This window comes from Schistocerca piceifrons, chromosome X (genome assembly GCF_021461385.2).
Source record: "Schistocerca piceifrons isolate TAMUIC-IGC-003096 chromosome X, iqSchPice1.1, whole genome shotgun sequence".
In the NCBI taxonomy this organism is placed as follows: Eukaryota; Metazoa; Arthropoda; class Insecta; order Orthoptera; family Acrididae; genus Schistocerca; species Schistocerca piceifrons.
In genome coordinates, this window is record NC_060149.1 from 650,284,476 (window position 1) to 650,406,371 (window position 121,896).

General features: G+C 39.6%; 1 protein-coding gene and 1 non-coding gene across 2 annotated transcripts; one reads left to right on the forward strand and one right to left on the reverse strand.

Annotated features, from left to right (window-relative positions):
* Window positions 1-7,648: 7,648 nt before the first annotated feature.
* Window positions 7,649-109,283, reverse strand: LOC124721394 (zinc finger protein 135-like). The gene is made up of 6 exons (XM_047246336.1): window positions 109,085-109,283; window positions 86,904-86,969; window positions 53,514-53,678; window positions 48,657-48,839; window positions 38,635-38,690; window positions 7,649-11,826 (listed from the first exon to the last, which is right to left on the reverse strand). The coding sequence occupies exons 1-6, from the start codon at window positions 109,085-109,087 to the stop codon at window positions 11,181-11,183; spliced, it is 1,119 nt and encodes a 372-aa protein (XP_047102292.1). The 5' UTR covers window positions 109,088-109,283; the 3' UTR covers window positions 7,649-11,180.
* Window positions 50,950-51,024, forward strand: Trnas-cga. The gene has a single exon. It is a non-coding gene; the product is annotated as a tRNA-Ser (tRNA).
* Window positions 109,284-121,896: the final 12,613 nt, after the last annotated feature.

Sequence of the window (121,896 nt, forward strand, 5' to 3'; positions counted from 1 at the left end):
GAGAATGACTAAAAGTGAGAATGAAACCATAACAATTGGAAAATGTTTATGACAAATGAAAGAGAGAGACATCAGCTAATGACTAACATTATTACAATCCTTACACCGATTTCTTTCACAAGTTCATAGAATTTTGTATCCACAACCATCTTCTTTGTCTATGACAATAATTATGCATAGTAATTTGATTGGCAAGGAAATTTCATGGCTAATCAGGGCTTCACCTCTGACCCCATAAGCTAGACACATGTTGCATGCAGTCTCAATTCAACAAGATTGCTCATGATGCCACAGCATTTACTGAGAGTTTTCATTTGCAAATCGAGTCATTTCCCATTAGATTGCTTATAGAATCATCATGACAAATGTGTAACTTTCTCTAGCAGCAGAAAAAAAGTGGCAGGCTGAACAGAACAGGCAAACATAGTCAAAACTTTTAGATACAACTAGGAAATAAATGAGATACCAGTTTCAGTTAATTATAATAAACAGATATTTAAAATTTACATTGTAAAGTGTGATATACAAATAAGATGATGAGAAAGAGGACTTCTGACACTGAACAAATATCTGGAAATGAGAACTGTTGTAGACTGAGATTAACTGGAAGGTACATGCACTAAAGAGCAAAGCATAGTACATGCACCAAAAGCAAAGCATACAGATGGAAGAGATGTTGAGGTGAAAAATTTCCATACAATGTTAGTTTGAAGTCAAGTAAAAGCATAGCATTTATTCATTTAGTGGAGATTTAGAGTCTTTACCTACGAAAGTGACGCAAGTTGTGCACAAAAATTAAGGAAATGAAGAAATCTTTGCAGTTAACGAAAATATAAATGTAGGTAGAATAGTTTTACAATGTGGTTAATCTGCAGCCTGCTACAGTGTATGCTTAGACATGGCCACACACATACTGTCGTCAATAACTTGAGCTCCTTCTCATGCTCTCCCACACCTGTAGATCAGATAGTAACAAAGAGATGAGGTACTAAAATTTGTCTTGAGAGCTGACACCATATAATAGCTTTGACAAAATGTCTTCAATCCTTATTGAATGTCGGTAAAATCATCCTCCCATATTCAGACAGTTTCACACACAAAACTGCGTATTCAAGCCAACCTGGTTCGACAATCAATATAAGGAATGTTTATGCAGTATGTAAAGTATGAGAGGAAGACCTGGATATGGCATCTCTGGAGCTGTCTACACCTAAAATGCACACTATTCTGCAAGACATCATAATATGAGAAAGCAGATTTCTCTGTGTAGACATCGAATTCATTGAGATGAACAGATGGGACGATGTTCTATGGTACAAAGTTAAGCTCAGTGTGTTGTAAAGGGGTGCATGTTGCTACATGACTAGCATTGTTACAGTTCATAAAGCCTGGCTTTATCACTATGGTGTTGCACGCAAATTGCAAAATGAGACATAGGTGTTTGAAAATGGAGCACCTATCACACTTAAAAAAAAAAAAAAGTTATTGTCAGTTTCCTCACTTAAGAGTATTTAACATGTAGTGTTCAACTCAAACACAGCCTATGGAGCTAGATATGTAGGACAATGCCATCCAAATGTCACATGGACACTTTAAACCCACCCACCCAATACTGACATCTTATTGTTGACACTTTCACAATAACACTTCAGCAGATCTGCTTAATATTTGCACTTTATCAATGTAAACTCCAGAGTTCTTCAGCACTGATTGTTACAATTGTGATCTTGCCCAATGTGATTTCAGCATTTTTCTAGAACTGAAATCTTGGCTGATAAGAGGGCAAATTTCAGGGGAATAATTAAGAATATTCTCATTCTGGATGTCTGGTTTTAAAACTGACACAGAATGGGAATTCATTTGTCATAACTGGAATTAATAATTGGTTTCATAATGCTATTTTTTAAAAAATATATTGGAAAAATATATGTTTAACTTAAACTCACAGATTTGGTCTGTGGCACTATGAGAGACAGTAAGCATTCACAAACATAGTCAAAAATGAAATGCTGCTCCATTAAAGCAGTGAAATCACACTATTTCACAACTGTAAATTTAAGTCTGACTTTCTAAGGAGTTTCAAACTTGGAAGTAAATTACCGAGTTAAAAAGATGACAACTGATGTATAACAATGCAAAATTGTTAAGTAGTTTGCATACATTACTGAGTTACAGAGATGACAGATTATGTTATTCCAGCCTGGATTTTCCACTGTTTGCATTAAAAACTGATGCAATGACGTGTTCTCCGTCTCTCTCTGCACAGAACACATAACACAGTCACCTTCTTACATGCACACCACTGTAGGCCATGCAGTTTATAGGAAAAAGACCAAGACAGACCTGTATTTGTTTGCAATGCGCTTCCACCATCTGGGAAAGAGGACCAAATTATTAATCACCTTGGTCCATTGGACATTAGTAATCTGTGACGAGGAAAGACTTCCAGCTGAGCCTAAATCTGAAGAAAGTATTCATTGAAATTTGTACAGCATATCTCAAATTAGACGTGGATTCAAGTAAAAAAATGGCTCTGAGCACTATGGGACTTAACATCTGAGGTCATTAGTCCCCTAGAACTTAGAACTACTTAAACCTAACTAACCTAAAGGAAGTCACACACATCCATGCCCGAGGCAGGATTCGAACCTGCGACTGTAGCTGTCACGCGGTTCCGGACTGAAGCGCCTAAAACCGCTCGGCCACCATGGTCGGCAGTCACGTAAAAAAAGAAAATGCAACAAGAAAGGAAGAAGAGGAAGGCTCCATATATGGCCACTCTCAGCCAAGATCACGAATTGCTTGGAAAATGTGACATCAAAAATCACCTTCCAATCATCACTGAAGACAAAAAACACAAACTTCACACACCACGGATATACAGCACCTCATGTGAATGTGGTTGCCAGTACACTGGACAAACACAGTGTTATATCTTGAAACAATGCTAGGCACAAATTAGGTGTGTACGTCTGGGAGAAGAGAGAAATCATCAGTGACAGAGTACAGTCTAAATGAGGAACATATGTTTTATTTTATGTCCACCAAGTGGTTGCGCACAGTCAAAGGCTATTGAGAAAGCTTGATAAAATAATTTATTGAAATACAGAACCATGAGAATCTTGTCAACAGGCATGAAGCTTATTGACAAAGTTCGGTGAGTTATTGCATGTTAGCAGCTATACGCTGACAGCACAGCCAGCACTGAACAACAAGCAAAGTGCATCGAGAAAGAACAGAAAAAGATCTGAATGCAACTTCTGCCCTAACTCGACACTACTCCACCCCATCTCACTGTTCTTGCCCCCACCAACCATCTGTGCCTGTTTGCTGCCCAAGTCCTTGGCCCTTGGAGTGGTAGATGCACCTCATTCATAACTATAGGGACATTCACAGTATTTTGACACTTTGAGAGATGATGATGAGTGACTCCTCAAAACGTCTAATACCTCATTTTCATTGTCAGTGACGTCGTCGTCATCCAACTGCTAACCATAGATATTATAGATAGAATCACATATAAGGTCACTAAAGTTGTCTAGTTTTAGAAGTCAATATCAATCTGAATTAACTTAAAACCAAATACAAAAATATCATCTACCAACAATGCAGAAAACATGAGAACTGAATACTTTTAGTCTATACCTAACAGCTGCCAAAACAGCTGCTCTGTTCAGTTCAGAATATGAGTGATGTATATTCCAAACAAGGTTTGGGTTTAATTATTTGGTGGCACTTTTAATTTTTCTGTACGCTTCTTTCCTGGAGCTAAGTCTTTCTTTTTCCCCTAGAACATTTATAACAGTTTCTCTTCAACTGTTGCATTCCATTTTTGAAATAAACATCAAATGGCAGCATCTTATTTGCATATTAACTGTTGGCAAAAATCACAGAAATTTTGCTATTATTGTTATATTAGGTTAACCAGATTCAATAATTTTGCATCATTCTTGCCTCTCTCATGGCATTTTTCTTTTGATACATTAATTTTGTCTAAAAATTTTTCATTTTTGTTTTTCTGGCAGAACTAGCTCTACAATATTGATCAATTATAAAAATTTGATGCACCACTTTACTTTCCTCTTCTTCTTTTCCTCCTCCTCCTTTTTAAATATCAAGGTGGCTTATCTGTTATTCTCTGTAATGTATTACAGCCCTTAATTTCTTCTTAAAGACAACGTACAAAATGGAGAAGGCAAGTGAATTAGTGATAGGAGTGAGGAATCATTGACACTATTCTTCCGCTGTATTGTATCTAAGATTCCAATTCTGATCTACTAGCATGTATTCAGATTCCTGTTGCCTCTAACAGGACTTCCCTCACATTCTATTTCAATACAGTTTTCTATTTGTTAATGTGTGTAACCTTTATTTTATATGTTTGGATTTTCTCCAAAGAGGTGCACACCATATGATGGAAAAAGGAGTGGTGTACACACTGCATGCTCATTTATCAGATGTGATGAAGGGCATGAAAGAACATCACAAGAAAGGAATGTTCCTCCGAGTTTCTATAGTACTCTTGCATTGTCTTTAGTGCAGCAAACTCATTTGCAGAAAATTCATATCTCCAGCAAACAAAAATGTTGACCTAATATGCTTATCTAGAGTGTAAACGCGTATATTTCTCAAAAAAATGGTTCAAATGGTTATGAGCACTATGGGACTCAACATCTGAGGTCATCAGTCCCCTAGACCTTAGAACTACTTAAACCTAACTGACCTAAGGACATCACACACATCCATGCCCGAGGCAGGATTTGAACCTGGGACCGTAGTGGTCGCGCAGTTCCAGACTGTAGCACCTAGAACCGCTCGGCCACACTGACTGGTGTGTATTTCTGCCATGATCAGAAAGAGGAAATGCAATACCTTATCTGCAAGAATTGTACTGATGCACAAAGTTTAACATAATAGAAACACTGCAAAAAAAAAACTGGGAGAGATTGGGGGGGGGGGGGGAGTGGGAGAGGGGGAGAGAGAGGGAGAGGGGAGGGAGGGGGGAAAGGGGGGGGGGAGAGGGGGGGGGGGAGAGAGAGAGAGAGAGAGAGAGAGAGAGAGAGAGAGAGAGAGAGATGTGAATTAACTCATACAAGTAAAGAAGGAAGGAAGGAAAGTAGTTTAGGGTTTAACTTCCCATCAACAACAAGGTCATCAGCTAAGGAGCACAAACTTCGATTGTTGTGTTACGAATGGGGAAGGAAATTAGTCATGCCCTTCCAAAGGAACCATCTCAGTATCTGCTTGGAGCAATTTAGGGAAACCATAGAAAACCTAATTCTGGATGGCTGGAGGCAGATTTGAACCATCGTCCTCCCAAATGTGAGTCGAGTATGCTAACCACTACTTCACCTTGCTTGGTTTAAATCACAGACCTTTTAACACAATTCACAAGTATTTTGACAGTAAACTTTGTGGTTACACATTTCTTTGGTTTTGAATTTTTGAAAAAGGCCTTCATTGAGGACTATTTATTGTTGGCTGGAGGAATTTCCTATTGATATGAAGAATATGAAAAAGCAAATGACAAATGGTTACTCACAGGCTGTGTTACACCAATTGCAAATTTGGAAATATTTCATTGCAGAGGGTGAGCAATCTATGCTTCTTTATCTCTTAACAAAAGGTAGGTCACATTTAAGATAACCTGCCTGAATTATTTCCTTTTTTCTGTGATGAAGAAAGAAGCTGTGGACCTGAGTACTGTCTTATTTATTTTTGGACATTTCTATTTCTTATACTGTAAGTTGCACCTCCTGATGGTAAGTATTGATCAATGTATATGTCTTCTCGTAAGTTTAATAAACCTCTATACGGCATTTTCTTTTTAATACAAATCACCAATGAGAAAAAAACAATGATTTGAGGGGGGCAAATAATGATGATTCTGCAATGGTAGGTTGAAAAAGCTTAAGAAGCTTTTAAGCTTGGAGGAAAAAATAAAGAAATTAAAAAAATGGAGGCTCTTCATAGTTGTCACTTCACTGTACAATGGGAAATATTTTCAGTATTGGTTTGCATTCAAACTGATATGGATGTTATAGTGTACTGAGGAATTAATTTCATTACAACTTGTGATTCGAATCACTCGCAGTTACAAGACTTTCTCAGGCCTATTGACAGTGAATGATGTAATACGTGTTAAGCACATTCTGGTAAATTGTTCAAACTTACTGGCATATGCAAGAGCACATGAAAGTGTGTTGGAAAGGAGTTTGGGTAACTGAGAAAAAGGAAAGAAGAAGTCTGACAACTCATTTAAGTTCAGATTACTACAAATGGGGACAAAACTTATACCAATAAATCTACAGTATTTAAAGCATTTGAATGAAAGTAACTAAAATTTAACTTTTTCTAAGCTCATTCTTAATTGATGTTGTTGACACCACTCTGGTTTATAAGCACAACTTGCTATGTAATAAGAACTTTGCTTTAAATAGGCAACTGAAATGGAATTTTATGTAGCTTTGGATTCTGACATGTGTCCTAATTTTACTGAACATATATAAATAGTCGGCACCACATATACTCATGAACCACTTTTCTCAAAGCTTTATGTTAATGAATGTAGAAACATAAAAATTATGAGAATTTGTACACAGCTGAGACACATGTATCTATAATACCAAATGACATATGGACATTATGCTGGGTAATTAAAAGTATTAAACCTTCAAAACATGTATTTTATGTTAAATTGGATTTTCTTTCAATGAAATATCAATGTATATTTAATAACAACGAGTACATATGTACATATATTGTGTAGCATTAGATGCTGGTGGCAATATGAGTTTTGTAGTACTGTAGTTGTGAGCAGTGGACAAGACTTCATTGGTAATCAGACGCTTCACACAACCAAGTTGCATGGAAAATTGCACACACATTCTCAGACCATCATATGCAAACACCCTTGAAATGTGAGGAATAGGACTTTGTTGTGTTAAACCTGTTTATTTTTTGTAGCTACACATAAAATAGTCACTTTCATTATGAATCTAAGGCGACATCTCTGCAGTTGCATCACACAAATGAATCATTGCAAACACACACAAGTTCTGATTAGCTAATAACCAATTCAATAATAATTGATTGGTTTGATCCCTGGTGTGTGAATGGGGAACTACACCTCATCAATGAAGGTATGTGGCACCATTATTCACTGAACTGACAGGGGTATTAGAAAGTATGGAGGAAATGGGCAAGGAAGGCAACATAATTGTTTACCTTCTATTATAGTCTTACAAACTTAATGAAACAAACTGAAACTTTAAAAAAGACGTCTTGTGTGCAGCTACTAACAAAAGAGCTATACCACGTTTTCTGACAGGTGTGTGTTGATTACCACTACACAATCCTCCCATACCACAAAAACATGGAATCTCATTAATTAGTCCTGCTGGAGAGAGGAACAGTACCACTGTACACACAACTGTCATTAGCAATCATCCAACAGACACGAGCACCAAAACACTCCATATGGAATCAACCACATTGCAAACAGCAGAAATCACACATGACTGTATAAGTATGCAACAATCAGAAAAATACCATGAAGACAAGATGAAACTGATCATATCATGCATAGAAAAATATAAGACCTAATCTGATCTAGTTTTGAACCAGACGTAAAAAAATCAGAGCACTGTTGTAATAACTCGTTACTTCATTAAACATTTTAGTACATAGATATTGGCATTAAATTAATATTATCTCAATTAATAATAATGACATTTTAATTTAAATGAAGAATGTAAATAAATAGTTAATAGTACAGATAAGTGTGGCTTTTATCAGTGGACCTTCTACCTGACTGCATTCCCATCCCATAATCTGCCCTAACTATCAAACATCTAACATAACACTTCTCGAGTAACTGCCTAATTTCACGTGCTTGGCATTTGTGCAAAATTTGACAACAGTCGTAAGTTCAAATACACGCCGGTGGTAGCAGTATTGAACCTGACCTCCCAGAGACTTGAATGAAAGTACAGGGGAACTTAAACAGATGCATTAAAAGAGCCCATAAATAAACTAAGAATATCAGTGGCACCATACAATAAGCTCTTAATGGTGACTAACGTCTCATGACAGAGTGTGTATAAGGACAGAATATAAAAGGACTCCAAAAGTCATAGTACTGAGGTAGGTTTCAGTTAGCCTATTTTCTGCTTTTTCCATAAAATAACAATAAATAATTGATGGTAGACTACCTGTTTTAATATGACTCCATTATCACAGAACTACAAAGCTTTAAGAAGGATGTCAATAAGTAAAATATACCACTTAAACTTACAATTTAACAAAGCTGGAATGCTAATTCGCTATTAAATACACGAACACACTTAAAGGAACAATATTACTGACAGTCATACATATGGTAAAGTCATGAAATAAAAAAGTCTTTAGGAATCTAGGGACCGGAAAACATAGCATCTATTTTGGCAAAATTTGCATCTATTTTTGTCAAAATTCTCATCTATTTTCTTTGTTTGTAAATGATTAGATGAAAAGACTTGAAAGGTTGTCACGCAACACGAGTGATGACAAACAAATTATTAGTTATTTGAAACTGACTGTTAAAAAATGTACTGATTTGGTTCTTTTTTGAGTGGAATGTTTGCTTTTGCAAAAACTTCAACACTATTTTCTTCCAAATTGGCCTTTGTTTGCCTGCATTAGATGGTTCAAATGGCTGTGAGCACTACGGGTCTTAACTTCTGAGGTCATCAGTCCACTAGAACTTAGAACTACTTAAACCTCAAACTAACATAAGGACATCACACACATCCATGCTCGAGGCAGGATTCGAACCTGTGACCATAGCGGTTGCGTGGTTTCGACTGTAGAACCTAGAACCACTCGGCCACTCCGGCCAGCAGCTGCATTAGAGCTTTCAGAAATGATTGTTCTGTTGAAAAGCAGCAGCATTTTCCTGCTGTTTAAGTGAATGTGTGACTGATATAAGGTGTTTCTGGACATTATTTGTCCTTCCCACCCAATTTGAGGCTTAAAAAATCCACAGACTACTTAACTTCGACCTTTCGTGGACATTCATAGCTGTATGACCCATGCTTGACCCAATGACACAGATAGAACTGACATGGCACTTACCGTAGAAGTAGACCCGAACATATGGCAACTCAATTTCAAGCTGGGGAAGAATTTCGACGCCATCAAAAAACGTTACAGATTTTTATTTTCTACAATCGCTATAGCACAGAGGGCGGGCGCTATAGGTAATAATTGCAGAGGACCACTAGTGTGAACAGATTAGAATTTTGACCGCCACAGGGGAAGGAGTCGTGGGGCCCAACAAACCGCACCTTCATTTCGATGGGTAGCATTCTACAGCAGAACTGACACATTGTCACAGGGGCCGCCGATCTCTTCTGGTGGTATTGAAGTTGTAATCGAAATCCGTGAAGAACCAGGATTAGTCACTTCACTTATTTTAAATGAAGAAAAGAAAACAATGAGCAATGTACAACACAAAGCATTTGGTGACGACTACCGCACAACTGCTTGTTGAAGTTTGTTAACAATGTTGTTCAGGCCTGACCTCTAGCGGTATTCGATGCAACTACAGTTCAAAACATCTGCCACCTAATTTGCCACATTAAAACTGTCTGCAGCGTACTATCTTTTGAGCTTAAACAAACAAACAAATATATGCATTTCTTTCTTATAAAATGCTAGGTCCCATGGCTGAGTACTACGATGCACTATGTGACGTTTATCTTGAAAATACCAGTCTTGACTACATTGGCATGGCACCAAACCACTGAGCACATTGATGCATTCGTACACTATATTTTGCAAGTAGGTTCTTGTATACATTATCTTTCCAAGCTGGGGTTCACCAGATGATGTACAATGCCAGTAACTGCTTACATTTTCGACATTGTAAGCAGAAAATAAGCTATTTCAAACTATCTCTAATAAATAACTAATTTGGATATAATTCGCTATGAAACAGCGCCTATTAAGAAATTTCGCATTTCGAGGCAGAATTCGCATCTATTTATCGCAAAATGCAAATTTTTCCGGTCTCTAGGAATAACAAATCTAACAACTGTTCTACATTAATCAAAGTTTGAAGGGAAAATATCACACACACACACACACACACACACACACACACACACACACACACAAAGTTTTTTTATTGAGCAAACTTCGTTCTTTTTGCACATTTTGAAGTGCATTACAGAACAAAACATTAAACATACAGAAAATAAAGGCAAGTAAAATTTAAATTATAAATTCATTTAGATCAAATACCATAAAGAATTTATAAATGTATGCGCACACACACACACAAATTTTATCGTCATTTATGTTAGATGAGAAATATTACAAAAGGAGGCCATTTTCTGGGTATAATAAATATTCAAAAAAACATAAAACATAAGTCTACAACATGTTTACAAGTAATTCATTAAAAAATCATTCTTTTCACAAATAACTAATTAACTGTACAAAAGTAATATTGATATTTCAGAGTAACACAAAATATATCAAATTAATAAAACTGTGGGAGAACAGAGGCAAGCAATGTACCATCCTGCTTCTCCCAATTATATAACGCAGGACTGCTCACTTTAGATGCCTATTGGCATCTGATACTATATTTACTTCTTACAATCTAACAAACCTAACTCGCTGTATTTTTCTTACACAAACTACTACCACACATCATATTTCCAAGGTTATCTCATCATCAGTCCATACAACACAAAATGGTGTAGTCACTCTCAAGTAGTGACTGAAACCATGAGATTCAGGAACTAAATACTATGGAGACTTTCAGCTTCCTTTAGTTTTTCCATTTCTTCTGCTACCAATCAGGCACCATCAAATAATACCACTTTCTCCTGTCATTTGTTACTGAACCAAGTTTATTATTCTATTCATCTATCTGTGTCCCAACAACTACTGAAAGTGGAATAATGTTTGTTTAAGGAGTAACTTGTTTTAGTAATCATTGTCTTATAAATGTGTTGGCATATTTATCATTTGTGGACCCATAATCACTTTTTCATTCTGCAACCGTTTTAGGTGACACGCTGTAAATGATGAGTGGTAAGAAACAACTCTATAAACTTCATCACACTATTTCCCTGAGCTCATCAAAAAATTCCTAGAAGCTATAGGAATGACAACACTGGCAAAATTACTCAGTTGCGTAACCTATAGATGTGTCTGCCGAAGTGCCTCCCAGAATGAACATTGAGATGTCTTCTAAAGTAGTCAAACTGATTGAATGAACGGAAGCAGTACGGACACCGATATGTGCGTTCAGCTAGTGGCCCCTCTTCATATTTTCTGGTCTGAAGAGATGAAACTGATCGTCTGCTACTGCTGTATGAATTGGGAAGTTCATTAAGATGGATACGTCTGTGTTTTCTCAAAACTGATGCTGTGGGAATTACCTTTCCACAATCTTTACAGACATACAGTGGCTTACTAACATTTGGAACATGTGTGAAGACATGTTTTACAAGAGCATACTTCTTGCGAAAACATTTTCCACATGTTGCACACGTTGGCAATTCTTCATCAGTGCTTGGATCTGTGGCATGTGGACTACTATCAGAAAATGATGCTGGAAAGTCACTAGAATCAGCACTATGGCTCCTCTTCCTCTTTATGTGAAGTACTGACACATCATGTTGTAGGTCAGTAATGGAACTGAATCTTGTAATACTGGAATGAACGTCATGAACATCTGCTTCATCACTAAAACCCAGGCCATTTCTCTCATGTTGGAATCTTCTGCTACGAGTGTGACTCCTCAATCTTCTGGTTGCAGTGCGAACGGGTCTGAAGACAACAAATTTATACAATAACACACATCATATGTGAAATATAAATACCTGCAACAAAGAAAGTGTGGTAAAGCATTAAACTGTAATACAAGGAACAATGAAACACTAATTACTCATCAGAACCACCCATCAGTGCACATACATAGAATTTAGAATTAACCAAGATTTATGAATGGGATAACAATATATATTAAACCAAGGAAATAAAACCATTAATGGTCCATCATCTTCACAAATAGAATTTCTTCAGTTTTTACCAATAACCCAAACAACTACTTCAATCAACCAGCTTCTTATAAGGCCTTCAGTGCCATGCTAAGGTCATTATTTTGACTAAATTTTCATTTATTTTGTTTAATATTATGTGATGTGACAGAAAGTTGCCTGTCTATCCAGTTGTTGAACAGAAGCAACCCAAGGAATGTAGAAGTACACACAAGCAGAAGGAAAAATGAACAGAAATTAAATCTTGATCTTATCACGATCCTTGCAAGAAGGGAAAGGCACATAGGAAATAAGAAACGATAGAAGAGAAATGTACAATGAAATGAGCAATGAAATGCTGCACCAATTCAATGATTATTATAACAAATGAGTGTATGTGAAGAGTCTCAAGCACCAACTTCATAATAGCTGAAATTTGAATTCAAGAATTTAATGATATTTACAGGAATAAATGAGGGAAGATGCTTATGATGTAATACTCTGGACATGAAATTTAAGTTGTTCTTACACATTACTGAACTGCATACTGAATAGAGTTTTCCATTAGGAAAAGTGAGGGTGTAAAGTGGTGTAAAGAAGAATTGCCATGGTATTAGAACACTGTTTATCAGGAAGACAAAACTCCTTTAATTCATAAACCAATTGCAATTAAGAACTGAAACCATATTATATACAACACAGAAAAATTAAAAAGCATGCTATTAAAAAGAGTACAGAGCAAGCACTATGCACATAAAATGTCTATATGTAAAAGAAAGCTGCTATGGATGGACTGTGAGCAGAAAATAGTAAACAGCAGCTACTCTGGAAAAACATTAAAATCTTCCTTCTAACAATTTAGGGAAAAAGATCAGATACAAAAGTTTTAAGAAACACATTACACTAATTCCTCCGTCAGCAGAAAAATTAGTGTGAAATAAGTAGGAAAAAGGTAGTATAGATGTCTAAAACACAAAACAGATAAGACATACAAAATGGCAAAGAAGAAGAAATACTGTAGAAGCAATTGTGGTTGTGAAAGATAGATGCCACTTACTGAAGAGTTAAGGCAAACCTTCGGACAAAACAGAAACAACTGTACAGATATCGCGAACTCAGATGGCAAGTTAGTACTAAGCAAAGGAGAAAAACTTGAAAGGTGGGAAGTATGTATGAAAGGACTATGCAAAAGGCACAAACTTGAAGCCAATAATATGGAAAGTAGATGAAGGTGACATGGGAGATAAAATACTATGGAAAAATTTGACTTATCATTGAAAATTCTATGTTGAAATGAGGCAAATGGGGTAAATGACACACACTTAGAACTATTGAGATTTTTGAAAGAACTACCCATGAGAAAACTATTTTACTTGATATGCAAGATATACGAGACAGGGAAGACACCTTCAGACTTCAAGGAGGATATAATAGCCAGTGGAAAAATGCTCCTATCAGAGCTCATGAAAAACATGAAAGGCAAATATGCTCCTTTTTAAAAGCCTATGACTGAAAAATGGGTACCAGATGCCTCATTCTACCTTCCTCAGCACCTTAAAAGTTTGGAATCCAAAAAAATTCACACTTTTTATGCTGAGAGGGGGAGAGGGGGGGGGGGGGAGGGGGGAGGGAGAGGGAGCGGAGACAGTAGTGGGATAGAGACCTTCCTCAGCATCTTTAAAAATTTTCCCAAAACTTTCGGCATGAAAACATACATTCTTTTTAACATTCAACTCACCTGACTCCCACAAGCTCCCCTAACTGTAACTTGCTCACATCCACTAGTCAATCAATCATAAGTCACTCATACTCATCAACTCCCACTTGCCCATTCTCACCCATTCATTCAGCCCAACTCATTGTCATTATTTCTCTGTGCCCATTGGCAATGTTTCTTTCACTCTTTTCCTAGTACTGTTCTGTCACTGTGTTCCACTGCCACTGCGTCCCACTATTTCTCTCATGTTACCACTGTCTCCTTTGCTCTTTCTACACCACAACCACTGTCTACTATCATCCAGTATTTATTACTTTTCCATCTATTTCCCCCTGCCACTGTCTTCTCTCTCTCTCTCTCTCTCTCTCTCTCTCTCTCTCTCTCTCTCTCTCTGTGTGTGTGTGTGTGTGTGTGTGTGTGTGTGTGTATAAAAACATTTGACATGCCAAAATTTTTAAAGGTGCTGAGGGAGATAGAATGAGGCAGCTGGTACCCATTTTTCAATGTCTTTCAAACAGGAGCATATTAACTTGTTTTTGTGCTCTGATTGGAGCAATTTTCCGCTGGTTTCCTTCTTTTTCCTGCTACACCAGGGCATGTCACCCATATGAAAAGAACTTTGTGTGTCAGTAAAATTTTCACAGTTTGCTTATGTCAAATTGAAACAACACAAATCTAATTTTACACCTCTGACTGGATTTTACATGCACAAAAATTTTGCATGTGCTTCAGCACTGCAAAGTGGGATTCTCAGAACCCTTTTGATCACAACAGCATATTTCTGTGTGATACATCACTTAATAAACTAAGTTTTCGCCTCACTCACACTGGTTTTTATGCGCATATATTACATTTACAAGAACAGTAACTCTGAACCTCTGTAACTCAGAAACAGATACAGATATCACGAAAATTTTCAAATCTGTTCCAGTTCAGGATCTTAGGAATGTATCGCAAAAATTTCAGCCACTTGCTGTACACAGCCATGTGGAATTTCTGGCTTGGTTCTGGTGCCCAAAAACCACGTTTTTGAGGTGTTTCTCAATAATGGATAAAGATTTTTGAAAATGGGAAAATGGTACTTCTAGATAAATACCAACAGAATATACCATTAAAATTTGAGCAATCTGCTGTGGTCACTTATTTACATATCTGCTGTATCTGTCATGACGCTCCCTATTTGCTTAAGATTATTTGTTGCCAAGAGGTCAAGTATGTTTTCGCAACTATTTACACTTTGAGTGAGCTCCTGAACTACTGCTGAAAACAATTTTCACAGAAAGTATTCAGTACTATTTTGGATGACATTTTATACCTACCACAGTCTTTAAACATGTACAAGAGTTGCCCAGAAAGTAATGTACAATTTTTTTTTCTCAGCCGAAAACAATGTTACAAATGTGAAACTTTACGTTTGTATTATTTGAAGTCTCCTGAGTGAGCACGCCACATTTCTGTCACTTCTGCAGGATAGTTTCAAAGTGGCGTCTGTAGGTGATGTGCATTACAAGCAATGTGCCGTCATTAAATTTTTCACTGCAGAGAAAGAAATTGTGGGGACTACTCACAAATGCTTGTCAAACTCTATGGAGCATCTGCTGTTGACAGATGTACAGTTAGTCGCTGGGCATGCAGGGTGAGATCATCAGAAGGTGGTTCTGCGGAGCTCCACAATTTGCAGCAGTCGGGGAGACCATCCACGGCTGTCACACCTGACATGTTGCAGCGAGCTGATATCATACGCCAATAAAGAATGATATTCATGGGAGACGTTTTGAGAATGATGAGGTGATTCACACAGTGTAGCACTGGTTCCATCACCAGGACAAGGATTGGTACCGACAGGGCATACACACCCTTGTTTCGTGCTGAAGGAAGGCCATACAACGGGATGGAGTTTATGTGGCAAAATAGTGTGTGTACATAAAACACCATTCTTTCGAGTGCGTAATGCTCATTATGTTCAATAAAGAATTGTTGAGGAAAAAAATTTGTTGCATTACTTTCTGGGCACCCCTCGTATTTTTGTCAACATAGCAACTGTAATACTTCCTGGCAGATTAAAACTGTATGCCCGACCGAGACTCGAACTCGGGACCTTTGCCTTTCGCGGGCAAGTGCTCTACTATCTCAGCTACCGAAGCACGACTCACGCCCGGTCCTCAGAGCTTTACTTCTGCCAGTATCTCGTCTCCTACCTTCCAAGGTCCCGAGTTCGAGTCTCGGTCGGGCACACAGTTTTAATCTGCCAGGAAGTTTCATATCAGCGCATACTCCGCTGCAGAGTGAAAATCTCATCCTGATAGCAACTGTAGATTGAAGTCAACACTGACTGTAATTGTATGAGTGCAGTACCTATTTGAAATGAGACTTGTTTTCTCTGAACTGTTCAGCAACTGTATCAAGTGCATCAGGTGGGCAGGGGGCGGAGGGGGGGAGTTTGGTAAACGGAACCAATGACTAACTTATTCTGGGTGTAAAGTATAACCTCTACCCATGCTAACTCACAGGAACCATCTACCTCAATTTCACTACAACGTAAACCACTTCCCTCAGCAATAAATACTCCAGCACCAACTGTATTTCATCCATCTTTTCTGAAAAAGGTTAGGTCTTTTGTAAAAATTTCGGCTGAACTTATTTCCGGCTTTAGTCAGCTTTCCATATCTATAACAAAGTGAGATACAGTGCCTTCTATTAATGCTTGGAGCTCTCGTTTTTCCCAAACACAGCTACGACAAACAACAACTGCAACACCGATTGTTGCTAGGTCTACCTTCGTCCCAGGTTTGCCCTGCACCCTTTTAACTCCCACTAACTGTGTAGCAGCTTTCTGTGTGCAATCGACCCTATTAAGCAGAATGTGGAAACCCACCACTTTACGGCATGTCGAGGAATCTGCAGCCTAGACAGTCGCACAACCATCTGAGCCTCTGATTCGGACCCTCCACTCAGCTCCGTACCAAAGGATCACAGTCGGTTCTGTTGATGATGCTACTGATGGTGAACTCTGCCTTCATGTTGCAAGCAATCTTTACATCAGGTAGCTGCCCGAAACCAGAGAGAATCTCTTCCAGTTCAAAGTGACACACACCATTAGTATCAACATAAGCCGCCACCTGCATATGGCGTGAGTGACTGCATCTGGCTGAGGGACTTTGTCAGCCACAGACTGCACCCAAAACCTGCTTGTCAGACAAACCACAGAGGCCCTCTGATTGCCCCCCCTCTCCTCCCCCCCCAACCCCCCTCCACCCTGAAAAGTCTTTCACTACCTGCCACACCTTGGGACAGCCTCCCACTCAACCACACAAGATGGGTCAACCTCAGTGTAGGCAGCACCTGGAGCGGCCACAGTAGTCGACCAATTGGAAGACACTCGGGATGTGCTGGATGTTCCTCAGATCCCCACTTCTGTTGCCCCCATTGTGATGCCCACTGGTAATAGCCTCAAGCTCCTCAAGTCAACCGAAGTCAATGTGTCTTGGAGCTGTGAGCAAAGGGTTACCAACTCAGCTCTCACCTGAACACAGAAATCACAGTTCCTATCTGTACTAAAGGTGGCACGAGAAATACACAAACATGCACAAAATATAGGAGCTTAAGCTAAAGAGCACAGGTGAAATTTAAAATAAGTCACTTTTTATGAGAAGTTATACCAATTCCCATTACTCTGATGTACTGCTACAGTAACGAAAGCTACCACTCCGTTGCTTCTCTTTTTGAGCCTAGTATCACTTATGCTAATAACCATGTGGCTTGTCTTTTAATATGACAAGGAACACTGTGCTGTCTTAAGGGAAGTGATTAAAAATTTAAAAAAAAACTGTATAATGTCTGAAGTTAATAATTCAGATAATAAAATTAAATCTGTATGTTAAGCGAGAACTCAGGAAATCAATTAAGGAGTGTGGGGACTTTGATATTTAAAATAAAAAAACAAAAAGAAACGCTGAATCACAGGTACTCTACACTCTTGCAAAGAAATTAAGAATGTAATCAACTTCCCCCCATGAACCATGGACCTTGCCATTGGTGGGGAGGCTTGCATGCCTCAGCGATACAGATAGCTGCAACCACAACGGAGGGGTATCTGTTGAGAGGCTAGACAAATGTGTGGTTCCTGAAGAGGGGCAGCAGCCTTTTCAGTAGTTGCAGGGGCAACAGTCTGGATGATTGACTGATCTGGCCTTTTAACACTAACCAAAATGTCCTTGCTGTGCTGGTACTGCGAACGGTTGAAAGCAAGGGGAAACTACAGCCGTAATTTTTCCCGAGGGCATGCAGCTTTACTGTATGATTACATGATGATGGCGTCCTCTTGGGTAAAATATTCCGGAGGTAAAATAGTCCCCCATTCGGATCTCCGGGCGGGGACTACTCAAGAGGACGTCGTTATCAGGAGAAAGAAAACTGGCGTTCTATGAATCGGAGCGTGGAATGTCAGGTCCCTTAATCGGGCAGGTAGGTTAGAAAATTAAAAAGGGAAATAGAAAGGTTAAAGTTAGATATAGTGGGAATTAGTGAAGTTTGGTGGCAGGAGGAACAAGACTTTTGGTCAGGCGAATACAGGGTTATAAATACAAAGTCAAATAGGGGTAATACACGAGTAGATTTATTAATGAATAAAAAAAATAGGAATGTGGGTAAGCTACTACAAACAGCATAGTGAACGCATTATTGTGGCCAAGATAGATATGAAGCCCACACCTACTACAGTACTACAAGTTTATATGCCAACTAGCTCTGCAGATGACGAAGAAATTGAAGAAATGTATGATGAAATAAAAGAAATTATTCAGATAGTGGAGGGAGATGAAAATTTAATAGTCATGGGTGATTGGAATTCGGTAGTAGGAAAGGGGAGAGAAGGAAACGTAGTAGGTGAATATGGATTGGGGGTAAGAAATGAAAGAGGAAGCCGCCTGGTACAATTTTGTGCAGAGCATAACTTAATCATAGCTAACACTTGGTTCAAGAATCATGAAAGAAGGTTGTATACATGGAAGAACCCTGGAGATACTAAAAGGTATCAGATAGATTATATAATGGTAAGACAGAGATTTAGGAACCAGGTTTTAAATTGTAAGACATTTCCAGGGGCAGATGTGGACTCTGACCACAATCTATTGGTTATGACCTGTAGATTAAAACTGAAGAAACTGCAAAAAGGTGGGAATTTCAGGAGATGGGACCTGGATAAACTGACTAAACCAGAGGTTGTACAGAGTTTCAGGGAGAGCGTAAGGGAACAAATGGCAGGAATGGGGGAAAGAAATACAGTAGAAGAAGAATGGGTAGCTTTGAGGGATGAAGTAGTGAAGGCAGCAGAGGATTAAGTAGGTAAAAAGACGAGGGCTAGTAGAAATCCGTGGGTAACAGAAGAAATATTGAATTTAATTGATGAAAGGAGAAAATATAAAAATGCAGTAAATGAAGCAGGCAAAAAGGAATACAAACGTCTCAAAAATTAGATCGACAGAAAGTGCAAAATGGCTAAGCAGGGATAGCTAGAGGATAAATGTAAGGATGTAGAGGCTTATCTCACTAGGGTAAGATAGATACTGCCTACAGGAAAATTAAGGAGACCTTTGGAGAAAAGAGAACCACTTGTATGAATATCAAGAGCTCAGATGGAAACCCAGTTCTAAGCAAAGAAGGGAAAGCAGAAAGGTGGAAGGAGTATATAGAGGGTCTATACAAGGGCGATGTACTTGAGGACAATATTATGGAAATGGAAGAGGATGTAGATGAAGATGAAATGGGAGATACGATACTGCGTGAAGAGTTCGACAGAGCACTGAAAGACCTGAGTCGAAACAAGGCCCCCGGAGTAGACAACATTCATTAGAACTACTGACGGCTTTGGGAGAGCCAGTCCTGACAAAACTCTACCATCTGGTGAGCAAGATGTATGAGACAGGTGAAATACCCTCAGACTTCAAGAAGAATATAATAATCCCAATCCCAAAGAAAGCAGGTGTTGACAGATGTGAAAATTACCTGACTATCAGTTTAATAAGTCACAGCTGCAAAATACTAACGCGAATTCCTTACAGACGAATGGAAAAACTAGTAGCAGCCGACCTTGGGGAAGATCAGTTTGGATTCCGTAGAAATATTGGAACACGTGAGGCAATACTGACCCTACGGCTTATCTTAGAAGCTAGATTAAGGAAAGGCAAACCTACGTTTCTAGCATTTGTAGACTTAGAGAAAGCTTTTGACAATGTTGACTGGAATACTCTCTTTCAAATTCTGAAGGTGGCAGGGGTAAAATACAGGGAGCGAAAGGATATTTACAATTTGTATAGAAACCAAATGGCAGTTATAAGAGTTGAAGTGCATGAAAGGGAAGCAGCGGTTGGGAAAGGAGTGAGACAGGGTTGTAGCCTCTCCCCGATGTTATTCAATCTCTATATTGAGCAAGCAGTAAAGGAAACAAAAGAAAAATTCGGAGTAAGTATTAAAACCCATGGAGAAGAAATAAAAACTCTGAGGTTCGCCGATGACATTGTAATTCTGTCAGAGAAAGCAAAGGAATTGGAAGAGCAGTTGAACGGAATGGACAGTGTCTTGAAAGGAGGCTATACGATGAACATTAACAAAAGCAAAACGAGGATAATGGAATGTAGTCGAATTAAGTCGGGTGATGCTGAGGGAATTAGATTAGGAAATGAGACACTTAAAGTAGTAAAGGAGTTTTGCTATTTGGGGAGCAAAATAACTGATGATGGTCGAAGTAGAGAGGATATAAAATGTAGACTGGCAATGGCAAGGAAAGCGTTTCTGAAGAAGAAAAATTTGTTAACATGGAGTATAGATTTAAGTGCCAGGAAGTCATTTCTAAAAGTATTTGTATGGAGTGTAGCCATGTATGGAAGTGAAACGTGGACAATAAATAGTTTAGAAAAAAAGAGAATAGAAAGTTTTGAAACGTGGTGCTACAGAAGAATGCTGAAGATTAGATGGGTAGATCACATAACTAATGAGGAGGTATTGAATAGGATTGGGGAGAAGAGGAGCTTGTGGCACAACTTGGCTAAAAGAAGGGATCGGTTGGTAGGACATGTTCTGAGACATCGAGGGATCACCAATTTAGTATTGGAGGGCAGTGTGGAGCATAAAAATCATAGAGGGAGACCAAGAGATGAATACACTAAGCAGATTCAGAAGGATGTAGGTTGCAGTAGGTACTGGGAGATGAAGAAGCTTGCACAGGATAGAGTAGCATGGAGAGCTGCATCAAACCAGTCTCAGGACTGAAGACCACAACAACAACAACAACAACAACAACTCCCTCAAAAGCAAACACTTTCATAGCATCGACAATATTTCAAGTAAAGTACTAAGAACCTATTTTTCAGATATATGCAGTGTATTCTGTCACATATATAACACATCAGTATCACACAGGATATTTCTAGACAGACTGAAATATGCTATAGTCAGGTTCCTTTACAAGGAAGGTAATAAAAGATGTTAGTAACTGTCAACCAGTCTCACTACTTACCTTCTCATCTAAGGCACTGGGAAAGATTATGTATGCAAGAACCATAACATACCTCTTTAAAAATAAGGTAATTAGTCAAACCGCATTTAGATCTCAAAGGGGTCTCTCCATAGAAGACACTACTTTTAATTTCACAAATCAGATTATACCAAACTTAAATGGCAAGTGTTGCATTAAGAAACCCAGGTAAACAATGAAACAGCATCTTCAGAACAGAGACTGTAGGTGGGCCCACTCTTGTTCTTGTTGTATATAAATGATCAGCCATCATACAGGCAAACAGCAGCATAGTTCTTTTCTCTGCTTATGCAAATATTATAAACAAGTCAATGGAGAGAATTCAACACACAAAGTGATAAATAAAGTAAATTTTCTTGGAAATTAATTACTGGTTCTCTGCAAATGAACTGTCACTGAACTTGGAAAAAACAAAAAAGACAATCCTGTATTGCACAATGCCTGACGACGCCATTAAAAACGATGCACTATGGTACATCAAAAAAGAAAAGGAATGTTTTAAGTTCTTAGGTGTTTACATTGTTAAAAGCCCAAGCTGAAAATTGCATACTACAAACCATCTTAAATGTCTAAGCTCTCCAATTTTTGGATTACACATAATATCAGATTTTGGAGCTGAAAATGTCAAAAAATTGAATTACTTTTCCTGATTTCATTCACTGCTGTATTAGAGTACCATATTCTGGGTTTTGTCACTGTGGAAAAATGTGTTTGTTGTATGGAACTGTGTAATAAGGATAATATGGGGTGTCTACTCTACACACTCTTCTAGAAAGTTCTTTAAACAGTTGGGAACACTGACACCAACTAACAGTACACTAACTCCATTATGAACTTTGTTGTCTACAAGAATCACAGTTTGAAAACAACAGTAATATCCACAAATTCAGTACTAGAAGGAGAAATTACTTATACAATCCATCACTCAGCCTTAGTGTGGCACAGATATGAGTGAAATATAAAAATCTCTGACCACTTACCTAGTAATTTAAAGAATGTAATAATATTAGAATTAACTTCAAACACAAACTAAAATCAAATCTGGTTGTGTATAGTATGGGAAGTGCTTGTGTTTGAGAGTAAATCATCAACAAGATGCCTAATATTTCACTGAGAAACTTGATTTTAATTGTAAAAACTGACTCATTCCACATAGTAGGAAGAACTATGAAGCACACAAATAACTAAAGTAAACTCACAAAACACAATCAACTACCCTTTTTCCACACTCAGTTCAGACTAGTGTCACGTGACAACTTAGAAACATAATTCAACAGGCTAGTATAGTCGTCAATGGATAATCTATGTGGTGCTGATTAGCAAATCTAATGGAAAATTGTGAAAAATGAAATAAAATGACCATATGGCATTTCTGGTGGGAGATACCATCTCAAATTGTTCAGCTGCTTAGTGCAAGCCTTTTTACTAGACGCCACTTCGATTACTTGCGCAGAGATGATGATGATGATGATGATGATGATGAAATGACGACAACAACACGATACCCAGTCAGTCCCTGAGCAGATAAAATTTTCATGCTGGCTGGCTTCCCCACATGGTAATCAGCCAAACTGCCATCTCAGCCACAGAGGTGGATGGCAAACTATGCATCTGTAGAGACTTTAACCTCTAACTACAGGGCACAGTCTGAACACCCCCCCCCCCCACCCCCCCCCCCCCCCCCCCCCCGCCACACACACACAAACCAGAAATTTTTTGTTAATAATTTCTGTTGTTGGTGCTCAGTGTGCCATGGAGGCTTGTGATAGGTGGATGTGCGCCATGTCTTAACAGTAAGTACCCAGTTTACCTTGTTAGGGTTTCTGTGCTTTTACACAGCATTTATTTACAATATGCTAATATGATAATTTACTTTTATTTCAGTATATTTATAACAATGGCTCACTTTCTCTGTGGTGAGGATACTTTACAACTGTTAGAAGAAGGTGCTGAGTCAGAATGTGAAGACATACACAGAAATAACCCAGAAAAAGAAGAAGTAGATGACATTAGTGATCATGATTTGATACATAGTGAATACCTTTCACAGATTGATCAAAGTGAGGGCTCTTCTTCTGCTGAAGAAGAAGAAAGCCCAGGGAACTATTTTTATGGTAAGAACAGATATAAATGGAGTAAATCTGCCCCACTTCATCGTATATGACAGGACAATATTGTACAAGAGCGTGTGGGATTGAAAGGACCTGCTGATTATAAAAATGAAATGTTGCCAGTAGAGAGTTGGGAACTATTATTTACCAATGATATGATTGAGACTATAGAGCACCATACCAACAAAAAAACTTTAGGATAAATATGTAACTCCATTATTGTGGCTGTATTATGATAAAAACATTGACTGCTATGGGTTACGAGCTTATCTTGAATTACTTCTGTTTACTTCAATACTCTAGTCAAATCATGAAGAAGTTCAATCGCTATGGACAACTGATTTTACTGGTAGAGAGATTTTTTGAAGTGTAATGGGAATAAACAATTTTTATTCATACATTTCAATGTTACCTTTGATGACATCAGTACACAAGAAGAAAGAAAAATCTACAGATTAACTGGCACTGCTATGAGAAATTTATGAAAAGTTAATTAGCAATGGTAGCATGAACTTTTCTTGTTCAAAATATTTGTGTGTTGGTGAAATGTTGGTAAAATTTTGAGGAAGGTGCTCATTCAATATGTTTATCAAAAGTAACCTGGAAAATATGGTCTGAGAATGCAGCGTATTTGCGATGTGAGAACACATTGCTTACATAATGCATTTATATGCTCTGGAAAACCGCTTAACCTCTCACAGTACCAACACAGGATGTGCTAAAACTTAGAAAGTCATTTTATGGAACTAACAGAAACTTCACTGGAGGAAGTTGGTTTACATCTTTTGAGTTAGCAGATGAATTATTGAACCGAATACTAACATATGTGGGTACTGTATGAAAAAACAAATGGGAAATTTCTCACAAGTTTTTGTCTAATAAAAGACGATCCACTGAAACATCATTAGCAGGGTTGCCCTGCTGTGAGCAAAAGTCTTAAGTAGTAACATCAACATCTTTTGTAATGAACTGGTTTTAGATGGAGAAAGCAAGACAAATGGCAGATGTGTTTCATTAAGACCATTTATATTTTATTTCAGTAAAAGGAAACGCATTTGGTGACAAAAGATATGTATTTCCTCGGAGTCGCAAGACAGATTTAAAATATCTTCACTGTGTTCAGAAATAACTTCAGAAAAAAGTAGGCCTCTTGAAAAAAATGTATAAGGTGGGGAAGAATTGTGTAAACCATCGCTGTAGGTAACCACCAATAAAATGTTGGTTCTACTATGTTTGTTATTGTCTGTTATTACCCACTGTGTTGTATCTATTATTTTACAGGTATTGTGTGAGTTTTCTTCTGAGAAATATATGAGTACATAGCATACACACTGCTAGTGACCGACACAATTTTCGTCTTCTTATCATCCATACTTTCTAACATATGAACTACTTTTGAAGAGTCAAACTGTACTAGAACAAATAAAATATCTATAAAACGCCACACTGTACAACATACTCGCGGTGAGACAGTCCCAATTCCTGAAATCCATTGCCCATGGTCTCTGGCCTGCTGAGGAATACCACAGTCCTGGGTCCATGGATAAACCATGAAAATCCACTGCATTACACCACACATAAAGAGACCCGGCCTGTGGGCAGATCAGTGAGACTAGATCTGACGGGCAGTGCCTGCACATTAGTAGGAACTGAATGGCTTCAGACCAGCAGGCCCGATCAATTACAGATACCCACAGAAACAGCCTGCAGTTTTGGCCCATCATGGAAATCCACTCGTGTGGCCAACTATTCACGAGCCACAGGCAATGTGTTCATGAAATGAGACAACAGTGATCAATCCATGCAACAGACAACTTTTTCAAATACTCTGAGAATCAATATTAATGAGGATAGGTAGCAACTCAACGTAAAGATAATTGCTCAGCCACAGGCTGGCATGTAGAAAAAACAATCACACTTTCAGAACTAAATTATCAGCCACAGCTTTTGTCAGACAACATGAACACATACACATTCACACAATCACTCAGACACAACTCATACAGTTGACCACCATCTCCGGCTGCTGCATCTACAGTATCTCAGAATCAGATCAAAACAAACCAATCCTCATGCCTCCCTGCCTCTCATTGGCAGCTACTAGGTTAACAGCAAGAAATGGTGACAGCACTGACTGCAAGCAGAGGGGAGTGGTAAGAAGGGGATAAGCAGTAGGAATGAGGGAGTAGGGAAGCAGCGCATGTACTCAGCAGCACCCAGCCAGCGACGGTGCATGACACAGCCAGCGACGGTGCACGACACATCAATAAACAAACAATTTCATCTACTTAGATAAAAATGAGACTTTTCCAGTGTTTTTTCAAATTTCTCTGATTTCCCTGACATGTTTCAAATTCCCTGATATTCCCTGATTTCCAGAATCTGTGGCAATCCTGATTATTTGGATTTATACAAGCCAAGGCATTTGTGCCATTCATTCCAAAGAAGTATAAAAGTGTAGTTTAATCTTCTATGCATCACAAAGTGTCTGTAAATCCATGATCAAAGAAACCTGAAATTACAGAATTTTATAATAACACTAAAGGCAGAGCTGATGCCTTAGGTTTGAAATGCTCAAACTACTCTTGTTCGCGTAGAACTAGAGGATGGCTGAATGCAGTCTTTGGTGCTATACTTTTAGGCCAGTTCTAACCTAAATTAAAAAAAAAAAAATCAGCTATAGAGAATACGTCAAGTCCATTGCAATGAGTCCCGTAAAGCCATATGCTTGCAACAAATTAGAAAATAGCCCAAATTTGGCCAAAGATATATGGGAATTATATGCAAATTAGTTGGCAGAGAAAAAACTTTATCAATGCCTAATGCAGATAAGCCTGGTCATGGTGCTTCTAAAAAGACGAAGGTCAAAAGATAAAAAGAGTTCTCTCATACGTAACAGTTGAAAAAATTTATTTGTAAGCCTCATTCAAAAACAATTATTGATTGTCCTGTGAACCCATCGATGATTTTGTAGGCACATAATTTCATTTTATGTTCCTATTCTGTAAAAAAAAAAAAAAAAAAAAAAATCAGAAGTTAATTTTTGATTTCATTTTTATGCCATTTTATCCTAGCTATAAAAATAAAAAACCAAAAAGACATGATTTTTGTATATGACTTAAAATTTCTGTTAAGGCTGATTATTATAACCACAATATATGATTTAAATAATAAATATGTTGCCTTTTATTATGTAAATACATAAATATCCTAGTTATTTACAACAATTACTTATACACATACCTAAACTCTGCTGGCGTACTTCTAGAACCCATATGTGACTGTATATTACCAAGAACAGTATGTGTACTTACCGGTGATAATTACTACTAACACAACCTATGACTGACCCAGAACCTACACCTCGGACAGGGTAACTGATGGCCTAAGTTGCTATAGGCCAGCATTTTTCCAAAATTGATCTTGTAGACACTTTTTCGTAACTCCCCTTACATATGGAGTCTGAATGTTTCACGTTTACCAACACCTCAGTTAGTTCTTGTCATTACAAACTCTTCCCTTCCGTGTTACCAGTGCACCAGCAATTTTTTCTTTGGTTCCTGTGGACCATCAATCCAAGGAGTTTCAAACTGTGCAAACTATCTGGATGGTATCACAACAACCAAGGAAGAACATTTACAGAATCTACTTCTACTCTCCGAGACACAAAAATCTAATGGATCCAGAGGTTAAACATTTAGGCCACATTCTAAAATAGTAGGCAAAGCTCTAGTTTGTGAAGATTAATAATCCAATCATCAACTCCTGTCTGTCAACCTCACATAACTACTGTCTTTTCTAGGAAAGAGCGACTATTATTGCAGTTTTATTGCCAAAGCTTCCCACACACCCAAGCCTCTAAATAATCTTGGAAAAAAAAGTCTTCACTTTCAACAGACATCCTAATGTCAATGAGCCATTGACAGCCTAAAACAATGCCTCAAAACAGCAACCTGCCTGGGGTTACCTATGATTCAGCAAAACATTTCAGTCTAACACCTTGTAACAGTTTAATTACATCCAGGTTGTTTCTTCTCCCCTAACGTATTAATCCCAAAATGGGAAGGTAGAATAATAAATTTCAAATGTTTGCCAAGTATGGGAAAAAAGGCGGCAAGTGGAAATTTTTTTGTTATTAATCATTTTGTGATAATCTATTTCATATTCTTGTCAACTGATAGCTTCTGAACTGCCACCCAGTTTTGAGCTTCTGGGAAAGAAGTACTCGGGTGAAGGATGCGAAAGTTGTGGACATGTGGCAGTATCACCTAACAACGGAATTCACAACTCAATGTTGCCATGCCCTCAACAACAAGAATGATATAAAATATATACATCAGGGTGTATACGCAGACAAGGAAAAAAATTCCCGGATTTTTCCCGGATTTCCCGGTTAAAAACACACTTTCTCCCGGGTGAAAACACACTTTTTCTGTGTTAAGCTACAGTACACTTTTCCTCGAAACTGTAAAACTTATCAATCCTTTGAAAGGTAATGGTTTTATACACCGGCGTAGAATTTCTCAGCCGTTTAGAAAACAAAACTCATAAGGCCATGTACAATGCATATTTTCGTATTACGAAATTATAAATTCGAATTCCACTAAACACCACATGTTACTTTCCGATGCATTGAAATCGAAATTGCGATGTGCTTTTGTACGCCAGTCATAGCACATGTCACGTGATTTCGCCAGCTGATACAGCGGATATTCAGAGCTTAGGACACGTGATGTAGTCAGCTAATAGCATTATCACTGATAAGTGGCGCATACACACAAATAGGAAAAGTTAATGGTGTAAATTAATATACATGGTGTTGCTACATGAAAAGCAAAGCATTCACATATAATAATTGTCTCGACGATTAATAAGCTGCAAGAGAAGCTAAACTTTCACATATAATGTTGATCTTTTTTGCGCATGTTAAACTTTAAGATACATCACACAGATGTGCCAGTAAAATTTTTAATACTGACATAAATGTCTGATCTTCTGGGCTCCAATTTTTTGCTAAATGGTCTTCCTCAAATAGTTGATTTTTCAAGAGTCAAACGCTCTGTGATTTAAGAAATTCATCGCACATTCATGCACTTAGTTCATCTTTTGTAAAAGGAAATTTACTTTTAAAGTAACGCTCTTCAATCAATCATTCGCAATATTTTCCCGCGACCTGTTACAAAGAGATTCGTTTCAGCAGTTGCCAGAGAGCACCAGATAACAGATGTCACTGCGCTTGCGCAGCTACGATGACGCAGGAAGCCCGTATGTTCGTACGTGTAAAACATTAAAAGATCTTACATAAAGAAACAAGACATCAGAGGAATTTCTTGAACCATACTAAAATGCATAATTCGGCTTAAAGTGCACATTTGTATGCCCAGATTCGGTTGTAAATTTTCTTGGAGTACCAGTACTGTATTATCTCATTTTTGGTTCTTTATTATGGCATAATGCCATACGTGCTAGAAGATGAAAGCATGCTCTTTTGAAATGCAGTGAACAGTTGAAACTAGCCAATAGTGTGGAATTAAACACTTCGTTTCAAATAAATTGACTGCCTCAGCGGAAAAGATTAATAAAGCCATATTTCTTTAACAAACCAACAAAAATAACTTCATTGTTCAGCAAGGCGATTAATGCTTGACTGAAATTGCCGCCCGGGGCAGATACCCCAGTTTGCTCCCAGTAAATACGGCAGCTTGTGCTCGCCAGTAAAATTTTTCCGGGTAGCATCTTGCTGCCTACTTATACAGCTAACAGCCATACTTTTGTGGCCAGAAGCGGGAGAAGGCACATGCGCATCTCAACTGCGCATGCGCATGGGCCCGCTCGCAACTGCTCACACGAATCTAATGTAAACAGTTGTGACAACATGCTCATCGGAGGCAATTTGTTGTTATGAAGCGTTGCATAGTCTTCCTCAAGCCTTTGACACATTTTGCTACTGGCAGACACTTGTATGAGCACTGTGTTTTGTTGCATACATGGTGCATTTCCTTCGCAACTTAGGTTTTATTTTAGTTTTTTCCTCTCACTCATGTTTTATTGCTGCAGTATTATTCTGCAGTAGCAGGATGCAGTAATATCCTTTGTTAGAGTGTTATTTCTTACCAGTCAAAATTACAAAAATTTAACTGAAAACTAAAACAAAAAAATATCCCGGAATTCTAAAATATTCCCGTGTTTTTCCCGGATCTCCCGGTTGTCCTGGGTCGTATACGCCCTGACACATTAGTTGTAACTTTGTATTCATTCCTGACAGACGTCTTTATATTTCTGTACAAAGCCCGATTCATTACTGCTAAAATTATTAGTATTCATAAACAGTTAGTGTGTCAATATTTTGAGGTGCAGTGACCCGATTGTTCTCTGCAGAATTTATGCAGATATTACATGTTGCCAGTATGCCAGTAATTTGTTGTTTCCTTTTACATAGTGAGAGTATATGCACGATACTGTGATTACTAATTTTTATTACTAAGTACTGGGTGGAATTATGACACTGATTTATTCTTAGTGTTACAATGGAGCACTCTTTGGAATTGAATCGCACCACGAGTGATGGAACTTGGTTGTCAGAGCGAGTTGAACATTTCAGTACAGTCAGTTGCATATTTTAGGGTCCCAGTCATGATTTTCATGTTGGAACATTAATAGTTTCAGGGGACTAACTTTATGCCACTAACAGAGCTGGTCACCTGAGATAAAAATTAAAAATTTATGATTTACCGAAGAAGTAATTCCAATTAAAGTCAGTCTTTCCACATAACAACAGGGTTATCACAATCTGATGCCTTGAAACATGCTATAGGAGTTTTCTTGTTGCAAAAACCTACTGATAACTCAGAGGAGTGAACTGATTATGTCTCACAGACATCAACTCCTACACTCAGGAGCCATAGTGTTTTCACACTGATAAGGCCACCTCTTAAAACCTTAATGGGTACTGGTTGACATTAAAGGATGAGGCTCTCAAGAAACAGCAGCAGAACCAATTCTTTGATCACTCACTTCCTATGTTCAACATATGTGGCCGGAGCATGCTCTCTCACAAATTTCTCCAGTGCTCAGCATTTATTTCAGCATTCACCGACAGTTAAAGTATGTGTGGCTTAGCCAGAGCAACAGAAACCAAGACTGCAGAGTGGTCATTTAGATGACCTGGATGAAAACTCAGCTTGACATTACACTTACTGGCCAGGAATAACGGGCAGTATTGAGCAGATGGTTTACATGCACAGCTCACAAGGTGGCATCACACCTCGATCAACGTCATAGCACCCATGACAGTGTGTCCACAATGGCTATGCCAACACATTCATCAGCAACATCCGTCTGGTGATTGCATGCACACTCTAGAATTTCCATATGTGGGGAGCACCACATCCACAATAATACAGGCTACACTCAAATCTACTAAAAATGTTTTGCCCAGTACAAGTACCATACAAATCCTATCTCCAAGAATGGTTCTCAGTTTTATTTGGACCAATTTCAATAGTTTTGCCTTCAAAAAGGAATCTGAAATACCTAAACACCTCCATCCTATCGTGCTGCAAATAGAGATGCAGAATGATTTGTTCACATGTTCAAAAGTCAAAATAAGATACCCTCTGTACAGACAAAGTATGCATCTTGTGCACAATGCACCAGAACAGTTTATATGAAGTACTAGTTCAATAAACAAATAGTCCAAACACAGCCATCGTTGGAGAAACTGCCAGAGTGCAGTTGATTAACATTAAGAAGGCAAACACATGAATCTGCTGGAGATAACTGCACTGGTCTTGTGGGATGGTACCAATTGCAAATGAATGTGTGGTTTTCTGAATGACATAGCAAGTTTTAAAGTCTATCAGTATACTGAAGAGCACGCTTCATACCCAACAACATCGCAAAGAACACCTACAGGCTGCTTTAAAAGGTCATTACAAACATTCACAGCACACCACATAAATCAGTGGTGGTGCAACACAAAGGCATGTCCAATTACTTTAATTTTATTTTTTAATGAATATGCCAAACTACGCGAAATACAAAATATGACTGTTTTCTTTCAAATCTCAACATTATAGATTAGATTATATTAACACAGAACAAAAGTCGTAACACTGACAAAATGTAAAATCTGATTCAGGTATCTACTAAAAATATAGAGTGCACTCCAGAATTAACCTTTTACTCTACAACTTGGTTGGTAAGAGGATAACCCACAAAATGCAGAGTTCCAGGTTTGAGTACTGGTCCTGCACACATTTTTAATCTGCAATGAAGTCTCTTAAAATGTAATGCCTATGCGTCTGAATGCTAGAATGAATGCCATCTCCTCATAAAAATGAACAGTGTTACCAGTTCCGTTATTATGTGGCTATGAAAAATAAGTCACAGTTTATGTTCACAAAATCACTGTATTTATTCAAAATAGTCTCCCCCTGACAAAACACAGCTGAAATCGTTTTAAAAGTGTTTTCAAACAGTAACTGTAGTCCTCTTCTGGACTAGCATTTAGTACTGCAGTACACTTTTCTTGGATGTTCTTAATTGCATCACAATGTGTCCCTTAATTGCTAAACTCAATTTGGGGAACAATCAGAAGTCAGTCAGGGCCACATCTGGGGAATACAGTGGGTGATCCTAGACTGTGATCTATTTGCTGGCCAAAAACTTGCGCACAACCTTCGCTTTGTGAGCTGGGATGTCTTCTTGGGGGAGTAACCAGTAACCTGCCTCTCAGTATTCGGGTCAAGATTGACGAATTCTCACCAACAAACACTGGACTCAAACTTTATGATGCTTCACTGCTCCACTGCCATTTTCTGACAAGTGTCAGACATGTATTGTTACTAGTGGCCAGGATGCCTGCTGCAGTAGTGCTAGTGCTTTGACTTTCTACACAGCACTTTTTGAAACTTAAGGATCGTAAGGCTACAACTCACCATGAGATAACATTGCAGTTTGGAATTTCACATAAGCAGCCCTAACAGAACTGTTACACACCGTGTATTTTGATGCATTCTTATAAGATTTTGTGTAGCATAGCTGCTGTAAAGGATTTTAAGTTATATAAGTTAGAAACAGATGAATAACAATCTAGATAAAAATTTAGTGATAGAATCCATTTCGAAGTACTCTCTCTCTCAGCTCCTGGAGCCTTTTTCTCAACTGTCAAAATGACTCTGTTTTCCATAAGCAGCAAAGAATTTACATGATTGAAAAAACATTCAATTCCAGAAAAGTGCAAATAGTAGTAAAACTAATCATGCTTTTTGACCACATTTCACTGAATTTACCTCAAAGTTTATTCACACTTTGACTATCATTCAGTACATTCCACCAAAACACTGTACACTGTACATAAAAATGGTAGGTATGAAACATTTTTAAAATACAAATTATTTCTTGCCTATATAAATGCTGCGTGCAAGTCATCAGCAAAACAGCTGTCACCATAATTACAATTATCACCACTTTCTAAATTAACAATAATATAATTTACTCTGGCTTCAGTTATGCCATGCCCAATTACTTTTTTATGTTTCCGTCCACTGCAGTCATGTCAAATTAGTTTCAAAACTTGAAACAACTGGGACTAATGAGGATATATGCTTTTTCCTTACCGAAAAATGTTTTAACAAAAAATGATGACATATATTCTTTAAATGTTATGCAAATATCTGCTACAATATTTATTCCTCTAACAAAACTTTTAGCTTTGTCCATGCCAGCTGAATTGGACTTAAGTTATAGGTGTGTGGCAAACATTACAGAAGAGTATAACCACAGGCTTCAAGTAATTTATCAACTTTAAATATTTTATCATTCAACTGTGCCATAATGAAGTAAAAAAACATCATTTTCCTCACCAGCATCCATGTTGTTTTTTAGCAACCACTAAATCATTTCACTTTTATTAAAGCCTGTAATTGGTCATTTGTTGCACTTCTTACTGTCTGAAGCACTGTCCCCAACAATAATAGCTTCAGGTTGCAAATTTGGAAAAACAGTGAAACCCCATTTTTATATTCCTGCATTTTACATTTTCCCATTTTTTATGTTCATATTTGTTGGTCCCTATGGTACACTGTCAATACAATGCTTTCTCGTCATTAACGATTCTATGTTACAACATTTCCTGCATTTTTAGTTTTCTTTGATGTTATCACAACCTTTAACATTGGTTTTCATACATACATCTGCAAAAAGTACATCATATTCCTGCTCAGTCAGCCTTGGAATGCACAGTTACTGCTCATGCAATGTAGTTTTAACACAGTAAGCAAGACTTTCATTGTCAGCGTGTTGGCTCATAGCTGCCTTATTACACATTCAAAGTGTTTGGAAGGGTGGGAAAGGATGCTGACTTGGTGTCTTAATGATAATCATGATCTGATGATACTGACTGTAGTAGCAACCTTCCTTCTGCTCACTGCATTGCATTACAAAAGCTTTAATTTAATTTCACAGTTACTTACACAAATAAACACCATTTTTGAAGAAGGCTGTCTCTATAATTTGCTTTCACGAATTGCTGTTACTTCCACGTGAAATACACCAATCTGTACTGTGTGTGCAGTCTTAGGCTGGTACTACCTAACGGCAGATGTAAACATTTCTCCTCAAGATGCTCCATAACATGATAGCATGACGACAATATGATATCATCTCAGATACTGATAACCTGCCAGTGCAAATGGAATACTTTCAAACTATGTTCCTGGAAAATGGATATTCGTCTCAGCAGATATGGAGTAATACAGTCATATAAACAGTAGAACAAGGAAGATGATGAGGCCTCCAAGATAGTTCACCTGCCATATATTGGAAATGTTTCTGCAAAAAAACAAAAGGCTAATTTCGTATTTTGAACAACATAAAGAGAATGACAGTAAGAGTAATGTCTTCATTGAAACATTGCGACTAGAAGAGAATGCCACTCTGCTGATAATCTGTGAATATTTTAAAGCTGAAATACGCCGAGAAAGCCTGCAATCGCATTTCCATTTTTCACTAGTTGGTTGTAACATTTTCCTATCCTGTTTTGACCATCAACACCAATTTACTTTCACTTTCTTGTAAACTTCATATATTTGATGGTTTATATCTCATGATGTCATGGGAGGAAAATTGTCTGAATTTCACATGTTTGTGACTGTAATCAGTCTGTTGATCTCAATAAAAATTTGTTGTCATTCATGTGCAAGCAATGACTTTTTGCATGTGCAAAGTATTGCAACTGATCAGCTGAAATCACTTTCTGGACTGCCTATTTAACTTTAACAATAACACTGGATTACTTCAACAGAAAACTGTTCACTGGAGAAATATGACAGACCTGTAAGACAGTGTCAAAGTTGTGAACCAAGCTATGTCAGTACCACAGATGAAATTTAAATATACCCCATGTGATATACACTGTATATATTGGCAGTATTTTAATGAACTAGACCTAATATAAAAACATACATTACAGTTGTTCACTGTAACAGTAAATATTTGATTCAAGAAACAAAAAGAAAATTTTAATGAGTTGTAAATATAAACATGAATGAAACATCATTGGATACAATTGACTCAGAGGGAAGAAGTCATACATTTTGAAAATAATAGTTTTGAAAACAAGGGAGATTATTACTCCCAGTGTGCCTGTGGGACCATACTGACCCCTGTGATACTAGGAAGGTTAGAGACAATAATTACTAAAATATGGAAAATTTCTTAATACACAAACTGCTGGTAACAGGAATGTAAGGGGAGATGCATTAACTTGGAAATGAAGTCTAATGCTTATGGACATGAATACCAAAAGAAAATTTCAATTAGTAAAGCTTATTATGTGAAATGATTACAAAAACAATTAAACTGAAAATTTAAGACCCAATTAGTACGTTAATTTCACAGGTAACAAGTTTAGTGCTGAAGTACTGAATTTAAGTAATCGTCCACATCATGGACATTGCAAGGAATAACTGTATTTTTCAAAACTATGGTAATGGGAAACAACCTGAAGGTTGGTTTGAACAGCAAAGTGCTTTACTAGGTTTGATCCTACTGGAGGTTCCTACAGTTTAACGTGGTACAGAGCCCTTTGATTTTTTGCTGACTTAACTTCACTTTAGCTGCATTGTCCATTCACTCTCCAATATTCTAAAGACACATTTCTCAATAACGAAAGCACCGAATTTACTACAGATTTTGTTTAACTTGATAATGTCACAAATTTAACTGCAGAGTAAGTAAGGCCAATTTTTTTTTTAACTCGAAATTCCTTCTCAATATTTATAATAAAAATTATCACTATCTTGACATAGTCCTAAGTAAATGTATTGCTTCCTATAAGGATAGATAGTGACCTCTTTCTACATATTTTTACTCTGAAGATAATAAAATTATAATTACATACAAGATTTAGAATTTCTGATGTCAGTTATGATAAGTAATTATAAAGTGTACTGTCTTACCCTCATACCCATCCAGCCTATTAAACTAAGTACAGGAATCTATAAAGGAACAAGCTTCCTTAAGAAAAACACACATAATAGCAGAAAGGTTTCCTTTTCATAAACTATGTTCAACAGATAAAGATTTCCTTGTCATGTCCAAATGAGCTACAACGCTGCTGGCTTACAAAGCAAGTGATGAGGTAAACTGTTTTCATTATGAAACACTTTTCAGTAAATCTCAGATGCAAATGCAGCCTTCAATGTGATGTGATGAATGACAAATACAGATACAGTTCTATATTTGAACATAACTATTTTGCCCACCAAGTGATTCACATACACCTATCGCACTAACTTTGAAGCTATACATCAAGGAAGGAAGGGGATGAAAAAAATATTGAACATGAAAATATATGGGCAGAAGGCACTTCCACAATTTCATAAATTTTAGGCAATAAACCAATAAACAGCAGGTTAAAAGCAATTCTTCAAGATTTGTGACCCCCTCCACACACACACACACACACACACACACACACACACCTCTTTTTTGTTTGCTAAGGATGATAATAAGCAATGAGGACAAACAGTGGGCAAAAATCCCTAAGAGGATAAGGAGAAAGTAGCATCTAATGAACATATGTCCACAAATGCATATTTCTATGCTGGATGCCATTTTACCTACATCCTAAAGCTCCCTGTACAACATGTTCAAGACACCGTCATTTCACGCAAGAGGGTGGTGGTACTGTTGTCCAGGATGGCAGTGTTACACAGCACTCTCCTACAGAATGAATTGGCAACAGCAAACAGAACAACATAGCCTTTGGATAAAGGCACACAAATTACAAGTGGATAGCTGAACAAAAGAAGTATACTCGTTGATTGCAACTGCACCAGAAACTGTCTCTCATATGTGTAGGAAGGTAAATAACTGCCAGACACATTTTGGGATAAGTCATCTTTCCACAAGTTGTAACTGCATTTCCTACAAGGACACATTATTTCCCTTGTCGGAACAAGTGCCTTTCATAGTATGAATGGTCATGTGGCTGCTACTCGTCAGCACTTTAGCCCATTGCAGATTACAGGATGGAGGTACACTGATGTCTCCCCAGTCCGTGAACTGTGCAAGTTGCCCACTTACCTCACCCACCTTGTCACCAGAATTGAGCCCACAAGACCTGCAGCACGTACCAAAGGTGTCGTGTACACGGAGCCAACCCAAGATGTGTAAAATGGTGGAACAATGCATTTGTGATGCTTGTGACACTATTTTGATGGAGGTTGGTGAATCTGAATGAGTGTTGCAGTCTGTGTTGTGACTTGTACACAGATGCAATGTGGTCCAGGGTGGCCGCAAGCAACGTCTGTAACACGTTGTCCACTAGAACGTAGTGCGTGAAATGTTTCGTGGTAAATATCGAATAGCCTCTGGCATAAAAGCCACACATTCCAGAACAAACTTTCATTAAACTTTATTTGCTCCTTATCCTCTCAAGGATGCAATTTATCACAGTCATCCTGTTTACATATTGAGTGACCATCATGAGAGTCATCTGGTGCCTTTTCTCTGGCATTTCTGAAGCTATTTCCAGGTCTGTTTTTGTGGTGTATAGGCGATGTCAGCCAAAATAGAAACTGCACATGTAGTGTTTTATGCGAGGCCCAGTGTTGGTGGGAAATGCTATTTTATCTCTCATTATAAAGAAAATGTTGTCTAAATTACAGCTCTCCAGTTTTACAGCAATATCGTGTTATTTTGGTATAGTATTCTATTCAGGGATATTTATTAATGGTAACATGAAAAATAATCAATTTTTTCAGCAGTAATTGAAAACAACAGCCAAATTGCGCCACACTGTCTTTTTAGTACCCTCACACCACTGTGGTGCACTGCATCGCCTGTTGAGTTCCATCAAACTGCTGTGTCATGAAACTGTGAAATCAGTGTAGAGTTGCATTATTTCTTATTTTTTGCTGTCATGTCAATAAATATCCATTAACTGCATATCACACTGAATCCTCCCAGATAACTGAGCATTTTAAAGTATCACTTCCTGGATACAGGCAGGCAAGCCTGCTCTTGATCGAATCCACCGTGCACATCAACAATGAGATCTTGAGAGCTGGTGAGCTAACCAGCCAGGATATGGTTTTTAGGTGGTTTTCCACATCCAACATTGGGCAGGTCCCCACATCCTGTTTCAGATGCACGCTACACAAACATTTAGAAAAATATTATAAGGCTTCAACACGAGATTACTTTGCATGCTGGCAGACGGAGTACATGAATCCCATCCCAGGGGCAGTAGTGGTGTCAAGAAGGGCATCCAGCCACCAACTACCACTAACATTTCCAAAACAATGCTGACCCCACATGAGAATGGGAAAAAGCAAAACAAGAAGAAGAAGAAGAAAAAGAAGAACTGTGTATCACATGGAGTTTGCTCTGTCAACTTGGCACATAAATTTACAGTTTAGACAACATTTTGCCTATAATGAGAATCACAATAATTTTTTTCTGCTGACAGTGGACATCATAGCAAATACCTCATGTCTGAACTGATTGCACATACACATCACAAAAACAGAACTGAAAACATCTTCAGAAAGACCATATAATAGGCATCTGATGACTCTTGGAATGGACACACAGTGTGTACACAAACATCAAATTAAGTCTATCTTTTCGAAAAAATTACTATGATGTACGTAAACAACTGAATTCAAAATAAAGAGAAAAAGAAAGGGGGAAAAATCAGTTCTACTATTGACAGAGTCAGGGAACACCTACCTTTTCAGAACCCTTGAACTGCTGTTGTTGACAGTCTTCTCACTCTCTGCATTTCCCTGTAATATGCATTGCTATGTCTCAATAAAGATAATAATGGGAACATAATAAGTAACTTAAATGAAAAGCAATACTGTTATGGTACTAAATAGCATACACACGAAGAAATAAAAAAGACTGTACCAGTCTTCTGCAACTAGGTAGGAACACTTCTATACCTCATAAAAAGCCTCGTAAAAAAAAAGAACATATTCAGAACAAACAAAAAGGAAAATTATAGCAAAGTTGTTTGCAACCCAAAGGTTGTTTGAGTATCATAGTAGTTTATTAGATATGCTCCCTATTGCTGCAATACCATCCAGCCAGTTTAAAGTGGTCTACACTTTTATACTGGATATGAACTACAGTACAACTTGAGCTTTTTTGCATATACAAAGCATCACATTACAGCAACCAAGTGTCTAAATGGTACCAGATTTTGATTTGCATTTAAAGTTATAGCAAAAATTTACAGCTATGAACACTGTATAGTACATGGTACAGGCACCAGCACTTTGTTAGTAGTAGTTTGCTTTCCTGCTCCTTTCTGGCATGGAGAAAGAGAAAAATGACTGCCTGTATGAACCTTCTCTCTTTTATCTAGACCGTATGCAAAATGAATAGTCTATAGTGAAATCAGCACAATCCCCAACAATCTAAGTGAAATACTGGTTCTCTAGCTTCATCTATCAGCTTTATGCTAGAGAAATAAAACCTTTGATCCAATGATTCTCGTTTAAATCACTCTAGCAGCTCCATAATACAATACTGACTAAACTGTCCAGTTGAAATTACAGGAAGATTCCTTTCATAACCCCAATGGATGTGCAGATGGATGATACAGATGTCTCAATAAGTATAACATCACACACATTCAGTGAAAGTGCCTGCAGCAGGAACAAGAAATATACTGCAGGTATATCATACGAGCTTATGAAGTGAAACAAATATAAGGTCATCCTGTGGCAGACTCTCTGCCCTAGCTGCTGTTATCCAACTAGCCTCCACAAGTGGTATCTGCAGCACCGACTGTCTACTGTATGTTTAACACTACGGATCATGAACTTGTGGTTCCCATTATGATAACAAACTCTGTGTTATCCAGCTAAGTAATGCTTGGACTTTACACTCTTGCTTTGGAATGATTTCTTGCATTTATCGAGACCATGAACATCCCTATCCCACTTTCTTAGCATACATTATCTTTTCCCATAAAATTCTCATGAGTTGTTGACCGTATCATGTTGTACAATGATCTACCAAAATTACAGAGACTATTGCAAGTGGCCTTTATCATATTACATAATATTTCATTAGATGCCGCGAAGAAGACTACTTGCTGAAATTTGTTAGCTCATTTTGCAACATGACACTGTCTACAACTAACTTACTTACTTACACTATCAGGCCCAATGGACCGCGCGCAGCTTTGAGAGATTGCCTCCATTTCAGCCTGTCTTCGGCTAATTTCTGCCATCCTTCCAGCAGTCCCACTCTCTGAAGGTCTTTGGATACGCAGTCACTCCATCGAGTTCTAGGTGTTTCTACAGACCTTCTGCCAGTTGGCTTGGTGTTGAGCACAGTTTTCGGACACCAGTTGTCCTGCATTCTAGCAACATGCCCTGCCCACTGGAGTCATTGTGTCTTCATTATAACCACAATGTTCGGCTCTTTGTAAATATCATACAACTGTGTATTATGACGAATCCTCCATTTTTCACTCTCATTATCGTAAACTGGTTCAAAAATCTTCCGAAGGACTTGCCTTTCAAATATCATCAGTCTGTTCAGATCTCCCTTGGTTGTACTCCAGGTGGCACATCCATATAGTACTACTGGCTATAGGAGTGATTTGTAGATGTTTATTTTGAAATGTCTTGGCAAACTTCTGGTTTTGAGGAGAACATTAAGGCTGCAGTAACAGTGGTTACCTGCCTGTAGTCTTGCCTGTATTTCTACTTTACTGGATTGTTCATCTCTGAATATTGCGCCCAGATATTTGAACTCCCTGACTTGACAATAAGAACCTTCAGTTGTCTGTAAGGGTGGAAGTGGTTCTAGAGTTTCATTATGTCTATGATGTAGAACCATGTATTCCTCCTTGTCACGATTGATTTTATGTCCAATTTTCCTTGCTCGTTTCCAGAATGTCAGCCATTTTCCCTAATTCTTCATGTGACCCAGATAGTAGCACTATATCATCGGCATATCCTAGGTACTTTATGTTCACATCCCCGGTCTGGATGTGTCTACAACCCAGAAGGATTTTATGGAAGTTGACTCTGGCCATTAAAGACTACAAAATTACAAGTTATCTTTGTTTCAGGTCTACAATTGCTAAGCATATAACACACTGGAAACCATCTGTTAAGAGTTCTTTGTATCAGTGGCATATTTGGAAATATACCCCATTATCTTTCATGTAAATTGGTTAAGAAATGAGGTGTTAAACTAGTTTCCATCCCAAATGTGGTCTATATTCTACTGTTTCACATTTCTTGAAAATGGGTATTGAGACACAGTTATATTCTAATACTGAATATTTAATGCTCACCAATTAGTACATTGGGAATATCAAAAAATTCTTGACAGAGAAAATTAAATATTGATCAGCATTGACATTTGAATGCAATTTTAGGTACATTTTTAACCTAAGAGAGTCAACCCAAAGATAGTATTAACATTTTAGAAATACATAATACACTACCTGATAAAAAGTATCCACACACCCCTACGTAATGCAGAATTGACTATTACATGTCACGAGAGGCAGATCAGTCAGTATAAAAGGTGGCTGGGAGTATTTTGTTGTTAGTAGGGAAGCAGTAACAGCAGAATGGGTTGGTCAGGAGAGCTCAGTGACTTCGACCATGAACTAGTCACTGGATTTTGTCCGAGTAACAAATCCATCACGGACATATCAATCATCCAGTACAGTGCTGGTATTGTGACTGCGAAGTGGAAATCCGAAGTAAAAACCACAGCTAAACCAACACCAGGCAAACCTCATGTACTGACAGATGGAAACCATCAACCATTGCAGAGGGAACTAAAAGAGCTTGTTCCCAAGACTTCCAACAAAAGCCTGTCCCACAGCGAAGGGGGTTTGCAAACCCCTTCTCCATTGACGGCAGGCAGCAGGAGAACAGGGGAGGAATCTAAGACTCCTACTTCTCAGGTAAGCATATCCAGAAGTTGCCGAGGTGAGAAATAGGGAAACAGACCTGTAGTACTGCAGTCTCGGTCTTTAGTAGGATGGTGGTTATCCAGCAAGGCTATCCACTGGTCAAGATCACCTAGCAGCAGGAGCAGCTTGTGCAAATGGCTCTCTTAGAGAAGACTGGCACAGGGGGCGGGGGCAGGGGGGGAGGTGCTGGTCCAGGACCCAAATTCGGGAGAGAGTGTCTGGATCACGGTGCTCTTATCTTTGTCTGTGAGGGGGTGAGCACAGTGGACTGGCTTAAGGAAAAGGTGACACTAATATCACCATGGGAGGATGCGAAGCTGCTGGTAAAGACAGCAGCTGAGCTCTTCAAGACTGCAACGATATTAATCTGGGTGCCAAAACTCCTTAAGGATACCTCTTCAGAGACTCTGACTAAGAAAAAAAAATGGTTCAAATGGTTCTGAGCACTATGGGACTTAACATCTGTGGTCATCAGTCCCCTAGAACTTAGAACTACTTAAACCTAACTAACCTAAGGACATCACACACATCCATGCCCGAGGCAGGATTCGAACCTGCGACCGTAGCAGTCACGCGGTTCCGGACTGCGCGCCTAGAACCGCTAGACCACTGCAGCCGGCTCTGACTGAGAAAATAGGGTCTCAAAACCTGAAAGTCTCGACAGAGGATTGGAAGGTAATCAACCGGAAGGTTGCACCAAACGGCCAAACCCTTGTGGTGGAAGTCGGAGAGAAGTTCCTGAAGGCAATACAGGAACAGGACCTGAGACTATACTTGGGGTTCTCGCAGGTTGCCATCAGGGTAATAAAAGACATCAGAAGTGACAATGGCAGAAAGATGGAGATTGAATGTGCTGCAGATAAATCTGCAACACAGTAAAGGAGCCACTGCTGCCCTGAGTGGTCTTCTGGGAAGACAAGAAGTGGACATGGCCCTGATCCAGGAACCCTATTTATATAAAGGGGGTGTATCGCATCTCGGCGGCACTGGAGGTAAGCTGATTTATGCTATAAATATAAGAAACTTCAGAATGTTCATTTATGTAAAAAATGGAATCCCCTTCATGCCGATGGTGGACTTTTGTTCTAGGGACTTGGTGACCCTCAGGATGAGGCAATGTGAGGAAGGTATCAACGAGGGAGTTTATAATGGCCTCGGCATACCTTCCTTACAATGACAGTGCTCCTCCTCCTCCTCTTAAGGAGGTGAGGAGACTGATGGAAGCCTGTGCACAACAGGGAGACCAACTATTGGTTGGATGCGATGCTAAGGTGAGTGCCTTCTAGAATTTCTTCTAGCTAATTACATAGAGATCCACAATAGGGTCAAGGAACCTACATTTAGGAATATAAGAAGGGAAGAGGTTATTAACATAATTCTCGGTTCCACTTTGATGGGTAGTTATGTCAAACAGTGGCATGTGGGTTTAGAACCATCCTCATCAGACCATATGTATATTAAGTTCAAGGTTGAAATGGACATCAGACAGACCATAGGAATCCCATGAAAACGGACTGTGAGGTGTATAGGAGGGACCTTGACTCAAGCCTATCGGAAGTCAGTACTTTGATAAGGAATCCAGTAGAGTTTGAGAAGGTAGCAGAGGCATTGACCTCTGCCATCATGACCTCATACCATGACAGCTGCTCAATCACCAAGAAGTGCACAAACAGGAATGTATCTTGGTGGAACAACAACCTGGAAACACAGAGGAAACAGGTACAAAGACTGTTTAATCTTGCGAGAAGGAAAGGACAATGGGCAGAATATCGGGAGGACCTTGTCAAATACAATGCAGCAATCTGGAAGGTATTCTGTGAGGAGGTAGAGGGTATGGCTATTTAGACCAGACTTCACAAAATCCTCCCTAGGATACCAAATAAGACAGGAGGAACTTTAAGGAGAGAGGATGGAGAGTATAAAAGGACAGCTCATGAAACACTGGAACTACTACTCAAGACTCATTTTCCTCAATGTACTCTGACAGACAACATAGACCAGGATGAGATCCCTGTGAGATATCGGTTTTCAGGTATTCGATGGGAGAACTGGGAATCTGCCAGAGAGTGTGCTGACCAATGGGCAGTGGGAACATTCCAACCGTTTAAGTCACCTGGCCCAGATGGAATTTTTTCAGCGCTCCTGCAACAACCAGGATTCCTATGCAGGTTATTTAGGGTTATCCTAGCAGCAGGAATCATTCCTAACGTCTGGAGGGCAGTGAATGTTATCTTCATTCCAAAGCCAGGGAGAATTGATCATACCAAGGCCAAGGATATGAGACCAGTCAGTCTGCCCTCCTTTCTTCTTAAAACATTAGAAAAACTGATCAACATGCATATTAGGGAGAGGAGGTTAACTAGGGTTCCTCTACACACAAACCAACATGCATACCAACCAGGAAAATTGTGTGAAACTGCACTCCACCAACTTGTTGGGAAGGTGGAGAAAGCATTACACTTTCAGGAAATATCCCTCTGCATCTTCTCGGACAACAAAGGGGATTTTAGCAATACGACCTTTGAATCCATGGTTAAGGCAGCAGAGGTGCATGGCTTGGAGACCACCATTTGCAAGTGGATTAGAGCCATGTTTAGTGGTAGAAAGGTAGAAGTCACCATGATGCAAGGAAAAATGGTAATCAGCACCACCAGAGGCTGTCCACAAGAAGGGGTCCTGTCCCCTCTACTGTGGAATCTTGTGGTGAATGAACTCACTGTAGAATTAAACTCTAGACAGTACTTTTGCCAGGGATATGCAGACGATCTTGTCATAGTAATATTTGGCAAATTTTCAAGTAAAGTCAGAGCTACAGCACAAGGAGCACTGAACATTGTGCAAAATTGGTGCAGGAAACAGGATCTAAGGGTCAGTCCTAAGAAGACTGTTGTAATACTATTTACAAGGAAGGAGGTCCAACATACATACTGAAATCTCAAGTTTCTCAATGATACTCTACAAGTGAAGGGCATAGTGAAATATCTAGGGGTAACCCTAGATGAGAAACTATTGTGGACCCCTCACGTATGGATCACCTGTTCCAAGGCAAAAGGTACTCTAATGAGTACCAGGAGAGCTTGTGGTAAAAACTGGGGCTTAAGCCCCAAGAGTATGTAATGGATATACACCATAGTAGTAAGACCTACGATCACTTATGGGGCTACAGTGTGGTGGAAAAAGGTAGAACAGCAGGTAGCTGTCAAGGAGCTTGCTACGGTGCAGGGATTGGCCTGCTTAGCCATTACAGGTGGAATTAGCAGCAAACCCACTGCTGGGATGGAAACCATGCTGGACATGCCCCCATTACACCTGTGGGTAAAGGTGGAGGCAGCAGCTGGAGCACCGAGATTAAAGACTGGCAAAAACTGGAACTCACTGGGGTATCCAGGATCTCACACTAAAATACTGAGTGAGGTAGACATACATATGGTTGCGAAAATGCCAGCTTACTATGTAATAACTCCCAGTTGCTTCAACAAGCCTTTCAGTGCAGTAATTAGAAGTAGAGAGCTCTGGCAGAACAAATTTGGACACCGTACTGGGGACATAGTCTGGCTCACTGATGGTTCAAAAATGGACCAAGGTGTTGGGGCCGGGGTAAACGGGGTGCAGCCAAAGCTGGAGAGTGCAGTCTCTCTCTAGGGAAGATGGCCACTGTGTTTCAAGCAGAAATATTCATTTATTCAGACAGCCAAGCAGTCCTGAAAGCACTGCCAGCCTCTGCAACAATATCAAAGATCGTGGCAGAATGCCACAAAGTCCTCGTGGAGCTAGGGGAAAGCAATAGGGTAAACCTGTTGTGGGTCTCTGGTCACTCAGAGATTAGTAGTAATGAGCAAGCCGACAGATTGGCCAGGATAGGGGCGATGACACCATTTATTGGACTGGGACCTGTCCTGACAATCACCAAGGCAATGATAAAAATAAAATTACGAGACTGGACAAGGAGACAGCATGTACAATATCAGGCTTAAGTCCAAAAGCAAAAACATGAAAATGCATTGATGCCGAAGCCATGTTCTAAGATAAGTGTCTCAATCCTGGGCTTCAACAGGAGAGAAATAAAGCTCATGGTTGGACTATTGACAGGCCAAGGGAATTTCAAAAAACACCTACATACAAGGGGGTAATAGAAGAATACCCCAAATGTAGGACGTGTGGTGTGGGTGTGGAAACAGCATCACACTTGATCTTCAAATGCGAGGCATTGGAGATTAAAAAGAAACAGAATATTCGGATCAACCAGACCTGAAGAAATTGTGTCTAGTAAAGCACTGGTAAAGGAACTCCTTGCACTATTCAAAGCCATTTACTAGAGACACAGGGAACGATACCGCACAATAAACTGTTTCGGTGCGGGCAGCAGTGGGCTTGACCAATGTTGTTTTTGCTTCCCTGATAAAATCAAATTAAATAAAATCAACTTCGAAAAAAATCTCCTCTACTCGAATGACATTACAAAAAAAAATCTCTATCTTGAAATCTACGTGACAAAGTACTTTATTTCAGAGTGTTGGTAGTGGATATTATGCATGCGCACACTGACATTAGGCAGTGGGTGAAAATTCAGCTGAGTTAACAAATAACTTCTACTAGTACGAGGGTCACTCGGTAAGTAATGCACCACATTTTTTTCTTCGACAATTCTTTATTGAACACAATGAGAATTAAACACGCGAAAAAATGGTGTTTCATCTACACAACCTATTTTTTCCTGAAATCTCCATCCCGTTCTATGGTCTTCCTCCAGTGCGAAACAAGGGCGTGTGTGCCCCGTTGGTACCAATCCTTGTCCTGATGGCGGAGCCAGTGCTTCACTGAGTGAATCACCTCCTCATCATCCTCAAAATGTCCACGAATGGCATCCTTTAACTGCCCAAACAAGTGGAAGTCCAAGGGGCTAGGTCAGCGCTGTAGAGTGGATGGGGTAACACTGTCCAACCCTGTTTTGCAATGTGTTCATCAGTCCTCAGACTTGTGTGAGGCTGAGTGTTAATGCATTGCTGCAAAACATCCCATGGGTTGCTGTGGTGCCTTTTTGCCTTTGAATTAATGCTACCGCCCCTTGGCATCACATCAATGAGAATCGCACCTTCACAGTCCCAGAACATGGTGATCATGACCTTACCGGCGGAAGGAGTTGGTCTGAATTTTTTTTTTCTGTGGGGAGTGGGAATGGTGACATTCCATCAACTGTGGTTTTGTTTTGGGCTCGAAATGATTAACCCAGGTTTCATCACCTGTCACAATTCAGGACAAGGAGACCTCCATCACAGTTTCAGAAAGTCACAAAAAAAATCAAAACAAATGTTTTTTCTGTGTGATTTGTGACCCACTGTCAGATACTGCGGGACCCATATCGCACACACTTTTGAACATCCAAGAGTGCAGATAATTGTATCCACACCTCCTTTGCTGGTTGACAAATACAGTGCCAACTGCCGAGTCATAATGTGTCTGTCCTTGTGAATGACAACATCAGTTCACTGCAACATGTCAAGTGTGACAGCTGTGGATGGTCTCCCCGACCGCTGCAAATCATGGAGCCCTACTGAACAGCCTTCTGATGACCTCACCCTACGTGCCCAGTGATTAACTGCACTTCTGTCAATATCAGAAGCTCCATACACTTTGCACAAGTGTTTGTGAATATTCCCCGCAGTTCCTTTCTCTGCAGTGAGAAATTCAATGATGGCACATTGCTTATGACGTACACCACCTACAGACGACATTTTGAAACTGTCCTGCAGCTACGCTATCTGCTGGATGTGAGGGAAACTTGATGCGCTCTCTCAGGAGACTTCAAATAATACATTCATAATGTTTGCATTCATAGTATTGTTTTCTGCTGAGAAAAAAAAATTGAGTGCATCACTTTCTAGGCAACCCTTGTACATATCTCAGATCATTGTAAAGCACTGTGTAGTGTTCATCAATCAGCAATTCACTGTTCAAGCCACTGACAAATCCAAAATCATCTTTGCGAGTCTTCGACAATCGCTAACAGAGGTAACGCATCTATTTCATGCATGTTCATTATTGTACAGAAACTGTGTGGTTTGCAAGGGTTTGAGTTTGGCGAATGCCTGAAGAACATTATCTGCCATCAGGTGTAGTGCCAGTGATGTGTGAAGATGGTGGTGTTACAGTGTGGGGTGTTTTTTGCAGTTAGGGTGCGGTTTCCTTACTGCACTTAAGAAAATGCAAAAGGACATTAACACATTTTGCAGCGTTGTGTTCTGCGTGGAGTAGAAAAACAGTTCGGAGATGACGACTGTTTGTATCAGCATGATAATGCACCTGTCATTATGCAAAATCTTTAAGCCTATGGTTTGTAGACAATAACATTCCTGAAATTGATTGGCCTGCTGCGAGTCCTGACGAGTTAGAATGTAAGTTTTAAGCATTGAAGAATGTCAATGTCAACATCAACAACAGCAAAAATGGAGATGCAACTCCATAATACTACAATGATGTTATAGCAAATGGAAGGTCAGACTCAGACTAAGTAGTTAAATAAAAATCAGCCAGCACATTAACTATTTTGTGCTTTTTTTTTAATTTTTGCAGTGAAAATTTCCTGTCATGCATAAACATAGTGTGTAATACAGTGTATAATCTCCAATAAACACTGTTTTGCTTCACTGTCAGTAATGCAACAGAAAATAAAAATGACGAGACACATTCTGAATTTACAGATGTACTGGTAAATAAGTGCAAAAGTAAATTTATGCTATAACATTGTTATGAGCAATGGAATATTGATATGCTGACATAAAACAGAAATTATTCAACTCACATAACTATTCTCGAAAGGCTCTGCCTTTGATTTGTCTTTTTCCACACAGTCTTCATTAAAGCTTAGGACATTCTTCAGTTCTTCACTCAAGAGTACTGCATTCTGGTTCTCAGGCAAAACAGAATGTGCTCGAAGCTTATCATTTTTGAAACACCGTATACTGGAAGTCTCACTGGAAAAATTCTGTAAAGGAAAACACAACTTTACAATATATATTTTATACAATTAGTAACCATCTGCAATATACCATGTACAGTAAAAACGGATTTCACTTGGACTCCAATGAATGGTTCAAGTGGCTTTCTTTATTCATGGGTACTGATAACTTGTATCTGTTACATAAGGCAATTCTGCCCTAAAAGTAAATGATCAGTTATCATGACTGTAAAATATTAACCTGAAAATGCTGCACCGTATTTGGAGCAATTGAGAACCAAATTCTGTTTTCCATTGACACAGTTGGCTACACTAATTACAAGACTATACCTTCACTAAAGGTAATTTGTCATCTGTATCTACATCTATACTCTGCCAACCACTGAAGTGCATGATAGAGGGTGTGTCCCATTGTACCAGTTATTAAGGTTCCTTCCTGTTCCAGTCGTGTGTGGAGTGTGGGAAGAATGACTGCTTAAATGACTTTGTGTGTGTGTGTGTGTGTGTGTGTGTGTGTGTGTGTGTGTGCTGTATGGCTACCTTATTGGTGTAATACATTTATTCACATATTACCAACACTATTTTATATAACAACACTTCTTTATCTTGTCATCCATTAGTTTTGGAACACTTGCCAGCATACCATTTTGCATTTGCAGTTACCATCTATAGTGAAGGTTAGTACTATAAATTTAATGTTTCTTTATGACCTGCCCTCATCCTGACTGATCACTTTTCTTTGTTTACCTTTCCCTCGACCTACTCATTTTGTGTTAACTCTGCTTTGCTGTTACTATCCAGCACATTGACAATTATTTCAATGAAATTCTTGGGCAACAAGTATGTGCATCATATTCTACATTACACACATTACTGTATTACTTTGATATGCATAAAAGTGACATACGGTAAATTATGAAACTATTAAAAAATTCTGAATCCATACATTCTCTCTTTTTCGCCACAGGTACTGTGCATAGTAGTGCTTTGACGAGAAACTCAATTATATTCACTTCTCTAATATCAGCAGCACTTACTTTTATCCTAATTATTGTGGTGGCCTGTTTGACATTGATCTCACTACAGATATGCATTATGAAGCTGTGCTGATTAATGACTACTACACAGAAACATATTCTTTATGAATACAGCTTGAAACAATGTCAACAACATGCAGAACCTCATCAACAGTAGGCATGTGCTCAAAGACTTTTCTAGCATCACAGCTACCTCTAATTCAATTACAAAAGAGGGTATATGAAGATTTTCCATTGGGCAACAAATGACATGGCAATATAATTGCTAAATCTTTGTAATTAAAAGCCTCTGATAATGTTTGCTATGTTAGTGCCCTGGAAAGTAAGAGGGAAAATTCAACACATGTGAATTTAAAAAGGAATGGAGAACAAGCTAGTACTGATCCTAAATAGTCAAGGAACTGAATCTGGTCCATTTGAATGATCCATTCCAGACCCAACCAGAAAATATTTATGGAAAACAAAGAAAACATAAATTTAAAGCCCTCTACACTTGAGCAGAAGTCTAGTGTCACAACTACCACGTCACTTCACTTAATTAGAACTGTGGGAAGAATATGTGAGCTACCAGACAAGGCTTGTAATTCAGTTTCTTTGGCAATAAGGGCACACGAGTAAGAACAGAGCAAGCGGGAACAACGACAGGAAAGTGAAAGAAAGCAGAGGGAGGGAGTCCGATTTGAGCATATAGTAAATAAAAGTGGAGGGAACATGCGAAGTCTGAGAACAGCAGAAGCAAGGGAGTAGGGAGGGAACTAGGGTGCAACAAAGGAAGCAAGGGTTGAAGAGAAGAGAAGGGGAGGGGAGGGGAGGGGGAGGGGAGGGGAAGGGGGGAGGGGGAGGGGAGGGGGAGGGGAGGGGAATGTGCGCTGATATGAAACTTCCTGGCAGATTAAAACTGTGTGCCGGACTGAAACTTGACGGAGTAAAAATGTCATTCTGAAAACATCCCCCACGCTGTGGCTAAGCCATGTCTCCACAATATCCTTTCTTTCAGGAGTGCTAGGTCTGCAAGGTCTGCAGGAGAGCTTCAGTTAAGTTTGGAAGGTAGGAGACAGGGTACTGGCAGAAGTAAAGCTGTGAGGACGGGGTGCGAGTCGTGCTTGGGTAGCTCAGTTGGTAGAGCACTTGCCCGCGAAAGGCAAAGGTCCCGAGTTCGAGTCTCGGCCCAGCACACAGTTTTAATCTGTCAGGAAGTTTTTACTGCTGCTGTTGGTGGCTTGCTACTCAGGACTGTTGTGGTCGTAGCTGGCTTGGAAAGCTTCAACAGAAAGTGGACAATGCATGAAACTAGGCTACCCTTGAGACACGGGTGTGTTGTGGTTTCTGTGCAGTTGGAAAAGTAGGTATGGACACCACATCCTATTCTTTCTTGTGGAGAAACTGGTGAAGCAATCTTGCTTGTAGGTGAAGACCCCACATGTTCTTCCCCCTCAGGGAAAGAGCAACAAAACCATCTAGTCATTGCTGCAGAGCTTCTGTGGAGCCAATGGCAGCTGCATAGCCAGTACCAGAGGTTGAGAGGTGGCATCATGCAAACAATGTGGTCAGCCTGGGCACAACAGTGAAGAGCAAAGTGGGCACAAATGGGCACAACTGAGAAATAAATAGATTAAGGACAGGTCATGGGAGGATTGGTGGCTGAGAGCGGCCACAAGAAAGAGGGTGGAACACTGGAGGAATCCATTGAGGGTGTAGCCACTAGAAGACCTGACATGGAGGCAGCCCGAGCAAGTGTTAAAGAGTATGGCAGGTCAGAGAGCAGAGCACCAGAGAAAACAGTCCATTGAGCCCTTGCCGCCAGAACATGCACCAGGGACACAAAGGAAAGTAAGAGGAATCAGGAAAGGAATGATGAATGCAGGGTCCAGCTGAGCTGAGGGGGCCAGGGAAAAGAAAGTGGTTGATCCTTGGAACCATGGAGAACAGTCAGTCCCAGAAGACGGCCGACCTCAAAGATGGGACTTGAGCCCCATGGCTGCCTAATGTCCGGAGGAAAGATACCCTCTAGAAGAGAGCCTGCCATGACTGCAATGTGCAAATGCAACAGGCTGCCTCAAATGGCAGGAGGAGGAGGGCTGCAGACCAAGGGCAAAGGAACTTGATGCTGCCAGAATGTACTGTAACCCTGTATCCAAGAAGTCAGAAAAACAGAAATAGCATTGGGCACGAAGACCATACGGAAATGGTACGAAGCAAAGAGAGAAACCAGCGTCAACAGAGAGCGAGCTTGGTGCAAAGAAACCTGTGGGGGGGGGGGAAAAAAAGGCACCAAAAAGTGGCACTGGAGCCACGAAACTGACCTAGTCAGCAGGTAGCATGACTGAGCATGACTAAAGGTGAAAATGCGGGATTGTCACCAAATCTGGTATGTGAGAAGCAGTGCTAGAGCCAGTGAAATATGTGTGATCCGATTGCCAATGCCAACCACAGCTGCAGGAGGTGGCAGCTCGATGGCAGACGAAATAGGAATGTTATGGTCATTGCCTAATCAGTTATTTGAGTGCCAAAAATGGAAATGACAGTGCAATGTGAAAACTGCATCACCAGTGACAGAAATGGAATATGCCAAGAAGAGTTTTATCCTCACTGCCATTAAGAAGTATGGCAGACGAGAGGAGATTGCTGCGAGGTCATAACTATCACTGTCACCATAACAGTTTGTGTGTGTGTGTGTAGGGGGGGGGGGGGGGCACATGCATATGATAACACTACAGGTTATGGAACAGCTCTGATGGGAGTTACAGGAAGACAGAGCAGTAACTCCGTGGAAGGCACCTGAACAAGCCCTAGCACAGTGAAGCGTAACACGGAGCCTAGGTTGGTGAGCCTGGATCCGCTGAGACATAACTACTCACATCCGCAGAGGTCAGTGCTGGTTGGGATTGTTCCGAATGAGGTACCATGAAGTAGTTGGTGCAATTGCCTAGCATACCTTCCAACAATGCCTGGCATCTAGGAGGCCATGCACCAGCCTAAGTACCCTAGAGGATGAGATATACAGCACATGCTCTTTCCTTGCACTTCACATGTGGAAGGAAAGAGACAAGCACTGGCTGCACCTCCTGTCATCAATTGGAAGGCCACCTGATGGTGACAGCAGTGCCTACAGTGATGGTGTCCTGCATTCCTGAAAATAACAAACTGCACTGTATTTGTTGTTGTTGATGCTGCTGTCTTCCTACTAGAGAGTGTCATGGTCTTAGCTGGCCTGCAGTGGGTGCACTGCAGTCACTGTGTGGTAGAATGTAGGTGCAGATACAGCAATGCAGACATTATAGATGCTTTCTTGACGAGAAATCCTTTTAGCGGTGATTAGGCAGAAGTGAAAAGATAGAATGACCAACACAATCACTGGACCTTATTCCTTCAGACTTTTTTCTTTTGGGGGTACATTAAGCAATGTAGCAACAAAATTTTTATCAATGATCTTTGTCATTTAGAGTGCTCTTCAATCTGTTACTGTTGATATATATATATATATATATATATATATGTGTCTCTCTCTCTCTCTCTGATTATGAATGAAATATTCTTTGAAACTACTAACACCAAATGGTTTTTATGAAAGTGCTCTCCATTTGTGGGAATTAAGAAACTCAAAACATAAACTTATCTAAATATTTTGTTCTGCACTGTGAAAATTACACTGTATATCACAAACCTTGGCAACTTTTTCTTGAGCCAATTTCATATCACTTTCTTCGGTAAGACAAAGAACTCGGTGCAGTTTTTCACTTAGAAGTAATGGCTTTACACTCTCTCCTGCTGCAGTGTCATTTTTTCCACCTGACTGCAGTTCTTCATGAAAATTTTCACCATTTGGGATCTGAAACGCACAAATTAAGTGTACATGAACAAAAACATTTATATACCTTATTTAATTAGTGGTTAGCTAATTACTTGTTTATTTAGCCACATAACATTTTTACAACAATATTAAACGTGCCAGCCATTACATCTTTTGTGCTTTCCCATTTGTGTGTCTCAAAAACTGAGTCAGCATCCCTCATGATAAAGGTGTTGAGTTCATAAGGATGGGAAAATATTAGTATTATGGATCCAAGCTCTTGGGTGGATGCTTTTTCAATAATGTGCAACACAGTTTAAAAATATGTTGTATAATTGCACTAACTGCATGACACCACCAATGCTGCAAATGTTCTCTCTTTATTCTTACTACATTCAATTGTTGTTATGCTGATTAAAATAATTAAATTTGTTGTTATTTTAATTATAACAGTGTACAAAAATTACATGAACATACTAATGGCAGTGCCACAAAGCTACCCATGTAATATTAGCCATATTTACATACATGCAACATGCAGACAATTGCATTCTGGTAAATTGTAAACATTCTTACAATGTTTATTTATGTTGTTGTAATCAGTAAAGAGAATGTTTTTCCTTGTGTTCACTGAAAATTATATTGGTTGTATGATGCCACCTCACAGAATGCATATGTTCATATATATTTGAACTGCTAAATCTTCCACTAAAACTTCCATTACAAATAATGAACTTAGATAAATCAAGAAATGAAATAGAATATACAACATTTTTGGGTGTTTGTACTGTCATGAAGTGTGCTGCATTCAATTCAAGCAAATATTTGTTATTTAGAATTTATGATTTGTAGTAGGTTCTCAAAATTTCTTGTGTTTGTATATTCTGGAATATTTTATGCTGGTATAAATAGCAGTTTTATTTGGATGGCACAGCCCAGCAGTGGTTTGAGAACGATGACGAGAAGCTTGATAGCTGGAACAAATTCTAGGTTGAACAAAAGAAAACATTTGGTGACAATAAAAAGCAAGTAAGCTTAGCAGAGGATCAACTGAAGACGAGGGCCCAATATCATGGTGAAATGCCACCGTCCTCTATACAGAATGCATTGCCCCTATGCCACAACTGAGCGAGGTGACGCAGTGTTTAGCACACTGGACTGACATTCGGGAAGACAACAGTTCAAACCCGCATCTGGCCATCCAGATTTTGGTTTTCCATTATTTCACTAAATCGCTCCAGGCAAATGTTGGGATGGTTCCTTTGAAAGGGCCCAGCTGATTTCCTTCCTCATCCTTGACACAATCCAACTGGTGCTGGTGAAGAGTACAGATGTCTTTTCATAGTAGCAGACCAAGGGTAGTGTAGGTTATTTTGCATCTTTTGCCAGTGATAAAAATTGTTTATACTTAGAAAAGGTACTTCTGAGGTAAAAAAAGAAGAAGCCATGAATTTCTGACAGTGAATTGTACTTACTGGGACAGCAGAGTTATAAAAAGTCTGCATACTGCTGCCTGATGTGTGTCCTGTCCACCGCACATTACATTTACACTGTCGCTTTAAACATATTTTATGTATTACAGATATGTTTGTTTACACTGGATACAAGGATAAACTATTAAATGGTTTCTACATAAATGTTTTTCTTTTGTAAAAAATATGAATGGGCTGCACCAGAATACTGACATGCGCACAGTTCAATTACTATATTAGGTATCCATATATACATACCCGTTTTAAAAAAAAATATATGAATGGGCTGCAGCATTGGCTGCAAAAAAAAAAAAAGAGATGGTTATGTACATAAATATGTTTTCCCTTAATTAAAAAAAATGAATGCACTGAATCTGAATACAGATATGTGCATACCTCAATTATTATATTAATTTTCTACATGATTACAATAGATCATGCATATCAGTAGTAGGTTAAACATATTGATAAGTGAATGGGAGTGATTACATTAAATGCTGTGCATTGGAACTGTATATTAAGAGAATGTTTTAAGTACTTTGTCAAAGCTTTTGAAAAAGTTGGTTGAGCCTGTTTCACTATTGCCACTGAAGGGATGTTCCTCAAGTTTCTTTCTGCATATACAGATTTCCAGTTCTTCATATAAAGACATTCTGTGCCCTTTCTTCAGAGTATTTAGTATTTAAAGGTTGCTTTCTATTTTGTCAAATGGATGTCCTGTATCTTCTATATGGGATGCTATTGCAGATTTGTGATGTGTGTATATCAGAAGGCATTAATGTGTTCTGTGAATATGGTGTGGAATTACGACCTATTTGACCTATGTACTGACCTGGGCATTTACTATATATGAGTTTACATACGCCAGAGGATGAAAATTTATCTTGACTGCTTTTAAGGTTATGAGGAAGTCTTTGGCAAATTTTAACGATTGTTAGGAATGTAGTTCTTATATTGTGTTGCTTGCAGATATTGAAAATTTTTTGGGAGATGTTATGGGTTATTTTTGATTTTATTTTTATTTTTTAACTTAAAAGTGCCCTTTCTAAATAAACAATTTTTATCATTAGCAAAAGACACAAAGTAACCTGCACTTACTTGGTCTGCTACCGGGAAAATATGTCTGTACTCTTCACTAACACCAGCTATGTAAATAAACAATTCTCCATGAAGGTATGTTCCATTTATGCAACTAAATGGAAGGCAGTTTGTTTATTGCCATATGTGTTTCACTTCTTTTACTTGAGAAGCATCTTCAGCGCTATGTAATACATGCTTTTTTTACACATATAATAAATGTATTATGTAGTAGTTATAATATGTTACTATGTTACATTTTTTCATGTTTTTCAGATTAGAATCTACTTTTGTAGCACAAATTTCGTGAGGTGAAATTGTTGTTCAGTGTTACTTATGATTTACAGTGCTGTTAGCCTATATGTGTGGTCCTGGAGATGTGTTCATTAGTCCCCACACTCCAGGTGGCTGATTTCTGGTGTTTTTTCAACAACATTTGTTACAACAAATCACTTACATCACTTCCAATTTTTATTTTGCGATCAACATGCGTGTGTTTACAGTGTGTAGTGTTGCCGACTGTCACAGTGTGTTTATCTTTCATCTTTTGTTTGTGGTGTGTGTGTGTGTGTGTGTGTTTTGATGTTTTTCTGACATTATATGAAAACTTTCACATACAAAGAGCCCTTGCAATGAAAAAGGAAGTAGTTAATGACCAAATCCATATAAGCAAACCACACACACAACACAAACAAAAGATGAAAGATAAACACACAGTGACAGCCGGCAGCACTACACCCTGTAAACATACACACTTATCACAAAATGAAAAGTGCAAGTGATGTAAGTGACGTTTTGTAACAAATGCCTAACAGCATTGGGAATCATAAGTAACACTGAAAAACAATTTCACCACATGAAATTTGTGCTACAAAAGTTGATTCCACCCTGAAAAACATGGGAAAAAACATGACGAAATGTAACATTGTAACATATTGTAACTACCACATAATACATTTATTATATGTATAAAAGGAAACATGTATTACAGGGCACTGAAGACGCTTCACAAATAAAAGAAGTGAAATGCATATGGCAATAAACAAACTGCCTTTTATTTAACTGCATGGACGGAACATACCTCCATGAATTTTGAAGCAACTAAGGAACAATGGAAAAAAAGACAAAAATGATGAAACAATTCCCCACATGAAGATGATTGTGTGAACCATCAAAATGTGCTATGCCAAAATAAACAAGGGACTGATGCAAAAATTGTTTTAGTTGTATTTATCAACAGTCACAGCCCTCATAATACTGTCCCTTACAGATGAAATACTCACGACAGAAGCTGACAAAATCTCACACTCGATGAAAGGAGTACAAAAGACATATACCAAGCTCTCCTAGCAGAAGATGTCACAACAGAGAATCCATCAAGTTGTGTTGTGCCAGCGCATCGAGGAAATGCAACAGAAATGAGTCAGATGAAAAACGTATGGCTGACTCCCGAATTTCGTCCTCAAGGCAGTTATACAAGACTGCTATAAGCCATGTAGTAAGAGAAGAGAGACAGCAGTTTATGGTAGCAAGGAATGTCAGACCGAGTATACAAGAGACAGCAGCCATTAATGTCAACCCTTTACGTCAGGAAGTAAAACAGAACATTGAAGATGAGGTGTATCGATCTTTAGAACCAATCTTTACTATTAATCAAGTATGCCAAGAAGAATGGACTCAGCCAACTCAGATCTATGTTGCGGCTGTTAAACTACAATCTAGCATCTGACCAACGCAGGTACAACCAACTAATCCCCCAAGCATAACACCCCACAGCGGAATAAAATTTGAAGTACAACATGCTCGTATGTTTCCACTTTGGACAGCCTAAACGAGATGTATACTACCGCAGAGAAAGAAGAGTGAGTGTGACTACCATTATGATGCATGGCATCAACCATCACAACAGTCCTATTCATGCCAGTTGCAGATAATTACAGTTGACCTGTGGGATGAAGCCCATCACTGTACCTTCGACGAGGTCACTTCCCAACACACTGCAACCATTCCCCACTGCCATTAAGAGGTACCAGCCACTTCCCAGCCCCCAAATTCAGTAAAACTAAGCAAGGCAACTATCTATGGAGATGAGGCTCCCACAGATAAATATTATCTATGGACAAGTTACCAAGATGTCAGGAAATCTCATCGATGTTATCACTGACAGCAAACCTGTCCAGGTGCTATTTGACTAAGGGGGTTTTTTTTTTTCCCTCCCTGTAATGTTGAATGCTTATCATCACCAGCTAAAGAAGACTGTGTTCTATGACACAAAAGTGATTAGGCTGAAGGTCGCAAATGAGAAATACATCCTCCGAGAGGAACATGTATTGCAAGAATAACTATCAATGACAGAACAAAGCCACTTAGGACTTCGTGCAGGCATCACAAGCAGTCATAGACCGTGAGAGGTTAGAGCTCCCTACTGACGGAGCTATTCCAACAAGCACACCAAAAAAAGAATGCTCTGGGTGGTTGTTTGTGTTGACAACACTGTTATCCCAACATTGTCATCAAAAGAAGTTCCAGTCACAAATCTAGATGCTGCATTAAACTGTGAAGTTTTTGTAGATTTCAAAAAGCTACTCAGGTTCACAAAAGAAAGATACATAACAGCAACAATCATAAACACTGCATGTGGTTAAAGAAAACTTTGGATAACTAATTGTTATGGGCAGTCACAACACATCCCTACAGATACGTGCATAAAACAGCTGAACCAGTCTAGGATGGGCAGCTCAGTGCCATCGAGGAAGACTCGTGCCCCGTGACCACTACAGACAACACAGCAGAGGAAGCTACTACTGAAATGCCAATAGGATCTTGCCTGATTTGAGCAACAATGTCGTTGAGTGTCAGCTGTTCAATAGTAATCTTCAGATGCTTTCAAATCTGGAGTGCAGAGAAGACAGAACAACCAGTACCTGGTAAAACACAGTATCAAGACTGGGGATCATTTACCAATCAGCTAGTGCTTGTATAGGGTGTCACCAGCTGAACAACATATAATTCAGAAGGAAGCGGAGAAGATACTGCAATGTGACATAAGTGAAACCTTCAGAGTGTCCTTGGTCTTACCCTTGTGGTCCTCGTGGAGAAAAAGGATGGCACATGACACTTATGGGTCTACTACCAACTAAACAAATTACGAAAAAAATGTTTATCAACTGCTGCACATGGATGACACCCTAGACTGTTTGAAAGGAGCAACGCATTTTTCAACTATGGCTCACAGGGAAAAAGACTGCCTTCACAAGTCCTGACAGCCTCTATGAGTTCAGAGTTGTGCTGTTTGAAGTACTTAACACTCCAGCCACCTTCAAGTGTATGATGGACACCTTAAATGGATGATGTCTCTTTGTCATCTGGACGACACTGTTGTTTTTTTTTTTTTTAAAAATGAAAACTCCAGGTTGGAATATCAAGAATATAAGGAAAAGATAAGATTGCTACTTACTGTAAAGATGACACATGAAGTTGCAGATAGACACAATTAAAAGACACTTACACATTATCTTTCAGCAACAGCCTTCATCAGAGAAAGAAAGAGAAACAACACACATTCATTCACACAAGCAAAGACACCTCACACACCCATAACCACCATCTCTAGCAACTCAGACCAGAATACAACTGTGATGTGGAATGGAAGCAGCAATCTGGAGAATGTTGGGAAGTGAAAGGGATAGCAAAGTAAAGGTGGGGGAAAGGAGAGGAGAGGAGAGCAGCATTGTCTGGCGGAGGGTGCAGGGACTAGACTGCCAACAAGTGTACATTGGGAGGCTGTGGGGCAAGGAGGTGAGGATGGGGAGGGAAAGGGGGCAGGATAGTGAAAAAGTAGAGTAGCAGGGAAATATGGGCAGGTGAGTTGGCAGAGGGAGGCGCACAAGAAGAGTGGGAGGTGGGAATAGGGAGGAGGTGAAAGGATGGAGGGGGTGGAAACTGTTTGAGGGAGGATGTGGGGACAGTACGTTACTGTAGGTTGATGCCAGGATAATATTGGGAGCAGAGAATGTGTTGTAAAGATAACTCCTATCTACACAGTTCAGAAAAGCTAGAGGAGACCTCCCTTGCCTCCCAAAATGCCAAACACCAAGTCTGGTTCAAGTTTATTTTTGATATCTTTGTGATCTGACTCAGGGTAAAGGCACCATATCTTTATTTCTCCACAACATCAACACCTTCTTTTCCATCCGCTTCAGCTGATCCTCCTCAACCAAGCGTTCCACCTTCCTTGATGTTGACCACCTCCTCTCTGATGAATCCACCCCACCTCTCTCCACATTAAACCCACCAATCACTTACAGTACCTGCATTTCAACATCTGTCATCCCTTCCACATCAGTCCCCTCCCCCTCCTCCTCCCCCCCACCCCCATACATCCTGACCACCCAGAGACAGCATATCTGCAGTGACAAGAACTCCCTTGCCCAGTATGCAGAGTGTCTCACCAATGCCTTCACAGAAAGGCACTATCCCCCAGACATAGTCTGCGAACAGATCTCCCATGCCATTTCTACTCACACCCGAAATCCTCCCATCAGTCCCAAGAACAAGCCACAAAGGAATGCTCCCTTTCATCACCCAATACCATCCTGGACTGGAACAACTGAACTACATTCTTCTTCAGAGCTTTGAATACCTATCATCATACCCTAAATGAGGGACATCCTACCCAAGATCCTTCCCACCCTTCCTAAAGTGGTGTTCTGTAACTCATCCAACCACCACAACATGCTAGTTCATCACTATGCCACTCACAAACCCAACCCAATGACACAAGGATAATATCCCTGTGGAAGACCCAGGTGTAAGACCTACCCGATCCACCCATGCAGCACTTCCTATCCCAGTCCTGTCACAGGCTAATCCCAAGCCATCAGAGACCAGTCCACCTGTGAAAGCAGCCATATCACACACCAGCTCTGCTGCAATCATTGCACAGCTTTTTATATTCATATGACTACCAACCAGTTGTCCACCACGATGATTGGCCACTGTCAAACTGCGGCCAATAGTAAAGCAGACCACCATGTGGCCCAACACACAGGTAAAAGTAACATGCTTGATTTCAATGGCTGCTTCATTACTTGAGCCATCTGGATCCTCCACTCCACCACCAGCTTTTCTGAACTGCGCAGATGGGAGTTATCCTTACAACACATTCTCTGCTCCTGAAACTATTCTGGCCACAACCAACAGCAACATATTGTCCCCACTCTCTCCATCCAATAGTTTCCACACCTTCTGTCTTATCACCTCCTTCCCACTCTCGTTTCCCACTCTCTTCGTGTGTCTCCCTCTGCCTGACAACCATGTTGGTGCATTCTCAGACCATATGTGTAAATTTGAAGATGAGAAATGCCTCTTCACCACCCAACACATATCTTGGGGCCTCTAGTTAATGGGGGTGGAGCCCTTCCTAAGCCAGAAATAAAAAGAGCAGTCACAGACTTTCTGACTACTCTACACATTTATAATTTGAAAAGTTTTCTCAGAATGTGCTCTTACTATCAACTATTAATAAAGGATTTCTCTATCAAGGCGCATCCCTCACGAGAACTACTGCAGGGAGACACCAAATTTTCCTGGAAGAAAGTGCAAGAAAGAAGTTTCCTTGTCCTCAAGGCAGTGCTAACATCCTCTATGGTCCAAGCATTGTGGGATGAGAATGCTGGTACAAAAATTCACACCAATATTATTGGTTATGGGATAGGTGCAGCTCTGGATAAAATTCTGGAAAGTGCTGCAAAGGTGATAGCTTGCACTTCCAGAATACTCTCCAAACCCAAGATGAACTACTCTACAATGAAGAGAGGGTGCCTTGCAGTTGTTTGGGCCATCATCCACCCGTATTTATTTGGGAAACCACTCAATGTTGTGACAGACCACCATTCTCTATGCTGGCTGACTAGTGTGAAAGATCAGTTGGGTTGAATTGTGAGGTGGTCACTGAGGCCTCAGAAGTACATCACAATGTATACAAACATGTTCACAAACCCAAGGACACTGACTGCCTTTCATGGTATCCTCTGGTGGAACACAGCAGCATGGATGAAATCTCAGTCATTGTAGCATTAAATGATACTGCTGCTGAACAGAGGGAAGATGCAGCACTGCTGAAAACCACAGATGCCTTGAAGGAGGAGAAATAAACTAAAGGAGAATTCCAATATATTGAACACAGTAAGAGAGGAACTCTGATCCAATGAAGTGGAAATGGTTGCTCATTATCCCAGCTTATCTGTGGCCAACTATCCTGAAATATCTACATCTACAATTACATCTACATCCGTACTCCGCTAGCCACCAAGCGGTGTGTGGCGGAGGGCACAATTTGCACCAAAGTCATATTCCCTCCCCCTGTCTGTTCCATTCGAGGATCGCACGAGGGAAAAACGACTGTCTGAACGCCTCAGTACGAGCTCTAATTTCCCTTATCTTTGAATGGTGATCATTGCACGATTTGAAAGTTGGTGGTAATAATTTATGCTCTACATTCTCGGCGAAGATCGGATTTCAGAATTTAGTGAGCAGCACCTTCCATTTAGCACATCGTCTACCTGCAAGTGTGTCCCACCTCAGACTTTCTATGAGATTTGCAACGCTCCTGTGATGGCTAAATGTACCATTCATGAATCTTGCTGCTCTTCTTTGGACCTTCTCAATCTCTTTAATCAGACTCAACTGATAAGGGTCCCACACAGACGAACAATACTTTAAGATTGGATGAACCAAAATATTGTAAGCAATTTCCTCTGTTGGAGGACTGCATCACTTCAGGACTCTACCAATAAACTGCAATCTAGAGTTCACCTTGCCTGTTACTTGTGTAATCTGATTGTTCCATTTGAGATCATTTCGAATAGTCACACCCACATACGTGACTGATGTTACTGCTTCCAAAGACTGGGCATTTATTTTGTACTCATACATTAATGGGGATTTTCACCTTGTTATACGCAGTAGGTTACACTTACTAATACTGAAGGATAACCCCCCCATGAACCATGGACCTTGCCGTTGGTGGGGAGGCTTGCGTGCCTCAGCGATACAGATAGCCGTACCGTAGGTGCAACCACAACGGAGGGGTATCTGTTGAGAGGCCAGACAAACGTGTGGTTCCTGAAGAGGGGCAGCAGCCTTTTCAGTAGTTGCAAGGGCAACAGTCTGGATGATTGACTGATCTGGCCTTGTAACAATAACCAAAACGGCCTTGCTGCGCTGGTACTGCGAACGGCTGAAAGCAAGGGGAAACTACAGCCGTAATTTTTCCCGAGGGCATGCAGCTTTACTGTATGATTACATGATGATGGCGTCCTCTTGGGTAAAATATTCCGGAGGTAAAATAGTCCCCCATTCGGATCTCCGGGCGGGGACTACTCAAGAGGATGTCGTTATCAGGAGAAAGAAAACTGGCGTTCTACGGATCGGAGCGTGGAATGTCAGATCCCTTAATCGGGCAGGTAGGTTAGAAAATTTAAAAAGGGAAATGGATAGGTTGAAGTTAGATATAGTGGGAAATAGTGAAGTTCGGTGGCAGGAGGAACAAGATTTCTGGTCAGGTGACTACAGGGTTATAAACACAAAATCAAATAGGGGGAATGCAGGAGTAGGTTTAATAATGAATAGGAAAATAGGGATGCGGGTAAGCTACTACAAACAGCATAGTGAACGCATTATTGTGGCCAAGATAGATACGAAGCCCACACCTACTACAGTAGTACAAGTTTATATGCCAACTAGCTCTGCAGATGACGAAGAAATTGAAGAAATGTATGATGAAATAAAAGAAATTATTCAGATTGTGAAGGGAGACGAAAATTTAATAGTCATGGGTGACTGGAATTCGAGTGTAGGAAAAGGGAGAGAAGGAAACATAGTAGGTACCAGGTCGGGTTGACGGAGGAGATAGAGAAGATCCAAAGAAGAGCGGCGCGTTTCGTCACTGGGTTATTTGGTAACCGTGATAGCGTTACGGAGATGTTTAATAAACTCAAGTGGCAGACTCTGCAAGAGAGGCGCTCTGCATCGCGGTGTAGCTTGCTCGCCAGGTTTCGAGAGGGTGCGTTTCTGGATGAGGTATCGAATATATTGCTTCCCCCTACTTATACTTCCCGAGGAGATCACGAATGTAAAATTAGAGAGATTAGAGCGCGCACGGAGGCTTTCAGACAGTCGTTCTTCCCGCGAACCATACGCGACTGGAACAGGAAAGGGAGGTAATGACAGTGGCACGTAAAGTGCCCTCCGCCACACACCGTTGGGTGGCTTGCGGAGTATCAATGTAGATGTAGATGTAGATGTAGGTGAATATGGATTGGGGGACAGAAATGAAAGAGGAAGCCGCCTGGTAGAATTTTGCACAGAGCACAACATAATCATAACTAACACTTGGTTTAAGAATCATGAAAGAAGGTTGTATACATGGAAGAACCCTGGAGATACTAAAAGGTATCAGATAGATTATATAATGGTAAGACAGAGATTTAGGAACCAGGTTTTAAATTGTAAGACATTTCCAGGGGCAGATGTGGACTCTGACCACAATCTATTGGTTATGACCTGTAGATTAAAACTGAAGAAACTGCAAAAAGGTGAGAATTTAAGGAGATGGGACCTGGATAAACTGAAAGAACCAGAGGTTGTACAGAGATTCAGGGAGAGCATAAGGGAGCAATTGACAGGAATGGGGGAAATAAAAACAGTAGAAGAAGAATGGGTAGCTTTGAGGGATGAAGTAGTGAAGGCAGCAGAGGATCAAGTAGGTAAAAAGACGAGGGCTAGTAGAAATCCGTGGGTAACGGAAGAAATATTGAATTTAATTGATGAAAGGAGAAAATATAAAAATGCAGTAAGTGAAACAGGCAAAAAGGAATACAAACGTCTCAAAAATGAGATTGACAGGAAGTGCAAAATGGCTAAGCAGGGATGGCTAGAGGACAAATGTAACGATGTAGAGGCCTATCTCACTAGGGGTAAGATAGATACCGCCTACAGGAAAATTAAAGAGACCTTTGGAGATAAGAGAACGACTGGTATGAATATCAAGAGCTCAGATGGAAACCCAGTTCTAAGCAAAGAATGGAAAGCAGAAAGGTGGAAGGAGTATATAGAGGGTCTATACAAGGGCGATGTACTTGAGGACAATATTATGGAAATGGAAGAGGATGTAGATGTAGATGAAGATGAAATGGGAGATACGATACTGCGTGAAGAGTTTGACAGAGCACTGAAAGACCTGAGTCAAAACAAGGCCCCCGGAGTAGACAATATTCCATTGGAACTACTGACGGCCGTGGGAGAGCCAGTCCTGACAAAACTCTACCATCTGGTGAGCAAGATGTATGAAACAGGCGAAATACCCTCAGAATTCAAGAAGAATATAATAATTCCAATCCCAAAGAAAGCAGGTGTTGACAGATGTGAAAATTACCGAACTATCAGCTTAATAAGTCACAGCTGCAAAATACTAACACGAATTCTTTACAGACGAATGGAAAAACTAGTAGAAGCCAACCTCGGGGAAGATCAGTTTGGATTCCGTAGAAACACTGGAACACGTGAGGCAATACTGACCTTACGACTTATCTTAGAAGCTAGATTAAGGAAAGGCAAACCTACGTTTCTAGTATTTGTAGACTTAGAGAAAGCTTTTGACAATGTTGACTGGAATACTCTCTTTCAAATTCTGAAGGTGGCAGGGGTAAAATACAGGGAGCGAAAGGCTATTTACAATTTGTACAGAAACCAGATGGCAGTTATAAGAGTCGAGGGACATGAAAGGGAAGCAGTGGTTGGGAAGGGAGTAAGACAGGGTTGTAGCCTCTCCCCGATGTTGTTCAATCTGTATATTGAGCAAGCAGTAAAGGAAACAAAAGAAAAATTCGGGGTAGGTATTAAAATTCACGAAGAAGAAATAAAAACTTTGAGGTTCGCCGATGACATTGTAATTCTGTCAGAGACAGCAAAGGACTTGGAAGAGCAGTTGAATGGAATGGACAGTGTCTTGAAAGGAGGATATAAGATGAACATCAACAAACGCAAAACAAGGATAATGGAATGTAGTCTAATTAAGTCGGGTGATGCTGAGGGAATTAGATTAGGAAATGAGACACTTAAAGTAGTAAAGGAGTTTTGCTATTTGGGGAGCAAAATAACTGATGATGGTCGAAGTAGAGAGGATATAAAATGTAGGCTGGCAATGGCAAGGAAAGCGTTTCTGAATAAGAGAAATTTGTTAACATCCAGTATTGATTTAAGTGTCAGGAAGTCATTTATGAAAGTATTCGTATGGAGTGTAGCCATGTATGGAAGTGAAACATGGACGATAAATAGTTTGGACAAGAAGAGAATAGAAGCTTTCGAAATGTGGTGCTACAGAAGAATGCTGAAGATTAGATGGGTAGATCACATAACTAATGAGGAAGTATTGAATAGGATTGGGGAGAAGAGAAGTTTGTGGCACAACTTGACCAGAAGAAGGGATCGGTTGGTAGGACATGTTCTGAGGCATCAAGGGATCACCAATTTAGTATTGGAGGGCAGCGTGGAGGGTAAAAATCGTAGAGGGAGACCAAGAGATGAATACACTAAGCAGATTCAGAAGGATGTAGGTTGCAGTAGGTACTGGGAGATGAAAAAGCTTGCACAGGATGGAGTGGCATGGAGAGCTGCATCAAACCAGTCTCAGGACTGAAGACCACAACAACAACAACAACAACAACTGCCAGTCATTACACCATGCATTTATTTTCTGCAATTCCTCATTGATTTGTTCACAAATTTCATGTGATACTACTTTCCTGTTGACTACAGCATCATCGGCAAACAGTCTAATGCCTCTGTCAATACCATCAGCCAGATTGTTTATTTAAATCATAAAAAGCAGCAGACCTATTACGCTGCCCTGGGGCACACCTGAAGTTACGCTTGCTTCTGTTGAGGCCCCCCGTTCAGGACGACATATTGCTCTCTGTCTGTTAGAAAACTTTCTATCCAACTGCATATGTCATCGGATAGACTGTAAGCACGCACTTTTTAGAGCAAGTGACACTGCGGAACTGAGTCTAATGCCTTTCAAAAGTCGAGAAATATGGCATCAACCTGGGAGCCTGTATCTAGAGCCTGTTGTGTATCATGCACAAAGAGGACCAGCTGTGTCTCTCATGACTGCTGTTTCCTAAAATCGTGCTGGTTTCTGCAGGTGAGCTTCCCAAAGTCTAGAAAGGTCATTATGTCTGAACACAAAATATGTTCCACGATTCTACAACAAATGGATGTCAGTGAAACTGGCCGGTAATTACGTGCATCTGATTTTCTCCCCTTTTTATAGATTGCTATGACCTGGGCCTTCTTCCAGTCTCGTGGAACTTTCCGCTGTTCCAATGATCTCTGATAGATGGTGGATAACAATGGAGCTACATTTGTAGCATAGTCAACATATAATCTTATGGGGATACCGTCTGGGCCAGATGCCTTCCTGGCGTCCTTAACTGCTTCACAATCCCAGATACACTAATCGCTATGTCAGCCATCGTTGCGTTTGTTCAATAAATGAAAGGGGAAATGGTGCAGCAGTCCTCTACCATAAATTAATTTTTAAAAGCTAGATTTAGAATTTTGGCCTTCTGTTTATCATCATCCATTATATTACCCGTACTGTCAGCAAGAGAAGGTATTGAATTATTTGTAGCGTTACATACGAGCAAATATTTTTTTTCTTTTTTTTTTTTTTTAGAATCTGCAGATAAAATAGTGCTTTCAATTTTGTTAAAAGAATCTCTCATTCACCTTTTGACAGCTGCTTTAATTTCGTATAATTTCTGTTTGTCAGCCGGGCATTAATTACATTTAAAACAACTGTGCAAAATTCTCTGCTTTCTCAGCAACTTCCTAATATGTTTGTTGTACCAAGGTGGATCCTTTCCCTCCCCTATATTTTTACCAGGCACGTGGTGGGCAATACCTTTAAATTCCGACCAAAGATGCTCTATATCTTTGTGTCCCGTGGTGAATGCTTGGAGCTGACTATGAAGATGTTCATTAATGACACTTTTATTTGCTTTCTCAAACAAGAAAACTCTATGTTGTTTCTTTGGTTTTTTTGCAACTTCCATGGACATAGAAGCCACAACGACATTATGGTCGCTAGTACCTTCTTCTAGATTAACTTCCTCAAAAATATCAGGTCTGTTTGTCATCAAGATATCTAATATGTTCCCATCTCGAGTTGGTTTTCTAACCAATTGCTCAAGGTTGTATGTTGAGAGCGCTCCTAGAATAACTTCAATGAGTCTTTGTTTCTGCCCCCTGTGATAAACGTGTAATTTTCCCAGTCAATGGATGGCAAATTAACGTCTCCACCTATACTTAATGGATAATTTGGATACTTATTTCCTATGTATTCAAGACTTTCCCTGAAACGTTCTGCGATGTTTGTTGTGGTTGCTGGTGGTCTATAAAAACATCCTAATACAATGGTCAATCCTTGTGTGATTTGATAGCTTTATCCAGACTATTTCACAGTGTGGAGTACTGGTTAGCGTTGCTTGTTGTTGCGCTGTGGGTCACCAGTTCAAATCCAATTACCAGCAGGTATTTGTTATTCATTATTTATCATTTTGAAAGGGTCTCAAAATTTTGTAGCTTTGTAATGTCTGCATATTCCATAATATTCTACTTTTTATAAATAAATAGCAGTATTCTGCATCCAGGTAATTCTGTTCTGTCCATATGTTGGTGTCAGTAATAAACATGCTTTCAGTGCCCAATGTTGTACTTCACTAATGACACTGCTTATGGGTTTGGGCTCAACTGTGGTTACGACGTGATAACATTGGTAAGAACCTGAACTGGAGGTCACGTGTTACAGATTTACATCTAAGCTCTGTAACTTTTTGCATTACGGGCATCAGATTTTGGAGACGGGGATGTCAAAATATTGACTTACTTTTCCCATTTTCATTCAGTAATATCCTATAGCACCATATTCATTAATTAACGAAAAAAGTGTGTACTGCACAGAAGCATGTAATAAGCATAATATGTCATGTCCTAGACCTCTTTTAGACAGTTTTTTTAACAGTTGGAAATACTGACAACCACCTCACAGTGCTAAATGTAACTATGGTGATTGTTGTCAACAATCAAGCATAGTTTCCACCCTTCCTCCAAATGGTGCAGCAGAGAGGCTTGTCCGCACATTTAAACAACAGTTGACAAAGGCAGTCAAAATATCTCCAACCATGTCGGCCCTCACCCTGTTCTTGAGCACATATCGCACCACACCAATTGACGGACATAGTATAGTAGAGCTCCTCCATGGGCAACAGCTGCAGACCCTGCTTCATTTGCTGATGCCATCACCCTCCCAAGCCCGCTCCCGGCCCTCTCAGCGTTACGCCCCCGGCATGACCGCGTGGGCCTGCGTGTACGGGAGCAAGGCGGGTTGGATGCCCGCCACGGTCATCGCGGCCCATGGGCAGCGTGTGACATCAGTGCAGATGTCACAAGGGTTGGAGCACTGCCATCATAACCAGCTCTGCCCACACGTACTTCCCCCCCCCCCCCCCCCCCCAGGACTCCTGTTGCCACCGCCGCCTCCTCCTACACTACCTCCTTCGGGTACAACGACGTGGTCCTTGACTCACCGCCACTATCCCCCAGTTGCTGCCTCCCCACGAGCCTGCCACCGGCCCTCCCCACCCCCAGGTGGATCGGAGGCTCCCTCCGATGCCCTGGCCTCTGGGTTGGCCGTCATGGACACCTGAGACGTCCCTTCCTCCCTGACAACAGATGTTGATGAGCCTGGGTCTTCTCCCATCTGCCGACCACCACGGCACCGTCCAGGACGTTTTTGCACCTACTCATAAGTTTCAGTGGGGAGAGATCTGGTAGCAAGTGTCTCAGGTTTCGAATCCTCACCAGTCGGCATGGAACTCGATGACCACTAGAGGTCTCTGCAGCAGTCACGCCATAAGCCGTGGCTGCGCACTCCTGGCCCCGGGTCTAATGTGACGACACTGTGAATCACATGGTCCCAGTGGCCAATAGTGACATGCCCTGTCGTGTATTTAGGCAGCTGCCTCTCACTCAGCGAGGCAGTCTGGTATTTTCACTGAGTAAATTGATATCTCGCTTACAGACATCGTGTTTACATTGCGTGTTCTTACTTCTCGTTTACGAGTAGACATTGTTTTAATTACGTGAGGTTATCTCTTGTGACCCCGTTGCTTAATACTTTGATGTTGATCTTTGTGTCTTGCTTGGTTGTCTGTTGTCAATCTTGTCCTTCCATTCGCATTCGTCCGTCTTGTTAATTCGCGGGGCGCTCCCGTTCAGTCCCGCCATGTTTTCGTTAGTGGTAACCCTGTGACCATTCCTAGCGGGGTTACAACAACCCCCGTAACTGACTGGGTAGGTCAAGTAATGGCGTACCACCTCTGACAGCACCGTGCTTAGTAAAGCACTGCCGTATTCAAAACAATCTTTAGATTGATGACCACTTTACTTACTAAATAATGTACACAATATATTAATCTGAAAATGAAGGAGGCACTGCTCTCATCAAATGGAATTTTTTAAGTGTTTTGTTGCATAAAACAGCTATTCCAATGCCATTTAAAATCAAGAAATTGTTGAGGCCAGAGTAAGCTTACCTTTACACTGGAATGGAATATCTTACAGTTAGGTAATGTTACACACACTGGTTAAGCTAGGGGTGGAATTATAGACACATCATGTTATTCAGAAGTGCACAATCCAGTAGCTGGTGAAGTGTGTACTCCAAACCATGAATGCACAAGGCAGAAGTAACTGACACCCATCATTTCCAAAACATGCAAATAATGACAAGTCAGATGATAGTGACAGAAAGATTCAAAGCTGACATACACTTTGCTGTATGTCCAGAACTTTATGTGGATATGTAGTGTCTTGCTGGAAACTAGCCCCTAGTCACTATGCAACAAGAACTGTCACATGCGGCCACTGGCTGCTGCCAAGATAATGAGTGCCGCAGAGTCAATTGTCATCAAATTGTTACCAATCTGGATTTGCTAAGGTATTTCAGAATCTTGTTATGAATTCAACCAATTAATGAAGATATATACTGTTATAGTGCTAATTCAAAGGAAATCTTCCACTTGCTGGGCCACAACACAGGTCAATGAAACACAAAGAGAACAATAATCTTACATACTTTGATGTACATTTCACTGACAGGAATGCACAATGATGGTTACTGGATGTAGAGACTTCGGCAAACTGTGATACAAAGTCATTGGTAATGACAAGAAGATCAATGATAATGCCATTGTCAACACAGATTTCTGAGACGGTTGCCAAGAGCTGCATATAAATGAAGCCCAGCTCACATCTGTACAAACAGCATTTGCATTGTTATGGAAAACGTAATGTTCCCAGGAACCCTTTTTTACTTTCCCTTGTTAGATGACATGTAACTGTAAGTCATCTTTCAGTATTTCTCTGATGCCTTCAGTGATTTAATCAAACTACCAAGATAAAAGGGTTTATCATGAGGATAACCAGAGAAACATACGGTCATCAGGACTACAACTTGTTCGAGAAATGTAACACTTATAACATAGGCAATTTTGGTCTAGTGATAAGTGTTATGGAAATGAAGGCTGGTTAGACTGCACCATGACAATAAGCTCTCTATCAGCTCGTAATTGGAAAATAGTCACAGTCATAGAGATTGTGGAGAACATTTCATTGGAACAGAGGAGTGAGAACTAAACAACAAACTGTCATGTCTACAAACCATGCGGTACGCTGAAGGTGTTCACTCTCCAGTATTAAAAAACATAGATATAGATCTATGGTACAATCTAGCAATGGATTTTGTACATTGAAGTCCTGCATCTATATCTACACTTACATAGAAACTCTGCAAATAACACTTAAGTGCCTGACAGTGTGTTCTTCGAACCACTTTCTCAATAATTCTCTATTATTCCTCTCTCTAACAGCGCATGGAAAAAACGAACACCTATATCTCTCTGTGTGTGCTCTGATTTTCCTTATTTTATTATGATGATTGTTTTCTCCCTATATAGGTTGGCATCAACAAAGCATTTTCACAATTGGAGGAGAAAGTTGTTGACAAACTTCGCGAGAAGATTCCACCACAATGAAAAACGCCTTTGTTTTCATGATGTCCACCCCAAATCCTGCATCATGTCAGTGATACTCTCTCTGCTATTTCTTGATAATACAAAATGTGCTGCTCTTCTCGGAACTTTCTTGATGTACTCTATTAATCCTACCTGGTGAGGATCCCACACCGTGCAGCAGTACTCCAAAAAAAGGATGGACAAGCACAGTGTAGTCGGTCTCTTTAGTAAATCTGTAGCATCTTTTAAGTATTCTGTCAATAAAACGCAGTCTTTGGTTCATCTTCACCACAACATTTTCTATCTGTTCTTTCCAATTTAAGTTGTTCATAATTCTAATTCCTAAGTATTTAGTTGAATTCATGGCCTTTAGATTTGACTGCTTTATCATGCAATCAAAGTGTAAAAAGATTCATTTTAGCACTCATGTGCTAAATCAATTTAAAATCCTTTGTCAATAGCACTCATCACTTCGTGTGTGTGAAGAGCTAGTTGTGTTTCTCAAAAACAATGTCTTCTAGATCCATGTTGACTTTCTGTCAATAGACCGCTCTCTTTGAGGCAATTCATAATGTTCAAACACAATATTTATTTAAAAAATCCTGCTGCATATCAATGTTAATGATATGGGTCTGTAATTTAGTGGATTATTCCTATTGCCTTTCTTAAATATTGGTGTCACCTGTGCAACTTTCCTGTCTTTGGGTATGGATCTCTCCTGAGTAAGCAGTTGTATATGATTGTTAAGTATAGAGCTATTGTATCAGCATGCTCTCAAAGAAACCTAATTAATAATAAGAAAGGCGAGGACAGCTACTCTATTAAATTTTTGTAGTTAATATCAGTGTACCATGGAAGATTGATACTTCTACGATAACTGGTAGTGATACACAAAACTCAACGGCTTACAGTTCACACTTAACAGCGCACTGTGCACACAGTTAACTGTCAGTGATCCAGGCTGAGAAAGTACATTAAAGGAAAACTGAAAACTTTCTACACAAAATGGGCACACATATTATGCAATTCCAAACAAATAAAAATGGCTTCAGCATACCACATGCAGAGATCAATGGCGACATATGAAATGAAACTTCATCTGTGAAATTCCTAGGTATTCAGATGTGTAACAAACTGAGTTGTTCTGCCAGAACTAGTCCAACATTTATTGACCTCAACAGTAACACATAGACAGCAGAAAGTGTAAATGATGCTGTGATGACCAGCAAAGTATTCTGCAAGGTAATTCCTCATCATTCACATGCAGGTCATCCATGTGATGAAAAGATGAGAGCAACAGTTTGGTGGTAGACACAAATTACCGCCAGTGCTGCTCTGTGGGCAACATATAATAGGTTGCAGTGAAAAGCGGTTTTGTTCAGGTGACCTGTCAAGGCATGCCCTGCTCTGCATTGACCACTGGTAAAAGAGCAAACTTATTAACTTAGCCACCTCTGGCCTCTACACTAGACTCTCACTAATCCGGCCATTCATGGCACATATGGGTGCCGGATTAGCGGAAGTGCCGGATTATTGAGTGTCTGAAATTTATTTTATTCATTTATTTTGTTTTTTATTTATTTTGAAAACATAGGGGATATAGTGTACTGTACTTTATTAAACCAAAGGATACAATTCTAAAACACAGAGGATACACTTTATGAAATCCAAAAATACACTAATTTTCAAAGAAAACTTAGTCTTTGAGTGACTGTACATAATTATACAGTTGTATTACTCACTACGAAACATGTCCCTAATTTTTAACTGTTGCAATGATGATACACGACGGTGGAATGCTTTATCATGCAACAGATTTACAACTATTACATCAGCACTGCACATATCTGGTTGTTGCATAATGTACTCCAGGAAGACCTCGGCAGCTACAGCACCAGCAGTGTGAGAAATCTTCATGCTCTCTCCTCCTGCGTCCTCTTCATCATCATTTTCATCATTACTTTCTTGCACGCTTTTGATTATTTCTTCATCTGTTAAAGTTTGGTCTGTATCACAGTTTTCCTCATTCAGCCACTTTGTAACATCATCATCATCATCGTCGTCATCGTCATCGTCAATTTCTTCTCCTCCTGGAAGGTTGTGGAACATGTCAGTGTACAAAGTAACTGATTCCAAACTGAATGGCTCATTGCTGTCCCTCACTACTGGATCCAACTCGGCATCATTGGATGGCCACAATTTCCTCCAGCTCTTCTTTATGGTAGTGCTCTCCACTTTATCCCATGCTTCGACTGCTTGGAAAACAACATCACGTATGTTAATTGCTTTCCACACCTTCAGCACTCTCGACAGAGTTGTTTTTACTTTCATTCAGAAAGAAGACAAGAAGTGAATGTTCGAGAGTGGAACAGTAGAGAGACAGCTTGAAGGTGGTTAACTGAACTCTCTGCCAGGCACTTTATTGTGAATAGCAGAGTAATCACATAGATGTAGATGTTAATCGATTCCAAAATTCCCTGGTCTATAGATGTAGATGTTAATCGATTCCAAAATTCCCTGGTCTATGGGCTGAATTAGGGCTGTCACATTGGGTGAGAGATCGGGTGCTTGTGCATGTATATCATCAGACTTTAGAGAAACAGCTGAAGGATGACTGGGAGCATTGTCAATTATAAGGATAGCTTACAGTGGAAGTTTTTCCATCTTTAGCTCTTTTTCACTGCTGATACAAACGTTTTGTGGAACCACCGAGAGAATATTTGTCTGTCCATCCACACTTTCTTCTGGGTGCAATACTGCACTGGTTGGTAGAGTATTTATGTCAGTGTGTTGAAAACAACATGGATGTTGGGATTTTCCAATCACCATAAGCAGTAGTTTATGATTCCCATTTGCATTACAACACACCATTAATGTTACACGCTGTTTCTGTTGCTTGTAACCACGAGCTTCCTTCTTGTTCTTGGCAGCTAATGTTTTTGAAGGAAGCATCCTGTAAAAGAGTCCTGTTTCATCAGCATTATACAAGGCATCAATAGTTAAATCTTCTTCCTCTACTATCTTCTGCATCTTGCTTGCAAACTCATCAGCATTCTTATCATTAGCTGAGCGACTTTCCCAGGTGACTGTCAGCTGCCAAATGCCATGTTGTTTCTTCCGTTTGATAACCAACCTTCGCTCATTGCAAACAAGTTACTATCATTTCATCCCCATCAACGCGCAAGTCACCAAAGTGGCGTCAAATCGAAAGACTTGCAACCGGCGAACAGTCTACCCGACGGAAGGCCCTAGTCACATGACATTTATTTATTTACCACCAAGTTGTTTGTTAAATGCAGCTGCTTTTTCCTTTATAATCGGGCCACTGACTGGAATTCCTTTAATGTGTTGTTGTATGAACCATTTAATGAACAGCTACATCCAGTTTTCATTCTCACTCTTTCGCGTAACATTCCATTTTCTCAACTCGCTATCCATTTGTGTTGAGTACTATCAAATATCATCATCTTTCTTTTTGATGTCATAAATAGTTGCTTGCCCAACACAGAACTCAGCAGCAATGGCTTTCTGTGAAGAACCTCGATTTAACTTATCTAAAATTTCGAGTTTCTGCTTGAGGTCTAGCATAATGTATTTCCTTTTAAAAGACATGATTCCGAACTATAAAGAACGCTACTATTTCAAATACAGTATGTGAAGAATTGTTTAACTATGCATTGTTGCGCACAATAATTCATTGTGCGTGTGTTTTTGGATGTGCGCCAGGTTACTGAGAGCCCGGACTACTGAGGGCCGAATTAGCAAGAGTCTAGTGTAGTTGCTATTGATGTCTCTGCTTGATACCAACCCTCTTCCCCAAGTTTGGCGTATAGGGCCAAAAATAACCATCGAGATGGATGTTAGGTATGAACTTAAATGCCAAGGGCCCCACCTCATCGGTGGTGCTAGCTGTGGTGTCCTCTTGTGGACTCGCAGCAATTTACTTTTTGCCTAAAAAGTTTGTAGTTCCAAGAAGTTAGCAAACCAGAGAAATGTGTCAATCATTGGGAAATGCTGTTCCAGAGGTGTAGTGCAAGCTGCACTCAACACATGACCTAAGTACTCTACAAAAAATTTGCTCTTCCAGAGGCTGCACTTCAGCTCTGCTTCTTGATGACACAAACACACACAGGTGGTCACCTTTGCTCTTCTCAGTGACAGTAATATTGTCAAAACAGTTTTCATTGACAGGTAAGCTGTAACAAACACTGTTGAAAAATTGCTAGTCTACTTGTCACACAAAATGAAAGGTGAAGATAGTGGTATAGTCCTGTAGGTGCGGTTATCACCAAGAACTGTTTTGAGTCTTCATTAATGGGTAACTGCAAGTATGGATTTGTTAATACTAACTTTGAAAAATATTTGCAACCTGCTGAGATATAGGGTAGGCGTCTCCTACTAACTGAGTCTTTACTGTCTATTTAAAATTGCCTCGGATCCTTAGAGAGCTATTTGTTCGGACAGGTAAATTTCGTTCAAACGATAATATGACAAACAACATGAAATCATTTTTAACAAAGAAATCTAAAATCTGTGCTTGTCACTTATTATTGATCTATTAATTAAGTGGTGGCCTTTCTCTGACTTATCTAGCTTATGGATTGTTACTATGTCAGATGATGAGTGGTGCAATCGACAATTGATGCATTGAACTCTGGTTACTTTGATTGTAAAAAAACTTCCTTTGCTAATGACACCACTTCAAATTATTGTGTTGTATGTGAAGTGTCATGGAGTGTAGAGTCTGACAGGGCAAGAGCCTCCTCAGACCAAACTTTCCCGTTGGGAGCGAGCCGAACAATAACAGCTCTAATTAACAAGTTCATGTATGACACTTCACACTCATTACACTTTCAGCTAAGACTTTGGAAATCAGCAATCCATGATACATATTTTTGCCCAAACTTCCGGTCACACTGATTAACATGCAAACAAGCTTTCACAATGTGAGTTTTCCAGCCAAAATGTTGAGTCAGTTAAATATTGTTGAAGTCTATGCTACCTGGGTCAGACTGTGGCCATAATTTCTGCCTCACTCTGTACATCTGACTGAAAGAGGACAATAAGTATACCTGCCTAGAGGGGAGATCAATCAGTTCTTTAACCTCACAACAGAGGATAAGGCACATTTCTTAAATCTCTTCATACTTGTCGAGAATATCATATGACATCAGTAAAGGAGAGGATGCGGCACTAGCTGCTGCAATAATGCCATTTGCTGCTCCATTTGCTGCTGTGGTTTCTTCTGTTGTACTTGCTGGTGAAGCAACTGCTGTTGCTGTTGTTGCAGCTGAGTTTTCTGCTGCCACTATTTGAATAATTATTTGTCCATATAATGAGTATTTCCTCATTGTCACTTATGTATCTCTACGGATGCACATATACACTCCTGGAAATTGAAATAAGAACACCGTGAATTCATTGTCCCAGGAAGGGGAAACTTTATTGACACATTCCTGGGGTCAGATACATCACATGATCACACTGACAGAACCACAGGCACATAGACAAAGGCAACAGAGCATGCACAATGTCGGCACTAGTACAGTGTATAGCCACCTTTCGCAGCAATGCAGGCTGCTATTCTCCCATGGAGACGATCGTAGAGATGCTGGACGTAGTCCTGTGGAACGGCTTGCCATGCCATTTCCACCTGGCGCCTCAGTTGGACCAGCGTTCGTGCTGGACGTGCAGACCGCGTGAGACGACGCTTCATCCAGTCCCAAACATGCTCAATGGGGGACAGATCCGGAGATCTTGCTGGCCAGGGTAGTTGACTTATACCTTCTAGAGCACGTTGGGTGGCACGGGATACATGCGGACGTGCATTGTCCTGTTGGAACAGCAAGTTCCCTTGCCGGTCTAGGAATGGTAGAACGATGGGTTCGATGACGGTTTGGATGTACCGTGCACTATTCAGTGTCCCCTCGACAATCACCAGTGGTGTACGGCCAGTGTAGGAGATCGCTCCCCACACCATGATGCCGGGTGTTGGCCCTGTGTGCCTCGGTCGTATGCAGTCCTGATTGTGGCGCTCACCTGCACGGCGCCAAACACGCATACGACCATCATTGGCACCAAGGCAGAAGCGACTCTCATCGCTGAAGACAACACGTCTCCATTCGTCCCTCCATTCACGCCTGTCGCGACACCACTGGAGGCGGGCTGCACGATGTTGGGGCGTGAGCGGAAGACGGCCTAACGGTGTGCGGGACCGTAGCTCAGCTTCATGGAGGCGGTTGCGAATGGTCCTCGCCGATACCCCAGGAGCAACAGTGTCCCTAATTTGCTGGGAAGTGGCGGTGCGGTCCCCTACGGCACTGCGTAGGATCCTACGGTCTTGGCGTGCATCCGTGCGTCGCTGCGGTCCGGTCCCAGGTCGACGGGCACGTGCACCTTCCGCCGACCACTGGCGACAACATCGATGTACTGTGGAGACCTCACGCCCCACGTGTTGAGTAATTCGGCGGTACGTCCACCCGGCCTCCCGCATGCCCACTATACGCCCTCGCTCAAAGTCCGTCAACTGCACATACGGTTCACGTCCACGCTGTCGCGGCATGCTACCAGTGTTAAAGACTGCGATGGAGCTCCGTATGCCACGGCAAACTGGCTGACACTGACGGCGGCGGTGCACAAATGCTGCGCAGCTAGCGCCATTCGACGGCCAACACCGCGGTTCCTGGTGTGTCCGCTGTGCCGTGCGTGTGATCATTGCTTGTACAGCCCTCTCGCAGTGTCCGGAGCAAGTATGGTGGGTCTGACACACCGGTGTCAATGTGTTCTTTTTTCCATTTCCAGGAGTGTACATTGTTTGAGCATACAATACAGAGAAATGCAGTGAAGCTGCCATTAACTTCACAATCTCATGATGCTTAAGCAGAAAGTTTGATAAAGCCAAAGTGTGGTTCTAGTACTTAGTAGAAGTGTGCAAATAGCCAAGGCATAATAGCTCACAAGAACAGTCCAAAACAACAACCCAGAGACAAATCCAAATACAATACCAAAGTTGATCCACCATACAATAAACTCAGCAAAATGAACAGCTTAATAGAACACAACAAACTGACTTCTTGTGGCTAATGCCATACTTAAATAGTGAAAGGCACCATCTATCTCACACCATGCGATCCTGTTATATAGTGGTCTGCCTCATGATGTAGTGGTCTCAGCAAGTGCAGGGCTATCCGCTGCCAGCAAGAATCAACTCCTTTTAGTTACTATGACGGTGAGCATGTTCATTTCCTCATCAATGGCTGCAGGGGATACAAAACTATCACTGCTGCTGTTGTACTGAAGAATAGTGTGGTGACATTAACACATAGGTAAAAGTTAATTGTTACCATACGTAATATTATGGAGTGATGTGATGTCTATACCAACCCTGTAGGTAGGTCTGACATTATTAATCTACAAAAATACGACTCCTGCTAGTTGATTGATGAATTTTGTTTCACACATAATGAAACTTTATATTCTAAGTCATCACCCATCATAAGTTTACCTCTGAAAGTTTATAGACAAACTTCTCTCAATTTCTGTATGACAAGGATGATTTTAATGTGAGACATGTGAGACACTTGAAGGGCACAACACTTTTCACATGATGGGAGCTATTGTTTGCATCACTGCAGAAGTGTGGTTGTCCCAGATCAAAATAATCAAAGAGTAAAAGACATACCATCAGCATGAGTCATATTAAGTTCCAGAGGTATTTGGTTACAAAATTTGGGCAGAATAACAATGCAGGATACCTTGTGATTAACGAACAAGATATCCCCAATATTTATCTATCTTCAGAAGCTCTTATTCTCTCCATGTCCATTTCTTAAGGGCTTTATAGTAAAAGCAAAGATTCGTTTACTTTCTGCTGCATGAACTTTATTGGCAACTGTCTAGAAACTACGGCGGACCACATATTCCAATTAATGCCACAACTAACAATCATAGTTACAATAATACAATCATATACAATTATGACATTCAGTCACAATTAATATACACAATGTGGTTTGAAAGTAGAACAATAATAGGAAAGATAACAGTTTTAATAGTGATCTGTACAGCTTAATCTAATAAACAGAAGAAATCCAAAGAAATGACAGTGAGAGAAAACAGATAATAGAAAATAGGAAGAGAGATGAGTCAAGATCCCACTGCACATGCCAGTGGTTATGGCCTTAGAATGTATGGAGTCTAAACCCCAAGGATAGTTGCATAAGGCCATTGTTAGTACTAATCAAATAACATTATGCTACATTATAAAAGTTAAAACTGTATTTTACATTGAAGATATTCTATAGATCCTATTATTATAGCCATAATACTAATCTAATAGCAGTAATTATCATATGTTTGACCTGTACCAGATGTATGAACAACACTTCTGAGATAGCACTGTAAATGTAAGTGTGGGTGGGGCAAGGGTTTCTAACTATGGAGATATGAGTTACATATTATAATACTGTCACTGATCATACACTTTCACTACCTGATGCTCCCTCTTCACTGACAAACTCTGCAGGGTCCTACTCCCTAATTTGCACCCACAGCAAGCTGGAAAAGCACAGTGACACCTTTCCTTATATTATACTAGCAGTTAGTTTGAAATTTTCTTGGCTCCATTCTTAATTATATGCCACTTTTCACTTTTCAGGATCTCCTACAGCTGTTGATAGATTGGATGCAGGTGGAATGTTCTCTCTAAAGGTGTTACATAACGTGCAGTGGAAGACAATGTTTTTTCTAGATCCTCAATCTCCACACTTGGAGATGCCTCTCTGCCTCAGATTGACTCAGTTAAGAAGAGTGGGATAAGAATCGTGTCCTATAAAAAGATGCACCATGCCCCAATTCGGATTGACAAGGTGTATTTTCAAGCTTCCCTACATATTTGAGACGAGAGAATAAACTCATATACCCGTACCAGTGTTGTCCCACTGACCCTGTTATCTAATTATTTAGGTGGCGTTTATTCGTGACCCTAACAACAGTTATTTCAGCCAGTTTTCTGTATTTACATTACTTAGTCAACATAAAGCAACATTTTACCTAATAGCGATTTGTACTGGGTATCTACCACGAACTGATGACTCTACTGGAGTAGTTTGGAATGCCACAAATAGTCTCACTCGCACTCCCCTCTGTCCTTAACATACAGTTCTTCTATGTCACACTATACCGCCCATGTATTGGCTCCAAAACTGCATACTGTTGTGAAAGTGGTACTGTTGTATGCTAACATGGCAGATGGTGATAGCCAGAAATTACACATAATTTTGGAAGACTTAACCACTACTGCTGATATGTGATGCTACAAATAAGTTTCTTATCAATTTACACATCCAGCTATCTGCTAGTCATCTTCCTAGATGTGAATAATTTAATAACACCAGTCAACAAATAAATCTTGGTTTCAGCTACAAGAACAACATACACCAATTCTGGAAGATAATTCACCCCTGAATCCAGATCAACTTCAGAATTTCTGTACTGGCCTCAATTTTCACGTAATATTGTTTTTGTAAATGCTTCCAGCAGCCTTTGTACTATAAGCTGATGAGCCACAACATTATGACCGCTGTGCACCACAAGATTGAATGCTGCCAGTTGGTGTTTCAGACATGTGACATGGTAAAAAAAACAGGAATTCCACTGACATAGGTGCACTGACCACACATTGTTGAACATGGGGCTCAGACAACTGCTGTGTGTTCCCCGTGCTGACCTAACAAAAACATCAATGATGATTGCATTGGGCATGGGATCATCAAGACTGGACTGTGGATCAATGGAAACGTGTCACCTGGTCAGATAAATCATGTTTCTTGTTTTACTAAGTTGATGGCAGTTTACAGATACGTCATCATCCAGGTGAACAGCTGCTCAAAACATGCCATGGACACAGGCTCGTGGGGGCATGGGGAAATTCACCTGGCCTGCAGTAGTAACTGAATGCACCATCATATTTGTGGAGTAGATGAATATTACTGAGGATCACCTGAATCTCTCCGCACTTCTTGTCCCTGCTTGCAGAATAAATGTCTGTCACAAGGCCATAATTGTGCCTCAGTGGTTTGGACACCATGACAGTGAACTCATGTTGACGTCTTGGCCACTAAATTAACCTGATCAGAATCTAATGGAACACATCTGGGACACAATCAGCACCAGTTCAGTGCCCACAAACTACTGGCCCATAATTCACAGGAAGTGTGTGATCTGTCTATAGTCACCTGGTGCCACATACCTCCAGAAATATACAAAGGACTTGATGAAGCCATGCCATGCAGACTTGATGTTGTACTGTGTTTCAAAGGCAGATAAACCTTCTATTAAGCTTTGGTCTATCAGTATATGTATCTAGCAAAATGACAAGATCATTGAGACCCCTTAAGACAAAATGTGTGGCTCATTTGATTCACAGTGGTGTTGGAATGTTTGGTCCACTTGCATATCTCCTCTGCTGCCTTTTGCATGTTCAGCACTGTATTAGTCTTCACTTGCTGTAACATTCCCATGATGCACCTGCATTGGCAATTCTCCACTGTGACGTAAAAGGCCTAATAGCAGGTGGAAAATTGGGATTCTGCAGAGTTTTCTACATTTTTGGGAGTAGTTCCATATATTTTTGTCTGAAAAAATAATATACATTGTGTGGTCCATTTATTCCTTCCAAATTCTGGGAGCAGCACAAGGCATGTAACACAAGGCATGTAGCCCTTTCAGGCTATCAGACATAACAAACAGCATATGTTCTTGTCCTGGTCACCAACCGTATGCACAAAATAAAGTTTGTAGCACTTCTTTACAAAAGGATTAAGTTTCCGTTTTGTAACTGCAACATTAACTCTGCACAGATATAACGAAAAGAATTTGTGCTACTTACAGAGTAAGAGGCTTTCCTTATTCTAAATTAAAACAAAATGCAAACTTTAATTAATTTAGAATAAGAAGTCCCTTTATATAAAATTCAGCATTCTCACTGATGAGATTAAGTGGAAAAAAAAAAAAAAAATGTGATTCTGTGTGTTCAAGTTCAGCTCATCAGCAGTGCTGCCAAACCTCTTTCTTTTCCTGGACATAGATTTCTGAACTGAGGGTCATGCATGGTAATTCCTTTACATACTTCAATTACTTTCAACTATTAAATCTGCAGACTGTTTAAATTAAGCCACAGGGGAATAACCAATATGTAGCATTTTCGAGGATTTCAGTACGTAGAGAGTAGCATTTCACAAGAAAAGTGAGCATGAATTCAGCATCTATGACTTAGCAAAGAACATCATTTATACTCTTTGTAAAAAGTGACAATGACCTACATAGTCTTCCTTTAAGCAAAATGTAGCTACTTTTATGTGCTGCAATTGTCAGTTTCATTCCATCACACCACTTCATCATCTGCTGCAGCACACTACACAGGCTTTTATTCTTAAAAGTGGCTACTGAGTTCACAAAAACCACTACTAGAAAATTTTCACCATACACAAAGATACACCAGCTACACTAGTGTTCCCATCCATCAAAGTGAGGGGGGAGGGGGGGGGGGGGTCTATCATGAGATATATCCAGCACTTTCCAATTTCCCACAGACTACTCCTCCACTTGCCCTCGGCAGTAATCTTCGAAGCTATGATAATCAGTGGCAGCTGTTGTGTAAGAGCACAAGAGCACATGAACACTCCAGGTTTTGACACTTTGCATATTTATTGATTATTTTTCTTTGAATACTGGTAAACATAATGTACATAAGGTAATCTGAAATACATGGCATTAAATCTACTGTGGTATACTTCACTGCTATCCTCTAGCTCCATGAAACTTGGCATCAGGGTCATGAGCACACCTTCAGCTGTGCATCTTTTAAGGACCTTTTGCACATACACAACTGGCATGATGTAAGTGCCTTACAGACCAAATACATACAGCTTTGATAAACAATGCGCATGGTTCACGGTGTGCACAGCTGGCCCTTATCACTCAACTACAAATTTACGTCAATGCCACCAGGTGGTAGCACACTGCAGCAGACTTTTATCCCCTTTTGATTGGCATAAATCTCATTAGATGGTAGCACACTCCTCAGATATGCCAGTTCACTCAATATGTAATAAAATTAGATTGGATATCAGTATATGGTATAGTTATATTGATAGAAAAACCTATTTTGTGGGGTTCTGAATGAGATATAGTATATTAGCTTTGGATTTTATCATACAGTAATCAGCTTGCAGCACTAAGAACCATAAACCACACCATCATTGATTGTGAGACTGTAGCACTTATTCATGTTTCTGACATCTGTTGGTATTACGGTGGGTCATGTTTATCTGTACTCTAGACCCACACTGTGCATGTGAACTTTTCAAAAAGCAGTCTCACTGGTTTCTCTGATATTCACTTAAAGTGGGATCGAAGATGGTGTGCTTTTGGTCCTTGTGGTTCTCAGTGCCTCATTTGCATTCTCGTCAAGCGCCAACGTTGGTAGACAGTACTTCTTGACTTTAATCATTTCCACAAACAGCAGTTTGTATTTGGAGTTGGTTGTTTACTGTGTAGGAATCGGCTTTTGCAGGCAGTGTCAACAGGAACTCTGTTGAAACTGTTTTAAGTGCTAACAGAAAAGAAAATAACTAGGAAAAGTTAGACACAAATGTATGAGGGCTTTCCATACTAGATCTGTTGACTGACAAAGTGACAAAATCACATAAGCGTGACTATAAGTGAACGTTTAACAAAGATGTGTATAATACGCATAAGTTGTTGTCCGAGTGCAACATAATAATATCCGATTTTCTGCCGGAAGTTAATTTTTTAACTAATACATGTGTCAGGGATCTTCTACATTTATCAAAAATTTAAAAAAAGCATGAAAATTCCCACTTACGCACAAATTGAAACAGGCAGTACCTAAAGTTTAAATGCTATTTCATTCTTGTCGTAAACTGCACTTTATTATGTACAAAACAACAAAATTCCACAAAAACAATTCTTTCTTTCCTCAGATAAGTTATGGATATTATTATTATTATTATTATTATTATTATTATTATTATTATTGGCAATGGCTGTAGGTGTATAAATATGTTGATAAGCATAATTGTTTTACAGCAAATGCTATTAATTTCACACTCTCACATTTGTCTGAATCTCAAAACTTGTGAACACCCAGAATCTATACTCATGAGCCACCACAGATGACAATATGTCGCAGTTACCTGTACCTTTCTCAGACAAACGAATATAACTTAGGCCACCAAACACTGGCAAACGTGCCTGTGATGTCAATGACAATTGCCATTACGTATTTTTGAGTGGTTTTATGTACTATGTCAAGTGCTTAATTTATGGCCTTTATTGATTGATATTGCATAAAACAAAACTGACAATGGCCAAGTCCATGAAGCTCCCTGTGTGCTTAGAGCTGGTCAGAGAGGAGAAGCTCCTGGACCTTTGACAGTATATTTATAAGGCAAATAGACCTGTAGGACTTATATTCTGAGGTTTTTGGCTTCAGTTATTGGATAATACTACTCTTGAAGACATCCAATATTCGAATACCAACCAACTCACAATGCTTCGTTTAGTACAGATGTCAAGTAACGTATTATCTCTGGAGGTAGTGGTTGCAGAATTTCTGCATAGATGGTATCAGACCAACGTGTTTTCCCTTCCATTAACTTGACCAGTGCCACCTCAACCTTCTCTGGGGCTACTGGATATATGAGTTTCATAATCCCGATTCTGAGTGACTTTGCCTCCTTTCTATTATGTACCTAACTCTCTTCAGTTTCTTCATTTTATCTGCAGTTCCAAATGATGGAACCATCTTTTCCTTATGCACCATGTTCATAAAGCTTTTATCAGCCCTCCATCTTGAATATAAAAGAGTATGTAGGAAAACAAGATTTTGGTGTGCCTCGTTGGTTGGTTGGTTGGTTGGTTTTTGGGGAAGGAGACCAGACAGCGTGGTCATCGGTCTCATCGGATTAGGGAAGGATGGGGAAGGAAGTCGGCCGTGCCCTTTCACAGGAACCATCCCGGCATTTGCCTGGAGTGATTTAGGGAAATCACGGAAAACCTAAATCAGGATGGCCGGACGCGGGATTGAACCGTCGTCCTCCCGAATGCGAGTCCAGTGTCTAACCACTGCGGCACCTCGCTCGGTGGTGTGCCTCGTGAAAGTAGTTAAACCATGCATGTTGAAGCTAATCTGCACTGTGATAAGACACGATCACAGCCTGCAACATGGCATGGAAAGGCAAAAATTTTGTATGAAGGAAATCTACATACTTCCCAAACAGCAAAATGTCTTAATTGTTGCATGCATCATCACATTGTATGACTTTATCACCATCGTTTACAATAAAGTTGGGAGAATTCTGAATGTAACATTAGTATTACACACTTAACCAGAGTTACTCCCTTTAAAGGTAACAGTGACACAACCATTTGACTGATTCTTCCACAAATCAGTGATCATCCACCCAAATTGAAAAAAACTATAACTGTAAGCACAATTAAATAGCTCAATAAATATCACTCTTCACCTATATTGAAATATGGTAAATATTTACCTGCATGTCCTCTTTCCAAGCAGGTGATGGTGGCTCTTTCTCAGGAAGTTCATCAGAAGAGCTCTCCTATTAAATTAATAAAAGGTACAACAAATTGCAGTTTAAAATAAATGAAAAAAACTGAATAAAGAGAATAATTACCTATCAATAAACAATGTAATAAAAGGGTAACAAAAATGTGAAAAAATAGTTACTTGAAAAGTGCTGTTAGCGCACAATGAAACAGAGAGAAATGCAGGTAAACAACAGAGATTTATTAGTGAGCATCTTTTCTGTCCTAATAAGATGCTCATCATCATTTAAACAGACTTACTCATCTAACATATGGAAAATAATGCTGACTGGCTGTGAAATAATTTGTGGAAAAATGAGGTGCACTTTTCACTTAATGGAGGCATAGCTATACACAACTGTTAACTGTGCTTAGCTAGTATAACAACTATGACTGACTTGCCAGTTGTTTTCCTTTAACACACTTTATTTACATTTTACCATATTAATAAACCTACAGAAATAAAATTTTTGTAAACAAGTACTTCTTTCTAATGTCTTTCTTTGATTATTTTTTTCTTTTCACTTTGGAACTGCTTAAAGAGGTGGGAAGAAGCAGTAGGAAGAGGAAAGAGGAGGGGGGGGGGGGGGAGGGTTTAAGTATTTCTTGGGACATTACTAGAAAGTGTACAACAAGAGCCAAACATTTGCATATCCTACTGATAAATACCAAAAAGTTAGAAGGCAAAGCTACAAATCCTTTCAGTATTTCACTGTGCTCTGTCACTGATGGTTTTGGAAAGCAGTTAAAATGAAACTTCTGAAATTTTTAGCAATCTTATGGTAAGTACCACTGAAGTAGTTTTAAAGTTTAGCTGGAACTAGTCATTTTGCACAGACTGTTGATTCCACACAGTAGCTTTAGTTAAGTGGTTTCCTCATTAACCCTGCTGGATGTGCAAATCAGAGACATGGATGAATTGACATGTGTAACATTGCTCGTGTCCAGAGGGGGTGCCTGCAGCATAACACAGACTTGTCTATCACAAGCTGGTCATGTGAACTTCCACAGTGTACAAATATAAGGCCGCCCGGTGGCGGTCTCTTCTTCAGATGCTGTTATCCGACTTACTTCTACCAGTGGACTCTTTGAATGCCATAACTGTTTACTGTATACATGGTGCTACAAATTATCAACTTTGTGGTTGCCACAACCGCTAGGATTAATTGAACTTTGACTACTAAATATACAGCTCTTTGCTAGGTGATGCTTGGACATACTGATCTTGATTAGGAACTGTCTCATGTTAATTTATATTGTGCCTCCAATCCAAGAACTATTACTGTTTGATTCGTAAACTAATACACAATGTTGTTACAGAAGCTATTTGTGTTCAACAAACTCTGTTGTCCCTAAATGAGGGTTGTAAAAGTTTTTCAAGCAAAACCAATTCCTGCTGTACTCTACATACAGTACCGTTTCCCGAAGTATACACAGGATCCTAAATGTAACATATTCTTAAGTATAAAAAAATATGACAGTTACACTGTGTGTTGTAAATAAATTATTGTTTCAGACAATGCTTCACACCATATAGAGCATTTATAGGTTTGTGTCCATACAGAAAGCAAGTATGTGTATTTTTGAACTTTCATTACACGCACAGCCTATTTTTCATAATGGTTTTCCCTTAGGAATAACTTCCTCTCAGCTTATGATGGAAAGCAATGATCTCCTTATGCTTAGGAGTTATTGTCCAACTTTTAGCACCACTGAGATCTCTTGCTTTGGTAAATGAGATTATTTTATTCAGTATTCAAGATATTTTGAACATAATAAATTTTATTTACATCAAGAAGCTTATGTCCACAAATCGGCAAGGTTTTAGAAAGCATAGCTCATGCAAAACTCGGCTTGTCCTTTTCTCACATGATATATTGTGAACTATGGATGAAGAGCAACAGGCAGAGTCCACATTTCTAGATGGCTGGAAAGCATTCGACATGGTGCCCCACTGCAGACTGTTAACGAAGGTATGAGTGTATGGAATAGGTTCCCAGACATGTAAGTGGCTTGAAGACTTCTTCAGTAACAGAACTCAGTATGCTTTCCTCATCAGCGAGTGTGTATTCAGAGACAAGGGCACCATCAAGAGTCCCCAGGGAACTATGATAAAACCACTGTTGTTCTCTATATACATAAATGATTCAGTGGACAGGGTGAGCAGCTATCTGTGGTTGTTTGCTGACAATGCTGTGGTGTGTGGTAAGGTGTTGAAGTTGAGCGGCTGTAGGAAGATACAAGATGACTTTGATAAAATTTCTAGTTGGCGTGATGAATGGCAGTTAGCTCTGAATGTAGAAAAACGTAAGTTAATACAGATGAGTAGGAAAAACAAACCCATAATGTTCAGATATAGCTTCAGTAGTGTCCTGCATTATAGTCACGTCGTTTAAATATGTGAGTGTAATTCTGCAAAGCAACATAAAATGGAATGAGCATGTGATGATTGTGGTACAGGAGGCAAATGGTAGAATTTGCTTTATTGGGAGAATTTTGGGAAAGTGTGGTTTATCTGTACAGGAGAGCGCATATAGGACACTAGTACGACCTATTCTTGAGTACTGCTGAGGTGTTTGGGATCCATACCAGGCTGGGTTAAAGGAATAAATCAATGCAATTCAGAGGCAGGCTCCTAGATTTGTTACGAGTAGGTTCAAACAACACACAAATGTTACAGAGATGCTTCAGGAACTCAAATGGGAATCCCTGGAGGGAAGATATTTTCTCTTAGGAACACTGTTGAGAAAATTTACAGAACCAGCACTTGAAGCTGAATGCAATAGAATGATTCTACTGTCACTAACATACATTTTGCATAAGGAGACAAATACAAGATATGAGAAATTAGGACTTATAGGCAGTCATTTTTCTCTCACTCTATTTGCGAGTGGAACAGGAAAGGAAATGATTAGTAGTGGTAAAGGGTACCCTCCGCCATAAACTGTGCAACTGCTTGCAGAGTATGTATGTATGTACAGGGCTATTACAAATGATTGAAGCGATTTCATAAATTCACTGTAGCTCCATTCATTGACATATGGTCACGACACACTACAAATACGTAGAAAAACTCATAAAGTTTTGTTCGGCTGAAGCCACACTTCAGGTTTCTGCCGCCAGAGCGCTCGAGAGCGCAGTGAGACAAAATGGCGACAGGAGCCGAGAAAGCGTATGTCGTGCTTGAAATGCACTCACATCAGTCAGTCATAACAGTGCAACGACACTTCAGGACGAAGTTCAACAATGATCCACCAACTGCTAATTCCATTCGGCGATGGTATGCGCAGTTTAAAGCTTCTGGATGCCTCTGTAAGGGGACATCAATGGGTCGGCTGCAGTGAGCGAAGAAACGGTTGAACGCGTGCGGGCAAGTTTCACGCGTAGCCCGCGGAAGTCGACGAATAAAGCAAGCAGGGAGCTAAACGTACCACAGCCTGGAAAATCTTACGGAAAAGGCTAAAGCAGAAGCCTTACCATTTACAATTGCTGCGAGCCCTGACACCCGATGACAAAGTCAAACGCTTTGAATTTTCGGCGCGGTTGCAACAGCTCATGGAAGAGGATGCGTTCGGTGCAAAACTTATTTTCAGTGATGAAGTGGTGAATGGTGAAGTGAACAGACACAATGTGCGAATCTGGGCGGTAGAGAATCCTCACGCATTCGTGCAGCAAATTCGCAGTTCACCAAAAGTTAACGTGTTTTGTGCAATCTCACGGTTTAAAGTTTACAGCCCCTTTTTCTTCTGCGAAAAAAACGTTACAGGACATGTGTATCTGGACATGCTGGAAAATTGGCTCATGCCACAACTGGAGACCGACAGCGCCGACTTCATCTTTCAACAGGATGGTGCTCCACCGCACTTCCATCATGATGTTCGGCATTTCTTAAACAGGAGATTGGAAAATCGATGGATCGGTCGTGGTCGAGATCATGATCAGCAATTCATGCCATGGCCTCCAAGCTGTCCCGACTTAACCCCATGTGATTTCTTTGTGTGGGGTTATGTGAAAGATTCAGTGTGTAAACCTCCTCTACCAAGAAACGCGCCAGAACTGCGAGCTCGCATCAACTATGCTTTCGAACTCATTGATGGAGATATGCTGCGCCGAGTGTGGGAGGAACTTGATTATCGGCTTGATGTCTGCCGAATCACTACAGGGGCACATATCGAACATTTGTGAATGCTTAAAAAAACTTTTTGAGTTTTTGTATGTGTGTGCAAAGCATTGTGAAAATATCTCAAATAATAAAGTTATTGTAGAGCTGTGAAATCACTTCAATCATTTGTAATAACCCTGTATGTATGTATGTATGTATGTACATGTTGATGAAAAACACAACTCAGTTAATTTCTAAATGTTGGATTCACATTTAAACATATACTTTGTGTGTGCACTTCTGTAAGTGCCCTAATTTGTCTTATAGATCATTATGTAACATCTCATACTAACAGTAGAATCATACCACAGTCTGCCCCAATCGATAGCTTTCTGAACTTAATTTAACAGTATTACACAAGCCGAACATCATTGTTCTCCAAATGCTTCCCATATAAATATCCTGAGCATTTCTATAAAACACTCATATTTAGTTTCATGTTCCATGGATCATTTTATGCTATAATCATAATGACATGGAACGAGTCACTTTACAGTCACATCGGAAATTAATCAGTAAATATGGCTACATGCTGAACATTTATAAGGCGTTTTGTGAAGTGTTTACACACACACAGACAGACCTGAGTTAGCAATTCCTACCCACCACCTTTCACATAATAGAAATTCTTCTACAAAACAGAAGGAGTTGCGGAGGAAAAACTTTTTAAGTTTGTTTTCAAATTATATTTTGCTGCATGTCAGACATTTTATATCATTGGATAAGTGATCAAAAATGTTAGCTGCAGCATTGTGCAATCCTTTTTGTGCCAAAGATGACTTTAATGTGTGAAGTAATGAACCTCATTTTTCCTTCTAGTATTGTAATTACTTACACCACTGTTCCTTTTGAACTATAGTTGATTATTTACAACATGATTCATGAGGGAATAAATATACTATGAAGCAGTAGTCAGAATGTCTAACTCCTTAAACAGATGTCTACATGACATGCATGGGTGAGCACCACATACACTGATCAGCCAGAACATTATGACCACTTACCTAATAGCTGGTATGTGCAAGTTTTGCATGGATAACAGTTGTGATGTGGCATGGCAGGGAAGCAACGAGGCCTTGGTAGACTTGCTGGAGGGAGTTGACACCACATCTGCACACCCAAGTCACATAATTCCTGTAAATTCTGGGAAGGGGGACAATGAGTTCTGATGCCACGTTCAATCACATCTCAGATCTGGCGAGTTGGAGGGGGCAGCACATCAACTGGAACTTGCCCCTGTGTTCCTAAACAACTCCATCATGCTCTTGGTCTTGTGACATGGCGCATTATCTTACTGAAAAATGCTATTGGTGTCAGGAACATGGTCATCATGAAGGAGTGTACATGGTCTGCAACCAGTGTACGATACTCCTTGGTCATCAAGGTATCTTGCACGAGCTCCACTGGACCTATGGACGCCCACACAAATGTTCCCCAGAGCATAATGGAGCCACCGCCAGCTTGTTTCCATCCCACAATACAGGTGTCACGAAGTTGTTCTCCTGGACGACAACATATCCGCGCCCTCCCATCAGCATGATGAAGAATGTACTGGAGTTCATCAGACCATGCAACACACTGCCAGTGTGCCAACATCCAGTGCAGGTGGTCATGTGCCCATTTCAGTCATAGTTGCTGATGTCGTGGTGTTAACATTGGCATATGCATGGGTCGCCAGCTGTGGAGGCCCACTGTTAGGGGTGTTCAGTTCACTGTCTGTTCAGACACGATTGTACTCTTCTCAGCATTAAAGCCTGATGTTAGCTCCACCACAGTTCGCCACCCGTCCTGTTTTACCAGTCTGACCAGCCTATGACATCTGACACCTGTAATGAGATGTGACCCCCAACCCATCGACGTCTACACATGGTTTCACCTTTGTTTCGCCACGTGTTGAAGACACTCACCACAGCACTTCTCAAACACTCGATAAGTTGTGCAGTTTCCAAAATGCTCATACTGAGCCTCTGGGCAATCACAATCTGCCCTTGGTCAGATTCAGATAAATCGTGTCTTCCTCATTCTACACATGGAAAGCACTCTCACTGATACTATATGCCCTTGCGTATGTTTGACTAGCAGTCATTCCTCACCAGGCGATGCTGCTATCGCCTTGATGGGTTTATATCAATAGTAGGTTGATGTTCACAATGTTCTGGCTGATCAGTGTATCATTCTTAGAGCATGTTTTTGAACAATGAAGAGTTTCTTTCTTAAAGGCGAGTTATTCCATTTACATTGCTGAAGGAAAATATGCAAAATGTCAATTTACCGATTTCTCTCTCCCCAGGATCTGCAATGACTCTCAATGTCGATGTGGCTAAACTAAGTTGTTTTAGGAGTGCCAAAATGTGCTTTTTCCAGTTTAAATTCTCATCCATATGGACACCTAAGAATTCTGAATTTTTCATCCTATTTATTATTTCCACACCATGTGCAACACTTATCTTGTGATTATTAGATGTGCAGAACTGAATACATTGTGTGTCTTTAAAATTGAGGGCGAGACGATTTGTGGAAAACCAATGATACTTTTAATAACTTTGCTAACCATTTTTCCTGTGTATGTACTTTTAAGTATGCTTGGATTGATAACAATACTAGTGTCATCTGCAGCAAGAACTAATTCTGCTTGTTGTGTGTTAGACCAAAGATTGTTTACATACGTGAGAAACAACAGTGAATCTAAGACTGACCCCTGAGGAATCCCATGTGTGATTTTTTCCCCAGTCAGAATTATGTCCCTGGACTATATTGCTTTAATGACTAAGTACAACTTCGTGCATTCTTTTAGTTAGATATGACATTATCCATTAGTTGACTAAACCATCAATCTTATAAAACTTCATTTTATCTAGGAGATTACTGTGACTTACAGAGTCACATGTGTTGCGAGGGAACCTCCCCATCGCACCCCCCTCAGATTTAGTTATAAGTTGGCACAGTGGATAGGCCTTGAAAAACTAAACACAGATCAATCGAGAAAACAGGAAGTAGTTGTGTGGAACTATGAAAAAAATAAGCAAAATATACAAACTGAGTAGTCAATGCGCAAGATAGGCAACATCATGGATAATGTGAGCTCAAGAGCGCCGTGGTCCCGTGGACAGCGTGAGCAGCTGCGGAACGAAAGGTCCTTGGTTCAAGTCTTCCCTTGAGTGAGAGATTTACTTTCTTTATTTTCGCAAAGTTAAGATATGTCCGTTCATTCATTCACTGTAATAAGTTTAGTGTCTGTGTTTTGCGACCGCACCGCAAAACCGTGTGATTAGTAGACGAAAGGACGTGCCTCTCCAATGGGAACTGAAAACATTTGATCGCAAGGTCATAGGTCCACCGATTCCTCCACAGGAAAACACGTCTGGTATATTCTATACGACACTGGTGACGGCATGTGTGTCACATGACAGGAATATGTTGTCGACCCACCTAACTTGTACACTTGGCGAATGGGTAAAAAGATTTTCTACCTTGCCCGATTTAGGTTTTCTTGTGGATGTGATAATCACTCCCAAAAAAGTGATGAAAACATAAGAGTTTGTCACATAAACTGCAACAAATGAATGCAACAGTTTCACAGTCGCACAGTTTTCCCTGTGCTCTGTCAAAACATATGTTTCTTTAGGTGTAGCGTCCCCTTACTACGGTGCAGTTACCTCGCATCAGACAGACACACAATAATTGTCTGAAAATAAAAAGTTAAACTTTTCACTCGAGGGAAGACTTGAACCAAGGACCTCTCGCTCCGGAGCTGCTCATGCTATCCACGGGACCACAGCGCTCTTGAGCTCACATTATCCATGATGTTGCCTATCTTGCGCATGGACTACTCAGTTTGTATATTTTGCTTATTTTTTTCATAGTTCCACACAACTTCCTCCTGTTTTCTCGATTGATATGTGTCTAGTTTTTCAAGGAGTATCCACTGTGCCAACTTATAACTAAATCTGAGGGGGGGAGGGGGGGTGTGATGGGGAGGTTCCCTTGTTAGATATTTCACACAACATACCAACTGGTGCTATTGTAATACCTAATGCTTGTAAAATTTTGTGAGTGAACATGTGAATGGCATTTTCAGTGGAGCAACTCTTCTGAAAGCCCAAATGTGATTTTCTGAGGATATTATTGTTGCTAAAGTGAGATATGATTCTAGAATACAACACCTTCTCAACAATTTTGCAAAATGTCTGCATCATCATACAGATGACAGTGCCTGGCCACAACTCTTAGGTTCCTTCAATCACACCCATTAGATTTGCCTCGATTGGATCCATAACACTCAATTAATGCTCAAGGATACATCACATTAGTGTTGTATACAAGCCCAAAATTCTCATCATACATAAGTATCTTCAATTTGACCTCAATAAAGTCCATTTTAAGACATTTAAATGAGGTGAGTAAGTCCAGCAGTGTACCATTAATGCTGTTCTAAATGGTTATCAAACATTTTTCTTATTTTTATACAAATTATTTTGCATCAGCCCATATTTAAGGGGTGCTGTAAGGAAATTTCACTACAGTTATCAAAAAGGAAGACACTTTCTTGTGTCCAAAAGCATCAACAATGAGCACACTGAAAATACTGCTCATACTGTGTTACACATCATTAATGTACCTCTCCTAAATGTCATTAGGCCCATTTTTGCTGGTTTTTCCAACACATAACTGCAATTTTGTTTTTGCGATGTGTTGGTGGAATCAGCCAAAACAATACAGCCCACAATGTCATGCACGACTGCCATCCTGAATGGACGGAAAACTAACTGATTTGAGGTTTTATAGGTGCATGACAAGGCCACGAGTCTGCCCATCCTACTTAAACACACATGTTAATGAGTATGATTTGGTGGGAGGGGGTGGGGGAGGGTGGATAAACTATGATCTTTTTCAGCATCAGATCTATTTGTTATGACACATTACTGTAGTCCATTATATGACTAAACTAATAATGAGCAGGAGAGAAATGTTTACACACCGAAAAAACACTCTTGATGTGTGCAGCCTAAAAGAGAAGTAATACGTGAAGAAATTTGGGAGTGTTAGAAGGTGTCGGCGAAGGGGTGAGCGGAGCTAGATCAGTCAGATGCCACCTCTTCGCCTATCAGGAACACAATGCACATCCTCCAAACCAGTATCATACAATTAATGCCAATATTCTGTGTAAATCTTGCTTTCCTTACTTCAATTTAGAAAACTGATCCATCAGTTAAACCTTGTTAATTAATTATCATACTTAACGTTGAAGCTTTTCTGTCCATATTTGCTTAGAAACAGCTTTGTTTTGGAGGTGGTCCGCTCTGAGCAAAATACAATTTTATCCTTTCCTGTATCTCCCAGACATGTTTTGCTGGAGTTTCACATCATCAGTTAGCTTTTGTTTTATTTCTTGTACCACATGCTGTGGTTTTCCTGGGCTTCATGTTCTTTATTGCACTTGATTTCTTTCACAGCTTCTCCTTTTCTCTGGTTTTGCCATTTTCTTCACTTGAATATCTTCGCCATGTAACTTTCACTGTCACCTACTATGATCCCCCCCCCCTCTCTCTCTCTCTCACGCACACACACACACACACACACACACACACACACACACACACACAGCATTGAACAGCTGTACAGTAATAAGATGGTATAAAATATACTGTCCTTAGGACATCGCTTTGTAATGTAACACTCTTTAAATCCAATTCAAATCTCTGAGTAATATTGAAGAACGATAACTGATAAAAAAAATACTGAATGTATTAATGTATTCTTAAATGTTAAACTGCTTTCAGAAAAAAATTAAATAAATAAATAAATTATAGCCGATGTGGTGACATTTGAGACAGACTCTAGTTTCCTATTATGCTCCTCTCTTTATCTACTTTTGTATGGCTGCACTGTTGTGAAGATAAAATGAGAACACTAACATAAAAAAGATTTAATAATAAAGAATTAATGCACAAGATGCTCGAATTGCTTGATTCAGATACTAGTCGATTTCTAGAGAATCGATGATTCTTGGAATTCTGTAATCTGAATTGGTATGTGACATTTCTAACTAAAATCATTATATATACCTTTTTTTACTCTAATTCCAGTTAATCTAAGTAAATATTAGTGCTATTGCTATATTGCCAATAGATACTAGATGAAATTTTGAGTAAGCGGCTCATAATTTCAAGTAATTTGTGCAATTATGAGGGTTATTTATTTACTTGGAATTAGTAACATTGGTCTGACTGACTGACATTCATTCATGTCCATATGGCTTAGTGAGCAGCAACATAACCTCGTCTTTGTGTTAGTTACGGTTTTATAGACAATACAGTTGCAAGAAGGTTAAGAAAAAAGAACCTGTTTGGAATTTTTTCAATTTAAATGGGAAAGGAGTATCTTGTAAATATTGTTTTAAGGAATACAAACGTCGCATTCCAACAAAATGGAAAAACATATCAACAAGTCTTTCCAGAGTCCTCAGAATTTGAAAAATGCACTTGAGTTAGGTACAGTGATTTTTGCAGTAACAGAGTATAACTGAAAATACTACATAACGAGCTAGCTTTCTTTCATACTTGAGTGTTGTTTTCTTTCTATTTTTTAATTATGTACTACTACAAGAAGTGACCACTTTAAAGATGTAAAAAATTATATTTATGGTACAATTTATTTCCCCTAATAACTCTCCCCTAACTCTCAAGCAGCTTTTCCAACTTGGTTAGCCAAACACTGAAGAAGCAGTGTTGCAAAATATCTTTTCCAACACAAAGTATCAGCTTAAAATTTTTTTATAAGTGCCGCTTATCAGTTAATCTTTAAAATGCATAAATGCCTGCGCATTTATGAAGTCTGAGCATTTGCCCAGGCAATTATCCTGGGCATCTGCACTGAGTTATAAATGCCCAGGCATTTTACACGACTAACTGTGGGTCATGTTTGCAACATATAAGGTGTTCCTTCCCACATGGATCACCCCTGTGTAAAATTCCCAAAATGGTGGAAGTCAAACATGAAGAAGGCCATAGATTATTGTATTAAATAAGTTGGGAGTGATACCTCAGGTAAGGCATTTCCTAAGGTTTGTGCTGATGGATGTCGAGTGATGTTCTCCATTTAGTAAGCTCTTATGACAAGCATTAGCATGGGCCTATTCTAACACAGATTCTGCTGGGGGCTTTCAGTCTGAAATGTGAAACAGTAAAAAAAAGATACAGAAATATTAAAACAAAGGGGCTGCAGTACAAGCAAGGAAGGAAGTATTAAAACTGCTCAGGTTCCCATGCTTGCCACACATGCTCATGAAAGAATCATGAGTTCCCTGGTGACCCATTTGATAGAGTGGCCCCACATTAGTCAAGACCTACACATTAACGGGCACAACAAAACATGAAGAATAAGCAGTACTCCAGCAGTAACTGAGTTGAAGAATTAGAAATGGAAAAATTATCTGCAAGGTGGGTGCCACGACTCTTTATGCTGGATCAAAAATGCACGAGAATGGACATATCAAAACAATGTTTGGCCCATTTTAGGAGAAACGAATAACATTTTTTATGCCAGTTTGTGACCACAGATGAAACATTGGTGCACTACTATATCCCAGAGACAAAGCAACAGTCAAAGCAGTGGAAACATGCTGATTCTCTGCCACCAAAGAAAGCAAAGACAATTCATTCGGCGGGAAAGGTCATGGCATCAGTGTTCTGAAATGTGAAGGGGATTCGGTTTGTAGATTATCTCCCCACTGGAAAAAAAACAATTACTGGAGAATACTATGCTAACCTCCTGAACAAACCGTAACAAAAGGTATGTGAAAAAAGGCCAGGTTTAGCAAGGAAGAATGTCTCTTCCATCAAGAAAATGCGCACCCACACGTGCCGTTGCCATGGCAAAATTACACAAACTAAGGTATGAACTGTTGCCACACCCACCTTATTCACCTGATATGGCTCCGCCAGACTTCCATCCCTTCCCAAAACAGAAAATTTTTCTTGGTGGACGAAGATTCACTTAAAACGAAGAATTGACAGTCAGAGTTGACAACTATTTTGCAGGCATGGAGGAAACTCACTTTCGAGATAGGAGCAAGGCACTGGAACATCATTGGACCAAGTGCATTAATCTACAAGGAGACTACATTGAAAAATAAAAAAGGTTTCAGTGATGTACGGTAAGTACTTTTTTTCTATTCCATTCCGAGAACTTTTCAAACCACCCTCCGAAGTGCTACATGTTTTATCATTAAACTAAATTTTGCATTAGACTAATTTGGAACTGCTCTACTGAATGGGCACATAAAAGATTTCCCTTCATAAAAAAACATTCTATCAGAAATATTGACACTGGGTGTTGCATGACAGGTGTAATGAGAAGCCATTGTTTGAGCTGACACCATACACACATTGCAAAAACAAAATTGAAAATATGTACCAAAACATGGGAAAAAGAGGGCCTGGAGCATCTTAGAAGAGGGACTGGGTATATACTAAAACACAAGTATCCTTATCATACCTTTCAAGCAATGGAATTCTAGTATGGAATAACAACATTAAAAGGATAGATTGCTATTCATTGCATACAGGAGGCACTAAGTGGCAGATGGTACATTGGAAAAGACTGCCAGAAATTAGTCAGCTATCTAAGTCCTTCATCATATGTAGAAAATACAAAAAACACACACACACACACACGACCACTGTTTTCTCCAGCCTCTAAGGCCTGACTGGCCTTAGCGTTTGGTCATGACAGTCTCTCTCTCTCTCTCTCTCTCTCTCTCTCTCTCTCTCTCTCTCTCTGTGTGTGTGTGTGTGTGTGTGTGTGTGGGGGGGGGGGGGGGGGGGGGGCGCAACATTTCAGGTCTCAATAGAATCTGCACGTTTCAGTGACTGTCTCATTGTCCTTCCAACAGCAGCCAGCTAACTGAAACAATGTATTTGCTTTCTTCTTAACTCATTATGGAGGAAGAAGGGGGGTGGAGGTGGGGTGTCTGCTGACTCAGTTTTTCAGGTGGACTGAGGAGCACAGTTGAATACATGTGTGCATGAGTCAGCTGTGCGAACAGGCTGAAGTTAATGCAACAGGCAGAGCAGCAGCTTTACAAGCAGCATCTTTACAGTCCAGGAGCCACCAGTATGTTTTCTTAGTGTGTGCTATGATGAAGAACACATTTGTATTTTATATTATGAGTTACCTGAAACAAATTGTGTGTAAATCAAGGAGCAATGAACAATAGGGACCATCCGAATGAGGCAGAGCACCTGTTAAGACACTAACCGCATATTCAAGAGGATGAAGTTGCTCTGTCCTGTCATCCTGATGTGTGTTTTCTATGGTTTTCCTGAATCACTTAGGCAAATGCCAGGATGGTTCCTTAATCAAGACCATGAGTGATCACCTGTCCTATTTTCATAAAGCATGTTATGTATACTCTGTGTTGTACATTTTGAGCTACTGACTTGCGTTTTATTACTTTGGCAATTCTTCTATCATTGTGAGATGATGCTTGGATGAATAAAGATAAATAAAAATAAATTAATCCAGCAAAAAACTCACTTTCATGTCATGGGGATGGAGCTGAATTTAGATATGATATGGTGCATACCACAACCAAAACTATTGTAAATCCTGCTGTGGTACAAGTTCATATGCAGCACTCCTTTGTTATTTCTCTCAACAGTTAGCATTGTGGTCTGGAATTCAATCTTTGGATACAAAACTACAAGGAAAAGTAACAACCCTTTGACAGTGGGACAACCGTATCAATTGTAACAGATAAATTATTTTTTGACCTATAGCAGGTATTTAACAGGGTCCCAAAAGCAGAGTTCTTGAAATCTATATAGCTCCTTTAGGAGTGTGTATAAAAAATTAGAGGAACAACATAGGAACAGGGACCCAGGGAATTTATGAATTATGAGGCAAGTTATCCAGCAAGGCTGTAGCCTGGATTCCCTGCTTTTAGCAATATACCTTCACTGGGCAACAAAGGTACATAGCAGCAAATTAAAGGGCTGACCATCAAAAATTGCCAGATTAAAGTAGTTTAAAGAACAGTTTGGGCTTTGCAGACAACCTAGTATGGTAGCCTTTTGTGAACAAATCATACAATGCAGCAGCAATGTCTGTGTGGAAAAGTTGAAGGAGAAAGAACTGGTGGTAAATTTACAAACCAAAAACATGATTATAACCAGAGGGAAAAAAATGCATTATACCATAGTTGGAGGAAAGTCATTACAACATGTTTGTAAATTTCAATACTTGTTTCTGTCATTAGTGTAAATGGTAAGACAAAAACAGAAATTACAGAAAGAGTTAGGGCAGCACAGCCTCTGTTTAATGGAGTCAAATGAAACAGCCTCAACAATAGAAAGATATCAAAGGGTAAAGCTAGATATGTGTAGATATACCAACACCCTGACATTGATCTAGAGCTGATAATTTCATGTAGTGAACAAAAAGTTAGATACAGACAGCAGTGATGAAGTATCTTTGGAAAACAGAGAACAAGCGTAGGAGGGACGGACCCAGAACACAGCCAATCAGAAAAATTTAAACATGAAGCCGTTTGAATAGACTATTCAAGAGTTATAGCTCAAGTGGTCTGGACACATTTAGTGAATGTTGAAAGATTGTCTGTCAAACTTAATGAAGGACACAAGGATACATGCCGAGATAAGAAGAGAATGGCCGAGGAAAACAATGGAGAATGAAAGAGAGGAGGCAATGCAGGAGAGGGGAATGTAAATTATATAGGTAGTAACCGCAACTGCAGACGGAATGAGATGGACATCCCTCATATCCTAAATCTCATAAGGCAGATGTGGATAAAATACGGCTAAGTTGATATCATGGAGATGTTGCTGAATTTACATATGATACGGTACAGCTGTACAACTATGTTATTTCTCAGTATCAAGTTTCTGCTGCAATTTGTTACTGTATGAGTGTGAATACTCTTCACAATACTTGTTACTACAAAATCTAATCCTGACAGCCCTTTGAAGACTGAATATCAATACTAAGCACTGTGTCTCAGAACAGCTATCATTCTAACAAACTAACACAGATTCCTGACACTATATAGATGATTCAGGTCACTTGACGACACAGTGTAGAAAAACTTAATAGCTTTAAATTCTCTGGACATAATACTCCAATACTCCAACAGAAATTAATCCTCCTTAGACAGTGGGAAAACTTTATGAGTTTGATTCAGTGAGAGATTAAAACTGCATGCTGAATCGGGGAAATCTTGCCAATCAGAGGCAACACTCGATCAATGTAACAATCTGAAGATGTTCCTAGGTCAGCTTGAAGCTTGTCTTCTATTTTTTTCCTATTGTTCTTTATTATTCAGAAGTGTTTACAATTGCCTAGAAGACTAGCAGGTCTGTAAGAAAGGCTTCCTTGAGATTTTTATGGAACCCCAGATTTAAACAGCCCACTGAGAAAGGATGTCATAGAAATGTGTAGTGTGCACACAGCAGCATAACATTAAATGCTTAGCGATGCAGAAGGGTTCTGGGCTGATCCTCTAGGCCTAGTCAGTAGAGCTCCATTTGGGAGCCATCCATGAGCACATCTGCTTGCCAATATGACTCACAAACCTACAAGAATTCACAAGTGGCAACTCTTTGATAACATTCATCATTTTTACTGTCCCACAACCATTTGCAGGAATCATATAACAGTCCATTGTAGTGTTTATCAAACAATACAGTAAACATAAAGCTCCATTGTAGACAGTTTCTGTAACTAGGAAGAGTCACTGAAACATATTTGTTAGTTTATAATAATTTCTCAGTCTACTCATCCACCCACAAGGAAATATTGAATTGGCAATGGGGGCCTGAGGCTTATTCAGTAGCTGCTCGAGCTTGTAATTGTACAATTTATTCATTAGCAAGAGCAGCTGGCCCTGTTAAAACGCAAACAACAAGAAAAATAAACACAAACAATAACCAGGCTTGTTCTGTCAACTGTTGCTGCAGACAACCAATTTCAGTACAAAGGAGACTAAAATTTGCTGTCTCAGGCAGTGCTCATCATCATCATCCAGGTGAAATATTTAGAGCATAATACACTTCTTACAATTTATAGGTGGATTTTGATACATTTCTTTGGTGCATGAGATCCTCTTCAGTTTCATGGAATTTCTAGGCTGCCTGACTATTACTACATGCAACACAGCGATGTGTTTTTGGCATATTTGTTGTTAATTCTGGATTGTAAACAACCAAGGGAGTCATATCTTCCTTTGGAAATACGGAAGCGTCTGATCCCGCCCGTCTGCTTTGACTCATGACGTCACAAATATGGCGGAAACAAAAACAAACACACACACACTTTCCACTAGAAGCCTAATGACACTAACGGGACAAGCGCGGGAAATGGGGTGTTTGGGGGGGGGGGGGGGGGGTCAAACTAAATATAAACAAATTTAGACGCCTTGCGTAGCTACAACGTGTAAGTGAAGACAGCCATGCACGAATACCCACCCACCTCCCCAGGGGTCGCAACCCCTGCAACCCATAGAAGATAAAGATGCTTCAGTAGGTGATTAGTGTTTTTTGTCTTAAAAAAAAATCTCACGGGATAGAATGAACAGATCAGAAAGATAAATATAATAAACTAAAACAGAAATAGGAGGAAACAGATAATTAAAATAAGTAATAAGTGTTTTTAAATTTAAAAAAAAAAATCTCACGAGATAGAACGAAAAGATCAGAAAAGTAAATAAAATAAGATAAAACAGAACTGGAGACAGCCACACTCAAACCAAACTCCGCGCCGTCATGACGTTACACATGACAACAACCTTACGTCACAGGTCAAAGCCGACGCGTGGGATCGGACGCTTCTGTCGACCCCTTCCTTTTTTTAATTTATTTGCACATCTAATTCTGTAGGACCAAATTGAGGAGCATATCTCCAAGGTCATGGAAACATGCCGCCAATACATGAAATTATAACACGAAATAAAATGTTAGATGATCCCAAAAAAGTCAAGACATAAGGTCAAGTACACGTTATCAACAATATAACATAACAATCAGCTAAATTTATGAGGAACTATTCAACAGAATAGAAGGAGTGATCCATGAGGAAACTATTCAGTTTCAATTTGAAAGCAAGTGGATTACTGCTAAGATTTTTGAATTCTTTTGGTAGCTTACTGAAAATAGCTGCAGCACTATATAGCACACCTTTCTGCACAAGAGTTAAGGAAGTGCGAGCCAAATGCACACTGGAGTTCTGTCTAGAATTAACTGAGTGAAAGCTGCTAATTCTGATATTGTTAACAAGAAATGACAGTACAAGATATATGTATTAAGAGGCCAGTTTCAGAATACCCAGACTAGTGAACAGGGATCGACAAGAGGTTCATGAACTTACACCACTTATCGCCTGAATTGTCCACTTCTGAGCCAAAAATATCCTTTGATAATGCGAAGAGTTACCCCAAAATAAAATACCGTATGACATAAGTAAACAGCAAACATAAAACTCCAAGTGGTAGAAAGTTTCACTTATTTAGGGAGTGAAATATCTAGGGATGGAAGAATAACCAATGACATTAATAGGAGGTTACAGAAGGGAGGCAATTTCTACCAAACAATAAAACAGCTGATTTGGAATAAGGAAGTTTCAGAAAAGGTAAAACTCCTTATGTGTAAGAACTATTACTTCCCTATTGTCACCTGGTGGAGAAACATGAACAATGACAAAAAAGGGACTGGAGCAGACTGCAAGCAGGAGAAATGAAATTTCTCAGAGCAGTTAAGGGAAAAACAAGAATGGACAGAGAAAGGAATGCAGAGATTAGAAAGGACCTTAAACAAGAAAGTATGAGAGAAGAAATTGAAAACGAAGAGATTAAGATGGTATGGGCATGTTAAGAGGATGCATGGGCAGAGACACCCCAAAATTATGGAAGAACTAAAAATGGATGGAAAAAGACCTAGAGGGCACCGAAGAACACGGTGGAAAATGGGAGTGAGAATATCTGTATAAAGGAGAGGTGTGACCTGGCAGCAAGTGGAGGAAGAAAAGTGGTGGGAGGACAGAGCCAAATGGTGAGGACTCGTCAGCACCCAGACCCTGCAGTAGCTGGAACAGGATTCAGATGTAGATAGATAGATAGATAGATAAATAGATAGATGACATAAGCAATGCTCAGAAAATGATTGTTAAATACTGTACATATATCTACCTGACTTATCAGTAACAGGAACATTTTTACTATTAACTGACTTTATATCGTCGACCTTGTGCTGCTGACCAGACACTTCCCTCACAACTGACCATATGGTTTTAATTTTATCCTGAGAATTAGCTATTCTATTTGTGTACCACAGATTCTTTGCCTTCCTAATAACATTTTTAAGCACCTTACAATACTGTTTGTAATGGGCTACTGTAGCTTGATTGTGACTACTTCTAACATTTTGATATAATTCCCACTTTGTTCTACATGATATCCTTATCCCACTAGTCAGCCACACGGGCTGCCTATTACTGCTAGTATACATACAGGTACATACACAGGAGAAACTGTAGGCCAAGTTCTTGAAAGCATCATTGACTGGTTTTCCTGTGAGTTGTCTTGCCCTCAATTTTAAAGAGACCCAACATATTCAGTTCTGCACATCATAAGGTACTACACCAATAATAAGTGTAACACATGGTGAGGAAATAATCAATATGGTGGAAACTTCAAAATTCTTAGGGTTCCTTATTGATGAGAATTTAAATTGGAAACAACACATTTGGGAACACTTAAAACAACTTAGTTTAGCCAAACTTGCACTTAGAATCATTGCAAATCTCTGGGAGAGAAAAATCAGTAAGTTGACATATTTTGCATATTTTCATTCAGTAATGTTATACAGAATGATGTTCTGGGATAACTCGTCTTTAAAAAAGAAAGTCTTCAGTGTGCAAAAATGTGCTGTGAGAATAATATGTGACACTCACCCATGATCATCTTGTAGACATATATTCAAGGAGCTGGGCATTTTGAATGTTCTTTCACAGTATGTTTATTCCCTCACAAAGCTTATTGTAAATAGTTCACTACAGTTCAAGAGGAACAATGCAGTACATAATTACAATACCAGAAAGAAAAATTACATTCATTTCTCACATTAAGGTTGTATTTAGCACAAAAAATGGTGCACAATGCTGCACCAAACATTTTTTTATCATTTACCCAGCGATATGAAATGTCCGACAGACAGCAAAGTAAAAACTGAGAAAGTTTCTCCTTGACAACTCCATCTATTCTGTAGAAGAATTTACATTATTGTAATGTGTAAAAGGTGTGTGCGCTCACATTTGTAACTCTTTTTCTTTTTGTAAAAAAGACAAAAAAATCAGAAATGTTGAGAATGTATGTACAAATTAATTTGCGATGTGAATGTAAAATGACTTGTTCACCACCGTTACAATCTATTGTGCAAAATGATCCATTGAACATACAACTAACTACCTACAGAATTATTTAACATATATTCTGTTTACATCTTATGACATTTCTCGACACCAAGCAACTCCTCAAGCGGTAATCAACATAGTTTCAATAAGCACGAATCAATCAGATCCCAGTTTACTCTGAACACTCATGATATCCAAAATGCCATGGACACTAGCTCAGGTTGACGCTGTGATTTTTGACTTCCAGGAAGGCTGCACTGTCATCTAGCAAACAAATTACGCCTGTACAAAATATCAGAACAACTATGTAATTACACTGAAGACTTCTCTGTAAACAGAACACAGTATACCGGTCTTAACAGAGAGGCACCTTGAGAAGTGAAGGCAATACCTAGCGTACATCACGGTAGTGTGACAACACTGTTACTGTTCACAATTATACATGACCTGGTGGATAAGAGAGTCCGTAGCCCTATGATGTGTGTATTAGGAGATTACATTACTACAAACTTGCTATAAAATGCAGACACATTTGCATATGATCAATGCCTGGTGTAAATATTAGCAGTTGACTCTAAACATAAATAAAAATAACGTAATGCAGGTAAATACACTAACAGATCCAATATCATTTGCCTACGTGATCGGCAATCAGTCAGTGGAATCAGTTACAACTTTCAAACATTTAGGAGTTTCTACTGAGAGTCATTTTAGGTTGAATGACTGCCCAAGTTGAACCATGGAGTAGTTAAGTGCCAGACTCAGATTTATTGCAAGAATCCTGAAAAAAGTGTTATCCAAGCACAAAAGAGTCTACCTTGTTAGACCAATTTTCTTGAGTGCTGTTTATCAGTTTGGGACACTTATGAAGTTGGATTAACGTTATAGAAGAAAAACGTCTGTCACACGTTTGTTTAGTTAGCAGGTAATTGTCACTGAAATGCTCAATGAACTGCAGTGTGAGACATTACAAGAAATATGGTCTGCATCACAGATAGCATTAGTTACAATTCTATGAACCAACCTTCCAAAATGTGTCAAAAATATACTATTTCCTACAAAATATAATGATGATGATAACACAGACGAGTACAACAGGTTTCATTTGCATGTATTCACCAACCAGGAATGGAGTAGGAAGGGGGAAATTATTCTGGTACATTATGTGCTCTCCATCACACGCCATATGGTGATCTACAGAATACCGATGTCAAAAGTGCTGAGCATGTGAATATAACATATAATGGTGACTGTCACAGTGCCTTAGTAACTTGTACAATTCAGCAGGTTCATATTTTAGCATATCACTTGGTGAAATACATACCATGTATGCATTCACCAGCTGTCTATCAATGATGAAGCCTGTATTAAATAATAGGGATAGTATTCTGAATTTAAACTGTTGCAGAAATAATGGTATGCTACAGTCAACACTACTGTACTTTCACTTTGTAAAATACTGCAAACCAAAGAATGGACATAAATAGTTGTATTTTGTTTACTTTCCACCACAAAGAGGCTTCACAAATGTATTGAGGATTTAAAAGCTTTAAATTTGCAAATGAAACTGGAGAGAAGTGTGATGATATCATGAAACAAGACACTCTTTGCTCACAAAAAATATATACATTATGTAAACAAGTACTGATGATAGATGTGAAACCTGATTCACAATAATACAGTACAACCTATATCAATATAAAAATATATGAACGTTCTAACATGCCTTAACATTCAACCAATTTTCATACATGACTATCATGGGACCGTGGAGCACTTAACATTATTTAGTTCCCAGAAAATCCAGCGTCTCGTATATACATTTCTATTACAAACACCAAGTATTAAGCACAACTCTTGCATTGTTGTTAACATAACATAACTATGTAGATCATTTATTTGTACTCAAAGTTGTGTAATGTGCTCAATAATTATAACTGACAGAATAAATATACCAATGCAAAGCAATAAATAATTACTAATATTTAAAAATGGCAGGCTGACCCAGTAGCTTTCTTTTTGTACCCGTTAATAACTGTGGTAAATATTGGTTCCGAAAGAAATGACGTTCACATGTACCACTGTCATAATAATAAACGAGAGTGCCTAGAATGGATAAGCAATTCTGTTTATGAGCGTTTGAGCCCATTATCGAATAAAAAGTTGTATATTAACATTGCTGTCGAGATGATTATACTGGTCTGAGAAATATTAACTTTATCGAAAAATATGATACAAAGTCAGGTTGTGACAGTACAACTTCTACGCAAGTGTACACCTAACAGTAATGAACTTCACGACGCCCTCAATCAGCAGACGATGTTTCAGCGATTATCACAACAAATCAAGTATCAACAAACATGTAACATATGTTTTTTAGTACGAGAACGCGTGCTGACAGATGATAATATGCACATTTAATTTCAGCAAACGCGGTAACGACGACTCATTGTCATCCCTATTACTTCAAGTTGTCAGTGGAAGTTTATCAACAAATGCCAAGTGTTTCTCAAACTTTATTCAGAGTTAGTACAAATTTCAACTTACCATTCTGAATATGTTTGTTGAAACTACTGTTTTTTATGAAATACGTAACACCATTCACCGAATAACAACCAGAGCATCAGCACTATACCCCCCGCACAAGCAGCAGCAAAACACACTACACTATCCGCCATTTCCTTCTGGACTCGCACACATAAAGTACAAAGACTTGTCTTGCGCATGTCTTGTGCTTGTCTTGAGAGACCACCTGGAAATTTTAATGTTCGGAGAAAAACAAGTCATTCCTTCACAATAATGTAACCGCAGAAAATATTGTCTTCATTATGGACATTCTTAAGCCACTACAATGAAACTTTTCCCGAAAAAATAAAAAAAAATTGCGTAGCTTGGCTTCCCATTATTCAGTAACTTGCTTATATGGGAACAGAACAGTCAACCTGGAAGTAATACTGAAATTTACACGTGTCTTCTGTTAAAATTTGAGTCTCTTCTCAAAGTTTTCGGTGAGCATACAGTCTACACTTTGTTGGACTTATTTCGAAAGCTCTCCACTTATTTATTCAAAGGACAGATTTAAAGAAAATTTCGAACAACATATTTTATAGTTGTTTCAATGTTTTCACCGCTACAAAAATTATCCAATGTGCTTCGTGATTTAAATCGGTCTTTTGCTCTTACTTCCCTCATACAGTGTTTTGACGCGACTTCGTTGCTGTCACTGTGGTCCTTATTAATTTGATCAGTTTCTCATTTTGATGAATGCTGCTCCGCGCCTTTCTAACAGTGATGACTTTCATGAAGTTAGTGGGAATCGAGCGACAGAAGTGAAGCCATCTACATGAGTACCTCATTATTGTGTCTCACAGAACACTGGCTTGATGAGGACAAGTTACATATTGTGTCCCTACCTAACTTTGTGCTAGGTGGTTATTTCTGTAGAAAAATTCTTAAACATGGTGGCAGTTGTATATTCATCAGAAATAATATAAACTTTGCAAATATAAAATTTCGTGTTGATGTAGTGAAGGAAACAGATGTAGAGCTATCAGGAGTTGAGACAGTAGACATTAAACTAGCCGTTATATGTTTATACAGAGCTCCAACTGGTGACATAAATGCTCTCCTAAAAAGTTTGGAATATTCACTTAACAGACTAACACAAGGAAACAGGAGAGTTATTCTATGTGGTGATTTTAATATTGACTTTGCAGAGGACACAAAGAAAAGAATGAATTACTGAATCTCGTGCAAACTTTTAACATGAAATCCACCATAGAAACAGCAACTGGTATCACAAAGACTTCACGCATCATGATTGATCAGATATTTGTAAATGTAGAAATGAAGTATACAATAGGAAATCTAAACATAGGCTTTGGGGATCACACAGCTCAAAAACTCTCTCTGAGTATGGAAACTGAGCTACGGCCTACACCCTGCCTAACAACCACCAGTAGAAACTACAGTAATGAAAATATAAATAATTTTCTCCATTACTTGAGCAAAGAAAGCTGGTAAGAAGTTTAAAACTGCGAACACACAGATAGAAGATGTAATAACTTTATTAACAATTTTTCCTACTACTTTGAACTGTGCTTCCCTCCAACCCAGAGGAAAACATACACAAGGAAAACAAAAAATAAATGGATTACTCGTGGGATTTTAGAATCTTCAAACAAAAAAAGATTACTGTACAGATTGTCCAAAAAACTCACATCACCAGAATTTGACTCATATTACAAAAACTATAAAAATATATTCAAAAATTTTGTCAAACACACAAAAATAATGGCAAATGACACATACATAAAAATTCCACCAATAAGACGAAAGCCATATGGAATATTGTCAGGAAAGAAACTGCAGCTGAACAGATAGACTTCCATATATTAACAGCCTAATGGAGAACTCAACTGTGATAACTGAACCTACAAAAACTGCAAATAAATTTAATTCCTACTTTACACAGATGGCTGAACATCTTATAAATAAAAATTTACAGTGCACTCCAACAAATCAATCCAGATGTACTATAAATAACAAATCTATTTTTCTATACCCTACCAATGAAATGGAAATACTTAGTATAATCAAAGAACTGAAGCCCAAATTCTCTTTTGGTACTGACAATATCCCTGACTATATCGTGAAGAAATGTGCTCCCCTCATAGCCAGGCCACTTGTCAACATCTATAACTGGTCTCTATCAGAAGGGGTGTTCCCAGAAAAATTGAAGATAGCAAAAGTAAAACCCCTGTTCAAGAAAGGGATAAAAACAGAAGTTTCAAACTACAGGCCAATCTCATTACTGTCTGGTTTTTCCAAAATAATTAAAAAATCTATTATAAAATACTAATCAGTTTCATAAAAAAATAATTATTTCTCAAATACTCAACCTGGATTCCGAAAATCTAAATCTACTGAGACAGCTACCTTTGCATTCCTAAATGAAGCCTTAAATGGAATAGACAATAAAGAACATATTTCATCCATATTTCTAGACATCTCTAAAGCTTTCGATGTCACCAATCACAACATCTTGCTTCAGAAACTTGAATCTGTAGGTATTAGGGGCCTGGCCTATGAATGGATAAAATCATATCTCCAAAACAGAGAGAAATTAGTTGAGCTTACTATCCAAGAAGGGAACAAGATAAAGTCCTACTGCCCAGAGAAGTAGAGCATCACGTATGGTGTACCACAAGGCTCCATTCTAGGACCAGTTCTGTTTCCACTCTTTGTAAATGACTTGGAACCGACTAGCCCATGCTATAATTACATAAAATTTGCGGATGACACAAATGTGATAATAAAAGGAACGACCAAAGAAGAATTACTACACGAGATTAAAAGTTGTACCACCCACATTACAGATTGGTTTTCTGGAAACAACTTAGTAATAAACACAGAAAAAACAGTTACAACGCATATACACAGTGCAAAATAAATGTCCACCAGCACCAGACGTAGAGTTGTTTACTAGAGCCCTCAAAAATGTAAGCTCTACAAAATTTCTTGGGATATGGATCCAAGAAGATCTAAGATGGGACCAACATACAAAATACATTACAAATAAATTAAATACCATTTGCTATACTATCAAAATTCTTTCTGATTGCACATCGAGAGAGGTAGTAAAAGATGTATACTTCGCCCAGGCAGAATCATTACTGTGATATGGCATAATCTTTTGGGGAATCGCATCTGCTAGCGAAAGTTATTTTATATGCCAAAAGAGAATTATAAGAGCCACAGAAAATGCTGCATCAAGAAGCTCATGCAAGCCCTTATTCAAGAAACTACATATCCTTCCACTACCATGTCTGTACATTTTACAAGTAATCATATTTATAAGGGAAATCTTAGAAAATAGCAACATCTTGTGTCAACCAGCCAGAGCATCCACCTGTATAACACAGGGAGAAAGCAGGACATACATGTTCAGCATGCACACACAACATTAAAACAGAATGGACCATTTGCAAACAGGAAACAGACTATACAATAAGCTACCTACAAACATTAAAATAATAAAAGACGCTTCAAAATTTAAAACTGCTGTCCATAAATATTTATTGCAAAAATGTTATTATAGTATAGATGAGTATCTCAAAACATACAAATTTATTGCCAAGGTTAAATATAATGTATGGAAGCTGAACCTTCAGTTGTGATAATATTAAGCATAAATCAATGTACATATTATTGTATGATTTAAAAACATGTATTGTAAATCACAATGACTTGTCGAATATCATAATGTATACCTTGTACAACAAATGATCAAAAGGACCAATAAGAATGTAATGTAATACTAACAGGAATCTGCTAAATTTAGATTACACGATATATCACACAAATTTAAAGGCTGCAAATTCAGCTAAATACTTAGGGATTGCGATTAATAAAAACTGAAACTGGACAAATTGGAACGATCACATAGGAAATGTTGAGGGGAAAGCAAACCAACGACCGCGATTTCTTCGACCCCGGATCTACAATATTTCCGAAAGGGGCAAAAACTGGATAGTGGTGTGCCCCCCCCCCCCCCCCCAGCCGCACCCTCGAGCGTTTGAGATAGGACGTCAGAAACTTTTTTAAAAAAATTGATTTCTCAAAAAAAATATTCATTTGGTAGCGCAAATCTTTGTCAGAGAAGTTTGATAAATGAAACATACATATTCCAGGAAATGTAAGACATGTTATTTGGCCTTAAGTGTGTAAAAGTACAGTGCCATGACTCTTCGCACAGCAGTCTTATATTGCACGTCACTTTATTTCGCTCTGTGGAATTTAAATGCATATATTTTATAATGGAAGCCATGAAACCTATATTCAGGACAGTGGAAATTAAAATGTCCTGTGGTGCCTCTCCTGCTCCCAGTCGGTCGGTTTGACATCCTATCGGCTTAAAAAAAAACTCGCAATTATTACTGGGTGGGACTATTTGTAAGCGGGAGAAAATCTGCACTCTTTATTGCCTATTAGCTAATAACTGAATCTTTTGTGTGACATAAAATTATATATAGGAAACTTAAAACCAGTATAGACTAGAAACAAGAAAGACGGTACACATTTCTTCAATCCTTAGGTCCCAGCATTTTTTTCTCTCTAACCCTGCTACGGCTTTACACGGCGTGCTTTCCTTTCTGCGAAAGAATCTATGACCTCATCAAAGTTCGTCATATGTTTTGCTACATGAAAAATCACATTGTCGTTTTCTAATAATGATAAAGCTGCTAATGCGAGTACCAAAGACTGGTGTGGTTTCCCGATTTGGTTATTTCCATTTTGTCACTGCTAGATAAAACGAAATATGCCTTTCAAATATTGCAGCAATAAGACAATGTTTTGGCACTAATGGTCATTTTTATTTACCTCATGTACATTTATAACACGACAGAATATAATTCAAGAAGTACCAATATCAAATGCTTATTAGACCTATTACAAGCAAAAATTTTTATGTTAGGAAATAGTTTCACATCTCATTCATATGCTCCAATTTCCCAAGCACAAGATCGAAAAGTAGTATTACGAAATATTTCTATAAATTTGGAATCATCATATTCTTAGTTATAAATTGTGTGATCCTTGTTTCTTCTCCTTCCTCCCGTTCTATCAACCAATCTCGTTATGACTAATTCTGTAACTATTCCCTCCATTGTCAAAACTTAACTTCTCCAGTTAACTTCGCTATCCCTGCCATAATCATCAGTTTTGCTATCACTCGTTTATTTTCCGGTTAGGCGTTATTACGTGTTCATACAACGCGTTTTACGCGCTATTCCGAGAACTGAACTTCAGTGGCTGTTAACCAGGGACTGTACAACTGGCCCTTAGTATTGTAGTGATCTGACAAAATTTTCTGTCAAAATTTCATTTTCTTTGATACAGCGAGAAGATTAACATGTACTCTTACTTACTTGTTATTTCTGTTAGTCGTTTATTTCCACTTTGGTGGTCTGAATCTATGGATTTCACTAATAATTATACAACGCTGATCATTCGCGCACCTAATCAACCACATAAACCAAGAGCGATTCGCATTCACCAGTTCGGGTTTATTCGGTTCAGCTATTATAGCCCCATTCCCTTTTGTCCGTGGGAAAGTTTTTTATTTCTAGATGCGACGGAATTTCCCTGGCAGACACATCACGTACACTATGCACACATTCAAAAATTAACTTATGATTCGGTCAGAAATAAACTTAGAATGTGTTCAAAAATATTCAAAACCAACAGGATTGCGTTTCGAAATCATATGAATAATCGATAAACCAACGTGCACTGGATGTTAGGAGCTTTGTGAAACAAGGGGTTTTTCTTCAAGAATATGAATTTGGTGATCCCTGAAATGGCCACCTGGGGCAGATAGAGAAACAACTGAAAGATTTGAAAGAAAATAAATCTCCAGGTCCGCATGGAATTCCAGTCCGATTTTACCAAGAGTAGTCTACAGCATTGGCCTCTTACCTAGCTTGTATTTGTCATTGGTCTCTCGCCCAGCAAAAAGTCCCATGTGACTGAAAAAAAGCGCAGGTGACTCCAGATATACAGGGTGGCGCACGAAATGTGTTACCATTTTCTTTTCGAATATAAACGTTATTGTCAATACAATCTGAAAGGAACGTATACTACAATAAAGAGCCGTCCATGGAGATTTGTTCTAACTCAGCACATGATCAATATGTCCACCATTTCGTTTCGTAACTTCGTTCAAACGAACACTGAAGTTTGTGATTACCCTACAGCACATGTCTTCCGTAATTTCACTGCAAGCTCGAAGAATAAGTCTTCTGAGCTCCATTAAATCACGTGGACGTTACGGGAAAATTTTTTCCTTTAGGTACCCCCAAAGAAATAAGTCACATGGATTGAGGTCTGGACTATTGGCGGGCCAATTTTGTCCGTCATTGAAGCGACCTAGAAACCTGAGTGAAATGATCCGCATGTCGAAATGCTCGTGTAAAACCTCCAACACAGTGTTTACAGTAAGTGGCCTTGCTCCATCTTGCATGAACCACTGCGTGTTGAAGGGCAAGGCAGTAGCAAGAAGCTGTGGAATGAAGCTATTGCGAAGCATGCTCAAATAACGCTCGCTGTTCACAGTTTCTTCAAAGAAAAGGGGTCCAATAAGTCCGTGACTGGAAATTGCTGCCCACGCTGTAATCCTCGGAGCATAATGTTGTCGTTCATGAAGCACTTGTGGGTTTTCAGTAGCCCAAAAGCGTACATTTTGTTTCTTAACCACACCGTCTAAATCAAAATGCGCCTCGTCTGAAAACCAAACGTTGTTGAGAGTTTCTTCCCTATCATTCGCCCACTGAGCAAACAGTAGTCTCTGCTGCTTGTATTCTTCAGTGAGCTTCTGTGCACAGGTCATCTTGTATGGGTACATATGGAGGTCACTTTTAAGAATGCGTTGAACGGAGCGTCTGGATATTCCCAGTTGAACTGCTGCCTTTCTACACGATTTCCCGGGACTTCTCTGTACAGCAACTCGTACCGCTTCAATATTCTCCAGAGAACAAACAGGCTTAGGCCGAGGTCGCTTCGCTTCCAATACTGTTCCTTCCTATACAAATTTATCGTACAACCTGTGGATGGTCTTCTTGCAAGGGACCCATCGTGTGTTAAACTATTGTCGAAAACACCTCTGAGTCACAACAAGGCTTTTCGTTTCATGCAAAAGTAACACAATTGCCGATCGTTGCCGTGTCGTCAGTCTTCCATAGTCAGCCATTGCTGCTTACTAGTCTCGTTGCGGCAGTATCGTGAATTACACGTCATTTCGTAACTCATTTGTTTTTCCAAGCTCTGCTGGTACTGCTGTAGAGATCCCAGCAAGATATCTAACGTGCGTCGTAAATTGTGAAAGAAACAATTGGTAACACATTTCGTGCGCCACCCTGTAAGACGCGTAAAACAATGGACCTGCAACATTACAGACCAATATCCTTAACTTCTGTTAGCTACAGAATCCTTCAACATATTTTCAGTTCGAATACAATAAACTTTCTTGAGACAGAAGCTTACGTGCACGAATCAGCATGGTTTCAGAAAGCATCGCTCGTGGGAATCTCAGCCTGCCCTTTCTCACATGATATACAGAGAGCTATGGATGAAGGGCAACAGGTAGACTCCATATTTCTAGATTTCCGGAAAGAATTTGACACAGTGCCCCACTGGAGGCTGTTAACGAAGGTAGAAGAATATGAAATAAGTTCACAGATATGTGAGTGACTCGTAGACTTCTTAAATAATAGAACCCAGTATGCTGTCTTCGACAGTGGGTGTTCATCAGAGGCAAGGGTATCGTTAGGAGTGCCCCAGGGAAGTGTGATAGGACCACTGTTGTTCTCTATATATATGAATGATTTGGCGGACAGGGTGGGCATCAATCTGCGGTTGTTCGCTGATGATGCCGTGGTGTACGGTAAGGTGTCGAAGTTGAGTGACTGTAGAAAGATACAAGACGACTTAGACAAAATTTCCAGTTGGTGTGACAAATGTGGAAAAATGTAAGCTGATGCGGCTGAGTAGGAAGATCAAACCTGTAACATTCGGATACGATATTATTAGTGTCCTGCTTGACACAGTCAATTCGTTTAAACATCTGGCCATAAAGTTGCAAAGCGATATGAGATGGAACGAGCATGTGAGACCTGTGATGGGGAAGGGGAATGGTCGACTTCGGTTTAGTGGGAGAATTTTAGGAAAGAGAGACTCACCTGCAAATGACACTACATATAGGACACTGGTGCGACATGTTCTTGAGTACTGCCTGAGTATTTGGGATCTGTACTAGGTCAGATTGAAGGGACACAAAGAAGCAATTCAGAGGCAGGCTGCTAGATTTGTTACTAGTAGGTTTGAACAACACGTAAGTGTTACAGAGATGCTTCGGGAACTCAAATGGGAATCCCTGGAGCGAAAGCGACGCTCTTTTCGAGAAATACTATTGAGAAAATTTAGGGAATTGGCATTTGATGCTGATTGGTGAGCGATTCTATTGCCGTCAACATACATTGCGCGTAAGGACTACGAAGATAAGACGAGAGAAATTAGGGCTCATATGGAGGCATATAGACAGTCGTTTTTCCCTCGCTCTATTTGCGAGTGGAACAGGAAAGGAAATTACTAGCAGTGGTACCCTCCGCCACACACTGTACTGTGGCTTGCGGAGCATCTATGTAGAGAAAGATGTAGAAAAGAGCAACTCGTTTTGCATCATCGCAAAATAGGGAAGAGAATGCTACTGATATGATAAACGGATCGGGGTGGCAATAATTAAAACAAAGGCGTTTTTCGTTGCGGCAGGATCTTCTCATGACATTTCAGTCAGCAGCTTTCTCCTCACAGAGTGAAAATGTTTTGTTGGCTCCCATCTAAATAGGCAGAATGATCGTCATCATAAGACAAGAGACAACAGAGTTCGCACGGAAAGATTTAAGTGTTCGTTTTTTCCGTGCACGATTCGACAGTGGAACAGTATAGGCGCTTACTTGTGAATCACAGAGTAATCATGTAGATGTAGACTTCTGTATTTGGAGCAAACGACCGTAGGTACTAGACTACGGGACGTATTCTTGAAATGACCGATGCATTGACGACTCGTTGTCACCGTCCATACCACCACTGCTCTGTGTCGTCCTTGTCTTTATCATCATTATCGCCGCAGCCGCCACTTATTGCCACCTCTAGGTTGTATCTGTGGTAGTTGCAGGGAAAAGTTCGAATCATCCCAAAATGTTGCCAAAATTATTAAAGATGGCGGATCAGAGATGGTGGCCAAAGATGCACTAACGTAGCACTGATGTCATTGCAGGATGTTCAAATGTTGGCGGTAAACTAGGTCAACTGGGTTACTTCCACTAACCTAAACCCACCACACCCCCCCAACCCCCCCTCCACCACCACCACCACCCCTCAGCCCGCTCCCCGCCCCATCTGGAAATTGGTGGGAAAAAGACTGAGTCTGTGCTGGCCTGCCGGATAGGGTGGACATAAGTCTTTATTTTGTATGCAGTGCAGTGTATTGTTTATTTAAACAATTTGAGTTGCCAATGATCGAGCACTAGACAGTAGCTCCATTCTGACTGTTCACCTTAAGGTCTGAAGACTAACTTAAGTAATTCACAACACCACCAGCAGAGGGCGCTGTTGACCCTCCCACATCCCCTCCCCTTCCCCTCCTGTGACGTCATCCAAGATGGCGGCCATGGAAAAAATGGCGGGAAATTCGCTCTGTCTGTGCTGAGCTACTGTACTGGGAATACCTCTCAATGGTAGGCTAATAAAGCACACCTATTGTTTAAACAATTTGTTTGAGAATGTTGTTTTTTTACTTCTGAAATTGCAATACCCCTCGAACTTGACTCTGGTGTTTAAACAGTTTAGACGATTTTAAACAATTGCTGTACTTTTCATTATGTCGATAACGAGATGGAACCATGTAACTACAATGTCACAGATCACACTAAACACATCTGAAAAACTTTCTCCCACCTGCTCTCTGCACTAGAGGCGTGGCCGCTGTATGGCGCCATATCCTGGGCCACTCCACACCAGCCACTGACCAACGGCAACCGCAGGGGCTGCTCTAAGCACTTCATGTCGCGCTGGAAATATCTCGCCCTTCCTTCTTTCTTTGTGGCACACTGATATCCCTTTTCATTGAACACAAACTGTTTCAGGAGTTATTAAATCTGGTGTTTAAGCAATATGCAGAATATTGTCATGTACAGTCATGCTCAAAAGTATCCGAACGACCTGAATTGCATTTCGCCTGATTCGCATGCGACCCACATAACGCAGCTGTCTAGTAAGTCCTCTAATCGCTCCTTGGTACAGCCGTTTGACTATTGAAAATGATTACAAGTCACCACTAGAAAACTCTGCTCTGTATCGCAGTAACTCAAGATCTAAAGTAATACCACGATACTACAAATATCAAGGAACACCTTATCACAGATAATACTGTGCTTAAGGCTTGTGAGCTCACATTTATTGCAATAAAAGATATACCTGACATGTTACCACTCTCATTATTACCTCAGATAGGTAATGCACGTAGTAAGTTCGTGGTGTTTATGATTTCCTCTTCAAACTAACATACCGTACTTGTTATTTAACACAAAATGACATTAAAAAATTAAGTTATTCACGAGCAGCTAGTTGAGAATATGTACGAACTTCAAATGACATGACGAATCGCCTCGTTCTGCGTATGGATTCAAACCCATGTCATGTAGACTAAGATTTCGTGACTGACGGAAACTAACAGTCATTCCTGACTAGGCATACAGAGAGTGATATACCTCGATTTTAGACAGTATCAGTTAGCAAATATCAACTTTAAATTACATAACGTAAACATTTTTAACGGACGCGAATTCCTACCCGGCATCTATTGTCCCTGTTAACGGTCACGAGAGATGTTAAATATTGCTTCTTCACAAGTAACTTACTTGAAATGCCGTGAGGTAAAGCTTTGTGTTGGACAGGGATTCGAACCCAGAACCTAATCGGATTGTTATCGAAGCACAATCAACTGTGACATATCGGATTTTCTCGGCAGTAGCTACATGTTTTAACTGAAATGACGAGAAGAAACATTACTTTTTTCCTTCCCAGGACTCCAACTCGGCACCTATCTGTTATATTCTAGAGAAAACGAACGTTAAAATATGTGTTTGTTACACCAGCAGCGACATGTGAACATTTTTGAACTAGAAATAATATGACGAAGAGTTCAGTGCTGACTGGGAATAGCACTCCACAGGTTTCGTTGTTGACTACACACAAACAGACGTCAGCTACCGATTTTTTCTCCACCAGCAGCTCGGAATAACATCCTTAAAGTTACAGTGATCTCTCAAATAGTTCTGTGTCTCACTGGGAGTCAAAAACTTCAGATATCGTTAGTGTTGACAACGAATGAAAATGCATTAAAAATCAAAATTACTATCCACCAGCAGATATGTGTTCTCGTGCTAGAGCTTGATAATACATAATGAAAACTTAAGTGCCAGGCCGAGATTCGAACCCTTTCACGCGCAATATATGGAGATGTTGATGAATCTGCAGTTTTGAACAAACAACAAATTTTAGTGGAGCTGTATTGTAACGAAGGGATCAAATTCTGCGTTAAGGGCGGTCTGAGTTGCATTCCCATTTCAGAACCAATTTTATCGACATACAGAAGCTCAAATAATAGATGGAATAAGTGTTCTGTGACCCTACATGGCGTTTGTATCGTCACTAGAAATAAATAATTAGTATAAGAAAGGTTACTGGTGATAGGGTTCCCACATTGCGCCACTCCTGACTTTGTTGTGGTTCAACCTAACGTCTACTTGGTAGAGAAGGAGTATCATGTTTAATGTGAATTTCAGACCACAATGCCATTATACTTTCTTCACTTGGCATAGCCAGAAGAGAATAGAATCTGTCTTTCCCTATTAAAAATGATCAGCAGAAGTTAGAATCGAACCTAAACCATCATCATACGAAACTATCATCAATCCATCAGACCACCAAATCCTCTTGTCTGACACTCATTTTTCTATCAGAAGACCGTTGCGGCATACTCGATGAGAATTCTAACACAGAGGTTCCCTGTAGTGGTTTGCAGCATGTTCGGTACATTCACTTACTTGGTTGACCGAATCGCCATGAACTAGCTGCCTCGGCTACCCAGTGCACACATTCGATTCTATTTTGCAATCACCGAAATAAAATCACGTAACTGCCACCTACACAGAACTGCCAACAGTGTAGGATGCAGAAATTTAAATAGGAAGTGTTCCTTTCCATTTGACCTACTCTATTGCGCTATCTGTTTGTTGAAGACGTCGTGCAGTGCAAAAGAATAGCTGTAACTGTCTGTCTCTCAGAAGTCTAGATCCGGCCATATGCATTATCTTACATTACTGTGGAATGTGGAAGTTCTGGAGGAACTGTTGTGAGTTCTATTACATTCACTGGTACATTTATTAAAAACGCAATTCTGCTGTCTGCTGTAGTTATCAATTTAATGGAACTTTGAACATAATTCCCTTCACTTCTCAACCCAAAATGGTCCCATGTGGAAAAATGGCTAACGTTCTGCGACATTTTGTTCTTTTCAGGTTTAATAGACGGCCAGGCAGCAGATGCATCTCGAAGCTTTTGTATTATGTATGAGGAGACCGCATTGTGCCAAAATAGTCAGGAAAGTATTTTCTACATTATCTGTCGTCTGGTAGTGGCATTTTATTCTTCTTCAAACCTTGTTTGACAGCTTTAACTAAGAACAAGTTTTCTACATGCATGTAATCAATAAACTGCATGTGCATTGTCAGACTGTT

Excerpts from the sequence above, each read along its gene's own strand:
- LOC124721394 (XM_047246336.1), bottom strand. Across the intron at positions 53,679-86,903 it reads CTTGGAAAGAGGACATGCAG|ATCCCAAATGGTGAAAATTT; the intron begins GTAAATATTTAC and ends TGTGCGTTTCAG. Across the intron at positions 11,827-38,634 it reads AGTTCAAGGGTTCTGAAAAG|ACCCGTTCGCACTGCAACCA; the intron begins GTAGGTGTTCCC and ends TGTTGTCTTCAG.